This window comes from Rattus rattus, chromosome X, assembly GCF_011064425.1.
Source record: "Rattus rattus isolate New Zealand chromosome X, Rrattus_CSIRO_v1, whole genome shotgun sequence".
Classification (NCBI taxonomy): domain Eukaryota; kingdom Metazoa; phylum Chordata; class Mammalia; order Rodentia; family Muridae; genus Rattus; species Rattus rattus.
In genome coordinates, this window is record NC_046172.1 from 103,049,449 (window position 1) to 103,176,375 (window position 126,927).

Consider the following 126,927-nt stretch of genomic DNA (forward strand, 5'->3'; position numbering starts at 1 on the left):
TATAAGCTCTTTATTGAAAGAGTTCTAAATGTAACATCATTCCTTTAATATAGAAATTTAATAATACAGGTTTACTAGTTAGAATTATGGCATACTTTTATTAAAGGATAATATTTCTCATAATTAAGATTCAGAGTAAGTATTCTTGATCAGTAATTCAGTTGCAAATATTCATAGATTAATATTTATCTGTAATAAAAATTTTGCATTTGATCTTTGATTTTTTTCTCAGAGATAAATAAACACTGCCATATACTTGTATCAGCCCACAGAATATTATTTTAATTCAGTAGATTAATCCATGATAAGGTATTTATACGATTCTATTAGTTTATACTTTTAAAAATTATTTGTATGGGTGTTTTGCCTGCATGGATGTCTGTGCACCATGTGTGTTCAGAACCCACAGAGGCCAGAAGACGGCATCAGACACCCTGGAACTGGAGTTGCTGAAGGTTCTGAGTTGCTGCTGTGTGGGTATTAGGAATTGAACCCAGGGTCCTATGGAGGAGCATTCAGGGTTCTCAACCACTGGGATATCTCTCCCACCCTCGCTTTTACTCGTGATGTTTCTTTTTTTTAGTGCAGGAAATCAAAGGCATATTATCTTGTAGTATGTCCTTGCACTGCAGATTAATAACCTTCAATACAAGTTTGAATAGAAGCTTCTTAATTGGAGCGTTTCTGAAATATAGAGGTTTTTGTACTTGCATTATGACTTGGAAAATGCTGATGCAACTGTGATTGAGCTTGGGAAATGTATTTGCTGCATGTTTATATACCAAGGCAAACCTTTTAAAACACTTAAATATTTTTATTTATTCTTTGAGAATTTTGTACATATATCCAATGTATGTTAATTATATTCATCCTTCATTCCCTCCAGTTCACCTCACTCTCAACACATTTCAGTCACGCTCCTACACACACACACACACACACACACACACACACACACACAGAATAACTAGAATAAATGTAAACCAAAAATGAAGACACAAACATTACAAAAAGAATCATTTATCAAGTATATAGTAAAAGATAATTCCAAGAAAATAGGTGTTCTTTCACAGACACGGAGGGCGATGCTACTTATTCAGAAAACTTTCTGTCTCAGACGTGAGCTCTAAGAACTTTCAAGTGCTGAGCTGTAAATCTCTGGCTGGCAGGGCAAACCAGAAACACTTGGTTTCTGTCTTTGATAAAAGTCAGGGAACTGACAACGGTTCCCTCCAGGAGAGTGGGTGAATGATTCTCTGCTCTCAGGCACTGTGGAACCCTTGGCTGTGAAGAGGGAATTTCTTCAAGATGTCAAGGTGAGACAGGAGTGAATGAATGCTTGGCTAACTGTGCAACAGGTAGTGTGTTCTAGTTTGATAATCACCTGTGCTGTAAAACAACTCTGTGTTATGGCTTGCTATGGCAACCTTGCTTTGATGAGGTGTGTGTGTGTGTGGTGTGTGTGTGTGTGTGTGTGTGTGTGTGTGTGTGTGTGGGTGTGTGTGTGTTCCCAGGATGCAATTTCATTTTCTGTCAGAGGGACACTATTACCAGACAGGTGCCTTGGGGCTGGTAAATTGTTTTGGTTCAGGTCCTTGAGATGTAAAGGAAGACAAGGAACTTTTCAAACACAAAATAGACAAGCCCACAGAAAATGTGAACATGGCTACTGTATCTTGTAATTACTTTCAGACCTTTATATCGAGTTGATAAATTCTCCCTCCCTACTTCTCCTAACCCCTTTCTTCTTCCCAGTCTCACTATGTAACCCAGGCTGGCTTTGAACTTACACTTCTCCTGCCTCAGCCTCCCCATTGCTGGACTTAAAGACACCATTCACCATGCTCAGCTTATATACTACTTCGTAATGGTATACACTTTGTAGCACTCTCTCTCTCTCTTCTCTCTCTCTCTCTCTCTCTCTCTCTCTCTCTCTCTCTCTCTTTCTCTCTCTCAAACTCCAGGAAAAACTGGCTGTGGAGTCTAAATTCCCCCATCCTTTCATTTAAGGACATTTAATTAACCCTGTCACTGTTGGTTTTCCAAGTTAATGTTTCATTATTTCCTGCGAAGTACTTCTCCCAATCTTGGTATGATGGTTCATACCTCAGCACTCAAGAGGTTAAAACAGGAAGAGTGCCATGAGTTGAGACCAGCTAAGGCTACACAACATAGTGATTTCCAAGACACCTTGGGCTATTGAGTAAGACCTCGGCTCGCCTCTTGTTGCAAACAACAAAGTGAACATATGAACTCCTTTGTTGTTGTAAAAATATAAAAAATTAAAAAAAAGGAAGGTTGTCTTTTATCCCCACTAGGTCCTGCACTGCGGTGCCCCAAGATATCTGCTGGATACCTTAATTCTCAGTCAGCAAAGCCTCTCACCAGCTTTGCTCCATCCCATATTCCACTGCCGAAGGCCTCTCTCTGAGCCTGGCAGCAATCTCTCTACCTATCTAGTTCCCAAGGCAGCTTTCCATGCCAGAAACACATCCCAACTCCGTGGCAGCCCAGACCAGCTGCTCCACACTCCATTACACTTAAATCTACACATGAAAGAACATACAACACAATAACCTTTGGCCCAATTGATAAGATATAATTGCCCACCTAAACATACAAAGCCCAATACACATCCATCCCTTAAAAACATTTGTAACAACCTGCCATATTGTCCTGCCACTACTTCTCTCCCTCTCTCTCCCTTCTGTCTCTTCCTTTCCATTCCAATCTCCTCCACTTCTTTTAAACTTTTCTCCTGCCCATCCTTCCTTCTTGTCCAATGACAGGCCTCCTTCTATCTTGTACCTGCCTCACCTGTGACATTATCCCACACTCCTTGAGTAAACAAGGCAGCCTATCCACTTCCACAGAATATGGTTTAAGTGCTTCATGCACTTGTTCACTGGAGTTTTGTCTCTTTTACAGCAAAACTGAAATGGGCTTGTTTCAGGAAGCTTGTCTTGACACACTAGACCGTCTAGATAGAGTTTTGGTGGTGCAATTTCTCTGAGGGATTCCCGCACACTTAATATAGATCCCACTCTTACTGGGGAAGGCAGGGTTGGAATGATGCCAGCTTTACAGACTCTTGGTCCTTGGTGCACCCACATATCCTTGTCTAGATATTAAGCCAATGCTCAATCTAGATTTAAAAAAATATTTAGTTATTTATTTTATATAAGTACACTGCAGCTGTCTTCAGACATATCAGAAGACGGCATCAGATCTCATTACAGATGGTTGTGAGCCACTATGTGGTTGCTGGGATTTGAACTCAGGACCTCTGGAAGAGCAGTCAGTGCTCTTAACGTCTGAGCCATCTCTCCAGCCCCTAATCTAGATTCTATAGTGAAGAAATTGAGTAGATTTTATTTGTTTGTTTATTTATTTATTTAGGTACTGGGGATGGGGCATGGAGCCTTACACATGCTAGGCAAATCCTGAGGATACTCCAGTCCACTGAAAAAGTAACTCACCTGAACTTAGAGGATTTTTAAGATAAAGAGATTATCAAGGTTGGGTCTGATGTAATCTGACAAGTTAGAGAAAGTACACTGCATTCTTCTTATAGAAAAAATGTTCAAAGTATGAGAAGGAGCTAGCAAGAGAGAAGGTCACATAGCAAAGAATGGAGGTGGCCTCTGGGAGCTGGGAGTGGTCCCAGTTTGGCATTTAATAATGAAATAGGGCCCTGAGCCCTACAAGCATAAGGAACTGGGCTTGACCCGGTTTGTGGTGATCAGTTAAGCAGTGAAAGAGAACAAATGCTCTTTTTGCAGGCCTTGCTTTTGCTATTTTCACGTGTGAAATAGAAGACGTCAAGTTTCTAGATGAGGGGAAAAGGATTTTTGAAATTTGGTTTGGTAACCTTATCCCACCAAGAGCCATAATACGACACTGTTAGGGAACTTGCTTTAATGGATATATGTGTTGGGGTTAATCGGGGATAACAATTGCTAGCTAGGGAGGTACTTACCATCAAGCACCTAGTAAAATCACTCCTGTTGGTATGTGCTTTCTAGTCCTGTGCACCTGATGATTTCTGGACATCTCCACATGGCTGTTTCATCACTTCCAGGAGCTCAGGAAGCCCCACTCAAAATTTCCTCTCCTGAATGTGTCCTTCACCCTTTATGCCTACTTCTGTTAATGGCTACTTCAAATCTCCACTTCTTTTTTTTTAAGGTTTATTTATTTATTATATAGAAGTACACTGTAGCTGTCTTCAGACACACCAGAAGAGGGCATCAGATCTCATTACAGATGGTTGTGAGCCACCATGTGGTTGCTGGAATTTGAACTCAGGACCTCTGGAAGAGCAGTCAGTGCTCTTGACCATTGAGCCATCTCTCCAGCCCTCAGTCTCAATTTTTAAAACATTTTCTTATACTGTGTGTGTGTGTGTGGGATTTCAAAACGTGAGCAGGATTTAATGTGAGAGAAAATCTCTGTTGAGATTTGAAGCTGTAGTAGGTCCCATGGTAAAGGATGGGCTTGGCCTCTGGGAGGTTTGATTGCCTGGTACAATGTTTCTCCTCAACAGTAGCGCAAGAGCCCTTCAGCTACTCTCTTGCTCTCTCGGGACAAACTCTGATTAACCCAGCTCTAATGGTGTCGCTTCCTGGCTCTACAACCTTCCAAGGAGTCCATTTGCTTGACATTCAAAACTCTCCCGGATTTAACTCAAACCTGCCTTTCTCATCATTTCCTGCATTCTTAAACAAGTATCTTCTTGTCTGCCTACTAAGTGATTTTTGGGTTGATCTTTGAAAATGCTTCTTTCAAACTGTTCTTGCTTTTGCAGGTGCCTATACTCCCTGTGAGGCTTGCTTGCCCGTGACTTGCAGCTTTTCCCCGAGCGCCAACCTTTCCCTGCTATCTCCTGTCCTTCCAATACTCTTCAGCTGGATAAGCTCATACCTTGGACTCCTCTAAACTAGCTGCTTGGCTTGATCAATTACCAAGGGGAAATGTGGTTCCAGAGAGAAGTTGTGAGTGCCCATGGCATTTGTAAAATGTCTATTTTCCCTGCCTGAAGCTCCCATTTCCACCACTGCCCCAATGTCATTTTATTCAGCCCTAGACTTAAAAGTTGGGATTGAATTGTGCACCCTCCTCTCAAAGAAGATGGACCCAAAGTCCATTTTCACACTCAAGAGCCATTTATTTATTTATTTATTTATTTATTTATTTATTTATTTATTTATTTATTTATTTATTTATTACTTTCCCCATGATTCTAAGTAGTTACCCCAGCCTCTTGTGTCTGCTGGACCATGACCCTAACATCCTTGCCTCTTGAGAACTCTTTCCCCCACTCTCCTGTTTCAACTAATCTTCTCTCCTCTCCTCTTTCCCCGATCCTAGACGTAGTTGGCAGTTTAATAAATCATGCCTTGTCAAAACCAAAGAAAGGTTAAGGCATATTCCTGGCAGGCTGAGGTGACCTCAAGGCCCAGCCTCTGGGATTCACAGTGAGTTTGAGTTAGCCTGTATTACATTAGATACTACAAGAGACCAACCATACAATCAATCGATCAATCAATGAAGGAGGAAGAAGCAGGGAGCCAACAACAAAACAAGAAGTAATTAAAAGATTGGTATGGTGGTGCACTCTTGTAATCCCAGCATTTGGGAGGTGAAAGCAGGAGACTCAGGAGTTAAAGTCATGCTCAACCACACAGTGAGTTAGAGCTTCCCTGGCCTACGGGATACCTTGTTTCAAAAGAGGAAAAAAAAGAAAGGAAAGAGAAAGATTTCCTCCCCCACGACCCCCCTCCCGAAAGAAAGTAAGTAACTATAAAAAGAAAACTTTCGTAGGGGTTCCTCTTCAAATCCGCAAGTGGAGCCCATGCGTTTCTCTTAAATTCCCTACAGTTGAAGGCTGCCTTTGCTGCCCGCTTAGCCTTTCCCCTCGAACTTGACCGCCACCGCCCCACGGTCCTGGATTGGGGCTCTCAGGCGGGGCGTGACTGACAGAACAACTTTGGTCCTCCCCCGCCCCGTAGCCGACTTGGTACAGTCCGCCCGGCGTAAGGCGTTCCCCCCCACCCCACCCGCGCGTTCTCCTCAGGTTGGTTCGGCCCCCGTCTACTCAGGGGTGGTGCTTAGCCGGCGCCAGACCGACCCTCGGCTTCGGAGAGGTAGTGCTGTTCCTCTCGGTGCTCCCTCGGCTTCGGCTTCGGCTTCGGCTTCCTCCGCTTCCTCAGGGACCGCGGACCCTGGTATATGCCCTACCTCTGACCCCGCTAAAGCCATGTCGACCCCGGCGCGGCGCCGCCTCATGAGGGACTTCAAGAGGTAACCGGTGTCGGTTAGGGAAAGGCGCTTGAGGGGGCTGCTTGCCCGGGGCACAGGGCGGATCCCGAAATGGAACGGCTCCGGGTGTGGTGGTGAGGGGGGCCGGCCGCGAGTCCCGGGGTTGAGGGGAGCCGCTGTGTGTTTCTGAAGGTTACAAGAGGATCCTCCGGCTGGAGTGAGTGGAGCCCCGTCGGAGAACAACATAATGGTTTGGAACGCGGTCATTTTTGGGTGAGTCTGCGGTCCGGCTCTCGCCGGGGACTCAGGGGACCGGGGCCGGCCCCTCGATGAGCCGCGGGGGGAAAGGGGAAGATAGTTGGGGTTGTTTGGGCCTAGGCGCCTCCCCGGAGCCTCTGCCTCGATTAGCTCCGTTCTCGCTGCCAGGGGAACCATTTGGGGTTCTAGGGGGGCGGGGTGGGGAGCGGTGGCGCCCTGCGCTGCGCCCCGAGGGGACAGGGGTGGCTTCCTTAACACTGGACAGCTGTGCTGGACGGAGGGCAGGGATGGGAGACCTTGACAGAGCCGCCTCCTTAGAGGCTGCGGGAAGGCGTGGACCCCCTTGGCTGGCACTAACCGGTTCTTGTTTTTGTTTTCCTGTGTTGCAGGCCCGAAGGGACCCCATTTGAGGATGGTAAGAGAGTTTCTTAGCCCACCTTTCAGGAGCCTACTCAACCAGGGAGAAGGGGGTCCCTGGCATCGGCAAGCACCCCCAGCTTAAAGAAGCAGCTTTACCCTGCCTCTTCTGCCCACCAAAGGCTCAAGTGAAATTCAGTGTGTGGCAGGTTGTTCTGGATGGTCCCATGCTTAACTAAAACTGCACTTTTCTGGGTTTTTTCCCCCCTCCGTTTAATACATCCTGGGTGAAAGTAGTCACTTTTTAAAAGAAGTGCCACAGTGCTGGTATTCAGGATTTTGGAGGTTCGAGCAGTGTTTCTGCTAACTTTAGCCCCCACGGAGATAATTCAATATAAAACCGGTCCACCAGAGACCATCTGGTTCACTATGCGTTCCATCCCGAAGGCAAGAAGTGTGTTCAGCAGTACTTAGTGTGTGCTCTGTTGAGGGCTGAATGAATGCTTGCAAGATTCCCTGACATACAGTTCCCTGGCTTCAACAATATGATTCAGAAGGCACATCAGCCTCACTTCTTTAAAGATGTTCTTACATACTTAATTTTGAGATTTGTCTCACAGTAGTACCCAGTGTCCAGCCTACTTGAATGTTGAGTTTGTATCAAGAGGTGCATAACAAACGAGTTAGGCTTAACTTTTAAAAACACACGTTAAGGTCTCTTCAAAACTTGATATATTGAATGCTGCCATGGAGTCTTATGCCATTAAGTTTTGCGCTTGGAAGGCAGAGCAGGCAGAAGCAGGCAGAGGCAGGCAGAGGCAGGCAGAGGCAGGCAGAGGCAGGCAGAGGCAGGCAGCTCTCTCTGAGTTTGAGACTAGTCTGGCTTACTGTAATTTCAGGCCAGCCAGAGTTACATAGTGAATCCTTGTCTCAAAAATAAAGCAACAAAGAAAAAGCCCCCTTCTAATTTGTCATAATTACAGATTCCTGTGCAGTTGAAATAGGTACTATAACAAGTCTATGTAAAGTCTTACTCCAGTCCCATTACCTATTTGGTAATGTCTTGAATGACTACAATATCAGAATCAAAATGGTCAGTGATACAGTTTTATATGCATAAACCAAATTGTGTGTGTGTGGGGGGGTTTGAACCTTTTAAAGGTTTAATTCACTTAAAGGATGATTAGAACTTTCTGAGTTCATGAAATTCTCTGGAATTGGGGGTATTTTAGTAACATACGAATGTGCACAGATACATAGACACATTCACCTTCAGTTTGAAGGTGACAACAGAAACATTTCTAAAACTACTTCTTATATATGTTGCTGACTCAGACTGCTTTTACTTACTGCTAGTAACCAAACGCTGTGAGGTAAGTCAAAATCAGCCTCGTCTGGAATTTGTCTCAAATACTTAAGATAGTCTTTGGAAACTATTGACAGTTACTAGAATACTGTTAGCTTTTACTCTATCTCACTGATTAGGTAAATGTTACCTGCCGCAATAAAAAGAAATGACAGAGGACTGAGTGATTTTAGGGCACACAACTTTGGTGAATTTAATGTAAAAGCTAGTCAGTGAAAGAGCTAATTAGACTTAACTTTTCTCTACTAGATATATATAGTTTTGTTTTTTGAGACAAGGTTTCTTTGTGTAGCCTTGGCTATCCTGGCACTCTACTCAGAGATCCATCTGCCTGTGTCTTGAAAATTCTAGAATCAAAGGTTGTGCCACTACCACTTGACTGGTGCTAAGCCTTTATAGATAAGTTTTATATGTAGTTCAGTGCTTCTCAACCTTCCTGATGCTGCATCCTTTTAATACATTACCTTATGTTGTGGTGACCCCAACCATAAAATTATTTTTGTTACTACTTCAGAACTGCAATTTTGCTACTGTTATGGATTGTAATATAAATAAATGTGTTTTCCAATGGTCTTAGGTGACCCCGTGTGAAAGGGTCATTCAGCGCACCCCCCAAGGGGTCACAACCCACAGGTTGAGAACCGCTGGTGTAAACCATTTCAGCAATAATGGGCTTTACTTTCGCACACACCCCCATTTTGCTCAGACTGTTTTATCTTAGGCACAGCTTATTAATAGCACATCATTTTGCTAAAGTCTAGCTACTTAAGATTTCAAGAGTGCTCCTGATATTTAAAGTAGTATCATTTGAAAAGGTACTTGTAGACTCCGTTATCTTCCTGTATTGTTGCCTTTGACATTACTGGTGTTGATTTTGATGGTGTGTATCTATCTGTAACATGGCATTGCTGAAAGGAGTTAAGCTAAATGACAGTATCTGTCTCTGATTCTGTAAAACAGTCTAGTATACATGGATCGCTTCCTCAGCTGTTCAGAGCTCTCACTAGCAAAAGCCAATCCTGGCCTTTTTCATTACTTCTAATTACTTTCGGAGAATTTATAATTAGGGAAGAGATTTGGTAGAAATAAATAACAGCTGATTTGCTATCACAAATGTGTTTCCAAATTAAAAGCCCTCACACAACTTTTCTTTATTTCTTGGTAGTTGTTTCTGAACCAGATCCTAGTTAAGAAGAGGAAATCTGATGCAAAGAAAAATTTGTTTTTTTGAGACAGGTTTTCTTGGCTGGCCTGGAACTCATAGATCTACCTGCCTCTGCCTCCTGAGTGCTGGAATTAAAGGCATATAACTTAAATACAAAAATTATGGGATATATTTCTTATCATGTTCAAAATTACTGAGTGGGATAATTGTAGTCACTTTTTGTGATATATGTGATCTAAAGAATTTGAGTGTGTGTATCTTTTCCTTTTAAAAAGGTATCTCTTAAAGTCCACTAGAGTGATGATGAATTTTCAGTCACCAAAACAAAATTAAGTCCATATAATTTTGCTTTTTCTCCAGGAAAAGTTAGTCAAATGACAAGAAACATGAGCAGAAAGGGTTCCTTTGACTAATAACTTTTTCTGTGTGTGTGTGTGTGTGTGTGTGTGTGTGTGTGTGTGTGTGTGTGTGTGTTAAGACAGGGTCTCTTGTAATCCAGGCTGGCTTCAAATTAAATATGTAGCTGAGGATGACCTTGAATTCCTGATCCTCTTGCTTCCCTGTCCCAAATGCTAGAATTAGAGGTATTTGTTGTCACATAGGCCATCAAGTCTAACTCTTAACTTCACTTTCAAAGACATTTAATCTATGTTATGTCTTTAGGCAGAACTTATATTCATCAATTCAACTATATCAGTCTTTATTGCCATATACTAGACATTTAACACATTTTTTCTGGCCTCCGTGTGTATTTGTCTTGATACTTAAAACATTTTGACCTCCTCAGGAAGTTTTAAAAAAAATTAGTAAAAACCAGTAAAGATTTCACACAACAATGATGAGTGTTAACCTTTCATTATTTTGAAGCCTAGCCCTCTGAAGGTGAGCGCTAGTTTGAAATTGTTTAATAGCCTATGATTTTTAAAATTGCCTTAACATTTGTTTAGATCTCATAAATTGCATTGAGGGTTCTACTGAAGAGGCTCCCCTTATTTAATGTATCTGAAAGAAATGTCTTTTAAATGTATATATTGAATAAGATTTGGGTAAGTCTTAATTTCTAAATCAAGTGAACAAAAACACATTTCACTTCTGAAGATAGCTAAAACTTTTACAAAGATTAGATTTGCTCAGTAGTAGCTAGGTTAAGACTCCTGTTGCTTTTCCAGGCCAAAGTTATGGCTTCACAGGCAGAGGGCTTCAGCCAAGGAATTTGAGCTGGCCACATATATACTTAATCTAAGTGTTTGCTCTGTGACAGGAAATGAGTGCTGCTTAATATCTGAATTTAGTTGTGTACTTCTCACTGGTAGTAAAGTTTAGAGTTTGTATTTTTCTCTCATTCAGCCAGCTCTAGATATATGAGGCAGAATTATAGCTAAAGTAATTGTTCATTTACGGGGAACATTATGACTATGACTATACTCATCTGCCACATTTAAGCCTTACAGCAGTGTCACAGTGGATACTAATTAGCCTTCTTTTGCACATCCAAAACTTGAGGTTTACATAGAATCAGTGATACCTGTATGTTTTACCACATGTCTGTGCACCATGTGTAAGCTTGTTGCCCGTGGAAGCTAGAAGAGGGCATGGGATCTCCTGAGCCTCCATGCATGTGCCAGGAACTTAGCCTTGAGCTTGTACTCTGAGAGCCATTGTGGTGTGTTTGCAGTTGCTTTCCTTGTGTATTGCTGTACCACATTCAATGAAGGTTCAGCTAAGAGTAGCTGGGGTCTCTGTGTGCTGTTAAGGCATCCCAGTTTTAGAGCAGCTTCTTGGTCATAAATCCATTACCTATAATTTAGTGAGATTTTATCACTAATCTGTTTATACATAAGAAAATTCTAAGTATTTGAATATGGTCTACTATTTCCATTTGCATTACAGTATTGTAAAGGAAGGACTGTGCTTTACTTCTCAAGAAGAGGAAGATTCCTGGGTGTAGCAGCATGCACCTTTACTCCTAGCACTCAGGGGCAGAGGCAGATGAGTATGAGTTCAAGCCCAGCCTGGTCTATGGGTGTAGCAGCATGCACCTTTACTCCTAGCACTCAGGGGCAGAGGCAGATGAGTATGAGTTCAAGCCCAGCCTGGTCTATGTAGGGAGTTCAGGGTAGCCAGGGCCACATAGAGACCCTGTCTCAAACAACAAAAAGGAAAACTATAAGCAGGAGGTCATAAGCATACGCGTGCTCTGATGCCCATTCCTTAACTTTGTTCCCTTTCCTTCTTTATACACTAGCTATATATGGCCTTCAGAGTAAAACAGTTTCTAAAGTAACAGTAGTTGGGAAATGTACTATTCAGTGTTTTACATCTTGTTTACTTCTCTGTTTGTGGTTCTGTGCATGTAACCCAGGGCCTGGAACAAGCTAAACAAAATGCTTTTTATTGAGCTACAATCCCAGGCCCTTATTGTTTTTTAAGCAATTCTTTCTTCCCCTATCCCTTCGCGCGCGCGCGCGCGCGCGTGTGTGTGTGTGTGTGTGTGTGTATTTTGCTTTGTAGCATTTCCTTCCTTTTTTACATTTATTTATTTTCTGTATGCTTGTAGGTACACATGTGGAAACCACAGGACAACTTGGTAGTTTTCTCCTTTGACTTCATGGATTCTGGGAATCAAATTCAAGTTTTCAGGCTTAGCGCCTTTACCTACTTAGCCATCTTCATATTGTATTTTAAACTATTGTATTTTAAATGATTCTGGAATTTTGTGACTCATTCATAGCAAGGTCAAAGTTTTGATACTGTTATGCATCAGATATAGTAGTATTCTTTAAGTAGAAATAAACCTATTAATGAAAGGCAGCAGGAGACAAATTGCTAGCTTTAAAGGAACTAGTAATAAGCTATACTCTACATAAAGTGTAGGCTTCTTCATAGCAATAATTTATTAAATGAGCCATAGTAATACCCACCCATACTAACCAGATAATTTCTGATTCATATATATGCATGGACACAGACACAAATTTTAGTATATGTGCTGCCAAGCTTGCAGCACCAGACACAAATTTTCAAGGTGTTTTCTCTGTGTAGCCCTGGCTGTCCTAGAACTTGCTCTGTAGACCAGGCTGGCTTTATACTCAGAGAGACCTTACTGCCTCTGTATCCATAGTGCTGGGATTAAAGGTGTGTACAACCACCACCTGGCCTGATTCTTTTATATCATTCTATATTGTATATGATATGTTTCTATGCATGCCAGAATGTGCTTGTGGAGGTCTGAGGCCAAGTACGAGAATATGTTCTTTTCATCTGTATCTGGGTTTCAGAGATGCTTGGCAAGCACTTAGCCATCTCATAAGGACGCATAACTGATTCTTGAGTTTACTTGAAGAGATTTCAGTCAGAAAAAAAACCTAATTGCTTTCCTAAACCTAAAAAGCACAATTAAAAATAACAATTTACAGGATGCATACTCTCTTCTCACTTTACAACAGCCTACAATTCTTTTTTTTTTTTAAAGATTTACTTATTTAATGTATGTGAGTACACTACAGCTGTCTTCAGACACACCAGAAGAGGGCATCAGATCCCATTACAGATGGTTGTGAGCCACCATGTGGTTGCTGGGATTTGAACTCAGGATCTCTGGAAGAGCAGTCAGTGCTCTTAACCGCTGAGCCATCTCTCTAGTCTCAGCCTACAATTCTTGAATGATACCCGAAGTATCTGTAACCTAGTATGCATTAGGGCCTCCAGCTAACCTTAGGATGGCATATTTAAAGTATCATTAAAGATAAATTTGTAGGAGCCACTAATTCAGTATAAACCAAATGTAATTTTAAAATCATTTTTTTATCCCCTTCATTAGTATGAATGATTGTACTGGTGTTTTAGTGAAGTACTTTGTGAGTCAAACTTGAGAGTTTTAAGAGACACTGCAACGTTTGTTCTGGTTTAAGTTCAACTAAGTTTTTACTATTATTACATGAAAAGAAACCAATGTTTTTATCTGTGTTCCTTGTAATTTTGAAGGAAGGATATTTTCAAAGTGCATAGTGACTAGCATACAGCAAACAGCAATTTTGTTTATGGTGATTGTCTTTAAGTTTGGAGAATAATGGAAAAATAACTAAACCACTTTTGGGGGTGGTTCTTAGAATAGTTCCTAGAGATGTGTTTAACTACTAATCTCTCTCCTCTATACCATCTCCCTGTCTTTATGTTATCTCATTTAATATTTAAAAAAATCAGTTAGTATTAAAAAAAGTACATATGAAAAAATGATTTCTCCCCTCCCCCCTTTTTACTACAGGAACATTTAAACTTACAATTGAATTCACTGAAGAATATCCAAATAAACCACCTACTGTTAGATTTGTGTCTAAGATGTTCCATCCTAACGGTAAGTACTTTAAATGTATTTTAAGGTCCTACAGTGCTTTTTTTTAGTGGTATTCCACATACTTTTATTGCTTTTGTGTAGTACTTGAGTATTTTCTTAGGTATCTTCCTGTCTCTTGAAATGAATTTGTTCATAGTCTTTTACTATCTTTGTTCTTAGTCCTAGAAATGCAAGTGGATGGTATCATCCTTTGCTTAGAGTCTTAACAATCTGCTGGCTTTGTAGTCTTTGTTACTTATTAAACAAAAATATTGGGGGTTCTGTTTAATGAAAAGTCAAAGTAGGATAATTGTGTATTGCAATTATCTTCGTTAGCATTCAGAAAGTTATTGTTCAACTTACAGGTGCAAATCAGAATTACCATGGAACATTTTGTATACATATTGTGGTCCCACCCCAGACCCATACAACACCTGATTCTGTTGAAGGACCTGGCACACTTTGTTGGAAAAGTGCTAGCAGTCTACGGGATTCTGACTTTTACTTTTTTTGTAATTTTGATAATTTTTTCATGGTGTTAAGACTTCTGTATTTATGCCAAAATAAAACTTTGTGAATGCTAAGATATTATATTACAAATAGAATATATAGTTTTCAGATTTGATGGGCTGAATTTCCTATGATTCCAGTGGTTAGGATAACCACTGGAAAACATATGATGTCCTGAACAGAAGAGCTGTTTCTTACTTAAAATAAATTCTGCCTTCTACTTATTTGCCGTTTATTATTTTCTGATCACTTTATATCCCTAGTAATGATTGATACCTTTTTAAACAGTTAAGTAGGAATCTTTAAACGTCAAAAGCAAAGTATTCTTGAGTATTTTTGTCTTGAATATGTTTAAACTTTAGTAGTCTTATAACATAACAACCTCTGTGTTCTTAGTCTACGCAGATGGTAGTATATGTCTGGATATACTTCAGAACCGTTGGAGTCCAACCTATGATGTGTCCTCCATTTTAACATCCATACAGGTGATTGTTCAAATTTTCTTTAATGTGATTATGGTCTTCCGTGTTTTTACGTTAGTGATTGTTTTGACCTTTAAAATTTGGGGGCGAAGCTTATTGTATGAGAAAAAGGGAGTAGGCCATTAAATTCCAGGTCACCAGGAAATATGTGTATGTACAGGTGCCTGAGCTCCTGGCAGTTAAAGTTAGTATGTAGAAGATGGAAAAATTAACTATTTGGGGCAGGTGTGCTATCACCAACTGATCAAACAACCGTTTGTTCTCAACAATTTTTGGTCTTGTTGCATTGAGGAACTCACATTTGTGTCTTTTCTCTGTAGTCTCTATTGGATGAACCTAATCCCAATAGTCCAGCAAACAGCCAGGCTGCCCAGCTGTACCAGGAGAACAAGCGGGAATATGAAAAGCGTGTTTCTGCAATAGTAGAACAAAGCTGGCGTGACTGTTGACTCAGGGTAGAGCAGAAAAGGCTGGCCATAAGAAAAATGTATATTGATGCATTTATCACCTTATTCCTAATTCATTACATTTACTTTATTAAAAACAAAATAGCTGTTGTGCTGTTTCTGTCTTCCCTTGGCAAGTTTTTCTTCCCCTTTCTGTCCTCCTGTGGAGCATCAGAGATACTATTTGAAATCCAATGTACTGTACCTGGGTTACTTGCAAACATTACAACTGCATATGTCCCTGTGTCGTATCTCATCTCCAGCCTCAAAGCGGTTATCAGGTTACTGTACTTTTTATACTAAGCTTTTAAGATAAAATGTTACGTATAGTCTGGTGACCAGGATGTTATTTGTAACAAAATGATTGCTGCTGTGTTTCATCCTGACCAGTCCTTCCCTTGTGTTTGATTTGGCAAAGAATGTAGTTAGAATATGACCTAAAGAAAACAGGAATGCATCCATATAAACACAATTTGAAAGGGGAAGGAAAGCTGAAAAATCCTATACTCATTTGTAAGCAATATGAATTACAAGATGGTACTTACTGGTAGCAAGGAGACTGCTAAAGACCCAGCTAACAAACTGAAGCAATTTTAATAACTGACACAGTCCACTTTTTGCAAGATATTCATAGTGTAAGCTATGTTTCAGAATCCTGACCTTCAGAGTTTTTTGCTTTTTTATAGAGGTGTGAGAACAGGACTAGACTCTTTTTTTTTAGTTAGGAAAAACTGAAGATCCTCTATTCTCTTAAAGGAGCAATGTTGCCCTAAATAAACTTTCCTTTTTATGATTCAAGGAAGGGAGCATATCTTGCAAACTTTTCCCATTCAGATCCAGAGTTAATGCTGCATGCTTTCAGTGTTTTGAGAACCTTCTAATGCCCATATCTGCAGTTTTTCTTTGGATATTTACACTTTTAAATATACAGTATGGGGCAAGGCTTGTAAATGTTTTGTCTAATATATTTTAATTGTTAATCTATTATGCATTTATAGCACTTCTAACTTTGCACAAGTAACCCATGTAAAAACTGTACATTTTCAAAAGTTGTAAATAAAAAAAATAACCTTAAAATTTAGTTCACATTTTTATTAACTTTTTAAGGGATTCTTATCTATTTATCTTCCCTTTTTAAAATGAGTACAACAAAAGCCAAAAGAAAAAAAAAAACAAAACAAAAAAAACAAACAAACCACCTGCTTCCTGGGAATAGATAGCCAGTACTGTTAGAAAACCTTTTTTCAACCTTTCAGTCACAGAATTAATGCTTTTCAAACATTTTGATATAAATTAATTTGGTATATATTGTAGGCAAGAGAAAGCATGAAATGATAATAGTTATTTCGCTAGTATCCTCAGAGACCAAACTCTTAACTTGTTGATTTTGGCAATCTACCTACCTGTTAACAGACCTCTAGCTTAGTGGGGCGTGTTTGTGCCTGTAATCCCAGCAGACGTTTGAGGCCAACCAGTTACATAATGAGACCCTGTATCAAAGGAAAATAATGGGAAGGTAGGGGACAATTGGAGAGACAGCTCAGTGGCTAAGAAAATTTGCTGTTTTTCCAGAGGACCCTGTTTCAGTTTCTAGGACAACTACTGACTCTAGTCCTAAGGGGATCTGATACCACCTTCTAGCCTCCATGGGTACTGCACTCAGATGGTGCACAAACATCCACTCAGGAAGGCACATACAACACATGCATAAAAAGAATAAACTTGGGAGCTGGAAAGATGGCTCAGTGGTTAAGAGCACCGATTGCTCTTCCAGAGGTTCTGAGTTCAATTCCCAGCAACCACATGGTGGCTCACAACCATCTGTAATAGGATCTGATGCCCTTCTCTGAAGTGTCTGACAGTGTATGCATATACATAAAATAAATAAATCTTAAAGAATAAACTTTTAACACTGCAACATTTTTATATAAAATGTTTAGATTCTATATAAGATTGTTAGGACAAGAATCCTCTGACATCATGTTGAAATGTAAGTAGGTTCTCTGAGGAGCAACCCATCTCAAAGATACTCTGACAATGGCATGCTGTGTCTTATTAATAGTTGGAGGGAAAGGATGTGTGCACCCCAGTCATCCTTGAAGGGAACTTAAAACCTCATTATGGAAGAGTTCAATCTACACTATTAAATACCACATTAATTGTATTGTTCCACTTAGGGATGTCCTCAAATACACTTAGTATTTTCCACCAAGTCCGTATCTGCTTCAAAGTAGAACCCCATCATATTTTTTTGTTTGGTATTTGAACTAATTTTTTTCAATTCTGTTTTGTTTGGGCACCTTAAATATTGATCCTTTTAATATTTGAAAATTTAAGATGAGACCAGGAACAGGCTGATTTAGTAACATTTATTTTTGTACACTTTCTGAGAAAACACCATCTCCAATTTCTGATGATAATCCTTTTACAGCCTTAATAATGAAGCTGGCATAGACATAGTCAAAGCTACCACTACTAAACACTCCTTGGAACATTTAATACAAATCACCCTTTTCTCTCCTTTATAATTTTTAACACAGGCTGCCTTGCCTGCATGTAATTACAAGAAAGCTAAAGCAGATTTGCAAGGTGCCTTTTTTTTTTTTTTTTTTTTTTTTTTTTTTTTTTTTTTTTTTTTTTTTTTTCTGTGGTGGGGGACTGAACCCAGGGCCTTGTGCTTTCTAGGCAAGCGCTCTACCACTGAGCTAAATCCCCAACCCCGCAAGGTGCCTTTTTGAGATACAATCTTGCCTTCAATTCTGCACCTGCTTATGTGGGGAAGGGGGTATGCTGAAGAACCAAAGTTGTAATTAGAGTCCTTTATTTAGGAACCGTTTCAAGGGTTACTCAGAGCAAAGCGAACACATTGAATACTATTTTTAAAAAAGTAAAGAAATGGCCCCAATGGAATGTGTATTTTTCTTCACTTTTGCAATCAAGGTGGGAGGGATGAAAAAGTGGCTCTGTGAGCACAAGCACATAAAGAGTTTTCAGGTTATATTTAATACAAATGAAATTTAGAAGTGCTCATATACTGTCAGGTTTTACAGCAAAGTTCCTCAGCTAAAAATGACTGCTATCTCTTAGAAGAGGAAAATGCAAGGACCAACAAAAGGGGAAACTGCAAACTGGAACAGCCAAGTCGACAGCAGCTCATCCCTCAACCTCATTTTTCCACATTACTTTATTCTCAGGCAGTTGGTGACTTTGTTCTAATTCCACATTGATACTTTTTTTTTTTTTCCGGAGCTGGGGACCGAACCCAGGGCCTTGCGGTTGCTAGGCAAGCGCTCAACCACTGAGCCAAATCCCCAACCCCTCCACATTGATACTAAAGCTGCTCTACCAAGTTATTTGGCCCCCTAAAATGAACCCAATTCTTATAAACCTTTCCCAATTATCACAAAGCCTTAAGTGTAAGTCATCTGCTTTAGTACACTTTTAAAAACAAACCTGACTTTGGATTTCCTACCATTTTTCCACCCAAACCAAACAACCAAACATTCTGGGAGGAAGATATGTAAAGAGAGAATGCAAACCAAGTTTCCACATCTTGTAATCTCTAAAAACCACCTTTTGCCACTCAGACAACCAAGGACACAGTGTTCTAACTACCTGAACTACAACTTTCCAAAATGGGAGTGAATTTTGCAGGTAAAAAAATAATTATAATCACAAAATTCTATCATAGTTCTCTTTTTTTGCTAAAGCATTAAGCACCAAAATAAAATGCACATCTCTTCTACTAAAACTAATGAAGTATGTAGACTATGGTATGCAAAACAAGTGGAAGGCTGATGCCATACTGTGCTGCCCAATGTAGGCGCATGAAAGTTAAGAGATCCAGGTATAAAAGCTAAGTGATATTTTTAAATACTCATTTTACTCTAGCTTTTTAGCATTAAATAGAAAAGGGGAGGGCAAAAAGGAATTTACCATGTATTGTGAGCCATTTATCTGCCAAACACGGACACTGCAAACGGGCACTCAAGAACTGGCTCAGCAGTTAAGAACACATCTCAGAGGACCAGAGCTCAGTTTCCAGCACCAGTGTCAGGAGGCTCACTACTGCTTGTATTGCCAGCTCCAACTGACACCTCTGGCCTCCATGGGCATATGCACACACATGCATATAACCGCCCCCACACTACACACACAGACATACACACATTATAAAAAAATAAATCTTTTTTAAAAAGACATTGCAAACAACCTAAGAGTCCTTACCATCATTTTTTCTGGAGATAACTAAATATTAATATTCATTTGCTATATTGCTGGATTTTAGTTGACTCATCTAAGATACATAAAAGTAAACAAAGATTTGATAAACTAGAATATTGGCATTCAAGGAAAAAAAAAACACAAAACAAAAAAAAACCGTGACGAGTGACAGATTCTGCTCCCGTTTGCTAAGTCATTACATTTATCCATGTGTGCTCTAACTGAAATATTTTATGTAACCATCACTTTCAAAAACCCAAAATGTTGCTACCAGGCTGCTCTCCAGAAATAATTACACCACCATTTTGATCAACTCTGGCTCCTTTTTATTCAGGAAGCATACACTAACTCTTATTTTTATACATTTCTATATTCCAGAAATAAGCGAAAATAGCAGTTTTACGTATGTTACAAAGTTGGCTTTGGGGAGAAATAAGCTTTTTGAGAGGGGAACCAGCTAACTGACCTTTTTCATCAAAGCACCAATGTATCTTCCGTCTTTTACCAAGCTCTACCACAGCTCTGGTTGCCTTGGGTGTGGTGCACAAACCGTATGAAAGCTACAATGGAGAGTTGCTCTGAGTCTCTCTGCAAGGCACCAAGAACAAACAGTTCAAGCTTCCTTTCTTCCGATTGAATCAAGACCTTTTGGAAACTTTTCGACATCTCTCTCAAGTAGTGCTCTCTCAGCGTGAAGACTAGAATTTGTTAAAAGTCACATGTCACAAGATACAGTAAATCACTTCCAATATCCTGGAAATCACATGGTAGAAGTTATAAATAAACACACACTAAAATTACTTTAAAGAAAGTTTTACATCATTTAGTTGATAAAGACATTTACACGTACAGCACACTTTATTGTTAAATGCTCTACAACTGGCTTCTCACAAAGATGAAAATCGATGATACAAAATGACCTGACATGTTAAGTAAATCTGGAATTAGCGTAGTTAGAGTCTCAGCATTGACTACAGATTGTTGCAGATTGCTGTGCTATGCCCTTTATAATGTGAATTATTTTCCTCAGGGTGAAATTGCACTTAGATGGGTGTTTTTGCTTGTACAAACTACTAAAATCTGAGGGAACAGAGCAATATCAAAGACACAAACAGTAGCTGCACAATATCTCTGCTGGATTAAGCTAATAGTACAAGTGGACAGAATTCTCCAGGTTCCAATACCTAATAAAGCACTATATGAAATGAACAAGGTGAAACATCTTAAGAATGAATACTCTTCAACCGGAACATGTAGCTTTTTTGTTATCTGTATATCTGCCTCATCAGGCATTTATAAGATTAATTTAGTAAAATCTTAGTTTGCTTGGGGCATAACAAGCTCATAATGTCCCACTTGGCCCTCCTGTTTGAGTTGATCTAGTAGGTCTTCCTTCCGCCGTTTTCTACCTACCACCAGGTACCTATCATGGCCCACCCCATGAGACTTACTCTTCAGGCCATACTTCTGAGCAATCTGATGTATTTGCTTCCGTTCGTCATTGGTCAGCTCTGTGGAGAAGGTCAAATCTGAGTGGCTTTCAGAGCGGGCATAGTTTCTGATGATCTGTTCTATATCCCTCTTAGCAATTTTATTGACCCTCTCGACATCTAGACCAAGCCCTTCCCGCTTATGCTGCTCTTTAACTGAGATAGGCTCCCGTATGCCCTCACCAGATTTACCTAAACCACCACCCGTCCAACCCATCTTCCTCAGCAGTTGATTCCCTATGTTATCTTCTTTGATTTGCTGTTTGTAAGCTTCTTCTGCTGAGCGGCCCTGAATTTCATTCCTTGAAATCACATCTTCAACAGTCCCTTTCTTCAAGTTATTAATAACAGTTGGCTGTGTCTTCTTGAGGGTTTTTACAGCTTCTCCAGCAGCTTCATACTTGACACTTTTCTTCACTCCAACTGCTTCCGCAATCACTTCACTCTCGAGAATCACCTTGCATTTCCAGCGGAGACCTGTCATCCTTTCATAGACATATTCAACCGTCATTCGGTTAAATTGAGCCGTATCATTCAGTGTGCACACAGGATTGGAAGAATTCTCATAAACTACAAGATCTTTTATATCTTTCTTCTTTCCAGAGCCTTTGGGTGAAGAGCCCGAGTGGCACTGGGAACTTTTGACAGACGAATAAGTGGGTTGTGTTTTTTGAAGAACTTTCAAAGCCTCATCAGCAGCTGCATGTTTGCTTGTTTTCTTGGTTCCATAACCCTCAGCTAAGCAGTGATCTTGCAGGAATACGCGGCACCGCCATGTGCGGTTTGGCATCATCTCGTATTTGTACTCAATTGACATTTTGTTGAATGAGGCAGAATTGTTAAGGATGCCAATCGCATCATTTGCATTTTCTGTAATGACAAAATTGGTCCAGTGTTTGGCAGCACTATTAAAAATAGGCTGCCCAGAAGCATCCTTTCCCAGTACTACCAGTTCTTCTGGTGGTTTCAGAGCTGGGGGAAATTCATAGGAAAGCACACCAATCTGACACACCACAAGGTCCTCTCCAATTATGTGCTTGAACTTCCGCCGGACAACTCTAACCTCGATCCGCTTCTGCAAGAGTTTTACAGCTAGCTCAGTAGCCCGATCTCTGGACCCATTCTTGCTACCTGCATAACCTGTACTTAGATAGATATTTTGGCATCTAACCTCACACGCATAACCATCCGTGAGAAGTTTTTTATTTTTGGGGATGTCAGCAGGAGGGATTTCTTTTAAAGGAGCATATATATACTCAGGATTTGTCTTACAGGCCTGAATACAGCGAGTTAGCATGTAGGTGTAATTAATCTTATCAGATCCAGAAGTCATCTCTGGATTGGATAGGTTCTTCCAGATAGTTGCTGTTAACTTTTCGATAAAATACTGTTTCTCGGCAACCACTGACTCGGGGTACATCTGTGAAGGAGGGGGCTCGGGAGCTGGCTGACAGTTTGCCTGCTGGGATGTGCTGCTTGGGGCAGGGTTCCCACTGTCAAAATACATGTTGGTTGCTACAGGCTGGTCTTTTGTGAAAATGAATCCTGATGAATTACAATACTGAGAATTCCCATCCTGTATACTGAAAGAGTCTTGAGTATAATCTTGGTAGAAGTTTCTTGGCATGCTGGCAAAGTGCGTCCGTCCGTTTACCTCTTCTGTTTGGGGGCCATATGGGTCTTCCTGTCTTTCGGCTTTTGAACTACTAGCTACAAAATGGACAGGCTCAAAGCGAGGTCTCACATGGAATTTGGAACCAGCTTGCCTTTTAGGAGGATTCTGACCTAAAGAATGAGTGAGATTTACAATTCATTAACATGGGAATATTTCAAAGGAACCAAGCAGGAAAACAGCACCAAGCACATCGTCTGAAAGCTGGACTGTTGGTACAAGGTCTGTACCGGTCACTTGGGGGAAGGGACTCAGAGCAAGGTAAGACTGTACCATAAGTGGTGATGCTCCCTCCCTCTCCCTCCATGCATAAAGGAAAACTCTTAATAGGAAGTAATTCATTGACTCAAACAACTATGCAGGCTGTTGAAAAGAAGAGGACTTTTCAACAGCAGAGCTAAATCCCAAGTGAAATGTACTCTTCGCCTAAACTCCAAAGACATCCTAAGGCAATCTCTCACCACCTGTGCTAAAAGGTCCCCGGAACTGCACATGACTCCAAGTGACTAGGTGCACTTACCAAACCCTTCTCTTCTGTATCAGAGGTGAGTGACCCTGACATAGCTTTATATCAGTTACTACAGTACCAAAAAACAGTTTTCAACCAAAACCTTAGCTCTGACTTATCCTACACAAAACGCTGTTACCTGTATTTCTAGAACAGACAACGCTTGGAACTGATGATTAATAGGGGACACCACATTTTAAGCCACAGGAACCTCCCACTTGAGGCTATACCAGACTAGTGCTTCTTCCCTAGAGCACTCCTCAGTGCTATAGAAAGCTAGCCCATCTGGACCTACCCGACAATATTTAATTGCTCAGATGCTCATATGATCTCAGAATGAGACTCTTATTTAGAGGCAGGTTCCATGGCATAGACTACAAGGACAGTAGTAACCTGGGACTTCTGTACTTTTTGGTTCTTTTTTAGCATCATCAAAAAACTGTATGTAAGTTAAAACCATTTATCTGGGGCTATGGATCTGGGCATGGAGACACACACCATTAATCCCAGCACTCGAAATGCAGAAGCAGGTGGATATCTGTGAATTCAAGGCCACTGTAGTGTGCCATGTGGGTTCTAGGACAGCCAGGGCAACACAGACTTTCTCTAAAAATCAAAATAATAAAAGAAACCAACAGCAAAAATCATTTATCTTTGCATAGAATCCAATGCTACCAGTGTTATTTGAAACCACGTTTTGACACATTTTAAGAAGCCAGACTTTTTCACACCAAACCTTACAGAAACAAGGTATACTCACCATCGTAGGTTGAAAGGTAGCGTTTTTGGCCTTTGGAAGGTTTGGGCAGCATCAGATCATATGACGGCATCTCCCCAATATCAATACCTTCAGCCATGTGAAGAATTTTTTCCATCAAGCGTGGGCTATACCTATAAATTAATATAATCTACAATTAAAATAGTTATGGCTATCCTTTTTAAAATGCTTCTAAGCGAGACAGTCTTATCATAGCTTCCAAAGGGGTTTATCAGCAGGGTAATTTTGTTATAAAAACAAAGATTCAGACCTAAAATATTTACCTGCAGAATGAGTAGTTAAGTTACCCATTAGGCACTAAGATCAAGATTTCTGCATAAAACATATGCAAACACAGGGGCTAGAGAGATGGTTCTCAGTTATGAGCACTGAAGTCTCTTCCAGGACACAGGTTTGATTCCCAGCATCCACATGGCTGCTTACAACTATCTGTAATTCTTGCTCTAGAGCATACAACAGTCTCTCTGCACTCTGTGGGCAATCGGCATGTGTGTTGTGTACAGACATATACGTAGGGAAAAACCAGCCATGCACATAAAAATGATAATTAAAAAAGACATACAGACATAGTTTCAGCCACAACCTTATTTTTAACACATAAATTAAACATGTAACTACTTACTCATGATTTTTCTCTTTCAAATATGTATTATATGTAAACAATTAAATTTATATGTTTACAAAAATAGTAAGAATGTTAAGGACAGCTGTGTTGCTAACATCCAAACTGTAGCTGCTATCATTTCTCATGAAAAGGAACCATGTTCCACAGAGAAATGCATGCTTCCAAGTCTGGGGCAGCAAATGTCTAAGAGCCCTGGAGATCTTGGGCCTACAACAAAGAAACTGGCAAAGGTCACAGGAGCTGTGCCCGATGGACTCAGAAGCCAATCAGAATAAACTCCTGGTAGCATGAGCCAATTTGAATATCAGTAATAGCTAGCATAAATTAAAATACATCAAATATATTTAAAATCTATTAAGTTCATACGACACACAAACCCATTACCGGTAACTTTTGGAGGATGAAGGGTATGAACTCATTATTCTGTAAATAAGTAAATATTAAAGCAAGAATGCAAGCATTTATGCTGCATTTTCCTGTACAAACTGTATCTCGAAACCACCACAGTGTTGTCAAGGAAAGTCTCTTTTCCAGACTTGTGTGCATCCGTGTGGGAAGTGTGTGGACCTGAGCGCAGGCGCCCATAGAAGGCCCGAGGCGTTGGGTCTCGTAGAACTAGAATTAGAGATGTGAGCTGCCAGATGCGGTCACTGGGAACAAAACTCCACTCTTTCCACCAACAGTAAGAACATCGTCTCTCCGGCCCCAGGAAAGCCTTTTACAGCTAATTAAGGAAGAAATGATAGCTTGCTATCACTCTGCAAGGCCCAAGAAGTTTACTGGTGAACTGTCGGCAGAGGAGAACCCAGAAACGGACTCATGTGAATAACACGAGCCTGAGAGTTGACAGAATTACAAATACGATCCCGAAGGGGAAGAAGCTGTGCAACCAGTGAGCGCTTAGTGTGAAAACCAGGCGGGCAAACCTAACCCTCACTTTACAGAAGCATACAGTATAAAAATGTATAGAGATAGCGTAAATTTATAAAACTCTCATTTTAAAAAAAGTAGGAGAAACCCTTTAAGATCTGAGGTATACAAGCAGTTCTTGAAGCGTGATCTATAAAGGAAACAGTGCAGGCTGGAGAGATGGCTCAGCAGTTAAGAGTCCTTGTTCTTGTAGAAGACCCAGGTTCAGTTCCCAGCACCCACAGAGCAGCTAACAATCATCAATAACTCCAGAACCAGTTCACAACCATGCGTAACTTCAGAACTTCCAGGAAGCACATGATGCAGACATATGTGTAAGCTAAACATGCATACACATAAAATAAAATCTTGTCCTCTTATAAGACTCCACAAAAAAGATAGACTACAGACCGGGAAAAGTATTTCTGAACCATGTACTTCATAAGAACTTGTTAGCTCCAAACCCACAGGGAACACAATCAAGCTTTCAACTAAACAAGAGGAACTGGGCATATGGCTCAGTGGGTAAAGCAGCCCTTGCTGCGGAAACAGGAGGCCCCTGGATTCAAATCTCCAGCACCCATGTAAAAGCTGGGCATGGCCATGTATCTCAGTAACCCCTGAATTGAGGGGCAGAGACAGGTGGATGCCACCACTGGTTGGCTGGCCAATGTAGCCAAATGGTGAGCTTTGGGTTCAATGACAGACCCAATTTAAAAAAAGTTAAAAAAAAAGACACTTGGCATTCTACTCTGGCTTCTGTGGGTTCATTGACCCACATACATGCATGTCATGTACATATGTGTACACACACACACACACACACACACACACACACACACACACACACACACACAGGTCACTAATAAAGCCCATCATCACTGGAGAGTACAGACAGACTGCAAATGAACAAAAGATGTTTGACACTATCAGACACCAGGACAATACAACTGAAAGACATTATCGACATATCAAGATGGCCAAAATATATACTAGTCATGACATCAGATGCTGGCAGGAGTACAGAGAAACTGGATTCCTCAGACATTGCAGGTAGGACTATAAAATGATATAGTCACTCTAGAAAACAATTAAACCAAACATCGATTATCACATGACCCAGGAACTGAACTCTTGGGCATTTATCCCAAAGAAATGAAAACTTATGCTCTTGTATAGGCCTTATAGATCTAACTACAATTAGCTCAGATATCCTTCAAATGGTGAATGGTTAAAACTCTGGTATAAACAGACAACAGAGAACTATAATAGCAAGAAAAAGGAACAAATCAATGATACATGTCACAGCAAGTGGGAGGGTGCTGGTTTAGTTCTTTTAAAAGAATAGGTGGGATTGTTGTGGTATTGGGAATATTAAAGGTCTTCTATAAAAACATATTGCAATTGTGTACAGTCGCACACAGCGTGGTGCCTGCCTCATGTGGTCAGAGAACAACTCAGGAGTCAGTTCTCTCCCTCCATCTTAATGTGGGTTCCAGATTATGAAACTCAGGTCATCAGTACTGCATGGCGAACACCTTTACCCACTGACTCATTTCATCTGCCTCCCACAACCACTGTACATGATGAAGTATGTAGAATACAATACCAACAGTAAAGCCAGAGGACTCTGAGGAAGACCTGCTGAGGATAATGATGCCACTATCCTAACTGAAGTATTTTGTCATCACTGAGGGGCTGCTGTCTTACATTTATTTATTGTGCCTGGAGGAGGCTGCACATGTGTCACACTGTGCACAAGAGGTCAGATGGCCACTTGGGGGAACTGGTTCTCTCCTTCCACCACACGAACCCTGGGGAGCAGGCTTAGAGGCAAATGCCTGAAGCACCTTACCAGCCTTTATGTTTCTCGGTTTTCTTTTCATTGTTTTCTTCTACCCACCCCATTCTGTTTGGAGACAGGGTCTCAATATACAAGCCATACGTATCTCAGGCTCGCCTCCTATCTCAGCCTCCCGAGTGCTGGTATTACGGGTGTGCACACCCACAACAGACTAGATTGGCTTCTTGGTAACTTAATTTTGCTGCATAGCAATTAACAAATGACCTCCAGTGAAGTTTTATTATCACAAGCAACCCTTCCAATTTTCAGAGCCTTTTTTAAGCCTAACTGGTAGCATTTGGGAAGAAAGTCTGAAACTGAGTAACAAGCACAGCTTTTCACGAATAGTTGTGTAGTTAAAGATTAACATCTTCCCCTTCCAGCATAGTAGGTTCCATATCCATCAGATGGGTTTCCTTGTAAAGCATAAATGAAAACCTAGTCATCCTTGCTGACAGATTCAGAAGCTAGCTATAGCCTTCTTTTCCTACAGACAGTCGCTAATGCAGCTAGCATCAGTGCTTGACTAGCAGGGGTAATTCTATTTGGATTTACTCTTATCTGGGCATCAGGAAAGGTATCTAAAGGATCAAATAATTGCACACTTCACTTCCTTTCGGATGTGGGGAGTTCAATTTCCAAAGTATAGGGTGAAAACAAAAGGCTATGAAATCAGGTGGTGTTCACAGCTTAAAACATTTTTATTCATTCCTTTAAAAAATAGTTTTATATATGGGTGTTTTGCCTACATACATATTATCTGTGTACCATGTATGTGCCTGGTGTTCATAAAGGCCAAAGAGGATGTCCAATCCCCTGGAACTGGAGTTCCAGATAGTTCATGGGCTGCCATATGGGTGCTGGGAACTGAACCCAGGTCCTCTGAAAGAGCAGACAGTGCTCTTAAGCACTGAGCCACATTTCCAGTCCAAAGTCCACAACTTAATTGGTACAGCAAAGACATGCACCAGTAAACATTCTCTAGACCTTCAATTAGAATTCAATTCTGAATGTGCAGAATAGCTGGAAACGGTACCCAGGCCATAATGATGCCCACGAAGGGATACCTAGGGCTCCCAGCATTCACATTCACTTGTCTCCTAAGTTTCTTCCAGCACCAGTAATTATTGTACCTATTTATTGCTCCCTATTCATTACAATTGCTACTGAAATTGCCATCTTCCAGAGGCTATAAAATAAACCCTTCGCGTAGGTTGCCAAACACAGTCAGATTCTGGTCTTTATTAGGAATTCATAATATAAAAGAAGCCCAACAAGGTTACGAAGAATGGAAAGACCATCATGATAGCTAATGTTTGGCTACTCAAAATACAATGCAAAAATTTTAGAGTCTTTAATAAAATCACTAGAATTCTATTTCTATTCCTAAAATTACCTGGATACCCACCCACTCAAGGATAAAGGTCAAGTCATTGCTACCTTCCACAGTGATTTTTCATAACATTAAAAAATAACACCATGGGGTTGGGGATTTAGCTCAGTGGGAGAGAGCTTGCCTAACTCCAAAAAAAAAAAAAAAAAAAAAAAAAAAAAAATAGGAAAAAATAACACCTTTAACTCCAAAGAAAACTGATCAAGAAAAATTTCACATCTGAACTATGATAACTTCAATAACATCTAAATCATATTTTATATTCTTTTTTTTTTTTTTTTTTTCTTTTTCGAGTTGGGGACCGAACTCAGAGCCTTGCGCTTGCTAGGCAAGCGCCTACCACTGGAGCCAAATCCCAACCTGCTACATTTTATATTCTTGTTTGTCTCTATGCCTCCCATTAACTGATCACCTAAAAGGATCTGTTATTCATTACAAAAGTTTTCTTCATGTTGCTACAACATCTATTCTATTTTGGTTTTGCCATGCTGAAAACTCAACTCACAGACTTGAGCATTTCAGGCAAAGAATCCCACTGAGCTACAGTCTACAGCCCACTACCATATGAGTTTTAATGGTCACACAGTTCTGTACTATAGAATATGATGTAAAATATCACTAAGGCAATTCTACTATAATTTTTAAAGGCATGCACATTAAATATGTATGTGTCCATTAGATCACACATTTGGCTGTAAATATGTAAGGCAAAACCACAGAACTTTAACAGGTCTAAAAGTTTTTTTGTGTAGTTTATAACGCACCAAGCTTTTGGAAAGTAGGATGGTCTTCAACTCACCTACCATGTCTAGCATTTTATTAAAAGATGACTTATAATGGGTAAAATATTTTTCTTCATAGATACCATAGTCTTGGTCACACACTTATGTGCATGGCTAAAAGAGAAACATATATCATTATATACAATGGCACATGAAATTTAATAAGTATTCAGTAATAGATGGTTATAAGTTATTTACAAATATATTAAACAGCTTTACTGAATTTAAGTGAAAATGTTGAGATTAAAAACTTAAGGGGTTGGGGATTTAGCTCAGTGGTAGAGCGCCTGCCTAGCAAGTGCAAGGCCCTGGGTTTGGTCCCCAGCTCCGAAAAAAAAGAAACAAAAACAAAAACAAAAAAACCTTAAAAGCTGGGCTGGAGAGATGGCTCAGCAGGTAAGGGCCCCGATTGGTCTTCCAGAGATCCTGAGTTCAATTCCCGGCAACCACATGGTGACTCACAACCATCTGTAATGGGATCTGATGTTCTCTTCTAGTGTGTCTGAGGCCAGCTACAGTGTACTCATACAAATAAATAAATCTTAAAAAAAAAAAAAAACCTTAAAAGCCAGACATAGTGGTACATGCCAATTTAAAATCATTATTTTATGTATATTAGTGTTTTGCCTGTATGTTATGTCTGTGTACCACATTCATATCTGGTGTCCAAGGGAGTAGAAATCTTCCATGTGAGTGCTGGGAATAAAATGCTGATCTTTAACCACTAAGCCAACGAGTTAATCCCAGCAGTCCAGAGGCAGAGAGGCAGAGAGGCAGAGAGGCAGAGAGGCAGAGAGGCAGGCAGAACTCTGGAAGCTGAAGGTAAGCCCGGTATACAGAATGAGTTCCAGGACAGCCAGGGCTATATAGTGACACTCAGTTTCATAAAAACAAATAAAAAAAATGAGAGGGGGGGAGAAGAAGAAGAAGGAGAAGGAGAAGGAGAAGGAAAAGAAGAAGGGGGAAGGAAGGAGGGGAGGGGAAGGGAAGTAAAGGAAAGAAAGAAGAAAGGAAGTTAGAAGAAGTTAGGGCTTAAATACAAAATGATTCATTCAAAACCACTTACAAGATGCTCAATGGTCCAAGGTAGTAATATACGTACAGATTGGAGGTGAATTTTTCAAAAGTCTCCCACTTCTTTAGCTTATGTGCAAATTTATGTTTCACAACATACATACACATATACATATATATACACATACATAATCTAGCTTCCAAACTCTTTTTTTTTTTGTTTTTTTTTTGTTTTTTTTCCCGGAGCTGGGGATCGAACCCAGGGCCTTGTGCTTCCTAGGCAAGCGCTCTACCACTGAGCTAAATCCCCAACCCTTCCAAACTCTTAAGAATTATATTAAGGTGGGTTGGGATTTAGCTTGTGGTAGAGCGCTTGCCCAGCAAGCTTAAGGTCCTGGGTTCGTCCCCAGCCCCTAAAAAAAAAAAAAAAAAAAAGAAAAAAAAAAAGAATTATATTAAGGAAAAGGAGTCAAAGTAGCTACATTGGTTTTATGTTATTTCTTTAGTAATATGCTAACAAAGATATGTAAGCCAGGGTTTGTAGGCCAGAACTCTGCTTCTAAATCTTATGGATCAATACTGGAAAACTGAATATCCCAGGTAATCTAGACACTGCATTCTTAACTGGCTGTGTGGATCTTGGTGGTAATGGTTTTGGCTAGCATGCTTGAGATTGTAGCTTCTACACTCAGTCCTGCAAAATGAATATAGTAGCAAACACACTAGCGTTAATCTGTAAGTAAAAAGTGCACAGACACCCTAGGCATTCATATGCATAAAATTATTGAAGTGTCACATATGTAGTTGATCAAAAGACTATAGTAAGTTTTCATTAGCCCTAAGACTAAAGTTTTGAAATTGTTTTAGAAATTTCTCAGAAAATTCTTCCTGACCGCCTCCTAAGGGATGGAATTCTGGGCACGAACCATCATGTCCAGCAAAACTTGACAGGCTGCTTACTTTATAAAACAGAGAAAGTCGAGGGGTTGGGGATTTAGCTCAGTGGTAGAGCGCTTGTTTAGGAAGCTTAAGGCCCTGGGTTGGTCCCCAGCTCCAAGGAAAAAAAAAAAAACAGAGAAAGTTAAGGGAAAGTTTTCTGAGCTTCTTCATTGCTTCATTGGACAATGAGGAAAGATTATTTAAGAGTAGACTGGAGGGCTGGGGACATAGCTCAAGTGATAGAGTGCTTGTCTAGCATTCATGAAGCCCTAGGTTCAAGCCTCAGCATCAGATGTAAATGGACATGGTGGTGTATCCCATGGTCTCAGCGCTCAGGAGACGGAGGCAGGAAAATCCGAACTTTCAGATCATCCTCAGCTACTCGGCAATTTCTAGGGCAGTCTTGGCTCCATGAGACCCTTCTTAAAAAAAAAAAAAGGTAAAAACTATCACTTTGGGTTGGAGAGATGGCTTAGAGGTTAAGAGCACGGGCTACTCTTCCTGAGGCCATGAGTTCAATTCCCAGCAACCACATGGTGGCTCACAAACTATAGTGCGATCTGGCGCCCTCTTCTGGCCTGCAGGCATACAAGTAGGCTGAACACTATATATAATAAATGTTTTTTTTTTTAAATTATCATTTTATCCTATAAAGTAGTATTTCTCAGTCTGGTCCTCAAATTAGCGATATCAGCATCTGGTAACCTAACAGAAATAAAAGGTTTGAGGTCCATCCTCACATCTTCTGATTTGGAAGACTTGGAGCAGAGTCCCAGGAACCTGTCTTTTAGTAAACCTAACAGGTGGTTTATTGTTATTATTTTTTAGATAGGATGTCTTTATATAGTTCAGGCAAGCTCTAAACTCACCACCCCACCTGCTACAGTCTCAAGTCCTGAGTGCTAGGATTAAAGTCTTGTGCCACACCGCATGCAGTATCCAAAACAGGCGATTCGATGCGTGCGGATGTGGGAAAGCACAATGATAGAGTCAAGAAGATGGTCAAGGCTGGGGAGGGGGCTCAGTGCTTGCTGCAGAAGAGGACCTAAGCTTTAACCCCCAACACTCACGTCTAACCTAATTGGTAAGCTTTAGATCCTGAGAAGTTGTCTCAAACAACAGGTAGAGAGAGATAGAGGTGACACCTAATACAGACCTCTGGCCTTATAGTCAAGGAATTCACCCACATAACCATATTAAATGAGCTGGAGAGATGGCTCAGCGGTTAAGAGCACTGACTGCTCCTCCAGAGGTCCTGAGTTCAAATCCCAACAACCACATGGTGGCTCACAACCATCTGTAATGAGATCTGATTCCCTCTTCTGGTGTGTCTGAAGACAGCTACAGTGTACTTATATATAATAAATAAAATCTTTAAAAAACATATTAAACACACACACACACATGCACGTACTGCAGTTTGTTCCATGGAAGTGGTCAGTATCACCAAAAGGAACACAACACGCTCTGAATCACAATTTCAGATTTTATCTCAGTTTCTACTCCAATGGAATCTTCTTGAACAACAAGTCAACATTTTGAGCTTACAAAGGGCTGTATAACCATGTTTCTGCAATTTACTTGAAAAGAACAGTCTTTCACACAAAACAAGAACTCTGCCAGCCTTGAGAACGTAGCTTGTGTATGTGTGTGTGTGTGTGTGCGCCAGCACACACACTTTGGTTTTTTCTTTTAATGTGAGGTGATTCGACATTGGTGATTTTGAGTTAGACTTTTTTTTTTATAAATTTATTTTCTAAGATTTTATTTTATTGTATATGAGTACACTGTAGCTGCCTTCAGACACACCAGAAGAGGGCATCAGATCCCATTACAGATGGTTGTGAGCCACCATGTGGTTGTTGGGAATTGAACTCAGGACCCCAGGAAGAGCAGTCAGTGCTCTTAATCACTGAGCCATCTCTCCAGCCCCCGAGAACATAGCTTTTATGCACCCAAAGAGTTAGCTAACAAAGGATATCTATCGTGAACAGCACATGGAATTGTAAACTGCCCAAGTTCTTGGCATCTTCCCATTCTCTTATGTCTAATGATCAAATATAATACAAAACATTGCTTTTCAGTTCATCTATTTCATAGTCTTATAGTAATTGTTGTAGTGATATAGGTATACCTAAACTATTCTAAACAAAGGATCTGTCAACACACACCCATAACATCCTGGGTGCTTGCTTTGTGTTTATACCCTTGGTTACGCATGAGGCTGCTCTTCTTGGGATGTAAGCCTGGCATTTCGAGATTTGACTTATGTCAGTGACTCGCTTTTGTTTCTGGTCCATCTTTTCCAAACATGGCATCTGTATCTCAGTGGAAAACGAATCAGATTGGAAACAGTTGTGAGACCTTGCCTTAGTAACTTACTTCTTGGCCTCCGCTGAGTCAGCTGTAAAGAGGAGAATCCTCTTAACCCCTAGGGTGGTTGTTATAGCAAGTGTTGAAAATATGCTACATATGACAAAGTTGTATACATCTAGGTAGACGCTTCCTGAGCAACTATTATGCGAAAGTCGAATACTGCACAAGATTTCTTCTACACACTGAAGACAAAGATGTGAATATAAACAACAGCAAAATCCACTCCCAGTTTCCATTCTAGCAGGAAGGTAAGTTTGGTTATGAACACAAAGGATGGTTATCTTCTCTATTAAAGATGTTTTAAGATTTTGATACCCTAGGGATATATATATATATATGTGTGTGTGTGTATATATATATATATATATATATATATATATATATATATATATATATTAGGGACTGTATGATAAAGGTACCTTTTTACTGCAAGATAGCAGTTATGCAAACCAGGTCTATCTGAGGACTAATTGCTTAGACTTTCCCACTAGCAACCAGCTCCTACAGGCAAACAGCCATTATGTCTAAAAGTACAAATTATGCTTAGAGAAGATAGGAAAATCTAAAAATCTGTGATAGGGAAAAGCGAAGTTTCACACTGGCTGCCATATTCAACAATTAAGGTAGGAGTCCACAATTTCTTCTGCATTGTTTACAGTCATTCCTAGAACTGATCTGGCTGAACCAAATCTGATCATTTTCCAGAAATTCTCATTCTTCCTAATAAAAACTGTTAGGCGAGAATATAAAGAAAGAATCTTTCCAATCTATTGCAGTAATTAGTCTAGGATAAGGCCAATTTAGAGGTTCTGGAGGACAGAGGACCCAAACATCCTGTTCAAAAAAAAAAAAAACTGCGTTGGAACCATACTGCAGTCTCCATAGAACGCAAAGTGCTTTCCAAGAGGCCTGTTCAGAAGCCACCAGGTTCTAGGAAAGGAGGAAACAGAGAAAGAGACACACATATAACCCTAAAACCTCATACAGAGGCCAAATGTTAATTCCTCTTATCCCGTTTGAGGTGAAAAGACGGCAATCCATCGTTACAGCAGCTAGATCCATCTCTTTGTTTGCGTACATTATGCGCAAATCTACAAGCAAGCCTGACACCGCAGCTCACAGACCTGACACATAACCGCCTCCCCGGGAGAAGAGAAGACCTGGCGGGGGTCTGCAAAGAGAGGGGTTTGCTTTATTTCATAGAGGTAGAAGAGAGTGGTCGGGAAACTAGGATTAGAACTGCGGAGTTCCTTGTCTTCCCCGCGGAAGCCCCATCAAACAGTCTCTGCAGATGCCGCATCCTTGGAAGACCCTATGCGGGTCTGAGGTTCTGCTATTTATCACCAATCGCAACGACTACCTCCCAATAACCCTCTCCCAGGATCTACTTTATCTCCATCTCTGGTCCTGGAGGGGCCTCTCTGTGCCCTCATGTGCTGTCATGTCATTGCCTGCAACCGCGATTGCCACCCCACCCCGCAAACCACTAGTGAAGCTTCTCGGTGTCCTCTAGCAAATCTTCAAATCTGAAGCCTCCAAGCCATCATTATCCGCATCCTGCCCCAGTTCCCATCGGGACCACCTTTACTTGACTCTCTCCTTCCCTTGGTCTGTCCATAACCCAAACCCCATCATCCATCCCTCATCTTCATCCCTAAGCCGACCCCCATCACCCATCTCCCACCCTTGTCCTTAACTCAACCTCCCAACGCCATCCTCACCTGCAGCCCAGGAAAACGTGGTTGGTCCAGGCGGCGGAGAGCGCGAGGAGCTGGTCCAGGGCAGCCCCGGGATAGCTGTGCAGGTGCCGGCAGATGAAGCTCCGCCGCAGAGCCCACTGCCAGTCACTTTCGTGGCTATAGCGCCACTGCTCCAGCACTGGCTCAGGCGGGGGCGGCGGTAGGGGCGGTAGCGGCGGCGGCGGCGGCGGTAGGGGGGGCAGCGGCGGCGGCGACAGGAAGTCCCCCCCCAGCAACAGACGTCCTCCAGCCATCTTCTCTGCTTCAGAGTGGGGACGCCCCCCCAGGGACGATGCCTACAAACTGGCCGCGAGCAAGCGAGGTGGCTGGGGTCCGGGGAGACCTGTGTGTGAGGGGCGCTCGGGATCGGGTCTCGGGGGACCGGAGTGTGTGCCTGGGGGACTAGGCTTACAGGGAAACGGGAGTGGGGGGTCAACGGTCGCTGTCGCCACGCCGGCCGCACCGCTCCAACTAATGTGGGAACGTGAGGGTTTCCTTATATATGGGGCACACTAGGCAGCGGAGTTGGGTCCTGCCACACAGCCGACCCTTAGACCCACACTGAGAGAATAGCGGCAAGGAAAAAAAAAGAAGAAGAGGAGGAAGAAGCACCAGCACGACGGGTTCCCCGGCTCAGATCTCTCACCCTACCTCCCTCGTGCCACCCCGAGGTTGTGAGGCCACAGCGCATGAGCCGCAGCCGGTCTCTAACTTCAAAGTCGCGGACGAAATCTCGCGCGATGGGCATTTTCCCTTCCTCTGACGTCACTCTCCTTTGACGCACTCTGGTGACTGACAGGAGGCGGAGCCTCCCAGTTGGGGACTATTGGGGCTTCACTGAGGTTCCAGAAAATGATGATTCCTTTAAGTCCCTGGAAGGTGCCCTCGGGTGACTAGTTAGCTGTGATGCCTGCCCTTATGCTCTAGCCGTGGCCATCGGAAGGGCTTTGGGTTTTAGGGGCATTTGGCATGGTTTCCCCGTTAGCTCCCCGAGATGCCTCTTCAGAGAATAGCTTGAAAAAAAAAATCAATGCGCCTTCCATCATCGGCTTTGGAGCTACTCCTGAAAGTGTGGCTGAAAAGGAAACGTTTGCAAAGAAAATAACAGCATCACTTCTCTAGCTGACACTTTGACATTTTTTCTGACTATGGTTACAGACAATTCTGTGTTGCATCAACACACACACACACACACACACACACACGCACACACGCGCACGCACACGCGTGCACACACACACACACACACACAGAGGAGAGAGAGAGAGAGAGAGAGAGAGAGAGAGAGAGAGAGAGAGAGAGAGAGAGCAAGAGAGGAAGAGGGAGGATTTTGTTTCTCAGGCTACCTTTCCAATTCACTGTGCAACCAAGGGTGACATTGAACTTCTCTTCCTGCCCGCACCTTCCGAGTGCTGGGATTACAAAGTGTATCATAGTGTCTTTCTAGTTCAGTTTACTAAAGACCCGAACGACTAGTTAAAAGCTGCTGGGCAGCATAATAGCCAAATCATTATATAGATTACAATCGCGGTAACGAAAACGAACCCCGTATAGATTTAACACTTGCACTAGCATTAGGACTACTGGATAAGGTGTCTTTTAATCGATTACCCTCAACGTTAAGTCTCAGTATATAACCAAGGCTAGCTTCGAACCTACACTTCCCTGCCCTCTGGGGTACTTGGAATACAGATACTGATCTCTGTGCTCAACTTGCAGATTGACAAGAACAACAAATTTAGCTTGTAATTTGTGTTTATGTGTGTCTCTGGGAGTGAGGGAGGACAGATGCTAGGAAAATAGAAAGAGATGCATGAGAGGGAGAGAATTACTTTCACTAAAAAAAATTGCCCTACAATTAAATCTCAATAACCGTATCTATGCTTCATTAAAAATATCAAAACTCATTATTGAATGGGTCCACACCTAATTACTTTGAAAAACTGTAAATTCTTAATTATATTTTCTTAAGAATTGCTGTTCAAATTTCCTTCTAGGCGTATCTCCACTTCTGATTAGTAACGTTGTAGAGTATATTGTATTCTGGTTTTGCACATTTCTACATATATAACTATTTCAACTCAATGATGTCATTTTAATTTAGGTCTTGATATCTTTCATAAGTTAGCATTGTGTCTTTTAAATCTTCTAATAAAAATTTGAGAAGGAAAAACGTTAAAACAACTGACTCTTTTTCCTTGATAAAATATGAATCTATGAAAAACAGGGAGTTCCTTGCCTTTTACTGCCTGTACTTTGGCTTCCATGGGCATGCCATAGGTTAGTCAAATGAATGACCATCTTTCTCTTAGCACCATCCCAGTTTCTTTCTTTCTTTTTTAGAAATTCTTTTTTTTTAATATTTAGTTATTTATTTTACATATATGAGTGTTTCTTCAGAGGGCATCAGATCTCATTACAGATGGTTGTGAGCCACCATGTGGTTGCTGGGATTTGAACTCAGGACCTCTGGGAGAGCAGTCAGTGCTCTTAACCACTGAGCCATCTCTCCAGCCCTCCATCCTAGTTTCTTAGAATCTACCTCACAAGGCGAACGTGTTTTAATAATTTGATTCCTTTCCGGTTTCTATGGCTATGTCCCCTTCAAAATTCAGTCGCTGAAATTTGATGGCAAATGTGACTAAGAGGTAGGGTCTTTTTATTTAGTTATTTTTTTTCCTTTTCTTTTTTTTCAGAGCTGGGGACCGAACCCAGGGCCTTGTGCTTGCTAGGCAGGCGCTTTATCACTGAGCCTAAATCCCCAACCCCTATTTAGTTGTTTTTATTGGATATTTTGATTTTCCTTTTCAAATGTTATTCCTTTCCCAGTCTCCCGTCCAAGCCCCCTTTCCGTCCCCCTCTCCCTAGAGGTAGGGTCTTTGTGCTGAAGAGATGGGTCAGTGGTTAAGAACACTTGTTCCTCTTACAGAGGACTTGAGTTGTGTTCCTAACACCCACAAGGTGGTTCACAACCATTTGTAACTCCAGTTCTAGAGGAATCAGTTGTCCTCTTCTGATGTCTTTGGGTACTAAGCATGCGTGTGTTGTACATACATACACAGAGGCAAAACACTAATGCACGTATAATAAATCTTAAAAGAGGGGGGTCTTAAGCTAGGTGTGGGGGCACAGGTGTAATATCCGCACTCTCAAGTTGTTACTACAGAGTGACTGCAAATCCAGACCGGGCTAAGTGAGACCCCACATTAAAAAATGAAACACACACACACACACACACACACACACACACACACACACACACACCAAGAACAGAAAAAGAGGAAGGATCTTTAAGAGTTAGTTAGGCCTTTATGGGCTACTCTCTCCTGACAGAAATTAAGATCTTTATGAAACATATGTCATACAACATTTGACCTTCTACCTTCCCCCATATGAGGATACAGTATTGCTCTCTTCTGATGGATACAGCAACAAGAAATTATCTTGGGAGCAGAGAACATTCCTCTCCAGACAACCACATCTACTAATGTCCTGATCTTGGACTTCCCAGCCTGTAGAACTCTTAAGAAATAGATTTCAGTTCTTTAGGAGTTATTCAGCCTCCATTTATAGCAGCACAAAAGAACTAAGACATGTTCTGGGCTACCAACCCTCATCAAAGTTAATATTGCAGTTATAAGACATCTTTCTTTAAATCTGAGAAAAAGGAAACCCTTCCTCTTAGCTCCTGATCAGATTTGCATTTAAGTTTACGACTCCATATTAGCATTAATTCAGAAAGTACTAACAAAACTACATTATTCCTGTGGTTCAGTTACAGCTGTTGCACACCTATATTTACCATTTTTCTTCTTGGTATAAATTTAAAATATGCTTCGTTTTGAGAGATGATTATATTCCACACAGCCAGTCTTACTTAGGGAGTTCTAATTACACTAGGCAGTTTCCTATAGATTCCTGAATAACAGATATGTGATCCATTTCCTGCTTGGCTTATCTAGAAGGTTCATACAAAACTCACTTTGTATAGAATATTGTGGCCTTAGCTTGGATATTTAAGTCGGTGTGTGTCTCACAAATTCATCACTGAATTTCTGGATAAGCTTGAGTAAACCTCTATTTTTCTTATTTATTATATTCAAAATATAAAGTTGTTATAGGATCTTAGCACCTGTGATAATTATTTTTGCTTGTCAAACTATAATCATACAGAACATTATACAGACTGAGCAGATTGTGTTTGTATATTTAGGAGAGGGGGGGCACGGATTTGAGAGAGAGCAAGGGGGTTCATAGCAGAGCGTGCAAGGGAAAGGAGGAAATGATGTGATTATATTTTAATTTCAAAAAATAATGAAGAAGTTGCCTAGGACATTAAAGAGACACATCTTTGAGTGCGTCTGCATGGATGTTTCGAGAGAGCAATAGCTGAAGGGAAGGTGGGGGTCAGAAACAAGCAAGCAAACAAATACAATTTGACTTTTTTTTTTTTTTTGGTTCTTTTTTTTTCGGAGCTGGGGACCGAACCCAGGGCCTTGCGCTTCCTAGGTAAGCGCTCTACCACTGAGCTAAATCCCCAGCCCCTGACTTTTGAATTATAAAATGAAAAGCAGGGAAAATGGTCTAAGAGGCCATCTAATGGGCTGTGGATGTAGGTCAGTGGTAGAGTGTCTGCCTAGCATGTATGAGTTACTGGGATCAGTCCCCTGTATTCGCAGTTAGGCAAGAAAAGGAGGCCGTTTGCCCTGGAACAATCATAAGGGTGCTGTGTTTATAATTCCCACAATGGAATATAAACCGTATCATCTCTTGAAAAGAAAGCAGAAGAAAAATTTGCATGATCTGTAACCTTCTCTCTCCAGGAGTCCTTTTAATAAAACCCTCCAGCCCACCTGGTTTAACCCATTCCCCTTTCACAAGATACAGAATCTCTCAGGGAGCAGCTGAGACATGTAAACAGCAACATTATCTGAATAAAGATTGAAGTCATGTGGAGGAAAGAGATAATAAACGCAGCCCAATGCAGTCCTGAACCACACCCCAAACCTGTTAGCAGCTATTTTCCTACCCTCCGTCATTCTACAGCACAGCCTTCTGCTGCTCTTTAGACAGACACATGACCCATTTGACTGTACAAGGCTTCCTTTCCTGACCTTCCTTGTAAAGGAGTCAGTAATGACAGGAGGGGACCTCAGAACCTAGAACCCAATTAAACACTTTTCCCATTAGCTTATCAGAAATTAGACCATCCAAAATTCGTGTGTGTGTGTGTGTGTGTGTGTGTGTGTGTGTGTGTTTCATGATTATTTTGATTATACCCACAACTCCTTATTACTGTAACTCTCGTGCCCCACCCCACTAACTCCCTTCCTCTTCTTAACTAACCTTCTTTGAAATGTCATAGACTTTTTTGACAATGAAATGAGTTCCACTAGGTAGTTTACAGTAGCGTGGGTCAGCGTTTGTTCACAGGACCATAGGCATTTTGCCATCAGCCACCACTGAAAAAAATATCTTTTTGGCGATCAGCCATTATCTGCATAGAAACCTTTTTTAAGGGGCTTTTGTTTTGTTGTTGTTTTTTTTTTTTTTCTTGAGACAAGAGTCTCACTCTGTAGCCTAGGCTGGCTTCAAACCTGCAGCAATCCTGCGGATTCAGTCTCACACAAAATTCTTTTTTTTAAAAAATGTATTTATTAGTTTTTAAATTTCCATGAGCATACATTGTATGTTGAACATCCCCATCTCCCTTGCGTTTTGGCCTCCCTACCCTCCCTAGCCTTTCATTGCACAGGGTTCTTGACCACAGTATTCCTTACCACAAATGCACTTGAGGAATGTTTATTAATGGATTCAAAGCAATAATCAGGAACCTACAATTAGGGGTGAAGCTGAGTAACCTGAGCACCAAGGTAATCGGGAACAGTAATGAACTAGAAAACACTGGAGTGTGTGTGTGTGTGTGCGTGTGTGTGTGTGTGTGTGTGTGTGTGTGTGTGTGTGTGTGCATGTGCTGAAAATCTAAAGAGGAACATGAGAATGGAGGAAAAAAATTCGTAAGGAGGAGGGCAAAGGAAGGAAGAAAAGGAACAGGAAATGTAAATATGACTTGAAAGGCAAAGGAAGAGGACGTGGGGAGGAAGAACCAACAGGAGAAAACTGTGTGTGTTGTGTGTGTGTGTGTGTGTGTGTGTGTGTGTGTGTGTGTGTGTGTGTGTGTGTGTGTGTGTGTGTGAAGAATGGTTGGGGTTGGGGGACAAATAAGAACAAAGTGTAATGGCTTGATTCATGAAAATGTCATAATGGGCTGGGATTTAGCTCAGCGAGTAGAGCGCTTACCTAGGAAGCAAGGCCCTGGGTTCCGTCCCCAGCTCTGGAAAAAAGAAAGAAAAAAAAAAAAAAAAAAAAAAATGTCATAATGAAGCCCATCGCTCTAGATGCTGTTTGAAAGTTAATAAAATAATTAAATATAAAACTAACTCTACCTGTACATGCACATTTATTACATAAAGCCATACGTGCACAGTAGATAAGTGAGATGGGAGAAAAGCCTGTGCTTCTTGTGCAGAAACCATGTACTGACTGGCAGCAGTGGATGGAGAGCTGACACTGAAAATCCATTCAGGCAAAAGCTATCAACAGATGCTAAATCCAGGAGGTTTTTTGATAAGGAGCCAGGTATATCTGGGGACTTAAAGTTTCTCCGTATAGGGTTTTAGTGGCAAGGTTGTTGATGGAAAAGGGGGTGAAGAAGCCTAGTAATTACGTAGTGGAGGAATGAGGGCAGCGCCTTGACGCAAAATGAAATGAATTGTTGAGTTACTGCGTGTGTGGGGGTGCATGTGTGCCATGGTGCATTTGTGAGAGTCAGAAGACCACTCTCAGCACTTGGTTTGCTCCTGCTGCCTTGTCAGATCTGAACTCAGGGTGTTGTACAATGCATTTCTGACGGATGAGCTATCTTGACAGCCCACATCCTATATCTTAAAATAACAACAACAACAACAACAACAACAAAAGAAAACAGGACCTTAAAAAGATCAGTGTTGGGCGTGGAAAGATAGCACAGAGGTTAAGAATGCATACCATTGGGGTTGGGGATTTAGCTCAGTGGTAGAGCTTTGCCTAGCAAGCGCAAGGCCCTGGGTTGGTCCCCAGCTCGGGGGGGAAGAATGCATACCATTTGCTGAGAGGACCAGAGTTCAATTCCAGCTCACTTAACCTACTGTTAAGGGCTCAGTTGCAAGGGCTCAAACACCCTCTTTTGACTTCCATGGGCACTGCCCTCAGGTACACACACACACACACACGCTGCTGCAAGCACAGAAATTTTTTTTAAATAAAATACTAGAAAAAACACCAGTTTCATAAAAGGCAAAGAAATTCTGTTCCATATTAAAGGAGATTTAAAACACAAGGCAGAATATATGACTTTAAACTAAATCCTGCCACTTTAGGGAAAATTATGTAAAGGAAATTATTCAGTAGATCAAAATGGTGTAATAATGAGATGAGTGAGGCACCAGAGTTGACAATTGCAGTTATAAAGAAGAATATCCTTATTACCCATAATGGACGTTGGCATAGAACATTGCACAATTGCCAAGGCTGGCCTTGAACTCCTGATTCTTTGTCTCCATCTCCTCAGTGCTGTATTACAGGGATGTACCCATGCCCGGTTCTATCTTGTGCAGACCCCATTTAGTAAATGGACAGGTTTGTTGTTGTTGTTTTACGATTTCCTTAGATCGTGTGCATGTGTATCTGTCTGTGTGTGGGTATGTGCTTGTGAATTATGCCGCTTCAGAGGTCAGAAGAAGGGGAGAATCCATGGAGTTGCAGGGGCACTTGTGAACCCCTGCCTCAGTTTGTGTGCTAGAAACCCCATCCTCAGCGAGAGCAGCAAGTGCTCTTAGCCTATAGATCATCTCTCCAGTTCTATCCATGGATGAAAAAAATATTTAGTGGGTTTTTGTCCACACTTGCCCACACCACGCACATGACTTACACTGGTGGGTCAGTTCTCTACTTCCACCGTGTGAGTTCCAGGGATCAAACCCAGGCCATTAGGCTTGGCGGCCGGTACTTTTTCCTGTTGAGCCATCTTGCTGGCCCCAATGCCCCAATACTTTTTGTTTGTTGTTTTCAATTAGTTCTGTGAAGCATTTGCTGGATTCTTCTTTTCTCAAGAAGCCCCACCCCCAACCCGCTGGGTTTACTGAGACAGGGTCTGGATATGTAACCCAGGCTGGCCTTGGACTTACTGTTTGATCAGACAAGACATCCTCTTCCCGATGCTTTCTGAATGCTGAGATTATAGGAATTTAACACCATCCCTGGTTTTGGATTTTATTGCTTTTACCACTGGAAACGGAACCCCAGTGCTTCAAACTCAATATTTGGTGTTCTTTTTTCGTTTCTATTTGGGGGGTGAGGGGTTGGAGGTGAAGTGCCAGGGTACATATGGGGAAACCAGAGAACAACTTGCAAGGAATCAGTTCTCTTCTTCCCCGATGTGGGTCCCAGTGTCCTGAACTCAAATAGTTGGGTTTGGCGACAGGCGCCTTACTGTATTACCAGGCCTCCTGTGCTTTTCTCAACACAATTTTCCCGCTTTTCCAACAGGCTAAGGATCCTGGCTTTTCCCACACCTTCACAGGATCAGTGTTTAGCGAAGTCATAGCGAATAGCCTTACTCTGCTGCCCCCTAGTGTGTGATCTACATAGAAGCTGGTCAATGTTACTTGCTCTGGTATCCAAGCAGAGGGTTCCAGGTTTTCCAGAGAGAAGACTCATTGGTCCTTTTTTCATCATTTGGTCATTAGGCAAATGAAGCGGAGGGAAGCAAACTTCAATTCACTCACAACCAGATTTCTGAAAACCGACCACTCTCCCCTTTTACCTACCTTAATGCCCGGGAGGATGGGAGGCATCCCTGAGAGACATAAGGCTTAGTATTTTTAAATGCCTTTCAACTCCTGAAGCTGGGAAAACATTCACATCACAGGAGTAAATAAGACAAGTCGCACAGAGCTGTTTTTGTTCTTGTTCTGTGGAATGCCATTTTCTGTCTTTACCCTCCCTCTACTGTCAAACACTCCATTCATTTTGATTAGTTTAACAGTGCTAATTAGAGGGAAGGCAGAGGACAGCCTGCTAATACCCACCCCGTCCCGTGGGAATTTCAGTGACAGGAGGAAGAAAGGCAGAGGGAGGGGGCACGACAGCCCACTGAGGAAGACTTAGTCGGCTCCTGGCATCTCGCTGAGCCTCCCAAGTTATCCACTTGGGAGGTGGCCACCCATTCCTAAAGCAAATTGTAGTGACCCGTGCCACCAACTGATGGGAGCAGATCATAGAGCCACTGAGCATTTCTTTGAATTTTATTGAAAATTGACATGGACATTAGAAAGATAATGAGCTAAACAGTGCTGGTTCTGGGATGTATCTTCTGGAGAATGAAAGCCCCAGAGGGGCAGTGACTGATCACACATTTCAGCAAAAAGAACCACAGAGAAGAAAGGAAAACCAAACAGAGATTCTGGAAAACATGCAAAGAGGCTCTCCCAAGAGACAAGACAGCAGAATGTTGGTGTTTGTGGTATGGACGGATAGGAAAGAGCACATTCACATGGTATTCAGAGAGTAAGGAAAGCCATTGATTTCAAGGCAGATTTACCGCCATCAAAGCTCTCCTTCAACATACCAAGTTGAGCAGAAACCTCTTGCGAAACCCGCAAAGCCCCTTGGAAGTTTGTGTGGAGAAACTTTGCTCTCAACTAAGCTTAAGCCCCCCTCATGTCTTTCTTCAGCTGAATGGTAATAGTTCCATTTCTCCCCCCTTTTGCTGGGGTCTGCAGAAAGTCTGTGAATGCTGAAGATGCAAATGTCACTCAGCTTTCTCTTCCAGATTCAGAATCAGCTTAATAGTGTCTGAAGACAGTTAACCCATTGAACCAGAGAATTGTTTTTAGAAAACAACATCAAACTCAAAACCTGGTGAACAGCACTTCCACACTCACAGCTGAGGTCTCCTGCCAGTCACTTAACACCTGGGTGAGTGGTCCTGTTGTTGTCTCTCTGAGGTTACATTTGGTCCATTTCCAGTCTGATGATTCTTTTCCTGCCTTGTGAGTTTAGGACAAGACAATTCCATGTGAAACACCATGTAAGTCAGAAGAGAGCTTCTCGCCTGGACACAGGGACACATGTACACTTGTTGAGTGTGGTGTGTATGTGCACAGTTGCAGGGGAGGGGGACTGGTTGGTTTCTTGCTTGAGACAGTATGGAGCCCTAACTAACTCTTCTATAATGGCAGTCTTCTCCTTTAGACTTAGTACAGCTGCTGAAGACAAGGTTAAAAAAAGCTGGAGAGGGAGAGAGAGAGAGAGAGAAAACACGAAATTAGCCAGAGAAAGGACATTCAAAGTAACATGCAAGGGCAGTGGACAGTGTAAGGCAGCACAGATTAACTGCTGAGAAGACAGGAACACGTCACGATGGGCCATCGCCATGGGCACATCTGTAGGAAGGTTTGAAGAACACCACGCCAGTTTAATTGCATCTTGCTTTAATTTAAAAATAAGCACACATTAACAGCCAACTGTGAATGCCAAATGATTTTTTTTTTAAAAAAAAAAAAATCAAACCAGGTGGGGAAAGCAGACTTCTTGGCTTTAAGAGAAATGAAGGGTGCGTGCATGTGTGCATGCGTGTGTATGTGTGTGTGTGTGTGTATTTTAGGAAGTCATTCCATTCGAGTCTGGATTTCCCAGCACAGACCATTTCTATTGAGTGGTTTTTGTTTCATTAGAAGCAAACCGGGAACCTAGGGTGTTTTTTTTTAAATTAGTAACAATTGTACTAATTAAAGACATTCTAGTGAAGAAAAACATAAGCTTTTCCATTTACAGGGGGAAGAACTTCTCAATGAAATTTAGCATCATCTTTTAATAGGTTCGATTGCCTTTTTGTCCACCTGAGTTCCCCGATTTCACATTGCACCAGTGAAATGTACAGTGGCCTGGTCCTGGTCCAGACTTACAGGAGCTGATCATCTGTAAGACTTAACATACAGCTAACTGATCATCCGGCATCATGGCAGCTGGCCTGGAGCCTTCTCTTCACCTATGCCTACCCATCCCATACTATTTTTCTATGTGAAAACCCCCAAGAGTCTTCTAACACTGGTTTTTCTGAACATCAAAAAAAAAAAATCTTGTCTCCAGGAAGATACATAAATACTTGGATTTTTGATTGGGAACCCAGAGACAGGAAATTGGAAATCTTCATTTCTCTACGTGTCAATGGATATCAGCCATGCTGACTAAAAAGCTCCTCACTTTATGTACAATCTCTGCTTGCTTTTGGAAGGTTGCGTAGCTCAAATACTTGTGAAGTATTTTGAGATCCTCCAGCCTCAAGTAGTGAGTTTATATACAAATGCAAAGGAAAGGCCTCATTTAAAAATACGGGTACTTCTTAAGGAAGACCATACTTTCTGGCAGTCTGGGAAGGTGAAGTAAAACCCCTAAGGCACTTTAACCCCAGCACTCAGGAAATACAGGCAGGCAAATCTCTGTGAATTTCAGGCCAGCCTGGTCTACATTGTGATTTCAAGGCCAGTCAGGGCTACATAGTAAGAACCTGTTTTAAAAACAAACAAACAAACACACAAAAAAAACCCCACACAGAACCCCCATGGCTACAAATAAGGAGCCTTTCTCAAGGAGACCCAGACAGCCTTGACTCAGTAGCCTGACTGTCCAGACTACTGATTGTATCTGAGATACTTGGGAATTCTGCTTTGGGGCTTTCAGTTCTTGGTGGTGGCTTGTTTTGTTTTGCCTCTAGGCATAGGTTTTCCTGAAATTCTCTCCTTCCAGTTGGCTTTCCTCAAGGACAACCACGTGCTTTCACATTGTCACCCTGTACTTGCCTCTGTCCGCTGGCCAGTACGCATCAAAACCACTTCTTTGCCAACTAGAAAAGAGAAAGTTCGCACGTAGACTTGCTTGCCTTGAACTAGTTCTGCTTTGGGCTTACTCTTAGGTTTAAGTTATTAACTACGACTGTAGACAATGGCCCCTGCCTTTTCGTAACAGTTCAGAAGGCCTGTAAATTTATTATCACCTTGAATTTCTTTAGAGGTAGTGATCATACAGCCACCTTTATAACAAGAAAGAAGAAGAAGGTCATGGTCCGTGCCAGTGGGACTAGAAGGCAGAAGCAAGTTGCAGAACTCAAAAAACAAAACAAAAAAACCCAAAATGCTTGAAGTACCAGAGCAGGGGTGGAGGGCCCAGCTGTCTGGCACCATTTAGAAAAAAAGTTGTCAGTTAAAATAAGAACCTTCGCTTAAAAGGCTAAGTGGAGTCCAGTCCAGCTGTAGCAGGGCATACTATTCAGTACACAGCCATGGATTACTGCAAAGGAAGGGCAGAGAGACGCCATATTAGCCACAGATCATTGCCAGGTCGCCTCTAGCTGTTGCTCTGTCACTAGCCAAGCACCAAAAGCCATACCCTGCCTCATAGACCTGACGGTGGAAGGCTCTGTACTTCAAAGGGTTTCCAAAAGCCACAATCAGGTGTGGGATTCTTAAGTTTAAGACTGCAGTATTTTTAAAATATCAAATCCTTAGACCAAAGTAAATGACCCTTCAAGTGACAAGGCCTCTTTTCTTCCCTCCAGCTAATGGTCTCTCCTCTTTTTTTTTTTTTTTTGGTTCTTTTTTTCGGAGCTGGGGACCGAACCCAGGGCCTTGCGCTTCCTAGGCAAGTGCTCTACCGCTGAGCTAAATCCCCAACCCCGGTCTCTCCTCTTTTAACTGGCATGTGTGCAAACGTAGATTCAACCTACCATTGTATTCATCTAGGCAACCCAAGCCTGGATTCTTTGATCAGCTCGCCAGTTTACAAACTGGGATTATTATTCTTGCTATCCCACCTCATTGGGATGGCAAGAAATGACCAATGAATGGCATGCTGAAACCCCCAAGGAGAATTCTAGAAGTCTATCAATCAAGACTCTAGACTGGTAATGACATTCTGGTTTATTGTCCCTTCTGTATCTGTGAGGTACCCAGAATTACAGAGGGGGAGTATACACTGTCTGCCCCAGCAGTTGTACTTTGTATAGGAAGGGCTTGGTGTAAATAAATGTGTGGCTGACTTTTAACATAGCTTGTGCAAAGTGATTCCGAGGAAATGGAATCGAGAAAGGGCTGGGCTAAGATAGTAGAAGAAATAGGCATCTCCAGCAATTCTTTTAGAACCTGTGATGAGGGGCTATGCTCCTGGCATTAGGAGTGGGAGAACAATCCCAGTGACTAGGACGCAGGAGTCTTATCCAGCCGGTGGCTGGAAATACTTCAAGGAAACAAGTATCAGTGGAATTCAAATGGAGTACATAAAATGTGGCAAACAGCAACCCGTAAACACATGACAGTCTGGCGAAGATGGATTGGGGAAGTGGGGGTGCATATGGCTGAGGGTACTAGGAGAGGGACTGAGGTATGGAATGTATCTCCAAGCCACGTGATTGTTGGCTTCTTGGTCAGGGGCCAGACATCGTCATTTGACTCTCAGGCTTCTATAAACATTCGCAGGAAGAAAAGGGGAAGGCATGGGGTGTATGCCCCCTAAGCATGTTAAGGGGGAAATAAAGAGAGGGAGGCCCAGCTCTGTTGCACAGGAAAGAGCGCGTCTACAGGAAGCCCAAACTGAAAATGAAAAGAGAAGGGGGGTTAATGAATGGATGGATGAATGTACCAAAAAAAGTCAGAAGGAAATTAAGTCCTAACTAATAGATAAAAGTAGATCAGCTATGTTAGATGGTCTTAAAGTCTTGTGCATTGGCTTCTGGGAGAATGCTTTCTAACATGAATGGCAGCAGTAGTGGTATTAAAAAGCAAAATAAAGATCAAATATCGACACAGTTTTAAAAACCTGTTCTTGACAATCAACCTGCCAACACACACACACACACACACACACACACACACGCACACACACATGTACGCACGCACACACACATGCACACATCTAGATAACCTTGTCCATAAATATCAAATCTCTAGTGACATTAGGCCACCAGATACAGCATCAGGCTCACAGCCCCCCCTTGACCCATAGGAAAAGACGGTGAGGTTTCAACTTTGGCAGTCTTCAGAGCTTGCTACCCTAAGCCAACGCCTGTTTGTCAAGTGTGTGGCGGGGTTGGGTTTCACCATTGACCTGTAAACCTGAACTAAAGAAGCCCATCGCTGGCTTCTGTTCATGTAACATTTTGACCTGTCCTCTCCTGGGATTTCATCCCTATGATATAAGTAAGTCAAGTCATACTGGTCCCTATGTCGTACATAAGAGACTGGCAGGCCTGTGGTTTTGAAGAAAGTATCATTACATTCAAGATAAGAGATACCTACTCAAGACTTTGCTATCACAGGGAAAGTCTTATCTCAGAGAATTTCGTGGCTGTTTATCTAAAGCTTTGTTTATGATCCAAAGAAAATCTTCCTTGCCAACTAAGCAGTTTTGAGGTAGTAACTAGAATCTGAGGGCTCTGATTTTAACAAGAGGAATCCTGTGAAGGATTCATGTAAAGGCATTACTGGAAGGGGGCCTATTGGAAGAAAGAAGTAGGTCACCAGAGCAAGCCCTGTCATTATATATCTTGTCCCTGCCTCATTTGTCTGCTTCCTGGTTGACATGAAGTGAGCAGCTCTGCTCCAGTCCACACCCCCACAATGATGCTCTGTCAGGACCTATGCCACATCAGTGAGGCCAAGTAACCATGAACAGAGCTAAACTTTCCTTCCTTAAAGTTGATTTTCTCAGACATTTTCAGAAAAATGAACATAACTGCCATCCTATAAAATAAGGGCTATTTGGTGGGAGTAGAGTTAAAAGAGCATGCATATCTGAAAATATGCAATCAATTTTCCACAATGAACACACCCACTCTCCCACATACATAAATAAGCCCCACTCAGCCTGCATTCCAGATGGCTTTTCTGGTCAACACCCCCCGCCCAGCACCACCACCCAAGTGAAGGTATGGAGAAGTAGGGCACATAACCTTTGTGGTTTTCACAATCTTGGCAGCAAAGGCTCTCTCAGACCAACTGATCTAGAACGGCTTTTGCAGTCTACTACAGAGAAGCTTGCCAAGAAAAGGCGACCTAATTTGGGGTTGAAATTGGCTGCTCCAGCTGCTTACCACTTGTCTCTTACTTATAAGGCCTGGCTTTAAGTCTAGTTTTCCAGGGTTCATTTTAGGGACGGCTACTCATACAGATGTACTCGAGGAAATCGGAACGAATCAGTGTGCAACGAAATCTGAATTTGCCAAAGTTGAATTCACCAGGATACACCTGTCCTGCCCTCATCGAAAATGGTGGAACAAAGAAACGCCATGTGATCTGAGCTCCTATTATGTGTCAGACACTTAGTGAGGCACTTGGACTATGGAGGGGAGCAGAAATTTCAGGAATTTAGTCTAAATAGAAAGCTGCGATTTGACGCCACTGCCGTAGCAGGAGCTCCAGGACTTGCTTTTAAAACCAGGCAGTAAATCACTTCATTGTTCTTTTAGGATGCGTTTGTTTGGCTCGGTTTCCTGGGCTCTCTGTTTCAGAAGCCTGGACGGACTTCCTTGCCAGGATTTGCTTGGAAGGAGGATGCCATTGCCAGCTGCCTGAAGTCTCTAGTGTAACAGTTACAGCCATTGGTTTGGTGACTAACAGCAGGCTCTCCATGGCTTAGCCTGGGGACATCTCAGTGTTTTAGTTCCCACCCCAAGCAAACAAACAGAGTAAGGCAATTCATGAGCCCACTGGAGAACTTCTGACACCAACTAGACATTTTATGTTAGCAAATTATTGTGGATTTTGTAGTTGCAACGGTGGTGACTATGTTTGTTTTTAACTATCATTATCTCCTAGAAATAGGTACTATGTATTCCACACATGAATTGATATAGATTTTGCCTTCTAATAATCCAGCATGTCTGAGGTAATTGCAGGATCTGAGTTATAGCTGTATGTCAATGATTCTTTGATGACTGAGCTCCAGGAATATGGGGCTGAATTGTACTATTATATCTTCTCTTACCCACATTTTAAAGTTTCCATGGTAGAGTTTTAAAAATAAATCAATCTAAGTGTGCTGCTAAAAGCATTTACACTCAATTTCCCTTCACTACCTGATGTTGGTAGAGTAGACAAAAGGTGCTTAATCACTGCTTTCATCCATCCTATGATAACTGTTTTCACCCTCTGTAAAAGCTGTGATAGTAGGAACCAATCCTATTTACTTCTGTAGACACAACCACTAGCCCTCAGGGATCCTTAGTAAGAATTACTCTTTAGCAGATGTTTTCACGAAGCTCATACTTACTGAGAGAATTACATTTTAAATGTTTTATACTTGCACTTGCGCCAGTGCGTGAGTGTGTGAGTGTGTGTGTGTGTGTGTGAAGGTGCTCACAAAGACTAAAAGAAGTTGTCAGAGACTGTGGAGCCAAAGTTACTGGCAATTGTGGACTGTCTAATGTACAAATGAACAAAACTTAGCTCGTTTGGAAGAACAGTAAGTGTTTTTAACCACCCTGAACCACTTCTCCAGACACAGAATTAAATTTTAAAAAAATTAACTCATTGTTATTGTTTGTGGACACACATGCCATGGTGGAGTGTGATCAGAGGACAACGTGTGGAGTTGGTTCTATCCTTCCACTATTATACAGGTTCTAGGAACTGAACTCAGGCTGCCACCAAAGCCTGCTGAGCCCTCACAGAACCAAATGTAATGATTTCCCTGTAGTATCTGAGGTCTCTTCCTTGCTGTCCACTTTGCTTATATTTTGAGGGTAGGGCATATAATCAAAAGAAATTGGAGAAGCTGAACCCCTCAGATAAAGAACAGTTACTAGAGGGACACATAGAAACAATTTCTCTGGGCGCATTCCTAAATTGAGGTGTGTATGTGGGTCAGTACTGACCGTGACATTGCACGTGGGGACTGGGAACCCAGCAGTTTCCCACATCATCACAATTCACTTTGAAAGTCATGATTAGGGCTCTTCCAAAAAAAAAAAAAAATGAACTGAAACCTTACATGTTACACGTTGGTCACGTGATCTACCTACCTATGCTACACAGCTGTTCTAGCAGTAAAGCTCGGCAAATGCTTCTGAGAACACACACACACACACACACACACACACACACACGCACACACGCATGCATGCACACACACACACACACTTCTAATCAGGCAGGTAGGCAGGCATTCCATTTAAAACCACAGTCAGATTACATCTTCATACTGTAAGTCTCAGGAGGAAATCAGCAGACCCAGGGAAGCCATTTCTTTTACAGTTAGCTATGTGTGCTACAAGTGTGGGGTTTGGGAGGTATGGTGTCCAAGCCACTGCCAGTATTATTTAGAGTTAATAAAGCTTACCAGGACCCTGGGTGTCATGCAGCATGCAGCAAACAGCAGGGTTAACTGTAAAACAGTAAGAACTGATGAAGTGGACTAAGAATGAGGAGAAATGCAATATTATGAATTAATACCAATAATGAAATGTTAGCAGTCTACGGCGATTAGGAGAAACAGAAAAGGGAACAGGTGTGGGTGGCTTGGTAGACACCCCTGAAACCGTGGTATTCTTCCTTAGTCTCCTTAGGGGCATCCAGAGGAAATACTGAACCTGGAACTTGATCAGCTCCAACCACAATCTGTCTAAAAAACATTTCTATCACAATCTCTACCCTCCCAAAATCATTACCATCAAAAACACTTTGGGAACAGAGTAGCATAAATTTAGTGGCCCATCTTCCAGAAGGTAACAAATTGCTTATAGAGATGCATAAAGTGCCCAGGGCTGTGGCCATTAGAGTATGGATGGGGACAGGCCACTGTGCTAGCTCTGATTACTAGTGTAAGGTGCCACGGTCCAGCAAGGTCTTTCTCCATCTCAGAACTGGAATAGAGCACTATCCTCAACCCCAGATAGTTCTGACCTTTTAAAGGGGAATCTAAGGCCAATGGTGCAACTCAAGTAGTAGAGATCTCACTTAACATGTGTAAAGCTGGGATCCACCCATACCACTCCCAAAAGGAACGTGTGAATTGTTTCCCACTTAATATACCATCACTGATAAGTTAATAAATGGTGGATCCAAAGAGGCTTTCCATCTGGATTGTTGAACTTTGTTAGCAAAAAAAAGTCATTGATATATAGGGATTTTGTTTGTTCATTTAGTTGGTTGATGGGTTTTTAGTTTTTGAGACAGTTTCTCCATCTCCTGGCTGTTCTGGAACTTACTTTGTAGACCACGCTGGCTACCATCACCCAGCAATATGTAGTTTTAAGATTCTCTTTTGGGAAAAAAAAAAATCTCTGGACCAAGTTGGTGAAAATGTTCCAATGACAGATTCGGTAGTCAAACTAGATAAGAAGATGGCACAACTACTGCCTTGAATTATTAAATCGTTTGTATTCGGTGATGTGATTCCTAAGGAGACTCCCCAGGACAGAGGCAAAACGATTGTTCTTTCTTCTGGGAAGCATCCAGTGGTTGACTCAAACGAGTGGCCCAAAATAGAAGGTTATAACCATGGGTATCTCTGGGACCATAAGAATCTTTTGGAAAGGCTATTGTTAAACATTCTGTCCCCGGAGCTGGGGACCGAACCCAGGGCCTTCATGCTTCCTAGGCAAGCGCTCTACCACTGAGCTAAATCCCCAACCCTTAAACATTCTGTCTTGGAGTTCCCTAAAACCTACTGCACAAACAACCATAGAGTACAAGGGAACCTCTGGGTATTTTCTTTCCAGAGACATTTTCCTCTTCTCTGGCTCTGAAATGAGGAGTGGGTAATCTATGAAAGCAGAGATTAGTGGGAGGGCAGAACTATTAACTCACCAAACATTTAGAGAAACAAAATGGTTTCAGAACCATTCTCCAAGCTTGAAAATGTGCTAAAGAGGATACTGGCATCTGAAGACTCACCTCTAGGTTCTTAGTACCCCAGGCTGGGCATGGCTAAGCAGCCAGCACGAAGAGGTATAGCAAAGGAATGGGAGATGAGACACAAGGAGCAGCCTTCCGTGGGAGCATTTGCCTTCCACAGGCTGGATCTTTTGAGAACTGAGGCAGAGTAAGGGTTAGACTGTAGGCTCCTTTCCCTCAGATTTGGGAGGAGCAAACCAACCTTAAGCTGCATGATACTGAACATCTAAGGCAGTGGTTTTCAACCTTCTTAAATATAGTTCCTCATGTTCTGGTGACTCCCAACCATAACATCGGTTGCTAATTCAGAACTGGAATTTTCCTACTGTTATGAATCATAATGTAAATCTTGGATATGCAGGATAATCTGATATGTGACCCCTGCGAAACGACTGGTTGGGGTCTCAGCGCTCAGGCTGAGAATCACTGCTCTAGGGTCTGGAGCCATGCTAGAGCTGCTGTTAAAAGATCCTGCCTTCCTTCCACAGCCCTGGTCTGCCCATCCTTTTGTTGCTCTCCTTCTACAGCTCTTTATCCTTTTACATCTCTCCTGGTTTGTTTCCTACTTTCTTTTTTTTTTTTTCTTTTTTTTTTTTTTTTTTCAGAGCTGGGGGACCGAACCCAGGGACTTGTGCTTGCTAGGCAAGCGCTCTACCACTGAGCTAAATCCCCAACCCTGTTTCCTACTTTCTAGCCCCTCTTCCCTTACCATTTGCCAGGAGTTGGCAGAATTTTCCCGCTGGGACCAAGAGAAAAGCTACACTTTCGGGAACATTACTTTCCTTCTCTTCGCAACTCAAACTTGGGTGCTACAGGAACAATGGACACGATTTGAGTGAAACTGCCAGTCTTCAGTTCACACTTGCCCACCAATCCCCCTTGACTTTTGGGTGCCAGGTAGTAGATGGAGGGGTAGGGATGGCAGGAAAAGAAAGATCTCTCTCTCTCTCTCTCTCTCTCTCTCTCTCTCTCTCTCTCTCTCTCTCTCTCTCTCTCTGTCTCTCTCTCTCTCTCTCTCTCTCTGTCTCTCTCTGTCTCTCTGTCTCTCTCTCTCTCTCTCTCTCTCTCACACACACACACACACACACACACACACACACACACACACACACACACCCCAGCAGCCTGCTACTTACTTCTTCTTCTCTTTGTCTCTTTTCAGAGTCTGTGAGCCCCCAGCCTGAGAGCCCTGAGACTGGAGCAGCTCGGCTGCCGCCTTTCTCTGCTTGAAAGCATTCATTTCCTCATCCAGACACTTCTTCTTATCTTCCAGCTTCTTCTTCTCTTCCTGGTGCAGTTTCTTCAGACGGTCAAACTTCTCATGCAGCTGGCAGAGGGCCACAAGGAGGTTAGAGAGACTCCCTCTGAAGCAGCAAGCTAAGTCCCCAGCCCAGCTAAGACCAGGGTAGGTGGGAATCACTATAACTGCAACCTGATAGGACCCTGAAACATTAAGAGACACCCCCACCAGTGACCGACTTGATGGTGCCAAGGACTGTTCTGTAGATTACTGGAGATTGTTCTCAGAATCTCTGCTCCTGAAATGGTGGAGCAGCAACAACACATTCTGCTTGACCAGACATTTTATTGTAGTGTAGTTACTGGCTGTGGTTGATAGTAACATTTGCTGTATTTACTGAGTTTGTTACAAGCCAACCACTAAATCTGATATATCCTCCTGTTTCTGCTGTTTGAGTGCTAGGATTACAAGTATAAGCCACCATTTTGTAGCTTACAACACTGTTGAAGTGGGTTCTGCTATTACGTACATTTTATAAGAAAACAGAAAGTCTCATAAATGAAGGCATGTATCCAAGGTCAACCCAATCTTTAGAGGACTGTATAATGGGATCTTCCATATGTAAAGATCTCCTGGATAAACACATCTTAGGATCCGCCTATATCTGCCCCTCAAGGCTGAGATTCCAGGCATATGCAATCCTGCCTAGCTCTTTATGTGGGTGTTGGAGATCTGAACCCAAGTTGTCATGCTTGCAGGGCAAGCAGTCTTGTTCACTGAGGCATCTTCCCATGGATCATGGTGAAAACATGAGCTATAGCAAAGCTGGTCAAAGGAAATACGTGCCCTTGAACACAGAGACAAAAAAGTATCCATAAAATTGGATGAGTATTGAAACCTCAGTCTCTTCAAACAATTTATTTACTTCTATGTGCATTTTGCCTGTGTGTGTGTGTGTGTGTGTGTGTGTGTCTGTGTGTGTGTGTGTCTGTGTGTCTGTGTGTGTGTGTGTACCACATGAGTGCCTGGTACCCTCAGAGGTCACAAGGAAGCATCAACTCTCCTGGAACTGGAATTAAGAATGTGCTGTGAGTCACCATACATGGTGCTGGGAACTAAACTAAACCCTGGTCATCCGCAAGGGCAACAAGTGCTCTTAACTGCTGAGCCATCTCTCCAGATCTGAGACCTCATTCTTAACCAGACACAAGGCCATTATGACAAGTGGATCCAAGAGCTCGAAGCACATGTAGCCTCACCACTAGAATGCAGGACATAACCTTAGTAACTAGACCAAGCACAATTCTTCTTTCTCCTGGGGATTCGGGAGGAATTGTTGCACTCTGAAGCATTCGCAATAGGTCAGTTGTCTCAGTGCTGTGGGCATTTGGGACTGGTGCCTAGTAAGGTATGGCAATGGGAGAGTTTGTGTCTAAACCAGCTTCTCCTAATCACTTGAGGGGAGTATCAGTTGCTTGAAATGAGCTTTACTTCACTGTAACTTTTATTCATTTTTTAAAGCTGCCTATATTGCTTTTCCTAAAGGTAACATTTTTCTTCTTAAAGTGAAACTGAAATAAAACAAGTACCTTTGCCACAAGCTTTGGTGATAACCTTGGAGAGTCAAAGGAGATCAAGGGTTAAGAAATTTGGAGATTAATTATTTATATCCCTTGTTTATGTTTCTGAGGGGTGTGATGACTAATCTGGACTGTCAACTTGAAGGGTGATTTATAATCACCATGGAAACTAGTCTCTGGTGTGTCTACAAAGGAGTATCAAGATTGGGCTAACTGAGGTGAGAAGACCCTGTTTGAAAGTGGGTGGCACTGTTCTATGGGCTGGGGTCTTGAACTGAATTAAAAGGAGAAAACGATCTGAGTACCAACAGTCCATCCCATCCTTCTCCTCTTACAAAGTGACCAGCTGCTTTATGCTTGTGCTACCATGCGGTCTCACCACAATGAATTGTACCTCCAACTGGGAGCCAAAGCAAACGTCCTTAAGTCGTCTTTTTCAGGTAGGTCTTTATCACAAGATGAAGCGACTGGGCCCAGAAGGGAAACACTGGCTAATATTTCAAAACGGTACCTTGGGTCAATTATGAACTGATATAGGAGCCTTTGAAGCCGAGGCCGTTGCTTAAATGAATAACTGCATATGTTGAATTCTTTTTTAAAGAACTTATTACTATTATGGGCTAGAGGGATGGCTCACTTTTTGCTCTTCTAGAAGACTCAGTTTTGATCTCCAGCAACCACTTGTCAATTTACAACTACCTGGAACTCCAGTTCTAGAGGATCAATCCAATGTCCTCTTATACCCTCCTTGGGCACCAGGTACACAAGTGGTACAAAGACATACATTCAGGCAAATACACCTATGCGCATAAAATAAGATAAAAATTGATGGTGGTGGTGGTGGTGGTGGTGTGTCCAAGTGTCACAGCATACATATGGAAACCAGAGGACAACTGTGGGGAGGTGGCTCTCTCCTTCTACCTGTGTCTCTCTTGTCTGGGCCATACAGCATACCCTATACAAGCTGCTTATGAACTTCTAGTTGATTCTATTGTTTTGGCCTTCCATTTCACCATTATGGTACTAGGATTACAGATGGGTGCCACTGGCATTCAGCTTTTCTGTCAATTTCAGGAATTGAGTCCGCTTTTACCCACTGAGACATCTGGCCAGCTCAAAATGCATGTGCTTAAAAAGGACCATCAGACCTTGGTTTCAAACCCAGCTAGAACTGCACTGATGCTTTCGCCACTCAAAACCAAGATGAAGGTGTTAGGTGCGACAATCAATGGTAGAACACAGAACTATCATGTGGAATGCCTGGGTTCCATCCCTAGCCCCACATCAAATTAATAGACACCCAAACCAAAAGAAAAAAATATCAAGAGGACAGACTAGGAAATCTAAGTGAACAGGAAATGCTCCCACTGATACTAGTTTAGATTTCATCATTTTATCTAAGATGGCCCAGGACAACCTTTCCCTATAGTTACCAGAGAGGGTAGGATGGGGCAGGCCAACCATGAAAATGATTATTTGTCTCTACAGAACTCCAAATTCCAGGAAGTGGGAAATGGATCAACCCTTCTGTCACTACAAGTCCTCCACTGCCCAAGAGAACTCTGTGTGATACTGGAGAGGCTCTGGACCCGTGATAGTCAGTACAAGAGCTGTATTGAACCACAAGGACTGAACATTTGAAATGAGCTAACGAGGAGAACTAAGCTTTACATTACATTGTGCATTTAAAAATGGCTAAGAATAGATTTTTAAATTCCCAAACTCCCAGCAGTACTGGGGAGTTTGAACATAGGGCCTCAAGTATGTTATGCACGAGCTCTACCACTGGGCTACAATCTTTTTTTTTTTTGACTGTGCAGTTCAACTTTTTATTTTAATAAAACCAGAATATGCAGAGCACATGCGGTACTAGCATCTAAACTAATACAATAAGCAGCTACTAAAGCTACGGAGACTTGAGGGTCAATCTTTACGTTCAGCAAGTTTAAACCCATTCTTAACTTTGAAACATAACTGAAAACATTGCTTGCTGATAAGACTTGCTCCAGTACTATCGCTGAATGTCCAAGTCACTGACTATGCCAATACAACAAAGATAACCACATGTTTGAGGATTGCAATGTGCCAGACATTCACTGAAAAAAAAAATACAACTAAACAAAACTCACACAACAAACATCTGAGAATCTGGACACTTTGTATCAGTGTTTTTGAAGTGTTTCATTAATATCTTAAGACAAGTGTATCAAAACCTTGGCATGATTTAGTTTCAAGTCGCCAATTTTGTTTTTACTAACATCAGAAAGTTATGGCTACACCGCCAATGCCCGGTCTGCTTAATTTGACTTAAGAGTTTATTATGACTTAACATTAAAAGCTCACACTACCCCGAAATATATAATTTCACGCATACGGTGACATTCAACATTTAAGTGCCAGGGTTTTTGTACTGTCTTTTGGTTAAGTTTCTTTAAACTTTCAAAGAATCAGTTTTAGGCTTACAAAAATAAATATTTGTCAAAATGTTCAATAAATATTACATAAAACTAGCAGCAAAAAGTATCTAGAAATCTGTCGTGTGCAAAGTTTTCTTCCCAACTATCATTCCCATGGTCCCAAATAAATTTTAGAATCTAGTCACGGGGCTACATTCTTAGCCCCCTTACAACTCTTTTTTTTTTTCTGGAGCTGGGGACCGAACCCAGGGCCTTGAGCTTGCCAGGCAAGCACTCTACCACTGAGCTAAATCCCCAACCCGGGCTGGGGATTTAGCTCAGTGGTAGAGCGCTACCTAGGGAAACACAAGGCCCTGGGTTCGGGTCTCCCAACTCAAAAAAAAGAACCAAAAAAAAAAAAAAGAACCAACAATAAATCCCCAACCCACAACTCTTCTTATTTGGAGACAGCATCTCATTAAGTTGCCCAGGCAGGTCTCGAACTTGTGTTCCTGCCTCTACTCTTCCATACTGGGATTATAGGCCTGGTAACCAGACTTGACCTAGATTTTAAATGTTTCCAACAGAACTAAAGAGATAAACACATGAACTGAATAACTGATTTATTTATTTGATGATTTATTAATTCTACACTATAAATACTACTAAAATTACATGTCATATTCCATAAATATATGCAATTATTATTTATCACTTAATTAAAAATATTTTGGGCCACTGTAATATATGCCTGCAATCCTAAGACTCATGGGGGCTCAAGCAAGAGTATCTAAAATTTGATGCCAGCCTGGGCTAGACAGTGAGTTCTAGTCCACCCAGGCTACATATGGAAACCTTGCTTCAAAATCTAAATAAATTAATTACCTCAAATGAAAAGACTACCTGCAGCTAGTGGCTACCATGTTGGATGGCAATGGCTCTAAATAATAACAATGAGAAATTGTCCCATCCTTAGGAAATAAGGGTCAGGAAGACACAGATGTCATTAGACTCCCTGTCTGACCAAACTGCAATGAGTCCTGCCAAGAGCTTACAAACTCCTCTACCTTCTAGCAGTTCTGTCAAGGCTGAGGACCCTCCTGCCACGCTCAGTCTCTCCTCCCTTGCTGCCTGGTCTCCACCATTGTGTTTACCTCTTTTTCAGCCTCCTTGAGCTCTGCTTCCTTCTCTTTGACTCTCTGAACAAACATCTGTCTCATCTCCTCTTCTTTCTTCTGGAGCTCCCCCAGGAACTCATTTCTTTTCGCCTCATATGTCTCCTGTAAACTGGAGATATGATCAAGTCAATTCCACTGCCTCTGGGGCAACTCCTGGTCAAGAAAATGGGCCCCAACCACCCTGTCTGAGTTCCCTCATCCTCTCTTCCCTAATTCTGACAGAGAAATGTAAAGAGAGAACCACTCAGGGGCAGGGTGGGGGGACAGCTGGCTTGATATGCAACAGCAACATTACAGAGCTACTGGAGGGGCCAGAAGAGCTCTCTCTCTCTCTCTCTCTCTCTCTCTCTCTCTCTCTCTCTCTCTCTCTCTCACACACACACACACACACACACACACACACACACACACACGAGGAAACTGTGGCTCATAGAGGAGAAGTAAGTCTATGAAGATTACACACCTAGTTAGAGGCAGAGCCGACACCAGAAAGCTGGGTCTCCTGTATCTTCATTTAAGGCTTCCCTCCCTCCCACTGCCCTCTACTGCCCTGCACTGCCAGGCCCTGGCTCTGAGACCAACCACACTAATTTACCACTTCACTGAACGAACACTTGCTGAGATTTTACCCACCACTTATGTGATCTGTGTGAATAGACGTGATGCTAGCTGTTTGGCAGCAGGAGCTGAGAGCCACTGTGCCTGTTTTAAAAGAACTTAGGGTGTAATAGAAGATGCCCAGGTCAAGACCACTGTCCCTGACCTGCACTTATTTTTTAAAAAGTAGGAGTCAGCATGGTGAAGGCCAGTGCTCCAAAGACAAGAAAGACACAAGTGAAGGCTGGTGCTACTGGGGACATGGCCAGACTTTAACAGGCCTGGGGACATCATATGAACCATGAAGGAGTGAAAGGGGAGGTTCCTGAGTGTGGAAAAAGAGGAGAGGCTTTGGGTACCCCATTAAAAAGGTGGACATGTATCCATCAGTCAGAACATGAGAAAGTCCACTTGGCTATTTTAGGAAGGAAACTTTCCAGCAGTCCAAGTAGAAATGGAAGGCTCTTCATGTTAAAGGCTGTTACAAATGGAGAGATCTAGAGCAACAGTAGGGCTACAGAATTCTCAGGACCTTGGTGGGGGGATATCAAGGCTGATTCTTGGCAGTTCTGCCTGCCCAGACCTACCTACTTTCTTACATGTGTCTTACTTTCTTTGTGAGCATCTTTCTTTGAATCTTAGTGCTTACAATCTACAGTGAACTCTCTTCATATATCCCCAGAAGAATCTGATTCAAGTTTCTGGTTTGGGCCACTAGATAGATAGTAGAACATGAATAGCAACAGGAAATGCTGGACAAGGAAGGGGGAGAAGAAGTAGATGGCAGACCGCTAGAGCTTCAGGTCAGGCATCCATAGAATGTCTGAGTGAAATGTCCAGGGTGCAGTTAGAGCAATAGGTTCAGAGCTCAAAGGTATAGTTTTAGCTCTGAATTCATCAAATATCTTGATGGTAATTAGGGTTGTGAGAATAGAAAGAACAAAGAAATGGGAGTGTCAAAGAGCAGAGGCATGTGGAAGGAGTCCTGAGGGAGCACCAATGTTTAGAGGAGGAAGCTGAAGAAAATGAGCTTGAAAGCAAGAGCAGGGAGGAATAAGACAGAAAGGGAGAGAGATAACGCTGGTCAGGCCAATACTGCCAGAGCTGAAGGCAGAGGGTTTCTCAAGCCAAATTAATGTTTCGCATTAAAATCAAAGCTAAAAATCAAGCCACAAGGAAATTGGCCACCAATCCACAGTCTCTCAGGCCTTGGAGAGAATTTTGTAGAGAGTTGGAGGCAGGCAGAAGACAGATTATAGTGGGTTGAGGAAGTGAGAGAGGAAGAGGAACAGGAGATACAGAAATGTTTCCTCCCTGTCAGAGACAAAGCTCTTGACAGGTGAGGAACTGGCGAGAAAGAGCGGGGCTAAAACAGTCCTTTGTTAGGTGGGAGCATTTACAAGCAAGGTGGACAGGGGTTGGTGGAAGAGGGTGAAGAGGCGGGAACAGATATTAAGGGTGGGAGAGAAAGGCCAGGTCTAAGTGGCCAGGTAGAGGCACACCTCCTTCAGGGTGCAGAGGCGAAGGAGAGGAACAGAGGAGCTTCCAACTGTCCTCCTTCCACTTCAGGAGCTCTGGGGCCCTGACTTGCCTATCCAGAGAAGGGTGGGAAACTACCAGTCCTTAGGCAGCCACCTCCCAAAGGACTGCTTGTATGGCGTCCTAGGTCCCCTCTCTGCTAGAAACAGGTTCCGTGGGATCGCAGGGGCCATTTGAAAGCGTTTTCCTCCCACAGATATGCCCCCCCCACGGCTTGCTCACGGATGTCTGACATTTCCTGAAAGGAGATAGAGCCACAGTAAAGGGCAACACATGGTAATTCAAACTGCAGGGCTAATGACGCATATTGTCTATACAGAGCAGATGCTTCCATTGGTCTAGGGCTCCCACCTGCACAATGAAAAGCACTTTAGATTCTGATTTGAGGAAGACACCAGTGATTATGCATCGTCAGTGGTCAAAACAAAACTCACACTGAAATGCCAAGTCTGTGGGGGAAGAAAGAGCATCATGTAGGTCACCGATACAAGCCAAGTGACTGCTTCTTGGTCTTTTTTTTTTTTTTTTTTTTTTTGTATTTCCTATCTATTTATTTGGTATTAGGGATGAACTCATAGCTTCTGCATGCCAGGCAAACGCTATTACCAAATCACATGCTCAGCTTCCCCTAACCCTTTTTTATCTTTTTTTAAAATGAACGTTCTTACCATGTAACCTTGACTGGTGTAGTCCTTGCTGAGTGGCCCAGGCTGTCCACACACTCTTGGCCATCCTGCTTCAGCCTCCCCAGTGCTGGGATTCTAGGCATGTGCCACTACGCCTGATTTTTCCCTATCTGATGTTGAGAACAGGGACGATGGGGAAGAACATATTGTGAACCTGTCTTAGGCAATCTGAGAGCCAGATGAGGAAAGTGGGAATAGAGTGCAGCTCTTAACTGGCACCCAGTAGAACAAAGCCCTAGCACTGAGTCTATGCGAGCAGGGCTGACTAGAGCAGCTGTACAGGGGAGGGAGGGGCTAAAGCAGTGAGTGATGGATCAGCAGAGTGGTTTCTCCAGCCCCTTCCCTTGTCTGTGTTTCTAAGCAGGGTGGCAGCTGCTCTGGCAGCTGTGCAGACACAGAGCGGTAACACTCAAGCAGCACCAATGATCTAGGAGTTCCTTTGGGCTCTCTAGCCAACTTCCATGCCTCGCTTGCTTCCCCTGCTGATTCTTCAGGGCAAGGCTTCCTGATCTAGGTCAGGCTGACCTGACCCGGCATAAGAGGTACCTGAATGGTTTGCTGTCAGGGTCGGTGTCCTTGAAGCCCATCTCCTCCAGCTTACAGCGACGGTACAATTCGTAGTGCCGGGCATGGGTCTGCTCCCGCAGATCCTCCATGTTGATTCGAATCAGCATCTCCCGCAGCTTCACAAAGTCGCAGTGGGCCTCATTTTCAACTGCACAGCGGGCATTGGGGAATTGAATGTATATTAGAAGGAAGGCCAGCAGAGGAAGACATGGATGAAGTGAGAAGTAAAATGTCTAAGGGTGACATTGCTTTGCAGCCTGTTTATACGGCGCCTACAAATTTAACCTCCTAATTCTATCCTGTGGAAATTGGGAATGAAACATTATGAAAGGGTAATAGGAAAACTTTACTACTGTGAAAATATCTAAGAACTTGCATTAATGCCTCAACACCAGCTCACCAAGCAGACTTCCACAGGAATCTCTGCTTGGCATTGCTTCGCAGACAGACGCATATCTGTCTATCTGGCCATCTAATAAATATTCGTGGACTCTTGGTTCCCAGTATTATGTGTAGCCCTGAGAATTAAAAAATGAAGTCTTGGGCCTATGCTTTTAGGAATCTGAAGTTTAGTGGGAAAGCACGTACATGTAAACAGAACAATACAACGCAAATGCCAAAGTTGCAAACATGAGGGTATGGTTGCAGTGCAGTAAAAGCCCAGTAGAGGGGGACCTACAAACTCCCAGGAGACTGTAGGTGTCCCCATAGACACAACCTCTTGGATGACTCTGGAAGGAAGAACAGAATTTATCAGGCAGATAATAGAACATAACCCCCACCAGGCCTCCAGAAGGCTAGGCAAGGTCATATAGAGGGCAGGCTGCAGAATCAGATAGTGTAGGAGAAAGGCAAAGACCATAGACAGGGTCTCCAAAGAGCAAGGAAAAGAACCAGGGTAGCAATAGTTGGTGGGGACAAGGAGGGGCAGACCTACAGTGTGGCCTATGTGGGAAATAGAAGCTTCCAAAGAGGTGTTTTGCCAAGGGTGGATAGTGGTCTGAACCCGGCAATCCTAAGCAGGAGAAAGTGTGTACCATTCTTTTTGCCTTGAGGGCAAAGGTCTTCATTTTGGATCGTGAGCAAGAATGTGAGGGGTGTGGATAAATCACAGCAGCGTGGATTTCTGGCTAGAGCAATGCTGCAGGCAGGGCTCTGTCAGGATGTCTGCAGCTCTGTCGCCACTGTGTTGGATGGCAGTGTTTGGCCATGCACAGGAGGATGGTGGTGTTTGAGATGATGAACAGATAAGTTAGCCAAGATTCTGTCTCTCAGGGTCTGGAAGAGGACAGTAGGGACAGAGAGGAGGGGTTCTAGAATGACAGAATCGAGCATAGTTGTATTATCATAGGTGGTCAGATATGGTCATCATAAGTATTTGTCCAAAGTCCAGGCTGATCCATGTACTCTCTCTGCATAAGGCCACTTACATGACATGAACCCTACCTGTTGCCTTAGAATAGTGGTTCTCAACCTTCCTAATGTCGCTACCTTTTAACACAGTTCCTCATGTGGTGACCCCCAACCATAAAATTATGTCATTGTTACTCCATAAATGTAATTTTGCTACTGTTATGAATTGTAATGTAAACATCTGATATATAGGATACCTGATATGTGACCTCTGTGAAAGGGTCATTTGATCCCTAAAAGGGTTGTGACCCATAGGTTGAGAACTGTTGCCATAGAATATAAATGGGTATAAAAAGCTGCATCAGTAAAGTAACTTCTCAGGACCAACCTATACATATCTGCTTCTCTAACTCTGGACCGTGATCCTGGTCAGTAGGAATGATCCCAGAACCAGGCATGATGGTGTACACCTGTAATTTCCGCACTTAGGAGATTGACTCAGGAGGGTCAGGAATTCAAGGCTAGCCTCAACTACATAGTGAATACAAGACCAACCTGGGCTACATGAGGCCCTATTTAAAAAGAGAGGGGGAAGGTGAAAGAAAGAATAGTTCTAAGTCTTCTTTAAGGTTCCCAAGCAGTATTCAACTACTTCTTCATTCAAAAGAGCAGTCAACTCAGGAGTAAAAAACAAAACAAAACAACACCTCTCCCCCTAAACCCCACTACTATCACCAAAAAACAAAAACAACAGTTTGGGATGAGAGCAGGGCGGTCTACGTGGGGGATTGAAGTCACTGGAACTCTGCTGGTTTGTCTCCTCCCACCTCAGGTTCCTGTCTGTCAGGCCTCAGACTCCAAAGGGGTGACTCTTGGTCCAGAAGTCACTTGCCAATGTTCCCACTGTAACACCCCCCCCCCAGCTCAAAATGACTGAGAAGCACAAAGCTTAGTGTAGTTCTGACCAGCTTCTCTACCTATGGGACATCAAGACAGGGGCTGGAGCTCAATGATGGAGCGCTCATCTAGCATGCATGAGACCTTTAGTTCCATCCTCAGCACCACAGAAGAAAGAGGCCTTTATGGGCAAGGTGGACAGCTCACAACCAACTCTCACCTTTGCTTTTTGAAACACGGTCACCCAAGGCTGCTTTTGAACTCCAACCATCTCATCCTAGTTGCCTCCCTCCACCCCTCCCAGTGCTGGACTTACAGATCTACGCCACTCTTCTTGACTGCCCACTCTCTATTATTTGCTCAAGGGTTGGGATGAATTTACAGAGAAACTGCCAGCTATGGCAGAGTTTACAGCTACAGACTCTCAGGTCCCTAAACTTCTGCTCACTGAAGTGACCTAGAGCTTGTATGACCTACTGAACTAACAGGGACAGCATAATATGTCTTAGACATGCTACCAAAAAAACCTGTGATGAATGCATGTAACATATATCTGATCCTATAAATTTATGAAATAATCATATATGTATGCATATGTATATATAAGTATATATACATCCATGAAATAGGAATGTGCAATTTAAAGAATTTTTAAATTTTTAAATATTTAAAAATTTTTAATATTACCTTAGAAGGCCCTGCTGGCCTCCTTTTGCTCTCATGCCCCTCTCTCTGTTCCCTGCCTCCTCTGGCAATGAAATATTAGCTCTATCCTGACTTTGGGTTTATTATTCATTTGTGTACTTTTTAATTTTAATTTCTTTTAAGTGTGACAGGGAGTGGGTGTGTATGTGTGAACTCATGTGAAAGTCAGAGGACAGCCTTCCGAAGTCAGTTCTTTTCTTCCATTGTGAGGTCTCTGGGGATGAAGTTTGGGCCAGCAGGCTTGGAGGAAAATGCCTTTACATTATTTACTGTATTTAAGTACACTGTAGCTATCTTCAGACACAGCAGAAGAGGGCATCAGACCCCACTACAGATGGTTGTGAGCCACCATGTGGTTGCTGGGATTTGAACTCAGAACCTCTGGAAGAGCAGTCAGTGCTCTTAACTGCTGAGCTATCTCTCCAGCCCTAGAGAACTATTTTTATTTATATTTTGTGTGTGTGTGTGTGTGTGTGTGTGTGTGTGTGTGTGTGGGATGCCTGCAGAAGCCAGAAGAAGGAGCTGGAGGTAAAAGTGGAAGAAGGTGGAAGTGACCCTTCTGACGTGGGTGCTTGGAATGGAGGTCAGGTCCTCCGTAAGAATAACAGGTGTTTTTTACCTCTGAGCCATTCATTGTTCTAGCTCTCAGTGTGTGTGTGTGTGTGTGTGTGTGTGTGTGTGTGTGTGTTAAACTGTTTTATCATTCATTACTTGTGCACGAATTCATAAAAAATATATATCATGTTCTTTTAGCTTATTTCTGGAATTCAGAAACCTATCATGTGCATGCTTTCATGTTTTTATTTAGCTCAGTATTTTGTTTCTGTGATCCAGTCACGCAGATGTAGCTATAATTCATTCATTTTCACCTCTTTCTGAGATCCCATGGTATGACCATTTCACAAATTAATCAGCCTATTTTTATGGACACCTCATTGTTTGAAATAATTTATCATCATTATTCTGTTGTGAACGTTCTTGTGCCTCTCTTAGGGACACACTCACTCGTATAGTCCTTTCTACGCTGTGCCAAATCCATTTGTCTTTTGTTGTGTTTGGAGGTGGTTACAAGGGTGTACTTTCTTCATTAGAGACAAAGGGAGTCTGCTCACATCACAGAATCCAGGCACCGTGCCAGAGCTTGCTGCTAGTCAACCCCTATGGCTGGTTGAGACCTAAACTGACTGGCAGAGGGTGGGGACAAGCTAGCAACTTGTCGTATCATGGCAGGGGGCAGCAGAAACACAGAGGAAGGGCTCTCTGACTGCAGCCCTTTTGTAGGAGACTCACCCTGCACGGTCCCCCAAGGATACTGCCGAGCTCGCATCATCTTGTTGCCTATCTTCACTTCTTCTGTGCTGCCAACAACAGCAAACGGCAGGTGGGCCTGGAACAGAGGCAAACAAGCACTCAGAACTCCAGGAGGAAGGCATCAAGTACCCCACGATGCAATTGCTGCTCGTCTCAAGGCCTTTGGTGCTCCCTCTGCAACGTCACTCACTGCATCAGCGTTGAGAGGTATCCATTTAGCTCCAGAGCTCTACAGCCATGCAGGGATAAGAAGCCTAGTTCTTGCTTCTCTGCTCTGGGATTACAGATAACAGATAACAAAGGCCTGCTCTAACACATAGGGAACAGAGCAGGAAGATGAGCAGATTAGCAACCTATATCCATAATCATAGTTGCTGGGGGTTGGGGGTGGGTGAGCATCAGAAGGGGTTGGATACAGCTGTTGGCATCACTACTCTCTTCCTAGAGTATGAGAGCATAGCCTAAACCCACTAAGATGGACTGGCGTTATTCTTGCCTAGATAAGAGCTCACCCATGAGCCTAGAGGGCTCAGCCACAAGCTTCACTCGCAAGCTCTGATGATGTACCCTAAGGGGCATAAAGAAGTAGAAGATACACACCCTTGCACTTTGGAAGCTTCTTCTCTCGCTGAGGACGTGTAAATTACATACTCGACATCCTGTTAGATAGTATGTGACTAAGGGAAAATGGTAGATACTTCATATAATACTCCTTGAATGGAGTAGAGAAGAGGACGAAAGGGGCATGGTATTTGCAGCTGAGATGAGGGGCAGTGACTGCACAGGGCTAGACTGAGGGAGGAGGTGAGAAGGAAAACCATCTTGTATCATCATCTGCTTGCATCCTGGGCTCTCGGCTCTAAAGTGATGGAGGAGGAACTGTGGGTGAAGTGGGAGGCACTTCTCTAGGCTCAAGAAGAAAGAAAATACCAAGAAAATAAAGGCATAGGAAATGCCAGTCTTGCCTTAGGTCTGTTATTTTATCATCAAGGGACACTGCCAGAATGATAGGGTCACTCGCTTCCTCTCTCCAGCAAACTCCTGTCATTTGATTCCTCTAGCTCTCTGACTGTTCCCGAATGCACAGGCCACACCAAACTGAATTCCCAGGTCTCATAAAACCTCCCACAGCACATTTCTCTGCAACTGGCATCAAAGATGTTTCTGGAAAGTACAGGCAGACATCATTTCCCAGGGTCTTATATATTATCAGAGGGAGCCAGGACAGACTGCTTAAAGGAGTCACGCATGTACTCAACTCCCAGGCTAGGTCTTTCCAGGAAGCAGGGAGGACACCACACTTTGGCTGCCAGCCTTCCCAAGCCACCTAGGGTGGCCTATATGTCTGTATTCTGGCATCTGCTGGAAGTCAACTAACCACAGCAGGCTAGGAGTCATTGCGAGTCAGCTGTTCTCGAAAGACACGTGGCTATGACAGTCAGACAGGAATCAGGCAAGATAAAGAGGAGTTTTAACTTTCAATCACACTACCAGGTCCTGTCCATGATATCTCTCAAAATGGAGGCCAGACTTTCTCCCCCGCCCCTCCCTTTTTTAGGTTCCTGCAGGAAGCTGACAAGCGGTGTTTCATATATGTGTCTCCAGGGAGGAGATTCTTAATCGTTTCAAGACAAGGCCCCTGCTGACCCACGATGAGCAGATTCTTAAAGGGACCTTGTGTAATTCTACCTAAGCGTCTGCTGAGGGACACCAAGATAGGAGATCTTCCAGGTGCAGAGCGCTATTATAACACATAGCCTCGGGCTCGTCTTGGGAGTCCGGCTCCAGACTCACTATTTAGTCCATTTTGTATAACTACAGAAAAAGATACCTGGGGCTAAGGAATTTATAAAGAAAATAAGTGGCCTTTCTTTCAGTAATTCCAGAGGCTGAATATCTAAGCTCAAAGTAGTAGCACATTTGGGTGTCTGAGGAGAGTTTTCTTGTTACATCTTCCCATTGCAGAAGGCGGATGGATGATCGAGCTAGCTAAATTCTGCATGAAGCCTCTTTTATAAAGACCCTTAATCCTATTAGTGAAGGAGCAGCCCTTATGGCTTACATAACTATAAAAGCCCGATCTCCCCCTCCCTGATTCTGACTCTTTTTTTTGTTTGTTTGTTGTTGTTGTCGTTTGTTTGTTGGTTTGTTTGTTTTGAGACATGGTTCCTCTGTGTAACAGACCTGGAACCCACTTTTTAGAACAGATTGGCCTTGAACTCACAGAGAGCTACATGTCTCTGCCTCTGCCTCCTGAGTGCTGGGATTAAAGGCATACTGTGCCACTAGCACCCTCGATCTCTTTTTTTGAATATTTATTTTTAATTGTGTATGTCTGTATGTGGGTGTGTGCATACAAGGGCAGGTATACTTAGAGGGCAGAAGAAAGGGTTAAATCCCCTGGAGCTGGAGTTACAGGAGGTTGTGAGTTACCCTATGTGGGTACTGGGAACAGGACTAAGGTCCTCTGGAAGAGTAGTATGTGTTCTTAGCCCCGAGCCATTTCTCCAGCTCTTCCTTTTTAAAAATCATCAGTCCTAGGAATGGAACGCAGTGCTTTGTACATGTCAAGCCCATGCTGTACCACCGAGTTCTGTATTCTCAGCCTTCTTTTTAAATTTTTGTTTGGAGACAGGGTCTCACTAAGGTGCCCAAGCTGGGAACTCACTCTGTAGTCTAAGCACATCTTCACCTTGTGATCCTCTTGCTTCAGCCTGCAGGGTGTCTGAGATTATACGGCTGCATCATCAGGCCCCGCAGGGCTCCATCTCCCAATACATCACATGGGCAACGCTTTCAAATCAAAGCATCACCTTCCCAGCTCACGTCTACCTTACACTCCCCTAGGTCCACTTGAAAGTTGTCTGACGATCCACCCTACATGACTTATTCTATTCTCGCTCAACCACATGCATTATGCTTTGAAGACCGGAAAGGTGGTTTTCTATTTTTTTATCCTTTTGGGCTATGAAATTCCCCCAGGATTTTTTCTGGTGATCTATACTGACTGGCCTTGGCTTCTTCCCAGGGTTGACAGAGTTTCCTAGTTATGAGGCTGGTTCTACTTGCCCCCATTTCAGGCTAGTGGTTAAACAAGACTGTCACCTAATTCTCTCAATTACCATTGGTCACCCCAACAGAAGTTCATGGAGACAATAGGGGCACCACTGCTGAGTCAATGGAGAGGACAGGCCTATGCCTACCGCCTCCTTGTGATCCAGTTTGCCAACCATGTGTCCTCACTGGGCACAAATACAATGTCTCTGAGGGAATCAAACCCAGTGCCTAACCAATGGCCAATTAACTGAGCTTAATCAAGTTCTGGGCCTGTTCTTTAACCGCTAGCTACAGTTTGAGCTAATCTAAGAATAGCATTACTTTATTTATTTATTTATTTATTTATTTATTTATTTATTTATTTATTTATTTATAAATAGGGTCTCATGTAGTTCAGGCTATCCTCCAGTTCTCTCTGTTGTTGAAGATAACCTTAAACTTCTGATCCTCCTGCCTCTACCTCCCGTGTACTGAGATTATAGGTGTCTCATTCTGCCAGACCAATAACATTGCATCCAAGTAATAAGCTGGGCACGGTGACTCCATCCTATAATGCCAGCAATCAGGAAGCAGAAGGTCACAAGTTTAAGAACAGCCTTGGCCACTTAGTGAAACCATGTCTCAAAATAATGAATTAACTGAAACAATGTGACAATTTTGAGATTTAAGGTCCACAGCTTTGAGAGCAATCCCAGCAGGAGTTGGAAATAGCATGCAGCAGACTCACTTCCTCACCCCCAGCTTCTCCATCTCCTGCCCACAATCTGCCATAAGGTTTTCTAGAGCCACCCAAAAGCCAAGGGCGAGGCCAGGCATGCTCCTGCATGAATATCTTCCCTAACTGTAAAAAAAACCTTCTGCCTCTTCAATTTCCCATGATGACTGGCTGTGTAACGCGCAGGGCTGGGCATCTGGAACTATATCTGGAATTGAAAGGCCGGCACCTGGTCCTCATAGCACCCAAGCATCCGTCCCCATCTCTTGTGCTGCCACTGTGTGGTTTCTCTATAGACTTTGATACAGTTGTAGTGGTAGCAGGTGGGCCAGGGACTCCTGTGTTTCTTATAGCAGTGACTCCTCCCTTCTGCTTCCCATACAGGCCTCTCACACAGATATGCCCAAGTCCGGGCATCCTAGCTGTAGGCACCCCTTCTCCTCCCTTCCCATTCAAAAGAGCATGATGGAACGAATGCAAGGGAATGAATATTGAGCAATACTGCTTAGAGGGATGACCCTGAACCCACGAGATTTAGCTTACCTTTCTTTTCTGTTGGAGACAAGGTCTTGTTAAATGTAGCCTAGGTCAGACTCAAACATATAATCCTCCTGCCTTAGTACTGGAATCATAGGCATGTGCTGCCACATCGAGCTTTTAATTTGGTTGTTCAAAGTGAAGCAGTGATAAGCTATGGACTGTTATGAGTTTCATGGGACTGACACTCTCTCCTCTGCCATAGCTGGAGAACAGTTGTTTCACAGCACTGGCAAGTTTCCAACTCCGAGGCTGAATCGGCCCTGGGCTGAGCAGGAAGCCAGATTTGAGATGAGAAGAGAGAAAGGGTAATTGTCACTCTTAACCCATAATGTAGTGACAATGGTTTCATGGGACACCTTCATATGGCTGAGAACTTACCAGGCCGATTCGTTCTTAGCAAAGCAAACCACAAGGATGAACACTGCTTGATGACTCAGTGACAGTGAGCTCAGAAGCTATCTACAGGGACTAAGGTCCTGAGGTGACTAGATGCTTCCAGACATAAGTATGAGCTATACCCAGAAAGTACTTCCGGTTTCTCTGCAGGCTGGGCACCTTTTTTGGTTTTCTCATCTTAACGGTCTTTCATTTCCACCAAGATGCCCTGACTCCTGGAGAAGACAGCACTGCTTTGTGTTTTGTAATTTTTATCCATACCCACGGCAGGTCAAGGGGAGCACAACTCCACCTTCCACAAGGCATGCAGACGCGAGTCAGTTAAGTCAGACTTGTCAAGGCTGATGAGGGCTTCTACTAATAAACCTGTCTCGGGTGGGCTGTGTTGATGGGCAGGACATCAGGCTAGACAGTGACTTGCTGCCTGGCTATGCTAATTCATTGGCCATTTCATAGGAGGTGGCAGCTGATGTTGTAATGATAACTTAGAGGGCACCAGCAGCAGGAAAAGTTTGCTAAAAATGGCTTTTATTACAAGGCTTTCCTGAGTTTGGCTGTCCCCTGACATTATGTCATTAGGAAAAACTGATGCCTCTCAATAGAGAAAAAGAAATCTGTTCCCGAAGCAGAGGCTTGCTGAAAGCTATTAGCTGTCTCCTGGAAATCACAACATTGAAGTTTTCACAGCAACCGCAGCAACACATTGTAAAGAAGCACGGGGAGTGTTTGACTCTCTGCCTTCTTTATTACTCATTCCTCTGGGGGAGGGGAGGAAAGAGGATTCGTTTTATAAATCCATTCATACTTAATAAGGCAAAGCATAACTTTGATGCTTAAAAATAACATCACGGGGACTAGAGAGATGGCACAGTTGTTAAGAGTACTTGGTGCCCTTGCAGAGGACCCAGGTTTGATTCTCAGCACACGACCATCTGTAACTCCAGTCTCAGGAGTTCTGGTCTCCTTGCAGATTGGATGTACATGGTCTCCTTACACACAGGCAAAACGCTCATACACATAAAATAAAACTAAAATCTTTAAAAACAATCACTTGTGGTTGCTAGCAAAATTGGAAGCTATTTTTCATTGTCCCTCTTTGACAACAGGGATTCATTCTTGGACAACAGCCCATCCTCTGAGGCCAACCAACTTTTTCAGCCTCTGTGTCTTTTGCTGGACCCACTGCTCCAGCATTGTTGGGATCAGGAACAAACAAGTTATGCCTTTCTTGCAGTCTCTAGTCTGACTTAGATTTGAGGGCTGTTGAAAAGGTGGTTAGAGGGTTGGAGGGATACCACAGTGGCTAAAAGCACTTGCCTGGTAAGCTCAAGGACCTGAGTTCAGATCCTCAGCCCTCACACAAAAGTTAGCCTGCAGCTTCCTGTAATCCTGGTAGTCAGAAGGCACAGGCAGGGGAGCCCCAGGGCCCGTTGGCCAGCAGAGACTATGAGGTATTGTTGAGCTCTGGTTTCAGCATGAGACCCTACCACAATAAATACAGTAGAGAGTGATTGAGGAAGACCCCCAACATCAGCCTCATGTGTCCACACACATGAACATATACCTCCACACATCTATAAACACATACATGAGCCACAAAGGAGGAGGAGGAGAGGTCTGGATACCCATCCTCAGCTCCACCTACAATCCCAGCAGACTAGAGACTGCAAGAAAGGAGGCGTAACTTGTTTGTTGCTGATCCCAACAACAAGGCTCCACTCAGCCTAGAGTCAGCCTTTTCCCTTTCCCTGGTTACTAATCTGGGTTGCTGAGGCTTTGCAACAGCCATCAGTAAAAGCAGAAGCTACTTAGGCTCCGGATCTTCCGTCATCAATATCTGAGACTCTGGTAATCCACCGTAAGATGGATGGTGAAGACCACAAGACCATAAAGGTGAGCCCCATGTTCCCACTCACATTCATGGTTACATTGATCTCGGCCACCGACTCGTCATCTGTGGGGAACTGATAGATCTGGACTCCATTGCTCACAAGCTCACTGGTGATTTTGATCTTGAATTTTGCCAGCTCACTCTTAGAAATGGCATCTGACTTGGCAATGATGGGAATGATGTTCACCTAGGAAAAAGAGGAACAAAGAAGGGTTGGTTGTTGTTGACTAGCAACCAACAACTGCATAACCGAGGACTCCCATTAGTGCCCAGAGGGGCAAGCTCAGCAAACAGATCCAGCATTCTCCACCTTTGGCCAAACAGCAATATAACAAAAAATAATGATTGCTTACTATGGGTTGGCCACTGGCTATGGCTTAAGCGTAATCAATCTTAACAGTAACTTTTCCAGAAGGTGTTTTTTACTAGTGTTTTACCAATGTAAAATTGAACCACACAGAGGTTAAGTAACTTGTCTAAGGCCACAGGACAAATAAGTAGCAGAAGTACAATTCAAATCCAAGTCAGCCTTATTCCAAAGCTAGTAACAACTATGAGCTATCTACCTTGGAATCAAGGTTACCCCTAGAGTGATTCAAAGAAAGATGACAGGGAATCTGTGGTTTACAAGGTGACAGGTGGACATTTGTTGGTAGCAGTAAGTTGTCCCAACCCATTCAACCTAGGCTGGTCCAGCAAGATATAACATAAACCCACACAGGGGGTGTCAGAAAAAAAAGCAGGGACAGAACTTGGTGACGATGAACATGTGGCTCTCTAAGTTAGAGCATCCAATCAAGCACAGAAGACCCAGTGTTACTAATTTGTCATGAAACTTACACAGAAATGGTAGACCGGGGCTGGGGACACAGCTCAGTTGGTGGGATGCTAGCTTAGTTCCATCCTCAGCTCCACCTACAATCCCAGCACTGGAGAGGTGGAGGCAGGAGGATTAACTCAGTGTCATCTTTGGCCTCAGAGTGGGTTTGAGGGTAGCTTTAAGTTTCATGAGATCCTGTCTCAACACCCCACCCCCTACCTCACCCCACACAAGGTACTAATGCTTGAGTTGGAAGGTTGGTTTCTGGGTAAAGAAAGCAGGTGCGAATGGCCAATTTCAGACAGCCAGAGAAAAGAAGGCCCAGTGCAAGCCCACATCCCTCTAGGATGGGAGACATGTTTTATTGCTAAAGGTAAAGGAATCTGGCATGGGAGTGGTTTGGGGAGACAGAGCATGTTAAAGCTCATATTCTTGTGTAGAATGGAGTCATTCTTGCTAGTAGACCCCATTGGGGCCGTGGGAATGATGCCCAGGCCTGGAGCTCTGAAAGGAGATTGTGCGAGCTCCAGAACCGAAGTCCTGTCTCTTTCGAACTTTCCAAGTCCCCCAAAGACTCATGCCACATAGCTTTGGATGCTGGTTTAAGACCAGGCCTTGCAGTTATCTTCTTTGAAGTCTTTGCTGGGATTGGGGGAGTGAGGTCAAGAGATCAGAATCTTTGCCAAATCTAAATCTCCTCTAAATCTCCTTGTCACTTTTTGGCCAAGTCCTCTTTGGTGCACAATAAACATAAACTGAAAACTGCTTACTTAATGCAGCCCACCCACCAGGCTGCCCACCACATGGCTCATTGCTGTCCTATACAGTGGCATGCTGGGCATGAAGACATTTCAGGAGCAGCCTATTATTCATGAGCAGTGAGCTCATTGCTGCAAAAATGGAAAAACTACTCTTATTCTGATTATAGCTGACATTCAGTTTTTATAATGGCGATGCTACCAAATGACTACATGTAAATTAGACTCTTGTGTACTGAAATAAGTTGCAGCGAGAGAGCTGAAGCCAAATCTCAGCTTCATTACACGCTGTCTGTGTGACCTTGAACAAGCTATTTGCCTCTCCATGCCTCAGAGCTCTCACGTGTAAAATGTGACTAACCGTACCTGACTACACTAGGTTATCAGAAGGACAAACACAGGGCCCAGTCTTTATTGCTGGAGACAACAATTCCACACTCTTATCAAACACCGAGAAGCTGAGCATGCCTAATTAGAGCCTTCACCCCTACTGACAAGTGTTCATGGTACTGGAATATACTCTACCAAAGAGAAGGACAATCACCCAGCCAGCTACAAACCCTGCAACCTACAATGGTCGCCAGCCTGAGTGAGACCCTAGTGTAATAGTGGCAGAACCATTGTGGAAGTAACAATTACCGTCTAGTTGGATTTAAGGTTCACTCCATGAGATGGAACCCATGCCTCACAGTGCTATACCTGAGACTGGATAGGGAATGGGCCTAGGGGAAAACCAAATATTACAGTTCTGCTCAAAGGACACTGCACAAAATGACTCCTAACGACATTCTGCTATATTTATAGATCGGTGCCTTGCTCAACCTTCATCAGAGAAGCTTCTTACAGTAGGCGAGAACTCACGGGGGGAGGGGGCCCAAGACCAGACAGCGTACAGAAAGGGAGACTTCGGAGCATTCAGTCCCAATGAGATGTCTCCATCAAACTCCTTCTCTCAGGACTTAGAGATCTATGTGAAGAGGAGGTGGAAAGACTGTAGGAGCCAGAGGGGATGAACGACTCCAAGGAAACAGCACCTTCCAGACACAACGGGACGGATGCAGGCATCAACTCACAGAGACTGTGGCGGCAGGCACAGGTCCAAGCCATACGGAATCCAATTGTTGAGATGTAAGCAGAGGCTCCATCTCTAACCAGTAAGCTGCCTATAACTGACACCAACTTGCAAAGGAAAAAGTGGATTTTTTTCCATGAAGTCTCCCAGAGTATGCCCCAGGCCCAGCAGTACATGGGCGAAGTGAACTCAACGGTGTTTTTGTAGATGTCTTGTCTCACATTGCTTTGTTTTCTTATTAGTCTTTACTTATAGATTTGGTTTTTGTTTTCATGAAGTTTCTTTTAGTTTTTTTTCCAATGAGAGAGAGAGAGAGAGAGAGAGAGAGAGAGAGAGAGACCTTGGAGAGAGGTTGGAGGGGAGGGAAAACCCTGATCAGAATGTATTGCATAACATGTTTTGATTAAAAAAGTAAATGAAAATTTAAAAATTTCAAAAATATAATAAAACACTTTTTGTTAAACAAACAAACAACAAAAAAGGGCATATTTCACTGGCTAAGCTCTTTATGCATTAGGTTCCTGAGAGCTCACAAACACATCTGGTGGGCAAGGCAGTCTGCCTATAATTCAGCCTCAGAAGGCAAAGACAGGATTCCCAGAGCAAGCTAGCCGGCACGACTAGCCTATGGCTGAGTACTGGCATGGTTGAGACTCTGCCTCAATGAATAAGGTGAAAGGGAGATGACGGGATGATTCTGATATCAATCTTCAGTCTCCATATGCACAAGCACCCACACGTGTATGCACCTACATACATGTACATGCACGCATGCAAAATGCATATGTACACATGAAAACATATAACACAATATAAATGGAACAAAAGATGGAGTACCATGTATAAGCACACAGTGTTTGGCACATGCCAAATGTTAGGAAAGAAAAACTATAGTAATTGGGCTTTTTAAAGAATCCAGTGTTCAATTTGTTTTGTTGCTTTGGTGCTGGGAATTGAATGTGGGGCCTTGCACATGGCTGGAGACGGCTTAGCAGTTCAGAGCACTCACTGCTCCTGCAGAAGAGCAGTTTGGTTTCCAGCACTCATGTGTTGCCTCACAGTCATCCTTAACTCTACTTCTAGGGAATTCAACGTCTTCTGAAGTCTTTCACCACCAGGCACGCACATGCTAGGGTTAACATGCATACAGGCAAAATACTCCAAAACATAAAGTAAAAGAAATCTAACTTTTTAAGGAAAGAAAACCACTTTCCATTGCAAACCTAGCACCTTCAGCCTTGAACAGCCATCTGGCTTGTGTCCATCTTTATTTCCAAGACAGCCAGGGTGGAAAGCACTCAGGCCATGTCCGTCCCTAATACTAGGAATCCAGATGACAGCATATGACACAAATGCAGGATCTTTAATATCATCTTTACAGAAGAAGGTAACAAAGGATTGGATTAGGATTCCATAAAACCTCTACTGGAATCCAGTACTCATTGTGTATTATATCAGTAAGAGTCCAGCTCGCACAACCCCAGCTCCGGCTTCATACCTTACTATCCAGCTTCTTCATGGTTACTAGGTCCAGAGACTTAAGCGAATGTCCTGTCGGGGCAATGAAATACAAGCAGGCATGGATTCGGGAGTCATGGTAGGAGTGCAGTACTCTCCGGATCTTTAGCTCCTCCTGTAGGTAGGCCTCAAACTGAGCATCAATGAATTCCACGATGGGCTTGTAGCTAGAGCAGAGAGAAGAGAAATGGCTTCAAATGCTTGGGTTTTGACAGTCAGTCCTAGTTAGAAATGCAGTGTCCTGTGTAACTGTACCTTCCCTCACCTACTCTGGCTTCTCTATCTCTTCTACTGTCAGCTTTGGTCGACTTCTTGGTGCACACACGAGCCCAACTTATTTCTTCAGGGTGGAATGACTATTTCTCTTTCTTTATTCCAATCCTGCGTTTGCATACCTCAGAGCTCAGTTTAATACCTAACTCCTTCCTAAGCCTTCTCTATGTATGCTCAAAATCCCTTCTGTGATACAGCAGTGTAAATATATATGTGGTATTAGCTTGCTCACTGATGCTTCCCAGGAGTTACTGTTCTCTCAGATCCATGGGTCCTGAGGCAATCTGGAGCCACTGGTGGGATCTGTAGTTGGGATGACATTCCTTCATAGTAGGCCCTCGATCTAAGCCCATTAGAGGGTTCCTGCATCTCCTCACACCATGCTTTTGGACCAGAGCTGTGTACACAAGACAGCTCTGTGATCCGCCTCAGGAGAATTATGTACAGTGCTGTGGGGTCTTTGCTCGCTCTTGCAGCAATGAGTGGAGCACACCAATGAGCAACCTCCATGGCCACATATTCTTCTACTTCTCATCTAAGCAGCCAGACAAAATTTGATAAAGATTCTTCCCCCATATCATCTATACAGGAACCCCAGCTCACTCAGTATCCGTGCAAAACTCCCCTAGGCAGCCTCCATGACTCAATAAGACGTATTCATTCATTTGCTCATTCATTCATTCCTTTTTTGATACAGAGTCTTATTATAACCTTGGTAGTCCTGGAACTTGCTATGTATACCAGGCTAGCCCCGAACTCTCAGAGATCTGTCTATCTCTACCTCCCCAGTGCCAGGAATAAAGGCACCACCATACACGTAGCTCAGTCTGTTTATTTTAAGACAACGTCTTGCTACGTAGCCTAAGGTGGCATGGGATTTATTATGTAGCTTAGGCTGGCCTCAAACTCATGAACCTCCTGCCTCAGCTTCCTGAGTATTAGAATTACAAAAGTGTACCACCACACCTGATCCATCAAGGCCCCCCAATATTAGTGAGTCTATAGGCTGTTAGTAGCTGTGTGAAAGAATTTTCTTCAGTAGTGTACCCACTGGTGAGTTGCCCATGTTTCTATAACTAATCCATGCTCCTATATGTAACCCCTAATTAAACTACACATACACAAAGGCGTGGAAGTAGAAGAGGGAGCTGCTGAGGTGGCTCAGGGGGTGAGGGCATCTGCCACCAAACCTGAGGACCAGAGTTTGAGTCCCAGAGCCCACATGATAGAAACAGAAAACTGGAGGTTTTCTCTCCAGTTTTTCTCTCGAAGTCTCGCCCTCTGACCTTTATATATGCACCATGGTATACATGTACATGCACACATGCACGTATGCACACACAAATAAATGAAAATATGATTATTAAAATACCTCTATTTATAGAAATAAAAGTAAAAGAGGGGGCTACTTGAAATATGGGAGGAGATCAGCGGAAAGGGGACCAGAGAGGGTAATGGGGAGTGGATATAATAAAAAATACACCATGTACATGCACAAAAGTGTCATAATAAAACCCACTATCATATATGATTAATATATATTAATTTTTTAAAACTTCAAAAAATAGTCAGCTCACTCCTCCTCCCTGTACTGGGCCTCCGTGGAAATTCCTTTCTTCCTTGACCTGTCTGCACTGAAGCCACCCAAATTACCCTGGCAATCTCTTCCTTCCTTTTTAAAAATATACTTATTTACTGTTTATATGTGTAGGTGTGTGTGCCACAGCGTAAGTGTGGAAGTCAGAGGACAACTCATGAGAGTCAGCTCTCTCTTTTCACTGTGAGAGATCCAGGGGTGGACCTCAGGTCACCAGGCTTAGTGGCAAATATCTTCACCTACTGAGCCATGTCGAGGGCCTCTGCTTCACCCATGACCCTAACATCATGTCGTCCCTCTAAGTAGGTCATTTCAGCTCCAGCCCTATTCTCTTCTCATCACGTCAGTTTGCATGCTGCCTCTCCACTGCAGATGCTGCCTCTCTTCAGGGAGAAAGAGATTCATTCTGTCAGCCCAGGGCAGGGAGTTTTCAGATTCTGTTGCCAGAAGAGAATGATCAAAGGGGGACATGAGCCCAGCCAACACCTCCCACCTGCAGCAGCTCCCTCCGTGAGCCTTTGTGAAAGGGCCCCCAAGGAGCGAGGAAGAAAGCAGCATTTAAAAAAAGAGCCACAGCATCCTTCATCCCGAGAATCAACTGGGGACAGGAAGAGGTCCAGGTATCTCTGGCACCCCAAAGGAAAAAAAAATCTAAAAATATCATCCATTCTCTCTTTCTTTGATTTCCCCCTCCCCATCCTAGACTGTTTTGAAGCACAAATGATCCCTTCGGTAGCAAAGAGTCTTAGAAGGTTCCTGAAGAATTCACAGTGAGAGCAGACGCGGCTAATTTTCAGCTGGGTAGCTGGTTTGAATAATACGATCGGGGCATGGCTTTGCTTTTCTCTATTACATAACTTCTTCTTTTTTTTTTACTTCGGTTTTTGCTCCACATAAAGGGGCAGGGGAAACAGAAGAGCAGATTATTTTTCCCCCTCAGCTTTCTTCCTCTTGAATACCTGAAACTCCATGTTCATCTTATTCCCACTTCATCTGGCCCCCAGAGTGTCTGAAGGGGTACAGAGACCAGCCAGACTGCCACCAGGGTTGGGTTTAATGAGATCTGAAAGATGGCTGACTCATCTTTGTCTCACTCAGCTTTGTATTGCCAGTGTCTGGCCTGCTGTCTGGAACATAGTAAGGATTCCACCTCCCCTCCCAGCTCCCTCACTCTGCCCCCATGGAGGAGCTGCCCTCAGTGGCTATCTCTTCTCCACATGTTGCTATCCTTACTCAACTCCATTCTGCGGGCACACAAAGCATCTGTTCCTTTCTTTAAGGCACTACTTTTCTCATGCCCCTCCCCAGGTATGGCCCACCCACTAGTTCCATGGAGGGCTGCAGAAGACAGCTTTCTTCTAGCACTTTCTTCTCTGGCAGACTATCCTTCTTCATGACTACAATTACTCTTTCCCGTTAAGGTAATACGTTTGTGACTTTTACAGAACATTCCATGCAATTCTTTTCTAGCATGTAAAGGTGTTTTGCCTGCATGTGTGTCTGGGCACCTCATGCATGTCTAGTATCTATGGAGGCCAAAAGATGACAATGTAACTCCCCTAAAGCTGGAGTTACAGACAGTTGTAAGGCCCAAGGTGGGTGCTGGGAATTGAACCTGGGTCCTCTGGTAGAACAACCAGTATTCTTAACTACTGAGCCATCTCTTCATTTTTATCCATACAGTTCTAAACACGGATAGAATTTAGAGAATCCACAAACTTGCACAGGAACGAAATACATCTCTATGTGAAAATTTCCACTTTCTTCAGTTATAAACTGAGACAATAATGTATAGTATTGTCTGTAGCACCTGTGATTTTTCTATGCAGATCACTCATATTTTTCTTTCCCATTCCAGTGGTTGTACATATGTCAAAATAGCATACACATCCACCATAGTTTCTGTATTCTGGTAATTATGAAGCCTGAAAATAGATATTATTTTGGAACTTAACAGAAGCATATGGGTGACTAAATCATAATTTAAAAATATTTTGATAGCTGTATTTTTAATGCAATTGTTACATTTTCGGCATTCAGAAGTTATTTTGAGTTATTTGAGTTATTATGGGCTAAATGGCGCAATGGTCTATGGAGACACTACAATAGAGTACCGAGTAGGCAGTACTGGGAATTCTGCTGCTTTGATAGCATTATCAAGGACGGTTTTCTGAGGGTACAGCATCCGAGCTGCAAGGATGAGCACCACCAGCAAGTCACGGTGAGATCCAGGAGAAGGGCAATGGAAGAGCAGTCTGTAATAATGCTCCTCGCAGAAGCCAGCCTGACAAATTTAAGCAAGGAAGAAAGGTGGGGATCTGGCTGGGCAGTGGTGGAGCACACCTTTAATCCCAGCATTCAGGAAGCAGAGGAAGGAGGATCTCTCTGAGTTCAAGGCCAGCCTGGTCTATATAGTGAATTCCAGGACACCCAGGGCTACACATCGAAACGCTGTCTAAAAAACCAAAACAAAACCAAGAGTAGAGTAGAAAGGTGGGGAGCTAAAATTTAGTGAGTGTAAGGAGAGTGAAGAAACTATTAAACACAGCTACACAACAGAAGCAGCCCACATGTCTATCAACCAATGATTGGGTAAAGAAAACGAGGGCTAGCCAGACATTAAAGAGCTTCAGCTATAAAGAAATTCTAATGCAACCTGACTAACACAGGTGTGGCCCTCGGATCCATCCCCAACACTGAAAAGAGGGGGAGGGGCTGGAGGGAGGAAGACACTCATCTATAGACAAATTCCATGTGATTTCGTTTATATGAAGCACCTGGACCAGTGAAATTTTTAGAGACATAAAATAATAGTGTTTCAGGCAGGAGAGATGGCTCAGTGGTTAAGAGCACTGAATGCTCTTCCGGTGGTTCTGAGTTCCCAGTTCTATAATGGAATCTGATGGCCTCTTCTGGTGTGCGTGAAGACAGCCATAGTGTAGTACTCATAAAATAAATAAACAAATATTTTTTAAAGGGATTCCTGGAAGCTGAGGTGAGCAAGGAATGGAGACACGCTCATTGAGTTTTCTTTGGGGGTGAAGCGAATGTGTGGGAACTGTGCAGAGGTGATGAACAACAGACAGTGGTGGTGGCGGTTGTCACTGTATTAAATGCCACTGGATTGTTCCTCTTCATCTGAGTTCGTCAGGAGCCCCAGTGGTTTGGGTACATACTAGAGTCTGAGAAGTGCTGGCATCTGTCATTAACCTGTTCACCTGACTGAAACCTAATTCTCCCCAGGAGACACTAAGAGTCAGCAGCCATCTCCAGGATATGTTTCTTTTCCCTACAACCCATGCACCTTGAGGTAAGATAAGGTAAGTCATCGTGGAGCTCCTGTAGACAATTCCTCTGGAAATCCCTTCTTCCTTCGTGTCAATGCAAACCCTCTTTTCTTTAGAGACGTAGCCTATCTTCCTTCAAAAGTACCTGGCTCAATCTTCCTTCCCACTCTACGTGATTCCAATGAACCTGCTACCAACTCATCAGTTTTCCAGTCTCCAAATGCTGTGACTGCCCTGACTTCATAACTTTGGCTCCCTCTGCCCCCCACCCAAGAAATCCTCCCTGTAACATGCAACCCTCTGACCACAATCTGGTGTCTACTAACTGCCTTATGTCTTTGATCCTCCTAAGCGTGAGTTGTCTCCTCAGAATGCTCAGGAGTCTGGGTCCCTTCCTTCTTTCACAGGATACCATGGTCCTCCTGATCTCAGCTCCTTGTCTGCCAAAGCAGAATCATATATGACTGGTCAACTGAACCACAGTTTTGTTTTTTGAGACAGGATCCTGCTATGTTGGCCAGGCTGGTCTTGAACTTTGGCTCAAGTAATTGTCCTGTTTCAGTCTTTCTAATAGCTAGGACTACAGAAGTGCCGCACTATGCCCATTATGAAACATTCTTATCAACACCTTCAGCTATATTCCAGCCCTGTCCTTCCACCCCGCTGGCCTAGTAAAATAAGAACTGAATAAATTTCGGGTTCTGACTACATTGCTGTTAAGGTTGGCTGAACACAAGTACAAAACTCTGGTTCTTGACACTTTTATAATTCATGGCCTGACAACTCCCATGTGTCCTGGGTCACAGAACTCTGGCAAGGGAATAAAGAAAGGACACACACACACACACACACACACACACACACACACACACCGTGAACCTGAGATCACGTTAGGCTCTGCTACCTGTATCCCCACCACCTGGAACCTCAGTGTGTTTATTAGGTACAGCACAGGAGCAAGGGCTAGCTAGTCTCTTGTAGGAGGTCTCTGGAGGCGAGCAGTTTCCAGCATAAATATTTGGGAGGTGGGGACTACAGTTACTAGTGTTTGCACACACTGATCAATGATAAAAGGAGATAGAGTTGCTATTTCTCTTGAGCCTGAATCATATGGCTAATAGCCTTTTCCAATCGTCCCATAGGTCCAAAGGCCTTGGGATATCTTTGACATGGCCATGCCCACGTCAAAATATACATTCATGTGGGACATCTCTTGGGCTTTTCTCTGCTCCCTACAAATGCCTCTAACTGCATCCGAACCTCCAGAGTAATATAATAGGCCCCTTGTTTGGCCTTGGCTGGCTCATCTGCCACTATTCTCTCATTTATCATTTCATCTTTAATTTGATCTCTCCGGCTCCAAAATGATTCTCGACCCCATCAGTCACATGACAGTCTGATGGCTTACTTTACCGACAGAACTGAGACCACAAAGCTCATACAACCTCATCCCCTGAGCTTTAAAGAAGGACCCACCCTCCCATTTCCTTCTTGTCTAAGGATGAAGTGTCTCTTAGCTTTGCAAGGCTTGTTATCCCTGTGCACATGGTCTCATCCCTTGCAGCCTCTTTGAAATCCTTGTTCCATGCTCTGTCTCCTCTCTTCCTACTGACGCTTTCCCCTCAATTTATGAGCGTACTTAAGTCTTTTCTCATCTCAAAAGAGAACTCTTTTTAATCCAATCCTTCTCAACTCTGAACCTCTCCAACAATGTCCCTGTGCCTTCCCTTCCCTAAGCAGTCGTTTGGAATCTGTATCTAGCACAGATGCCCAATAAATATTTAATGAGTGGAGAGAGGTCTCCTTTTCTTTCCTTTTCAGTTTTTTAAAGAAAGGGTCTCATATAGCCCAAGCTGACCTCGAACCCACTATGTAGCGGAGAATGACCTTGAACTTTTTTTTTTGTTTTTTTGCAGTAGATGGTTATTAACACAGAGACCCACAACTGGACAATATAAACAGTGAGAGCTCCCAGGCCTAAGTGGGATGTCTTTACCAAACCCTTCCCTTCTAGGCTCAGGGATCTATGTAAAAGAAGAGATGGAAAGATCGCAAGAACCAGAGGTGACCGATGACTCCAAGGAAACAGCATCTTCTGGACACAACAGTGCCAATGCACATATGAAGTCACAGAGACTAGCACAGCACACACAAGACCTGCACAAGTTCAAGCTAGACAAACTTCCAAGACAGAGAAGGGGAAATGCAAAGTCCCACCCCCAACCAAGAAGCTATTTGCAGTTGATACCTGCTGGGAGGGGAAAATCAGTTTTCTCCAATAGATTTACAGTGGCCATATCAAGCATGTTCCAAGGCAGGCCCCATGCTCAGGAACACAAATAGACTCCATATTTTTCCATGTGTTTGTTGTTGTTGTTGTTGTTGATATGATTCAGTGATTTATTTTCTGTTTGACTTGGGGTTTGTTTTGTTGTTTGTATTCTTGAATTTTTTTTTCTCTATTTGGAGAGAAATTTGGGTAGGTAAGGAGGTGGGTAGATTCCGGGAAGACTTGGAGGAGAGGAAAGAATATGACCAAAATGTAATATATGAAAAATGTAAAAATTAAGAAATATTTATGTATGTTTTTATGTATATGGGTGTTTAAGCTGCATTCACGTATGTGTACCATTCGGGTGCAGTGCCCTCAGAGGCCAGAACAGGGCATCATATTCTCTAGTACTGGATTACAGATGGTTATGGGCTGCTCAGCGGGTGCTAGCAATTGAATCTCATTCCTCTGGGAGAGTAGTCAGTGCTGTTAACTGCTGGGTCATCTCTCCAACCCCTATATTCATTTTTCTTTTGATATCTCAGGCTCCCATATGATTCTTGACCCCCTCAGTCACAAGGTAGTCTGGCAGCTTACTTTACCAACAGACCTGAGGCTACAAAGGTTATACAACCTCATTCCCTGACCTTTAATCATTATTCATTTTTAATCACATGTATATGAGGGGTGATATGCACATGAATATGAATGTCTGGGGAGGCTAGAAGCATCAGATCACTTGGAGTTATTGTTACAAGTGGCTATGGGCTACCTGACATATTGCTGGGAATTTAACTCTGTCCTCTAGAAAGGCAGTATGTACTCTTAACTGCTGAACCATCTTTCTAGCCTTATGACCCTGAACTTTTGATCTATCAAGTTCTGGGATTACTGGCATGTACCACTATACTCAGATTCAAATAGAAGTTTCTTGAAAAAGAACAATCTCTTCAGATTTTTAAAACTTCTAATTCACTTTTTAACTCACTGTAGACTATTTTCTATCCCGTGTCAGCATCCTAGTTAATACATCTAATGGATACTTTTGCTATCAAATGATGAAACCTTATGAGTATTTTCTTATTTTTCCCTACTAATGGATAGCTCATGCATTCATTCATCAAAAACAAACTGAGGGCTGGAGAGATGGCTTAGTGGTTAAGAGCACTGACTGCTCTTCCAGAGGTTCTGAGTTCAAATCCCAGCAACCACATGGTGGCTCACAGCCATCTGTAATGAGATCTGATGCCCTCTTCTGGTGTGTCTGAAGACAGCTACAGTGTACTTATATATAAGAAATAAATCTTTAAAAACAAACAAACAAACAAACAAACAAACTGAACACCAGCTACATTCAGGGTAGTTAACTTGTACTTATCCTTAACAACTTCAAAACTTAGCCCAGTCTTTTCTTACCACCTGCTCACCCTGCTTATCAATCTGTATTCTGGTATCTCACAGCAAGATTTGGCCAATTGCTATCCCTTCTTGTTTTCACATGCAGAACCCCTCTTATCTATTACTGTACTTAACCCCATTTATGCATACATATTCATTCCCTCCACTAAGAGGGAATGTGTTTTATATTATAATAGTAGGCTGGCAGGATGGGTCAAAGGGCAGAGTCATTCGCTGCTGAGCCTGACCTCCTGAGTTTGATGCTCTGGTCGCACATGGTGGAAGGAGAGAGCCAATTCCTACATGTTGTCTCTGCCCTCCAGGCATATACCATGGCACCAGCTCACTAACACAGCTGCTATTGTGTAGCCATTTCCTCAGAAACCTTCCATACTGAAGGGAAATTCCTTAAGCCAGAAGGTAAACATCTCAAAATAGCTTCAGGAAGTCCCTGAAACTGACCAGACTCACTTAAGCATCTCCCTTCCTAGTAAGCAATAAAGACTGCCCAGAGTCACTCTCAATCTCACCAACCCGCAAAGAAGACTCAAATAAGCCAAGCTGCAAAGAAGAATACTTTCAGACCACGCCAGCTCTCTGGAAGCAGAAACAGGCCAAGCAGCCTGGAAGAGGGTTCAACCAACCCAGTCACTTGGAAAGGACACTCCCCAATCTGTTGAGCTGCCTGAAGACTGTGCAGTGTACTCCAAGTTCCCAGCTTTTGTGAACTGTCACCCATGTTGGAGTGGGCTTTGGTGAGGCAACTGTCTTTGAGTCATTTTTGCCCTTGTAAGTAACTTCTCACCCATATTCCATTAGCAACCTCAATAAAACTCATTGGTTCACCGAGTTGGACTTTGGTGGTATCCATACTTTGTCTGTCGTGGGCTCCTTATCTAGGGTGAGTAGACATGTGTGCCATGTTCCCCAGAAAAAGTCTTGTCACACAACACTGTCCTCACATGAACACAGTAAATAAATAAACACAGTGTTTTGACATTTAGCAGTTGATAAACTGAACAAGACCTTCCATACCCACTTGGATCCTAAGTTTGGTGGATTCTCTCTCTCATCTCCCCCCTCTTCCCTATCCCATAACTTTCAGTTCCTGTTTAAGCCTTCACAATTTCTCCTATCCTAAAGAACTGCCCCTGCCTTCCTTATCTCCCTTCGCACACTGCCTTATCTCTTTCCCCAGCTTTTTAAATGCACCGTCTACACCTACTTTATCTATTTCCTCTTTTAAAACACCATCCTTTAAATTTCCTTTCAATTATAAAAACAATCTATGTATGCATGCTTCCTGCCTTATCAGTAATCACTGCGTTCTGTCTGTTGACTAGTGTTCCAGAGCTTTCCTACATATTTTTCATGCAGATATAGGGAAGATTATTTGTTTTTTGTGAGAGGGAGAATTTTGATAAATAGCACAGCAAAACAACTTCTCATTTCTGTAACAGCACGGCCTGCTGCTGTTACATGTGAATGCAAACTGACCATGTGATCCCATGGTATGGTCACATCACGGCTAATATAGCTGCTCTACTTACGGATAGCTAGGCAGGGTAAAAGTGTTTTGTGTGACAGCCAATGCTGCATGGAACAGTATCGCTCCCTATAAGCACGTGCATGTGTTTTCTGGGCAACGTAAAGGAAAGGAGAACCTGCTGGGCCATGAATTATTCACATTCAAAAATTTAATGGATGCTGCCAAATTTGCCCTCCAAAAAAGAATCTGATCAATTCACACACCCACGTGAATGAAATTCCCTGGTGGCAGTGGCTATTATCTCATCTTTCATTTTTGCAAATCCGAGAGGGGAAAAATATCAGGTTTTTCTTCCGGAATTGCTGGGGAAGCTCAATGAGCATCATTTCATAATGTTGATTGTTCCATTTGTATTTCTCTTCCTAGTCAATTATCTGCTTATCTCCCATGGAATTACAGAAGCCCTCCTTCCATTAAAAATCCTTTGCTATTATATAGGTTACAAATATTTTTGTCCTAATTTGTAGCTTGTTTTCACTTTTGCTTCATGGTATATTACATTTTGAAATGTAACCTACCTTTAAGTTGTTTTAATTTTATCATTTTTATTTATATGTATTTGTTTGGATATGTGCATGTGAGGGTAAGCGTCTGCCGTGGAGGCTCCAGATCCCTTGGAGCTAGAGTTACAGGTAGTTGTGAGCCAACTGATGTGGATGCAGGAATCAAACTCTAGTCCTCTGGAAGAGCAGTCAGTGCTCTTAACCACAGGACCATTGCTCCAGCCCTCAACTACTTTTCCTCTAACTTAGACCCAACACTCTTTCCTTCTGTGAATTTTACACTGGTTCACAACTCGAAAAGCCTTCTCTACCCCCAAAGTTATAAAAATATTCTCCGACATTTTCTCTTTATATTTTTAGAATTTGTTTTTAGTCCAACAGGAATCTATTTTTATAAGCAGTGTTTGTAGGAGAGGGTCTCATTTTATGTTTTTCTAAATCGATGGCCTATTTTTTTCCCAGCACCATTTCTTCAACGGTCCATTCTATCCCTGATGATTTATAGGTATGAAATTTCCATGCAAATGGTAATCTGACCTTGTCCGCACGTGTCTATTCTATTGCTTCTCCCCAACCCCTGTCCCCTGTTCTGATGCCTCTCTGTCCCATTCACAAGAATGGCAACCTAATTTCTTTTTTTTTTTTAAAGATTTATTTATTATATATAAGTACACTGTAGCTGTCTTCAGACACACCAGAAGAGGGCATCAGATCTCATTACAGATGGCTGTGAGCCACCATGTGGTTGCTGGGATTTGAACTCAGGACATCTGGAAGAGCAGTCAGTGCTCTTAACTACTGAGCCATCTCTCCAGCCCGCAACCTAATTTCTACATACAATCCCCTGAGAATGATCAGTCCTAAATATATTGACATTTTTCACGCTGCCAAACACAATGGGTTTTTTCTAATTCGCCTTTTTTAAAAACTGTTTCTTGATTTTTTTCCCAAATGCTACATAATGCTATTCTCCTTTAATTCTTACCAGTAAAATCATACTCATAATAACACATTCTATTTGTTAGATAATTACTTTGTGCCAGGCATGGTTCCAGCATTTTTTTTTTATCATCCATGCCACGTATACTATACCATAGCCTTATAGTGTAAAGATTATTATGGTCATCATGCCCATTTTACAGGTGATTTAAAAAGTGACGCATAGACAATTGAACTATCTTGCCAAAGGTCTCTGGATAACCAATGGCAATATGAGATCAGAGCTCAGGCCTGCCTGAGACAAAAGGTGTCTTGAAAAGTCTTACCCTCGGGTTCTCTTTTCTCTAGCACGCCTTATTCTTTTTCGTCTTTCCTTTATTAGTAGTATTTAGAGTTTTATGTGTGGTTGATTGTTTGGTGGTGTTTATTTTTGAGGCAAAGTCTCACTATGTAAGTCCTAGCTGGCCTCGAACTTATAAGTAGACCAGGCTGCAAGTCGTGTGTGTGTGTGTGTGTGTGTGTGTGTGTGTGTGTGTGTGTGTGTGTGTGTTTATGTGTGTGTGTGTAATTTAAGACAATGTCCCATGTTGTAAACAAGCTGGCCTTAAACTCACTCTGCAGCTGAAGCTGGCCCTGAATTCCTGTTCTTCCTTCTTCCATAGCATAGGGATACATGCTTCACAAGCTGGGATTCTAGGCATGGATCCCTGTGAACAGCAAAACATCACCAAATCCACTTGTTTGTTTCCTTGTTTGTTTGTTGACAAGGTCTCAAGTATGCAGTGAGGATAACATTGAACTTCAGAGTCTCCTGCTTCTACGTTTCCAATGCTCGGACTGCAGGTGAGTACCATCATGCCTGGGTGCATATTGATGAACATGGTTTCGTGCATGCTAGTGCTCTACCAACTGGCCTCCAACAACAGTCCCTATTTTAAGACATGGCTTCAGTATGTAGCCCAAGGTAGCCCCAAACTCTTGATCTTTCTGCCTCAGCCTCCCGCGTGCTTGCATTACCAAGTCCTGGGAGTGCAAGGAAGGAAGATCTAATACGACTTCCCCCTGTTTGGGTTGTTTCATCCTTGTTTAAACAGATGCTATAGGAACCACGGGGTCTTCTGAAGACCTGTTTTAATGCAGTTGCACTGACATATCTGTGGTAAAACACGCCTGATAGCATATAGAAAACACTGGTCTGTAGTCCCACTGTTAGAGAGGCTGAGGGAAGATTAAAAGGATGGGGATCACAAAGTCAAACAAAACTGTGCTACAGATAAAATTGGAAGATAGCCTAGTCAACTTACTGAGACTATGTCTCAAAACAACAACAACAACAACAAAAAAAAACCCAACAAAACAAAACAAAACAAAAACCTGAAAATGCCAAGTATATAGCTCTGTATTAGAGTTCTGGTCTAGCATGCAAAAGGTCCTGGGTTCAATCCCTAGTGCTTCAAGAAAACAAACAAACTGCTTTGTATTACAGATGATTACGGCTTATTTCATTCTTGCTCTCTACCCTAATCGCAGGGAAGCTTTATTATTTCTTGAGTTTGCACTGTTTGATTTTTAAACTCTGTATGTAGCATATATTTCACTCTTTTATTTAGTTAGGTTGCTTTGTTTTTGTTCTAGACAACTTCTCAGTATATTACCCAGACTGGCACTAAAGTAAATCCCCCTGCGTGAACCTACCAAGTGTTAGGACTATAGGCACATGCCACCATGCCCAGCTATTACGTTTATAATCATGAAAAATGTACTGATAACATTCTAGAAATAAAACAGAGGTAGATTGGTGTCTAAGACGGTATCTATTCAGTATTCCCAAGCCATCACGATCATGACACTTTCCATATGTAGAATGTCTACAGTGGAAAGGACTGCGAGAATTTGTTTTTAAAGATTTATTTATTATTTATTTCATGTATGTGAGTACACTGTAGCTGTCTTCAGACACACCAGAAGAGGGCATCAGATGCCATTACAGATGGCTGTGAGCAACCATGTGGTTGCTGGGATTTGAACTCAGGACCTCTGGAAGAGCAGTCGGTGCTCTTAACCACTGAGCCATTTCTCCAGCCCAGAGAATTTGATTGAAGACTTTCTAAAAAAAATATACACCTTAGTGTATTGCTCAGATTGTGGCCCAACTACTAAATTGACAGTAAATAGGGTCTAAGTGATGCTCAACAGAACAAGATTAACATAATAGGTAATTTTATAGAAAAAATGGTTGTGGCCAGTGACATGATGCAGCAGATTAGGGCACTCGCTCTAGAGCCTGACAATATGAGTTCAAGCTCAGGGTCTCACAGGGCAGGACAGAAGTGACTCCCCATAGTGCTGTGATGTCCATACATATGCCATGGCACAGGTACACATGTCTGCATGTGCTTGGATACACACACCAAGCAATTAATAAGTAAATGTAATTATTTTTTAAAAAGAGAGGTATCCAGCAGCAAACCACTGAACTGAGAATAAGACCCCGTTGAAGGAATCAGAGAAAGAACTGGGAAGAGCTTGAAGGGCTCGAGACCCCATATGAACTACAATGCCAAGCAACCAGAGCTTCCAGGGACTAAGCCACTACCTAAAAGACTATACATGGACTGACCCTGGACTCTGACCTCATAGGTAGCAATGAATGGCCTAGTAAGAGCACCAGTGGAAGGGGAAGCCCTTGGTCCTGCCAAGACTGAACCTCCAGTGAACGGGATTGTTGGGGGAGGGCGGTAATGGGGGGAGGATGGGGAGGGGAAGCCCATATATAAGGGGAGGGGGAGGGGTTAGAGGGATGTTGCCCTGAAACCGGAAAGGGGAATAACAATCAAAATGTAAATAAGAAATACCAATTTAATAAAGATGGAGAAAAAAAAGAGAGGTATCTTCCTTTTAGAGGTTCATATAGAAAACACTGTGTTTCAGTTCTTAGGAAACTACATGTCTACCAGGGGTTAACAGTCTAAGGGGGGGGGAATAAAGGTGGAAAGACGGGGGGCAGGGAGAGGAGGAAGGAGGTGGGGTAACCCAAACTAAGAATGTATGAAAAAAGCCTTATGGAAGACTACTACTTTGTAAGTGATACTGGATGCTTTTGCAGAAGACCTGCGTTTGGTTCTAGCCTCTATGAGGCACTGCACAACTGCCTGTAATTCCAGTTCTAGGGCATTTGATGCCCTCTTCTGGATCTTACCCGAAAACTCCCTCTAGGTAGCTTTCACAGTGCTTAGGTACTACACAGACCACGGGGGAAGAAAAGACACTACTGACCTTACCCAGTGCTAGAGCCTAGAATACTGGGCAAGACGTGTCTACTTGTCTACTTCGGCAATGGCCAAACTGTTATGGGGTAACGAACAACTTTCTGACTTTTGATAAAGGCCCGGGAAGAAGGCTCAGCGAGTTAAACACTTTCACACAAACATGGGGATCTAAGTTCAGATCACCAGAACCTATGTAAAGCTGGAGAAAGTAGCAGACATTTATTGTCTTTTTTTTTTCTTTTCTTTTTCTTTTTTTTTTTTTTTTTTTTTTTGGAGCTGGGGACCCAACCCAGGGCCTTGAATAGCAGACATTTATAATCCAAGTGGTCTTATAATGGGATGGGAGGCCAAGAAAGGAGAATTCACTTTCTGGCCAGCTAGTCTGGCATATGCATACAACAGTAAAATAAGATCTTTCAAACAAGGTTGAAGGGGACAACCAACAAGCAAGAGGTTGTCCTCTGACCTCCACACATGCAGCATGGCACATGTGCTACAGTACATGCACTTTTACTTGTGTACACGAACACATACACACGAAGGGTTTTTTTTTTAGAAAGTGCTCCTTTCTGTGAGTATCCTGCCAACTCTTCCTTCCCTACCCCAGCCTTTATCAGACCCTCATCTCAGAGTCTCATTCACCCCTCACATGCATCCTCAAACCCCTCCAGCTTCTTCTGGTTCTCTCTCTTCCTCTCTGCTTAGACTTTCTTAGTCCTTTCCACAATCCTTTCCTCCATCTGCGGACCTTATGGACACCCTGCGGTTCCTGTGTTTAACACAGCATCCTTGCTCTGATTGCTGGATGATCTTACGTGTGTATGTGGTTGGAACATATCATCTGCCTATGCCTAGACCTTCTCTGGACTTGTGACTCTGTATGGTCAACTACCTATTGCTGATGTTATCCTGCATGTGAATATTCTGTACATAGCTCAAAATCTGAATGCTTTGTTTCTGGTATTTTAAAGTCTAGTTCTTCTATATCTCTCGGGGGGGGGCATCATAATTGAGTTACTCCCCAAAGCCAGAAATTCAGATTTCTGAATTTCTGTTCTATATACTTCTGCCTTCACAAACCCCTATGAAATCTCTACTAGGATTTGTCAGTTTTACTCAATATTTATGGACTCCATCTCTGCTTCCCTATCTCAGCTCCTATGTATCTTTTGCCTCAATTTCATTGGTCTAATAGTTTCCTGATTGGTCTCGCTTACCCAGTGTATCTACACACTAGCCCAAAGGATTTATCCCAAAGGCTAATCAGGCAGCATTCTGCTTCCTAAAACTTCTGAATGGTTCCATATTTGTACATTCTATAACCTTCCAGGAGCCGACCTCCATTTGTCCCCCTCCCTTAAGCCCAGAGAACGTTCTAGGTTTAATGGGGCCTTATGCTTATACAAGTCACAGAACAACCCTAGAAAAAGACTATCTTATAACTAAAAGCTAGTTACATGGCTATACATGGGAACCCCAAAGATTAAAGTTCACTGCTTTCCCTAGAAGTCTGCCTCTCTACCTAAACATGCCACACTGCGGTTCCCTAGACCACACCTGAGTTCTTTCCATCACTTTGCCTTTGAAGAAGCGGGCGGCTTCTGGATTGCCTTTCTCTCTCATCACCTGTCTGTCTGGCCACAACTTCAGGAGTTAGCATAGAGTCTCTCCTGGGAAGGCCTCTCCGCTTTCTTCTCTGCATGGAATTGACTGTTCTTGCCCTTGTGGTCTCATTGCAATCTGCCCTTCATCTCTTTGTACCTAGTCCTTCACAGAACATACTGGTCTCTATGGAAATTATTTGCTTAAGCAAAACCTTTCCCATGAGTGTGTCAAGAGCAGAGATAAGGCCAATCCTTCGTAGGTTGTTAGAGTACAGGAGGACCTGGCACAAGGATGAACGGAATCAAGAATCCACTCACGTGTATTACAAAGACACCCTCCTTTTGGCAAAGTATATGAAGTGGCACAGTTATAGAGAAGGACCCCACGATGATGCCCTTTTTTTTTTTTTTTTTTGGTTCTTTTTTTTCGGGAGCTGGGGACCAACCCAGGGCCTTGCGCTTCCAGGTGGCGCTCTACCACTGAGCTAAATCCCCAGCCCGATGATGCCCTTTTTACAAGTTGCCTGCCCATATCACTCTAGTGGGCCCCACAACCTGTGTTCTCTCCAAGACTCCCATGGTAAGTTCCTTTTCATGGTTCCTCCATCCACTTTCCCATTCCACTTCTTTTGTTACCTGTCCTCCTTGTTGATCTGGTCCCCAAAGCCTACAGTGCTCACAATTGTGAGCTTCAACCCCACATTGCTCTCCTGGAGGTCGTAGGTACTGGACCGGAGCTGAACACCTGGCTGTGTGTGAGTCGTTGGCTCCCCTTCAAACTTGGTGTTGAACAGGGTATCCATGAGGGTGGACTTGCCCAAACCTGTCTCCCCTGAAAGGCAAAAGACATCAAGCGATGACTATGCAGCCATTGTGCATCATAGTTCATAGAAGTGAACAGCTGCACAGAAGAACACACGATATCAAGTGTCAATTATGTGAAAAAGGAAAGCAGCGACACGCCAGCAGCAGAGAGCTCGCAATACTAGAGAATTGGGCTAATTTCCATTTTTGTCTTCACAGGTTTTTTTCTGTTACTTGAATCTTTACCTTGAGCACATACTGCTTTTAGAGGCAGAGAAAGAAATGCTATCCATACAGATAGAGGGCTATAATTATCCCTAGAAGGAGACCGTAGAGGGCTATTAATACTTATCTATGACTGGTAGCCTTTTATATACAGTTTTCATTTTTTCTTCAGCTTTTCTGTGTTTCCTAAGTAGAACATGTAAATTAATATCAATCGTCAAATAAATACCCACTCCTCTCATCCCCCGGCCTCGGGTTCTGCCCAAATAGTGCTCAGTTCACAGATGTCATATTTTAGTCTCCCACAGGGGAGACTGAACCTACTTTTGGCTTCTCCCAGCCTAGATGACCTTTCAGGGAAACCACTTTGTATTTTTTAAAAAGTTTTTTTGTCTACCGAGGAATGAACTTGAGCTGCAAATTACTCTTCTTAAATTTCAAACAGACCAGGCATTTGTTTGCTTAACTAACATGTTGGCTGTGTGACGCTAATAAATCCAACCACTAGAATTTTAAACTTGGCCGATAAATGGGGACAGGGTTATGGTGGCCTTTTGGTAAAGGTTTGGGGAGGTTATTCCTGGGACACTAGAGGACACCAAACCACTGCCTTGAATCAAGGAGTCTTTGGAGAATGAGACATCCCCCTCAGGAAATCGAGAGATGTTGGTGGCATGGACATAGGCAGGAGTCTGATAGGAAGCCACAGTTGGGCTAGGCACTAAAACCACTTTTAACCTCTGTGGATTTGGATTGCATTTGGCTCCCCATCCCACCCCAAGGGAATAAGAAATACTAGGAACCAAAAGGCTACAGTAGCTAAGCTGGAGATGTAGCTCAGCCAGTAGAGTGTTTGCTTACTACAGTTGAAGCCGTGTCTGATCCCCAGCATTGATGAAACGGAGCAAGGTAGCACAGACATCTCTAACCCCAGCACTCAGGTGGTGGGGGAGATAAGAAGGATAAGATCAGCCTCTGTTAAATCTCCAGTTTGAGACCAGCCTGGTCTTTAAGTCAACAGCTAATGAGAGGTTGGGCATGGTGGTGCCTACCCTTCCTCCTAGTACTTGGGAGGCAGATATCTGTGTTTGAGGCCAGGCTGACCTACATAGTGAGTTCCGGGACAGTCAGGGCTATGTAGAGAGACCCTGTCACAAACAAAGTTAATGACCCTGGACTATTCTTTGAGCACCTTTGACCACAGTATTCCTTTACCAGCATCGTCTGTCTTCTTCCTACCCCACCCCCCACAACCAAGGAGAGACTATGTGACCTTTGATTTATCCTCATAGTTGGGGTTAGGTTTACTCTGGGTAGTTCCTGGCCTGGCAAATCTTCCCTTAGGACCAAGTACACATTTGCAAGTGTATAGAGCTGAATGATGGGGAACCGAAAATGCTTTCTCTTTCCCCACTCTCCCAGTGTATATATATAAAAAAAGCATATGCCTCCTTTATCCTAAACACTGACATAAAAAATTTACCTATGATGGAAGTTTCTAGGTGCAGAGAAAGAAAAGAACATTCCATTTAGCCTGGTTACCAAGATCCCTAGTCCATAGCCAGGTATGACTAATGAAATGAACTGCCAGGGTATACAGAAAGAGTTTCTCATACAGATTGTGTTTCCAGCCAGGGTCTGCTATATTCATCAGAAACAAAGATTGTCTAGGAAGAGAACTCTTTTTTTCTTGGTCCTTCTCTAAAGAAGATATTCAGGTCCCAAGAAAAATCTGGTACAGTGGGGTCTTTGTCATGGGAGGTGACAGATTCAGGCATGCAGCTGAACACACCACCCATTACCCCATCAAAAAACACAACTAGGGCCACAGTCTCTGAGATAAGAATGCAAGGATGGGCACCACAATCCAACTCATCTTCTCGCTGGACACCCATGTTCCAGGCACATTTTAACATTTTTTGGTACATCTAATGGATTTTCCTCAATCTCTTTGTCCCTTGAGGTCATTACTGAATATCCCTGCTACTTCTAGACAGTGGTAGGCTCCAATCTCCACAGCTCTCCAATACGGGCTCCCTGCCTCCACATCCTAAGAATTCTCTGAGACTCCTCTGTATACTTGAGAGCACCTGAAAAATGTCTCACATAGAAGGTCTCAGGAACAGCTCTACTGAGCCAGAGACCCACCCTGTTTGCACAGCTGGAGAAATGGGGTCCAAGTGAGGTAGGGCAAGCAGCAGGGAGGAGCAGTAAGGAAACTGACCACCCAGACACCTGCCAGCATGCAAGGGTTGTGGCAACTAGATGTTAAACAATGAAGGTCCGATAGAGAAGAACTCGGTGTGTCTAGGGAATTGCAATAAATGCAGCATTAGAAGAAGGCAGAAAATGAAGCCAGCTCCTTCAGTGGCTTTTGAGTGCTTCTGCTCTCAAAAACAGTTGTCCCCATGGTGGGACCTGGAGCTGGAAGGAAGCCCCATTCTCAATGGTTGGCACAAGCCCAGCACGAGACTAGAATGCTATCTTCTCCTATAGCTGTCTTGGGTCCAATAGTAAATGTGTACGGGGATATGACACGTGGCCTAATAGGACCAGGTCAGCAGATTCCACCATGCCTCAGCAAGAAGGTAGGAACTTGGCAACTGGCTTCTAGCAGGAAACTCAATGAGTCCCAAGGGCTCAATTTCCCTGTCCTTCTCCCCAGCCTTCCTAGAACGTGTCACAATGAACGGCAGTGTTTCTTAACCCCTTGAACTCATGTTCTAGCTCTCACTTTGCTTATTGTTGACATTGTGCAAGAAACAATTACTTTTAAAAACAACATAGGGGCTGGATAGAGGGCTCAGTGGTTAGAGCCCTAGCTGCTCTTGCAGAACACCTGGGTTTAGTATCCAGCATCCACAGCTAATACTTGGCTGTAACTCCAGTCCCAGGGGACCCAAAACTGGTCACCAAGCATGCATGCACTACTCAGATGTACATGCAGGTAAATGTACATACACATAAAATAAATAAATCTCTTTTGAAAATAATTTAAATTTAAAACATATTATGGGAATATATAGCTCCAGGTGACCTCCCTACCTTGAGTTAAGAGCAACTACAATAAAAGTTTGGTCATTCTCCTCAGTGGCTGTCAATATCTGCACTCTCTGGTGCTTTGAACAATTAAGTCCTTGCCAGGTGAGAAAGATAAATTCAATTCTGGCTTCAGGACTAGTCTGGTCTACAGAGCAAGTTCCAGGACAGCCAGAGCCACACAGAGAAACCCTGTCATGAAAACAAAAACAAACAACAAAGAAAAAGAAAGACAATTCCTAGACATGCTACCACTACCTTGCCAAGTGACAAAACCTGAGCCCTGTCCCCAGTCTGAGTCCTAGTCCTTTTTTCCTACAAAAAGAGAAGTTGAAGCAGTAGTAGCAGGGTTTTTGTTTGTTTGTTTTGCTTTTGTTTTGCTTTGTTTTTCTGCTTGGTTTGGTTTGATTTTGAGACAAGGACTTGAAGTCGTAAGTCTCCTGCTTCAGCCTCCCAAGTGCTAGGATGTCAAGGCATGTACCAATAGTATTCTCCTGTACCAGACTGATGTGCTCTGTGCCAAATATTGCTGTAAACAAATGCCTATGTTCTTTTCTTTCCTGTAGAGCTGGGGATGGAACCCAGGACCCCACAGATATGAAACAAGCTCTCAACTTCCACACCCACAGAGCCACACCCCCAGCTTCCATAGCTTCCTCACAGGAAGCTTTTAAGGTAGACAGGCACTATGGTGTTTTTAGTGCTGGTAATGGAGCCCAAGGACTCAAGTTAATCAGGTTAAACAAGAGTTCTATCCCTGTTTGGGCAAGGTGGTACTCAGAGGTAGAGGCAGGCAGATGCCTGTGAGCCTCAGGCTTACAAAGTTAGACCTCATCTCAAAAAATAAATAAATAAAAGAGCCCTACCCCTGAACTACAACCTAGCTAGCCACTAGATAATACAATTTGTCCTTAATTTATAGTTAGGGTAACCAAGTCACCCATTAGCTTCATGAATTTGCAAGTTCCTCTTCTTCTAGGTATCTGATTTCCCCCTCTATACACTGTATAGGAGATGACAGTCCAAGGTCACAAAGTAATACATAGCATAATCAGTACTGTCACCAAGGCAGGTTGCCTCTGTAACCCATGCTTTGAACCAATGTGCTTTAGTGAAGCTCACAAGCATGACATATTATTTTATTTAGTCACTCAATAAGTATTGACCAAGCCTCTGATAATCACCAGATATAGGTGTTATATAGGGGCTAAGGATTCAGCAAAGAGCAAGCTAGTCACAGTCCCTGGTCACTTGGAGAGGTCTCACTCAGTTGTAAACGGTGGAATAAGCCAAGAGAAAATTCTGCTGAGTTCAACAGGGAGGTCGGAAGGAAACTCTCTGAAAGGAAACTCTCCAGGAACTAGAGTTGGCCATGAGAGTCTATGGAGAGAGACAAGGTCATGCCTGGCTGTGCGACCTTGTCCTTTCTCTTTCCTGTTCTTGCAGGGGCGAGGCAGACTGTGGTGTGCTTCAGCCAGCACAGGCAGCTTCCTGCGCCTCTTCCCAAGCAGATGTGATGGAAGTAATGACACCATGGAAAGCAGTGGATGCTACAAACCTGTTTTCTCCCATGATGCCTTGCTAGCCTGTGACCAACCACTGTGGCAACCTTATGCTAACAACTGCATTTCCCAGAGGCCCGGAGATGGAAAGGTTAGCCCCTGACCTTCACAGAATACTAACTGCCCTTTGCACACCTCCTGCAATAAAGCCTCAATCCTGCCTGCCTGTCCTGTGTGTGTTTTCCAAGTTCAACAGAGCCCAGTTGAGCCTGGAATCCTGAGCAGCTTCAAAGTAAATATTATCATTATGAGCCTTTGTGCTCCCCGTGGCCATTAGCGCTGCCAGCACATTTGGATGGGCAAGCCTCTTCAGGGCTCTCTTTTGCAGCACTACAAAGCTCTGGGACCCAGAACGTTGGTGTTGCTGGCTCAGGTTGCTCTTTTGAGGCTTCCAACATGATGTTTACAGTTATGGCATCCTCAAGTTTCCAAAGCTAAGAAATCGGGCTACGATCTTTTGATGGGGTAGAGAAAGGGGGAATCTCACCTTACTAGGTAATTACTGTCAACCCTAGAGAATATATCAGACTGAAGTCATAATATGCTTATGTCTATTGCTTAACTGAAAATCATAATAATCACGGGGAGCAATTATTGGTACAGTCAATTTATTGCACTATAAATTAGGCTCTGGATTCATAAACATTCCCTTTCCTTCCTCTCAATCTCAACAAACACAAATGCACACTGGCATACATAAATGTATAATACTTATTCTGCTAGGTCTGGGCATAACAGCAGCGGACCAACATTAAATAAATAGTAATGTGGAAAAAAACTATCCTAGCTCACTGTTATTAATAATCAAGGGTTAGCACTACTGTAATTTGACACTAAAAAAACCTTTGGTTGAACCATTTCTGTGATCAAACGGAACCATTTTCTAAGTTATCTAGGAGGTAAATTTAATAGTCATGTACAGGTATAAGGCATAAGAATACAGTCACTAAATTTCCCGGGGGAGCAAAGATCACCTTCAGCAACTGCACTGTGGATGCTCTGCCAACTCAGTGACAGTTCCTAGCATTATGGCTGGTTGAGATGGCAGTCTGAGAGTCACTCGTGACCGTGATGCAAGCTGAGGGTTCTCTGAGCAATGGCAAGGTCATGAAGAAAACAAGAGAGCAGGATGCATGCTCTCTAAGCATTTTTGGATCCAGTCCAGGGATTGGTTTATCTAATGGTCCTATCTGGGGACAGTATAGGAGGAGAGCCATTTCCTGAAACTGGACAAGTAGAAAGAGAAAGAAAGAAAAGATATATGACTTCTTGGGGATGAGAGTCTGCCCCAGGCCCTTCAGCAGCTTCATGCTGTCAGGTGTGCTCTGAAGCGTTGTAGACGAGCAATGCCCTGGTGGGAATACGAGTTGACTGTTTATCCCATTCACCTTGTCTTGATCTTGGCTGCCTCATCTCAGGGGGGCCCTGGGGAAATCTTAAGACTCATATTGCAAATTCCCCTATCCTTTGACATTGGGTCCCATTCTGACTCACAGGGCTTTAGCAGGTCAGTCTATTGCCGGTTGCTCATGGGGGCCTGTCAGTTTGCTTGCGTCTCAACTTCAGCACAGGTCATACGGCACTCTGGGAGGAATGCCAAGAGAAGCTGGTATGTGTGTGCACTGGGATATTTCAGTCATCAAATATTGTGTGAAATAAGTTGGCCATTAGCCAAAGATTGATCTTGCCAGTTAAACAGAAAACTCGGGAGTGCCAATATTAGACGTGATGACATTTGTTCTCGAGGCTGATTGCCCTGTCTTGCATTTATTTTGTATGCCCGTCCCAATTAGCACCGAGATGTGACTGTGACTTCGACTGTCAGCATTCAAAGACTTGGCAACCTCTATGCAGACTCTTAAGGTCTCTGACGTGGAATTCCATGAAGCCCATGTTTTTATCTCATAGGCTCTGAAGCTAATACATGGCAATGAGTCACTTTTGCTAGTGAGTGAGCCTAGCTCACGGTCTGTCATCCATATTTAGAAGTGACCTTATTGCTCTGTTTGTCCTTACAAGTACAGTGAATTCCCTACAGAAAATGACCTGGTAAAGAATACTGGAGATGGAGAAGAAAAAAAATCAGAGGAAAATAAATGACTTCAAAAATTTTGAAGACATTTATTTATTTATTTATTTATTTATTTAGTTAGTTAGTTAGTTAGTTAGTTAGGTAAGTAGGTAGGTAGTTAGTTGAGACAAAGTCTCATCATGCAACCCAATTTACACTCAAATCCACAATCCTCCTGTCTCAGTCTCCTAAGTGCTGGGATTACAGACCTATACCATCACATCCAACAGAAAAAGATTTTTTTTCAATACACTAAACCACTAAAGTACCTAATTCAGTGGTGGTTTGAGTCTATGATGTGAATGAGTTCTCCATATGCTCTATACAAAAATAAGAACAGGAAATTAGCAACAGTGTGTAAGTGTTCCAGCCAGTGTGAAAATTGGCTTTATTATGGTATTTATGCAACCATTAAGGTTTGGAAACAGGTCACTGAAAATCTGCAGGTCTATGTTCTGGCGCTGTGGAGTGAAAATTATAAGTTACCACTATGTTTGTAAATTTGGGATTTTTAAGGTTCCAAAACACATTCTTAAAGAATGACAAGGTGCCATTGTCCATGCTTGTTTGATGGTACTCATTGGTTTCGAAAGTACTTTCACGGTCTCAAGGGACACTGCTGGCAGTGGTTGAAGACAAAGAGAAGAACAACAGGTCAGTCAGGCCTGCATCTCTGGTGTATTTTGGCTCTGTTATTTTTCCATGTTGCCTCAGGTAAATCTCCTGTTCTCCTCAATTGTCTTCCCCATGAGGATGAGACTACTATCTCTGAACTTTACTTTGCAGACTGGGGTCCAAAACCACTTGTGTGAGAAACTGTTGAGAGGCATAGTGGGTGCCTCCTGTGGACTTAACCTATTCATTCCCTTCAGAAATATTATCGAACTCTTCTTGTACTATGATTAGCACACCAAGTGGCCTCAAATCATTATGTCTCCCCACATAGGTATGGCGGTGCATAAGCAAAATCCCAGAGCTTCGGAGACTAAAGTAAGAGGACTGAGAATTAGAGGCTAGCCTGGGCGACTTGTTGAGTTCCATGCCAGCTTAGGTCACATAATGAGACTCTTGTCTTAAAACAAAACAAAATAAAGCCTAGGCACAGATAGAGGCTGGGAAATAAAAGATCTTTGCATGCAGCTCTGTGATTACTACACTTAAGCTCCAACTGCATCAAGCAAGCTTAGACGAACTAGAGAGACTCAGCCAGATACCCACAACTCCCAGTTCTGTCCTGGTTCTCATCTTCTGCACACAAAAAGAAGCTGACAGCAGTAACCGAGCCGGCCAGCCTCCTTTAACAGAATTTTCCATTGAGTTTCACAAAGCTCTGTTTTTCCCCAAGGTATGGTCTGGGTAGAGGGGAAAAGAAGTAATTGCAGCTGGACGCTTACAAAAATAAACAAAGGGATAAGAGAAGAAGAGAGGTTGGGGGAGCAAGCCTGCAACTAGATGGGGATGATGACACATTATTTAACCTAATTACCTGCAAAGCCACATCTAGCCATTAAGGATCTATATCCTGTAATAGAATTTCCTGCCTTGGAAATACTCACCCACGCACAGGATGTTGAAGCAGAAGCCCTGGCTGACTGACTTATTCACCAGCTGGTCAGGCAAGCTGTCAAACCCCACATGTCCAGCCAGGGGGACAGTTCGACAGTCTTCGCCCTAATTTGAAGAGGGAGGGAGGGAGGGGGAGAAAATGAAAACGTGCTTAAAAGCCATTTGGATCTCTATACTATACCCACACGCATTCTATCCTATGCCAGGAAGTAACAACTACAAAGGCCCAATGTCTCATCTCTTTCCTCAGCCATTCCTCCCCAGCCTGCAACACATACACCGAAAAGCAAAATGGCCCATCAGCTTGAAAATCATGGATGCTTGGGTACAGCATTTAATAGGTTCAGTAATAAATACCACAGTGGTTCTAGACAGAATAAACTATGTGGGCAGTTGGTCCTGCTCATCCAAACTTGGATGAGATCTCAATTCAATCATTCAGAGGTTGGGGAGCCTCTCTGAGACTCAGTTCTCTTTCACATCTGTCACAGGAGACAACAGGATATGTTTCAGAGGTGACAAGAGGACTGCAATCTGTTTATTAATACCTATAATTCCATATATATGTATATATGTTCAATAAATGCTCCAAAGTCCTTAGTCCATAGAAGGCAGTGAACCTTCTCTGTAGAACACCTTTGAGACCTACAAAGGTGGCACAGCAGAGAGGTTAAGCTTACAGGTTCGGGCAGGCAAGATGGCTCAGAGCGTAAAAGTACCTGCAGCCAAGCCTGAAAACCTTAGTTCAAAACCTGGGACTCACATGATAGAAGGAGAGAATCAAGTCCTGAAAGTTGTCCTCTGATCTCCACACTCATGAGGCACCAGCTCCCCCTACACGACCACCTCACACCAGATGAACAAACAAACAAATGTAAAAATAATGTTTTAAGTACAGACTTTTGAATCAGGCAGGTCTGAGTCAGAGGCCAACTTGTGCAGTTCAAGCTTGAACGAGTTAAGCTCTCAGTCTTCCATTACAAAACCACAAGTAAGGAGTTAATGTGCAGACTCCGTAGGACAGCACTCCTCACACCCATAGCATATTGCCTGTCATGGGGAAAGCATTCAAACAGTAGCGGCCCTTATCGCTGTACTGTGAGGTTATCCTTGGACCCTAAAAACTGGCCCACCCTGCATTAAACACTTGTAGCTCCCTGTAGCTTGGAAGGAGCTGTCTCCAGCCTTCCTCTGGTTCCCTTGACTCCACAGGGGTCAGCCAAGCCACTCCCAGCCCTGGAAAGCAGAGGGCCAAAGCTTCTTATAGTTAATGGTTTTATAAAATGAGGAGAGTCTCAAGCTTAGGCAGACTTCCAAGGAAGCAAGGCAAAGGATGAAAAGGGCCTGCATGTACTCATAAACTATGCTCACTGCCAATGGTCACAGCCGAGGGTGGGGTGTCAGGAGAAGGGTGGGGGATGCAAGCTGGAGGTAGACAAGCTTCACAAGAATGATGGGCTATGGAAATAGGCAGAGATTCTGTGGGGCGAGGCTGCACGAAACTTTCCATAACCACCAAGATGCCAAAAGCAACCCAAAAGGCCATGGTTTGCACCAGGAGAGACCACACCAGCATCCCAGGCTGTACCAGCAGGCAACTCCTAAGCTGACTGACCTGCTGTTAGACTAGGTGTCACAGCAAAGGGGATGTGATAGGATGGTGGAGAAGTCGTTCAGCCTCTTTACCGTGTGTGTGTGTGTGTGTGTGTGTGTGTGTGTGTGTGTGTGTGGTGTGTGTTGTGTGTGTTGTGTGTATGTGTGTATGTGTGTGTGTATGTGTGTGTGTTTGTGTGTGTGTGTGTGTGTGTGTGTGTGTGTGTGTGTGTGTGTGTGTGTGTGTGTGTGTGTGTGTGTGTGTGGTGTGTGTGGGTGTGTGTGTGGTGTGTGGGTGTGTGGTGTGTGTTATGTGGTGTGTATGTTTGTGTGTGTGTGTGTGGTTTTTGTTGTGTGTGTGTGTGTGCTTGTGTGTTTGATTGTTTGTGTGTGTTTGTGTGTGTGTGTTGTTTGGTGTGTGTGTGTGTGCGCTTGTGTGTATGATTGTATGTGTATGCTTGTGTGTGTGTGTGTATGTGTGTTGTGTGTGTGTTGTGTGTTTGTGTGTTGGTGTTTGTGGTGTGTGTGTGTGTGTGTGTTTGTGTGTGTGTGTGTGTGTTGTGTGTGTTATGTGTGTATGTGTTGTCTGTGTGTGTTGTGTGTATGTGTTGTGTGTATATGTGTGGTGTGTGGTGTGTGTGTGTGTGTGTGTGTGTGCGTGTGTGTGTGTGTATATGTGTGGTGTGTATGTGTGTGTGTGTGTGTGTGTGGAGGTTGTGCCTTCTCCCGTCAGTACCATTGGATCCTCCAAGAGCTTGTGCTGCTGACTACCATCTGGTATATTCATTTCCCTCTGACATCTCTCTGCACAATCTCCCAGCAGAGCGCACCTGACAGACGGCCATATGCCATCACTGAGATAGGCTGAAGATGCCTTCCTTGTTCACCCAAAGACAAATTTCAGGAGGGAGCCACATCACCTTGTTCTATACTCACTTCACCCCCTTCCACTTCCCTTTCCCCATTTCCCATTTTTTTTCTTGCTTAAAGCAAACAGTAAGCTGGAAGTTTACCACTGTTGGTTCTCAGCCTTCGGCAAAGCACCGAAGAAACTTCAGAGCCAATATGCTCTCTCCAGGGAGCCTCCTACGTAGCAGGCCTCAGAACTGGGACAGACTCAGAGTTGAGGTTTCTGAGCCATATTTATCATCGCTTCCTGCCTCCAAATTCAGCACCATGAAACTTCAAGTGCTTCGAAGTCAAGGAATTCTCAAACTAAAGATAGCAGGCAGGGGAAGGGCTCCTTACCTTAAAACCTCACCCAGGAGTTGGGGATTTAGCTCAGTGGTGAGGCGCTTGCCTAGGGAGCGCAAGGCCCTGGGTGCGGTCGCCAGCGCTGAAAAAAAGAACCAAAATAATAATAAAAATAAAAATAATAATAAAAAAAATAATAATAAAAAAATAAAACCTCACCCCACTGGGAAAGACTGGCCAAATATAGAGCCTAGGATGTAGTTCTGTTGGGAGAGCATTTGCCTAACATGCACAAAGCCCTGGGTTCAATCCCCAGCACCACATAACTGGGACATGGCAATGCATAACTCTAATCCTCATGCTACTTCCAACTCTATGGCTAAGCTATGCTCCCAACCCAGGCCCTCCCCTTTAGAGTCTCAAATCAGGCTAGCTGACTTTAACCAGCATTTTTTTTTCTCAAAAGTGTGTACATGGCTGTCACTTTTGTCACTTCAACACTACTGGAGACGTATCCTGCCCCTGCTTTCTTATTCTTTCATCCACTGAATTACTCTGTAGGTCGAATGAATTTTTCAACTCCTGCATGTGTGGTGGAAGAGACGGCTCTGTGGCTAAGAGGACTTGCTATTCCCACAGAGGTTTAGCTCCCAACACTAAACATGGTGGCTCTCACCTATTCTTAATAGTTTTAGGGAACTGTTGACATATTGGCCTCTGAGGGCACCAAACGTGCACATTGTATGTATACATACATCATATAAAACAAATCTAAAAATAAATATTACATGTTTCATGGTACTCCCTGCTCAAAACACCTCAAAATCTCCCAAGCCCATTGCTGTGGGATAAAGTCTTAGACTCTTCCTCCTGCTGTGGGACTGTGGGGGGATAACGATGGGCACACGGTAGGTGTTTGGTAAATTTTCATGTTGAGCAAGAGTCTTATGTAGCCCACATTTGTCCCAAACTCAAGTTATTGCAAAGAATGCCCTTAAAATGTTGATCTTTCTGTCTCTACTTCGCAGCGCCCAGATGAGGCCAGTGCTATCGCACCCAGCAGAAATTATTAGAAAACAGAAATTATAAGGAAGAAAATAAAAACCACCTAGCATGTTTTCATTCTCCCAAGAGGATCAACTTGTCTATGTACTTCCTGCCAGTCAGTACATCTTTATTTAACAAAATAGGGATGCTATAATCTGTTTCTTTCCACACTCTGACTTAATACCCTGACACCTAATACAGATGTTTTCCTGAGTAATTAAGTATACTTCTAAATCATTTCTTTGGAACAGTGTCTTTTTTTTTTCTTGTTATTTTTTTCTTTTCTTTTATTGGATATTTTCTTTATTTACATTTCAAATGTTATCCCTTTCGGTTTCCTCCAGAAATCCTCCATCCCATCCCCCACCCTGCCTCCATGAGGGTGCTCCCCACCCACTCCCTCCTGCCTCCCCACCCCTGGCATTAGAACAGCGTCTTTTCTTCCCCCCGGAGCTGAGGACCGAACCCAGGGCCTTGCGCTTTCTAGGCAAGCGCTCTACCACTGAACTAAATCCCCAACCCCAGCGTCTTTTTAAAGTTCTCTTTTATTTTCCAAGATGTGCACTTGCATGCATCTGAGATAGGTATGTGCACAGCAGGTACCCGCAAAGACAAGAGAAGGCACTGAGTCCCTTGGAACTGGAGCTATAGCGGTTGTAAGTCACCTGATGTGGGTGTTAGAAGCAAGTGCAGACCCTCAGCAAGGGCGGTATGAGCTGTTAGCCATCTCTGTAAACCCCAAATCATTATGTTTACTGGCCATATCCATACCCATGCAGGAATCTGCCACCCTTTCCTAATTTATCTTCTGTTGAATATTTAGTCAGTATTTCCAAGTTTTCTACAGAAACAGACAACAGTCTTCTTGCAGGGTTGCAAATGTCTCTATTTCATACAATTGAAGCCTACTGAACCAAAGGGTCCACGTATTCTTTTACATACATACATTTATGTATGTATGCATGCACATATGTATTTACGGTAGCATACATGCCACAGTGCATATGTAGACATCATAAAACAATCTGTGAGAGTTCGTTCTTTCTTTCTATGTGAGCCTTGGGGACCAAACTCAAGTTGTCAGGCCTGACAATACATTCAGGTGCCTTTACCCATCGAGCCATCTTGCCAGCTCAAAACGTTCACAGATTTTATACATTGATAGATACATCATTTAACAGAGGGCCATACTAATGTGTGTTTCCATCACTACTATGTGTGTGCCTATGTATCCATGGAGTTTCATGGGCTCTTATCTACTGTGAACTGACTCACTGGAAAATGGTATCACAGTCTTTAATTTGAATTTTATTAGGGATGCTGCACATTAAAAAATTTGAACTGTGTATGGGTATTATGGATGTAAATTATCTAGTCATGACTTTGCTCACTTAAAAATATATATGTTTGTCTTTTCTCTTTGATTTGTAAGAGCCTTACATGCATCAGGGAAAATAAGATTTGATTTCAAGGTGAGATAGGTTAAGAGAAAAAAGTCAATAAGTAGTTAGCAATGAGGGGCTTTAGGTGCAGAGACCATTAAAGGCTGGGACACACATTTTGGAAGTGAGAGATATAAAATTGGATGTGCTCTCTAGGAGGTAGAAAGGGTAAGGGAGCAAGAGAATGAATATAGGAAACACCCAGGAATAATGGGGAGATAAAGGGGGTTTGCCAAGAAGGGGAAATAATCAGAAGTAAAAGATGAACCAATATTTTCCCACCATCTGAAAAAAAAAAAAAAGAACAGAGAAATAACTATAGGTTTGCATTTAGTAGTATCCTCCATGACTTGGAATCTCTATTTCTTTTGTGTCTTTTACTCAGTATCCACTCTACCTAAATTGACTAGAGAACTTGGGGACTTGAGACATAGAGCCTGGGTCATGTGCTTTTCTTGCTATTTACTGGCTTGAAGGCTCCAACACTTTGTCTCAATCTCTGTGCTTAAGAAAGCATCCAAACATATTTGTATAGTTCTTGATGTAGAAAATTCTGCCCAGAAAGCATCTGTCTTGCTCTAATGAATCTTACATCGAGATCATCATGGGTCAAAATGAAATACACGCATGCAAATTATAGACAGAATACTGCACTAAATATACACTGACCCCAGGATAACCCCAGGAAGCGTCTTTTCTTCTCTCTTACAGCACCTTTGACGCCTTATCTCCTTAGTCCTTCTTACGGTGGTATAATTAATTGAGCTCCTAATTACTCTGATTGCTGTTAATTGAATGTTCACTTGACTACAAGGTGCAGAAGAGGAGATGTGACTAGCAGCCTGGCCCAGCACATCTGACACCAAAACCGTACCTAGCTATCCCGAGTAGCAGGTGGCGCCATGTTCATGGCAGCAAATCAGCAAAATTGTTAATCTACCATAACCCTGCACCACCCTCACAATCTGTTCTGTGGAGCCTCTCACAGCTGTACAACTATTTGTGTACAAGGGAATACATTAAAGCCTGGATAGAAATGAAAATCTAGAAACTCCTTAAATGCTAGACAACCGGAAAATTAATTGTGAACACGAATATTCTGGAACAGTCCTGCCACGAAAATGCTGTGGGTCCATACGTAATGATGTGAATACCTCCACGACATGGTATAAAACGGAAAACAGACATTGTAAAACGACATGCATAATGAGCACATGTTTGTGCAAAAAGCCTGGTATAGATGCATATGCACATAAATCTATGCCAATAGCCAGGACAGATGTTGAAAACACACCAAACCAAAAGATACCGGTAGTTACCTCAGAGGACAGGAAATGGAAACGGGGGCCTAATCAGAGGTGTTGTCAGGTTTTGTAGTGTTTGATTCTTTTATAACACAGATGAACTCACATGGTTACCTGTATAATTGACATATTTTTAATAAGAGAAGGAAAGGTTTCGCTCATTCAGCTTTGCAGTCTGGGTGATGAGTTAGGATGTAGCCTGAGAGCAGCTAAAGAAAATGAAAGATGCCCCTGGGAACTGAGAGAGCCCCCACTTCCCTCCGCCCAATTCCATTTCCTGTTTGCTCCTCATCTGCAGTCACCTGCGGTTTTGAAATACGTTATGACCACATTTTGTATCAGAGGCAGAAACACTGTTCTTTGCTTCTGACTCCTCCTGAGGACACACCGACTTCAGTTTTTAATTGAATATTCGTACAGTACATATTAAGAACAACGAAGTACCGTGCTCCCAGCTGTGTATCTTTCTCCCATTGCTTTTTGGTTTTTTGTTTGTTTGTGTTGGTGTTTGTGTTTGGTTTTGGTTTTGGAAAGCCAAGTGTCCCAGAAACATCCAATACGGAACTGCTGTCCTCCACTGCCTACTGCCTCTCCTGTAACAGCCCTGACAGAGAAAGCACATTGTTAAGTGAGGCCTCTGGGAACTCAGGGTCCACCTGTGTCAATAGAGAATTTCCTGTCTCTTTTCATACCCAAGGTATCTAAGTTAGCACCAGTCATCCTGAAGGAATGGGGGGCAGGGGTGGGAAAGCGTTTACCTAAGACTTTGACTTTCCCTTAACTTTCTCCTCTGGTCTTTTGCACTCAAACCTTAGCGAGGAAGACAAATGCTTAGCCGTGGGTCTGGGCAGCAGGCTCATTGACTGCTTGGTGGTGGGCCCAGTCCTTCACCCCTTCCCTCGCTCCACCATCATTCTGCCACTGAGAAACTGCAAATCTCCAAGGCTTTCGAAACCAATCCATCCACCCAATGACAGAGGATGGACTACGAAGCAAGAATGAAGATATTTTTCTAAGAGTGCATAATGGCATGAAATAATTGCCCAAAGCTGTTATGTAAAGCAAGGAAAACAACAACAACAAAAACTTTTTATACACAGCCCAGCGAGGAGAGAAAACTAGTGTTAACAGGTTACTTTGGGGGTAACCTTTCTGTTTTCCAACTTTTCTAGAATAGGTATACTTAAGTTTTATAATCTGGAAAAAGGTTTTGTTTTGAATAAAGACGGATGGTACATTCCTAGGCAGGAAAGTGGCCTCAGCTATTTTAGGAAAAAAATAAATCTTCAACTTCAACCAGAAAATGCCGCACACACAGATAACCAGCAAGAGTTAAGTACAGCCTTTAGCATCTGGGCAATTTTATTATATGTGAGACATTTGTTTTTTTTTTTTAACTAACAATACAATAAATTCTTATTTTCCTTTATTGTGAATTATTGTCACATTTAATATGCAACTCACTATTAAACAGTACAACATAATTATAGTCCTGTAAACCAGAAGACAAATACTATGTCCTGAAACATGTTAAAAGTCCAGATAAAACTCCATTTGCAACCTTCAATGTTGTGAAAGGAATGAGAAATCCTATCAGCCTTGAGAGCCACAAAGGACCAATGAGATCCAAAAGATAAAAACCAATGCACCCAACACATCAAATGATAGGAGTTATAGAAGTAAAATCTTGGGCTAGGAGAGAAATTTAGGGACTATCCTAAGGAGAAACAAGGTTTTCCAAAGCTGCAGTGGGAAAGCAGTTTAGGGGACCTCAAGGAAACACAAAGGAGAAACTATCTTTCTAAACAAGGGTGGAGGCGTCTCTTTGGCAAAGCCGATAGATGCAACTGATTTTAATACCAAAGATAAATTCCAACATGGCTTCTCATTTACAAAAGGACTCACAGCAAGGACTCCACTAACTAGCCAGCTCTCCTAGTGCATTTGAAGCGAGAGTCCACAGACAAACATTCAGTTGTCATATATCTTTATAAAATGTCAATAGCTATATATACCTACCCAGAAGGGCAATGTTCAAATGGTTGTTTCTAGTTCACTTACAGAGACCCTGCTGAGCTAAAAGCCTAAGTTCCTGCTCCAAAACTCTCTCCTCTGAGTACTCAGCTCAAGGCTGAAGGAGGGAAGGGGCGGGGCTTGGTTCAGCTACTTCAAGCAAAAGCAGAAGCAGGCAAGGACCTAACTGAATTGACTTCGGAGAACAAGAAAACATACGGACTTGAGAGCTGGAGACTCCCTTAAAGATCCCCTAACCCAAGGGCTCCTTTTGCAAAGGGGGAAATGGAGACTGGGAGTGGGGGGAAGTGACTTGTCCCCAGTCATCCAGTGATGATTTAGTGGCAGTGAGTGATGCTAGCATTAGGCAGACTGTTCTCTCAGATGGAAAAGCTGACTTAAATACCAGATGTACTCCTTCCTGCTGCTAAAATTCCAGGCCATCAGGCTCCTGGCTCCATGCAGGTAGGAGTGAGAAAGGGAAAGAGAGATGAACTGGAAGCTCGTGGGCTCCCTACGATAGCTCTGGCCAGCAGAAGTCAAGCGAGACAACCAATGGTACCCAGGTCTGTGCTCCAACTCTCATCTCTCTCCTCTACTTTTTTCTCCTTCTCTGGGTCTCTCCTGACTCCAGTCTGATCCTAGGCTTGGCCAGCTGCCCAGCTCTACTCAAGAGCACCAGAACTAATGAGTCTATCTAACTCCACAAAGCCATTGTCTATGTAAAATATCTCCACTTCAGGCCAGGGGTGACCCCTGCTGTAGGTGGGTCAACTTTCCCACAAAAGCCACACACATTTCCTCCACGTCAGGCAGTCTGAACAGTTTTCTAGGTGTTCTGGACACGTTACCTAAAATCTTTTTTTTTTCTTTAAGCAAAAGAAAAAGAGGAAAGAAAAGGTTTACCCATAGGCCTCTGGGTGAATGCCCAACTGCCCTCTTGGGAGCCTGAATTCGCCTCTGCCTCCATCTGGTCTCGTTTAATGGGATCTGAAAAAAAAAACCAGTTCTTGCCTCTGCGCCAGTGTTCAGAGCTGGGGGCCTCTGTGGTGAAGGAAACCAAACACCACCTCGCACCTCATCATGACTGTGAGAGCAGAGCTCTGCTCCTGTTACCCCAGGGCCCCTGTTAGGGCTCTGAGAGAGCCCTGGCAGGGGGAACCGGAACCCAGAGGTTTGTCCCTGAGAAGGCCTGGAAATCGTTCCCTGGTCACAGGAATGACCCAAGTCCAGGGCCAGCTGAGAGCCTGCTGCATAATTCAGCAGATGGCTGTCTCTAGTGGGAAGACACTGGAGAAGAGGATAACATTGTTTCTCACCCTCCGGAGCATGTGGCCTCCTTCCTCTGTGCAGGCAGCTGAGAAGCCCACGGTTTCAAATCCCCGCAGCAGAAGCCGCCTCCTGCCAAACTGAGGAGGAAGGGTCTGTGTTTCTAATTTATTCTGTACCCCCTCCAGTTGTTACTTAAAATAATCCATCATTACATGGCTGGTGGCTCCAAGATTTTATTTAAATAAGGGATGAGAGAGAGAGAGAGAGAGAGAGAGAGAGAGAGAGAGAGAGAGAGAGAGAGAGAGAGAGAGAGAAAAACCCACACAACCCGTGACTGTGCTATCTTGGATTTAAGCTGAGACTCTTTTATACCATCACAGAGTCTCCATAGCTCCGAAGCTTGCTTTTCTCGGACCACTTTGGGGGATGTTGGCAGATGCAAAGAAAAGAGGGGGAATGAGGACATGGCAGAATTCTAATTTCTTAGAAACACCTTGGAAAGACTAGTGCTTTTGCAAAGGGAACGTGTGTGTTCTGGTAGATGTTTCATTGTTTTATCCACTGACCAGCAGTAATGCTTTGGACTTAAGCCTCTTGCTTGCTGCAGGCATAAAATGAAGAGGCCCGGAATACCTGTCCAGGAAGCTGTTGGGGCAAAAGTCATGCAGATGGAAGCGTTTCAAGAGAGCTAAGCATCTATGCATGGTTTCTCTTTTCCTTCCTTCCCCTTCTTCCTCTCTCCGTTCCCCATCCCCTTTTCTTCTTTCCAAGTGTCTTGTATGTAGTTTCAACGCACCTGCAAATAAAGGCTTTCTTACTTGTCCATGCTAATATGAGGTCATGGCTTTGACAACCCAAAATCCCAGCAAGCCTGCAAATCAGTGCTATTAATTTTGTAATAGAGCTTTTATTTTCCGCCAGCAGACGAACTTTGTTCAAGTTAAAGCAATGGTGCTGTGCCCTTACAGACACAAGGTGTGGGGCCATACTGGTAACCAAGCCAGCAATTAATAGAAAATTTATATCAGACACTCCACAAAGTAAATGCTATGCATATGATTGCAGATCAAATTCTCGTTTTATTACACAGGCCTATTAGTCTACTGTAATGAAGTTTTGTAATAAATACACCACTAACACTCACATTTCCTGGATTGAAAATGTCAAGAGGAAACAGGGCTCAGTCCTGCCTCATCTGGCAGCTCTGAGAAGGGGTCAGAGTTCCTCCATGCCTTGGCCATCACCACATTCCCAGCACTTGGCATAGGACCTGGAGAGTCCATGCCTGCTAAATAAATGCTGGAGAATGAATGAAAACAGCAGTGGATGGATTGACAAACGAACTGTTCCCAAGCAAGTGGCAGAAGTGTGATCTCACTCATCTTCACACCTACCCTTTTCCTACCCAGAAGCCTTCAGGAAGCCTCTCCTATCACTTACAGCCTTCATCCATGGCTGAATTAGGTCCTCTATAATGACTTCCCATGGCAGGCATTAGCGCTTCTCTTTAGCACTTAGGATAATAATAACTAAATATGGATTTGTAAACACGTTACAATAGTGCAAATATGTGCTCTGGCATTTGTGCAGAGGTCACAGGGTTTTGTTGAGTCTGTATATTCCAGGGACCAAACTCAAATTTTAGACTTTCATGGCAAGTGTTTTTTACCCACTAAGCCCTCTTACCAGCCCTACATAAAGATCTGTGTCTGCCTCTGCCGTCCATTAAACTAGAAATGCCTTTGAAGGAAGAAGTTATAGAGAGGGTTAGGCCCTGTAATATTCCTCCTCTCTCTCCCTCTCTCTCTCTCTCCCTCTCTCCCTCTCTCTCCCTCCCTCCTCTCCTCCTCTCCTTCCTCTCCCTCCCTCCTTTCTTCCATCACAGTTTCTCTGTGTAGTCCTAAAACTTGGCTCTGTAGAGCAGGCTGGCCTCAAATTCTCACAGATCTCTAAAGCATGCACCACCACATTCAGATCCTCTGCTCCTCTAACCTTTTTGACAAACCTTAAAGGCACAGGAAAGAAGGGAAACCGTATGACTGTCCATATTCCCTTGACTTGGATTCAAGACTTTTTCACTATTTGGGGCCATGTAAACTTTCTTCAGCACTATGTCCTCAGGTAGATCTATGGGGTTTAGTTTTTCTTTTTTCTTTTTCTTTTATTTGGGGGGGGGGGTTACAATTATTACTTTTAGTGATTAAGAATTAAGGAGGAGTTTAAGAGGAAACCATCTCCAGAGATGGAACAGGTTTCATGGTAACCATGGCTGACAGGTGAAAGTCTGTCTCAACACAAACAAACGAACGAACAAACAAAAGATGTAGTAGACAATTGTCACTAATTGTTAGAGCAGAATACAGAAGCAGTCTTCTTCCCAATGGCAAGTAGAAACTTGAGGACAGCTGCTCCAGGCCAACCCTAGCTATGACAACTTTTGGTGTCCTTGCAAAATTGTCCATTGGGGCAATGGCTTGACAGACTATATAACTGGACGAAGCAACACTGTTCCCACTATGGGTGTTATTTGAGCAAGCGCAGTACTTACGGTCTTGAACTAAAACTGCAACATTGAGCCAAGAGACAGAGCTTTTGGTGACTGCACTATACCCTCCTAGGTCACCCTGGACGAGGCAGTCACATAACCTCTCTAAATACAGAGCACTGACAGTGCAAGCCACCTCATAGGTGGGACACACACCAGGGATCTGTTGTTACTTCTCTAATTATTTCATCATCACAATTTGTGCCTCCAACTAGGCTAGAACTTGAAAAGAGATAAACTCTGTGTGCTACTTTCTTTTGGTATTGTTGCCCAGGGCTGGCCGTATAGTACCCTTCACATCAGTCAAACAGGTACTCATATAGAGTGCTGTCATGCAGAATCCTCCCTGGGGTTCATTCAGATGGGATGCGACTGAATTATAAATTTCCAAGGGGCATACATACCCAAACGTAGGCCCTACTGAGCAACTGCCACGGCAGTTTTACCACTCACAATATTTGACAACAGTGACCCTCCAGTGAATCCGTGAAGACACTGAAACACACTTACCAAGACACTCGTCCTGCCTCAGAATTTACTAAGAAGAACTTCTAAGCTTGCTACCAAGAACGTGGTCTTCTCTTCCCAAGCCCTAGACATATATTCCTTTGAAGAAACCAGAGCAAGCAGCTACCCAAAGTCTCTTGAGTTAATTCCAGCCTCTCCTGGTGAATTACAACTTTTTGCAGACACAAAGGAAAGCAGAGAGACAAATGACACATAAATAAGAGCTTCACTGGCTTGGGGGGTGGGGGGAAGCATGGAGAGTGACGTCAGTTTTCCCAGAAACCCATTTATCATGATAACAAAGTCTCAAATGCTTGGGCTGCTCCAGAATTTGCCATACAATTATGTTTTTCAGTATACAATGTGGTAAGGCCAGCCAGAACAAACTGGAGTCACCCCAAAGCAAATCAAGGGACCCCAAACCACCCCTTGCTACCCTCCCCATCTGCAGAACAAAGGTAGTCTCTGGATTGTTTGAGCTGTGCCTAAGTGAAGCAACCTTCTGGGATGTTCTCCCTCACCAACATCAGCCTCAAAATCCTAATCCAAGCAAGGGAGGCTGATGAGAGCAGATCAATTCAAATTCACTAGAGCAAGAAAAAAAAATCATTGGTGTTATTTCTTTTTGGTCACTAAAGAAACGGATCCATCCTCTTAAAACTATAGCATCTTTAAAATGCAGATAAGAAAATCACCCTGGTTGTCTTCAAAACACTAGAAGCAGCAAATATCACGGTGTCAATCTTGAGAAATCTCTTAGATTCCATCATCATCAAGCAGCGTCTCATATCTGCCTCTACCTTCTACACCATGGCTGCATAAAGAACTCTGGGCTGGGATGTCCACAGGGTAGATTAGGTCTCGATTAAACGACCCTGTCCTTCCAAAGCCAGACAGGAAATGGAATAAACTTCTTTATCTGTAGAGAAAATGCTATCAGATTCTAGATTTGGATTTAGAAAACAAATCAATTGCAATTACACCAACTCCCCAGAGGCTGCTTCCCACTCCCCCCTTTTGCACAGGAGTCACATTGCACAGGCTGCCTCTCTAAATAAATGGGAGCTTACAGGGTTATCATTTTTCATGCAGCAGTATTTGGGGTAGTGGGCTCTGCCTGGCTGCCTTGTACCTCATTCTGACTCAGCCTATCCTGCTGCTGTGCTGGTGCAATTGTTCTCACCACTTTTCATCTCCCTTTGTAACCAAACTTCCGACCTAAAACAAACAAACATGGAACCTCGGGTTCCTGGGTATGATTACTCTGCACATCCCAGACTGGAAAACTTTAGTTTTTAAAATGATGTTTTCCCTCCAGAGTTGATCGCCAAAGAAGAGAGAGAGAGAGAGAGAGAGAGAGAGAGAGAGAGAGAGAGAGAGAGAGAGAGAGAGAGAGAGAGAGAGAACACTGTTTCTGCAAGTCCCTGCCCTGTTTTCATCGGCCCTACAGAAAGAGGTTAGCGCCACAGGTTTTAGTATATAAGCCCATGTCCACTGAACCCAAGGCAGACGCTCAGGGAACCGCTCAGAAACGTGCCAAAATACGCAATCAGCCACCTACAGGCCGGGATGAACTGCACCCCTCTTTTCCTTCCACAGAGACACAAATGGGAGCCCGCGGGACACAGCACAAGTGGACACAGCATTTGAACACAGGAACACACACCGTAGAGGTGAGCACACCGAAACAGGCCGACTCATTCAGGGTCACATAACCCCGCCACGGGGAAGGCAGGAGGGCGCACATGCACATATATGCGCACACGCTGATACACATACAGACGCAGTCACATATGTAATGCATATGGAGAAACCCTACTCCAGCCAGTCATCTCCCCGCCCCCCTCACCACACTCTGCCTTAGGTCCCGGGCTACCCCCAGCTCCGCGCCCCTCTTTCTGAACAAGCTGGAGTCCCAGCAGGCAGCTGGGGTAGGGGCGCTCCCAAGCTAAGGGGACAGGGGTCCCGGAGGGCTCTCGACCCATGCTGCCATTCATTCGGCAACGCCCCAGCGGCGGGGCCGCAGCTGCAGCAAGGGAGGCGGAGGCGCTCACTGCAGCTCTCTCCCGCGATGCAAGTTCAGCTGCCCGCCAGTATGCTTCTCCAACTGCCCCCGACCCTCCCGCCACCACCGGTCTCCAGGACATGCTGGAGGGGAGAGTAGACTGAGCTGCTGGACCCCAGGAGCAAAAAGTCCCTGCCTTGCCCCTCTGCTCCTGGATGCTACCCCATTGCCCTCCTCGTGGTAGCGGTGGTAGCCGAGCTGCAGCCAAGTCTGCTTGGCCGTCCCCAGCTCCACACCCTCAACCCCTAGTCCGGGAACTGGTACCCAAGCTCCACACTCACCACCTGGCGAGCTATATCGGCCGCTGCCATCGCTCCTTGGTCCGCCAGGGCTGCTAAGGGTGCCTCCACAACGGGAGCTGCTGCACAGGAAACAGAAGAGCTCCTCCGACAAAGAGAAAGTGTTACACTTCGGGCGCGACCAAGTCTGGTGGAGGGAGGTGCCAGGGAGGGGCCCCCTCACCGCTGCTCCAACCCCAACCTCTCCTCTATCACCCACCCCCTCAAAGTAGGTGTGGGGAGGGGACGGATTGGCCGCGCTGCCTTCCCCTAGGGCGAGCCCAGTTCCAGTTCTCTGCAAACGGAGTCTTGGCCTCTGTGAAGGGGGCGGGGCCCCTGAGACCACGTCCTCCGCCCCCCTCCCCTGCTGCCATTGGGCCCGTGGTACGTCCTGACCTCTGCTGAATTGTCACACACACACACACACACACACACACACACACACACACACACACACACACACACACACACACACACACACACACACACACACACACACACACACACACACCTCTGTTTTTCACATCCCTGAGCCCCCAGACCTGAGGCTGGAAGGGTGTCCCAACCCCTCCCCCTCCCTCTCTCTGCTCCTAGGCTGAGATCTGCAGTCCTCTTTCTTTTCCCAGCCCCCATAACCCCTTGTGCTCCCCACTGAGAACCCTGGGTGCTTGCATGGGAGTTTTGGCCTCTGGAGTCTCAGTGCTTCCGTGTAGTCCACCCTAACTAACCAGGTTATCTCCTTGGGTTGGGGAGGGGCGATGGAAGGGCAGGGGTTGCGGCACCTGCAGCGCCACCACATTACAGCTTAGAAATGGAGCATTAATGGGGGAGCTGCACTGCAGCCCCACAACTGAGCTGTGACTTGTGGAGGACATCTCTCCTGTCCTGAGGTGCCCAAGCCTCCATCACAGTAGGCTGTAATTTCCATGGAGCCCAGCTCCCCACTCCTGTACCTAATAAAAACTGAGCTCACTGGTCCCACTCTGGTCCCTGCTCTCAGTATGAAGAGGGATGCAGAGCAATCCACCTTTTAGGTTAGGGAGACAGAAGGGAGTCTAAGGATGGGAACTGAAGGCCTCTAGCTCTGTTGATGGAGATACAGGAGGGGTAATCATTCTGTCCAGTTCCAATCGCCCCTCAATACTAATTCAGCCCAGGACTAATGGCTGACCTGGGACAGCTCATAACATCCAAAGGCTGGAACCATGCTTGCACGCTCTTCTTTTTCTCCAAGTCAACTGCTTGCTGGTTCTCTCCCCAGCATGTTCCCCACCTCCCTAGCCTTGAAGTCTACCCTTCTCCCCTTCTCTCTGTCTTGGGATTGGCTCTTTGTTGGTTCTATGTGATTGATGAACTTGTAGAGCTGACCCCTTGGAATGATAGGATCTTAGGTCTCTCTCTCTCTCTAGAGGAGGGAACAGCAGAAAAGAAAGAAAGAGAGAGAGAGAGAGAGAGAGAGAGAGAGAGAGAGAGAGAGCGCCAGGAAGAGGAATCTCACATAAAGGCCAGGCCTAGAAAGTATGGGGAGAATGGAAGTAGGGAACCAAAGTGTCCACAAAAGAACTGCCCAGGTCTTGCCTTGTACCTGGCAGTGAATGCTTCTCACATTCTCAGGGAGCTCTTCAAGTAATGAATACACCTTGAGCACAAAGACTCTCTGTCTCCAGTGCCTAAAATGGGATCCCATTAAGTGATCTCTGTTCCATCACTGTTCTAGATACTCAAAAGAGTGGGCTAAAGAGAAAGGCCTAGAAAAATCAGAGACCACAGGGTGGGTGATAGTATCAAGGAAGAGAATCAGCTGTAATTTCTGAGACATCCAGGAACACTTGGGGAAGGCCTAGGGGCCCTGGACTGTTATAGCACAAACACATAAAGCCAAGACTAAAATTGAGGAACTGCTTTAAGGCTTGGGCCTCAACCGGATGGGGGTGGGGAATCGGAGGCGCTGGCTGCTTCCAGGCTAGGCCTCCAGTAGGTAGCCCTGAGTCTTCCCTGACAAAGACTGCCATGTGGTAGACGACAAAGGGCACAGGCCAAGCTCTGATACTGGCATGGGATTTGGCTGAAAACAGACTTAAGAGCTGGTACCAAGAGGGTTGAGCTGGGTGGGGGCCATAATGGGGTTGAGGGATCCCAGAGGAGTCCTGCCTGCCTCTACCCACTACACACACATCCTACACAAGGCCTCACAGCACTGGGGACACTTGAGTACAGATACCTTGGTGCCCTACTGAAGTGGCACACTCAACTGCCTGTCCCTAGAGGGGCTGAGAACCTGAACAAGATCTCTTTCCATTGCAGGACCTCCCAGCCTGCGAAAGAGTATGTAATCCAAATCTCCCACAATGCCTTTGTTTCTTCCTTTCTTCCTTACCTGCTGTCTGCCTCTACAAAGACCGCTCAGTTCTACAGAAGTATGGGAAGCTTGAGTCTGTGCTGCGCAGTCTTTGGTCTGGGTTATCTCCTCAGGCACAGGAACGCAGAAAGACTGAGGAGAGAAGAGATAATCATAAGTGATCAGCTGGTAAGTTTTGTTCTTCCTCTCCTCCTTTCATGATAAGAAAACCCAAAACTTCAGGAAATTAAAAACAAAAAGAAGAGCAGAGGTTAGGGGGAGAGGCTGGGCAGTTAACTGAGTTGGTAGAGCATCTGCCTAGCATACAGGAAGCCCTGGATCTGATTTCCAGCACCACATGAATCAGGTGTAGTATATCCTACAGGCTTACACTCTCAACACTTCAGAAGAGGAAAGCATGTTCAAGGTTATTCCAGCTACAGGTCAAGTTCAAGGCAAGCTTGGGCTAAGTGAAATTCTATATTCATTACTTTTTTAAAGGAGGAGGGGAGAGGCTTTTTGTGAGAAGGCTTTTTGTGAAGACGATTTTTTGAACTCGCAGGCACTACATGAACGTATGTGCATGTATATTGTGGTGTCCCTGTGACACCCTGGCTACCAAGGCCCAGCACAGCGCAGTGTTGAGCAGGTATTCAGTCAAAGGCTGCGGAGTCAAGAAATTAACAGAAGCATGTAAATAAACTCTTTTTATATTTCTACTTTTCTTAGGAAGCTGGAGCAATCCACAGTTTCTCTTCTGCCTGAGAGGGGAGATGGCTCTGCTGCTAGACAGGAATTGGGTCCTAATTGGATCCAACAGTCACAGCCAAGCTTTGCAGCAATCACAGGTGGGTTGCTAATACGGGATAGGGTAGGGGTGAGAGTCAGATGGTGGTGGTGCATGCCTTTGATCCCAGTGCTCAGGACGCAGAGGCAGGCAGATCTCTGAGTTCAAGGCCAGCCTGGTCTACAGTCCTAGATCTAGGACAGCCAGGGCTACACAGGGAAACCTTGTCTTGAAAACCAAAAACAAACAAAAGGAAACAAAAAAGCTGAGCATGGTGGCACATGCCACGTGTTATCTGACAGGTTATAAGGGAGGCAGTTTGGAACTGAGGATATAGCTCAGTTGGTAGAGTGCTTGCATAACAAAGGCCTGGGCTCCAGTGACCCCAGGGTTGCGAAAGTCAGACATGGTGGCCTGTACCTATAAATCCCAACACTTTGAAGGTGAAGCAGAGGGTCAGAAGTCCAAGGTCATCATCAACTACATAGTGAATTCAAGGTCAGCCCCGGTTACAAGACACCCTATCTTAGATCATAATAAAAGTTTGCTTAAGGACAGGACAGACCACATTGATGGCTCAGCAGATAAAGGAAGGCACCTCTAACCCTGAGTTCAATACTGGGATCTACATAGTAGAAGGAGAGCATGGAGTGTTACATTTGGTCTTCTGATTGCCACACGCACACCACAGCAAATACACACTACACACACACACACACACACACACACACACACACACACACACCCCTTTTAAAGAAGGATATAAATAAGGAAGTCAGCTGGATGGGTGAACAAGTAGGGGCACTAACAACCTCAATTAATTCCATGAGGTCATAAGAGAGAACTGACTCCCGAGAGTTCTCCTCTAACCCCCACAGTTGTGCCGTGGCACAAGTGCACCTGCATACACACACGCATACACACAAACATGCACTGATACATAAAAATTGGGAAAATAAAAAGAAAGTAAGGGAGGGAAGAAAGGAAGGAAGGAGTCCAGGTTGTGGATATAATTCAGTGTCACCGTGCGGGAGCCCTGAGTTTGTTTTTCAGTACAGCAAAGAAAAATAAAGAAATAAAAGAGAGGAAGAGAATATTTAAGAAATTCCAGATCTTAAACAGAAAGGGTCGGTCAAGGAGCCAATGGCTTTAGAGACAGCAAGATAAGATGGGACCACGTCTAGAAGAACTGTTAGTGATAGCGAATGGCTTGGGCTTTTTGCCCCAGAATAGAGGTACTCAGGATGTGCTGTCTAAGGAGAGCGCCCATGCAGTGTCTCGATGTGTGCCTGACACAAATGAGAGTCTCCAAAGCAAATGAAAAAATAAAGTTAACGGGTAGAATTTTCTCTTTTTTTAAAAAAAATTAATGTAAATCTTTCCTCAACATTTGAGAGATGTCGTACTTATCAGCTAGCGAGCCACAAAACGAACGAATGAGTAGCAAGTGAATGTTAGACAGACAATCCAAGTGCTGATCATGCTTAGTTCAACAGTTTATTTTTCCATGGACATCTGTGCTGGTGGCTATGATTTTTATATTGCACGCACATCATGTAGACATATTTTCCGTTCACAGAAGTGTCCTATAGAAAAGTCATTTTATTTCATATGGTCTAATTTAAGATATCGATTATTTCATAGCATTCTAGAAAGGACATCATGATACCCAGATGCTGTGCTCCCTGAACCTGCTGGAGAAACGGTCCCTTCCCTGTGATGGTGAGGAGCTGTTGAGTTTGGAATGAGGAAGTGACAGGAGCCCATTTGCAATTTGAAAAGGTCACTCTGCCTTCAGCTAAGGGAAAAGGAATTTGGAGCAGAGACTGATTAAAGCAGTCAGTCCTCCCAAGTACAGTGACAGGTCTCAGGATGCTATTTGCTGTGCTTGTCCCATTCAAAAACTTATGTTGAAATATAGTCCCTTTGTGAGATATTGAGAAGGTGTAAATGTAACCCCAGCATGCTGTTTAGGGTAAGGCCTTGAGGAATTGATTTGGAATAGATGACATCATAAAGGTGAAGCCCTATGACCATGAACTTTTTAAGAATGAAATAGAATTATAGCATTGAATTTTTTAAATATGTATTTTTATGTATGTGTATATATGTATCTGTGTGAGTGTATTCCATATTGTGCAGAAGTCCTCAGAGGCCATGGGAGTGTTGGATCCTCTGGAATTAGAGTTACAGACTGTTAAAGTTAAACATGGGAACAAAACTTAGGCTCCCAGCAAGAGCAACAAATATTCCTTACAGATAAGCCATCTCTCCCTCCTGATCATGAATGTCTGATCTTCCTGTCGCTACTTGAGTGCTGGGATCATGGGCAAGATCCAGCAGTGGGTGATACTTAATGTGCATTAGAAGGGGAAGGGGGATGCGGAAAGGCCAATAAACTGGGTACTAAGTTACAGTTAGAATAAGTAAGATGCTCTAAAGCTAGGCATGGGGTGCAGACCTGTAATCCCAGTACTAGGGAGTGAAGGCAGGAAAATCAGGAGTTCAAGATCATCCTCGGGCTGGAGGGATAGCTCAGTGGTTAAGAGCACTGACTGCTCTTCCAGAGGTCCTGAGTTCAAATCCCAGCAACCACATGGTGGCTCACGACCATCTGTAATGAGGTCTGATGCGTCTGAAGACAGCAGTATACTTATATATAATAAATAAATCTAAAAAAAGTATTAAAAAATAAGATCATCCTTAACTACACAGCAAGTTGGAGGCCAACCTTGGCTACATGAGACTTTGTCTAAAAAAATAGTAAAAAATTCTAAAAAGAAAAGAACTCCAGAGCTAGGAATGCATTTCAGTAACAGAGCTTTCCTCTAACATGCATTAGGCTCTGGATTAAATCCACAGCAACACCTCCCGAAATCTCTGTTGTGTTATTATGCAGTCATGTTTCTATAGATAATAATAATAATTTCTATAGATAATAATAATCTCACAAAGATAAAGGAAATTATTTTGGAAATTCTCACTTCTTCCATAATTGTATGATAAACAGTTGATATTTATCATTCAAAATGTGTGTGTTTACCTGAACTTACACAAATGCATACATGTATCAAAACATCACGATACCCCATTAATATAGCTAGATCTTAGCTACCCTCAAAAGGCCAATATGTTAAACGCTCCACATATGCACTGTGGCATGTTCATCCCCACCCCCCGCCAGAATAAGTAAATACAAATTTAACATAAGTAAATAAATGAATGAACAAACAAAAGGGGGAAGTGGATGTTTTGGGTACCTTGAGAGTAGATGTCAGTGGAGAAAGAGGTTAAAGACTGATGAAACTAGGT

The 126,927-nt window shown here is 43.3% G+C and overlaps 3 protein-coding genes across 9 annotated transcripts; 1 reads left to right on the top strand and 2 right to left on the bottom strand.

Moving 5' to 3' along the window:
* The first annotated feature begins 6,076 nt into the window (after positions 1 to 6,076).
* Ube2a (ubiquitin conjugating enzyme E2 A) lies at positions 6,077 to 16,255 on the top strand. Of its 2 annotated transcripts, XM_032890462.1 has the most exons (7): positions 6,077 to 6,303; positions 6,454 to 6,534; positions 6,909 to 6,934; positions 11,965 to 11,994; positions 13,672 to 13,761; positions 14,647 to 14,735; positions 15,053 to 16,255. In XM_032890462.1, exons 1-7 carry the CDS (start codon positions 6,260 to 6,262, stop codon positions 15,179 to 15,181), a joined length of 489 nt encoding a protein of 162 aa, XP_032746353.1. In that variant the 5' UTR covers positions 6,077 to 6,259; the 3' UTR covers positions 15,182 to 16,255. The 2 variants fall into 2 exon arrangements, with proteins under 2 accessions (XP_032746353.1, XP_032746354.1); XM_032890463.1 differs by lacking the exon at positions 11,965 to 11,994 and having other exon boundaries at positions 6,080 to 6,303.
* Positions 16,256 to 19,705: 3,450 nt separating this feature from the next.
* Positions 19,706 to 36,141, bottom strand: Nkrf (NFKB repressing factor). Its single transcript, XM_032890464.1, has 3 exons — positions 35,453 to 36,141; positions 23,833 to 23,963; positions 19,706 to 22,677 (listed from the first exon to the last, which is right to left on the bottom strand). Exons 1-3 carry the CDS (start codon positions 35,722 to 35,724, stop codon positions 20,720 to 20,722), a joined length of 2,361 nt encoding a protein of 786 aa, XP_032746355.1. The 5' UTR covers positions 35,725 to 36,141; the 3' UTR covers positions 19,706 to 20,719.
* An 8,655-nt stretch (positions 36,142 to 44,796) lies between these two features.
* On the bottom strand, positions 44,797 to 120,775 carry Septin6 (septin 6). 6 transcript variants are annotated; one of them, XM_032889524.1, is made up of 11 exons: positions 120,494 to 120,774; positions 105,221 to 105,335; positions 96,600 to 96,795; positions 79,253 to 79,439; positions 75,130 to 75,291; positions 68,485 to 68,581; positions 64,219 to 64,387; positions 60,827 to 60,959; positions 55,593 to 55,783; positions 52,901 to 52,945; positions 47,783 to 47,857 (listed from the first exon to the last, which is right to left on the bottom strand). In XM_032889524.1, exons 1-10 carry the CDS (start codon positions 120,521 to 120,523, stop codon positions 52,942 to 52,944), a joined length of 1,284 nt encoding a protein of 427 aa, XP_032745415.1. In that variant the 5' UTR covers positions 120,524 to 120,774; the 3' UTR covers positions 47,783 to 47,857; positions 52,901 to 52,941. The 6 variants fall into 6 exon arrangements, with proteins under 6 accessions (XP_032745413.1, XP_032745411.1, XP_032745416.1 ...); XM_032889523.1 differs by lacking the exon at positions 47,783 to 47,857 and adding an exon at positions 48,469 to 49,155; XM_032889522.1 differs by lacking the exons at positions 47,783 to 47,857; positions 52,901 to 52,945 and adding an exon at positions 44,797 to 45,799 and having other exon boundaries at positions 120,494 to 120,773.
* Positions 120,776 to 126,927: the final 6,152 nt, after the last annotated feature.

Bases quoted from the DNA above. Each gene is read 5' to 3' on its own strand.
- Ube2a (XM_032890462.1), top strand. From the start codon at position 6,260: ATGTCGACCCCGGCGCGGCGCCGCCTCATGAGGGACTTCAAGAG. The intron at 6,304-6,453 runs GTAACCGGTGTC...GTGTTTCTGAAG, and splicing joins CTCATGAGGGACTTCAAGAG to GTTACAAGAGGATCCTCCGG. The intron at 6,935-11,964 runs GTAAGAGAGTTT...GTATGCTTGTAG, and splicing joins AGGGACCCCATTTGAGGATG to GTACACATGTGGAAACCACA.
- Nkrf (XM_032890464.1), bottom strand. From the start codon at position 35,724: ATGGCTGGAGGACGTCTGTTGCTGGGGGGGGACTTCCTGTCGCCGCCG. The intron at 23,964-35,452 runs GTGAGGATGGCG...ATTAATTTATAG, and splicing joins CACGTTTTCCTGGGCTGCAG to GTATAGCCCACGCTTGATGG. The intron at 22,678-23,832 runs GTGAGTATACCT...CTCATTCTTTAG, and splicing joins CTACCTTTCAACCTACGATG to GTCAGAATCCTCCTAAAAGG.
- Septin6 (XM_032889520.1), bottom strand. From the start codon at position 120,523: ATGGCAGCGGCCGATATAGCTCGCCAGGTG. The intron at 60,960-64,218 runs GTACCTCTTATG...TCATATCTCCAG, and splicing joins CCTGACAGCAAACCATTCAG to TTTACAGGAGACATATGAGG. The intron at 47,858-55,592 runs GTAAGTAGCAGG...CTTCCTTTGCAG, and splicing joins AGAGACAAAGAGAAGAAGAA to TAATCCATGGCTGTGTACTG.